Source organism: Pelophylax lessonae, assembly GCF_965119305.1.
Source record: "Pelophylax lessonae genome assembly, chromosome: 7".
Classification (NCBI taxonomy): Eukaryota; Metazoa; Chordata; class Amphibia; order Anura; family Ranidae; genus Pelophylax; species Pelophylax lessonae.
This window is the reverse complement of record NC_138774.1, coordinates 76,890,643-77,034,821: the sequence shown is the minus strand read 5'-3', so window position 1 is coordinate 77,034,821 and position 144,179 is coordinate 76,890,643. Positions and strand designations below refer to the sequence as shown.

The 144,179-nt window shown below is 44.7% G+C and overlaps 2 protein-coding genes across 2 annotated transcripts in view; one reads left to right on the top strand and one right to left on the bottom strand.

Moving 5' to 3' along the window:
• The window catches only part of LOC309560472 (rho GTPase-activating protein 11A-like), a gene marked incomplete at both ends in the record, with an annotated part of 68,215 nt that extends 46,844 nt beyond the window's left edge, over positions 1–21,371 (bottom strand). The window contains 3 exons of the mRNA XM_082264105.1: positions 17,270–17,366; positions 21,119–21,195; positions 21,273–21,371. Coding sequence (XP_082120231.1) covers positions 17,270–17,366; positions 21,119–21,195; positions 21,273–21,371 — 273 coding nt within the window. The remainder of the gene's footprint in view (positions 1–17,269; positions 17,367–21,118; positions 21,196–21,272) is intronic.
• A 22,510-nt stretch (positions 21,372–43,881) lies between these two features.
• Positions 43,882–140,280, top strand: RASGRP4 (RAS guanyl releasing protein 4). The gene is made up of 16 exons (XM_082262918.1): positions 43,882–44,058; positions 61,669–61,874; positions 66,869–66,980; positions 67,086–67,133; positions 72,583–72,717; positions 72,867–73,014; positions 81,089–81,262; positions 83,214–83,330; positions 110,092–110,367; positions 115,593–115,673; positions 120,022–120,129; positions 126,609–126,718; positions 131,587–131,722; positions 138,256–138,292; positions 138,397–138,593; positions 139,869–140,280. The coding sequence occupies exons 1-16, from the start codon at positions 44,036–44,038 to the stop codon at positions 140,070–140,072; spliced, it is 2,112 nt and encodes a 703-aa protein (XP_082119044.1). The 5' UTR covers positions 43,882–44,035; the 3' UTR covers positions 140,073–140,280.
• The last annotated feature ends 3,899 nt before the right edge of the window (positions 140,281–144,179 follow it).

Below are 144,179 nucleotides of genomic sequence, written 5' to 3'. Positions count from 1 at the left end.
TAAATTTTGAAGATTTTTAGGAACAAGCAAGGAGTTGTGGACTCTATTTTTAAAATGGCCATTGCAGCTGTGCGACTGCATTCCTGCACCCGGCAGCTCTGGAAGATCCCCTTATCTTATTGGGTTGTTGCACCTCACCTCTACTAAGAATGTGTTAGATGTAAGGGATTGTACAATCAGATTTTAAATGTGTGGTGTGCTTAAGGTCACTAGTCAAAGCAAGTCAACTCCTCTTCCAGTAAGATTTATAAAAATTTCAAAACCATAAATATACGACTGGAAGAGATCCCACTTTACACTTGCTAAAACATTGCAGGGAATGTTAAGTTTGAAAAATCTTTTGTAAAAATGAGGAGAAGAAAAGAAAAAGAAAAAGAAAAAGAAAAAGAAAAAGAAAAAGAAAAAGAAAAAGAAAAAGAAAAAGAAAAAGAAAAAGAAAAAGAAGAAAAAGAAAAAAAAGAAAAAGAAAAAGAAAAAGAAAAAGAAAAAGAAAAAGAAGAAAAAGAAAAAAAAGAAAAAGAAGAAAAAGAAAAAGAAAAAAAAGAAAAAGAAAAAAAAGAAAAAGAAAAAAAAGAAAAAGAAAAGAAAAAAAAGAAAAAGAAAAGAAAAGAAAAGAAAAGAAAAGAAAAGAAAAGAAAAGAAAGAAAGAAAGACAGGATTTCAGTGCAGCAAAGCCAAGTCCAAACCACTACGCCCCCTGCTTTTCCTGTGCAATGCAGAGATACATTATAGTAAAGCCAAAAAAGGGCAAGTTTAAGAACTTTGATATCCAATCACAATGTTGTACACATGGGAAAAGTGTGTGTAAAGTACTTGTGCACTGCTATGGGTGTAGTGATAAAAATGCTTTCCAATTCATGTAGAGCTCGAACAGCTGCTACCATTGAGTAGTAATCCCACACCAAAAAAATTATAAAATTTGAATGTTTGAAATCTGAGTAGGCTATTTTATGTACAGTAAAACCTTGGTTTGAGAGTAACTTGGTTTGAGAGCGCTTTGCAAGACAAGCAAAAATTTCAAATAAATTTTGACTTGGTTTACAAGCGATGTCTTGATATACAAGTAGCTTCAAGTCACAGCTGAGTATAAAAGAGAAGAGAGGCGCCTCTAAGTGTAGCAATATGGTTACATTTAATGAAGGTACAACATTTAGCAACTCTCATGGTTGATGATTGGAACAGGCACATCTAAGTATGCAGGCATCCAGGCTAAAGCTGTCCACATAGACCATCCTCCACACCGCCATCTACGTCATCCCTTCCATGCTGCCCCTCGCTTTTAGATCGCTTTACTGCAGTGGTCTTCCCGGTCAGGATTACAGACTGGCAGCCGGCGGTGCAGAAGATAGTCCATGTGGACAGCTTTACCCCGGATGCCTGCATACTTAGATGTGCCTGTTTTATTCATCAACCATGTGAGTTGCTAAATGTTGTACCTTTATTAAATGGAACCATATTGCTACACTTAGAGGCGCCTTTCTTCTCTTTGATTCTCTGTAGCTCCTACTGGATTTTGCTTCTTATCCCCTTGTGGAAGCGGCTATTTGTGGATGGACATTTTATGGTTATATAACCTATCGCAATGCTATAATCTTTTTATATGGACTATAAACTGAGGGACTTATGAATAAATGGTTGTGGAACGAATCATCTGAGTTTCCATTATTTCTTATGGGGAAATTTGCTTTGATATGAGAGTGCTTTGGATTACAAGCATGCTTCCGGAACGAATTATGCTCGCAATCCAAGGTTTTACTGTATATATTTTAATAAAGACGCACCCACTTCTGGGCCAGAAGAATTTGCCCCCTTAATGACCAGGCCATTTTTTGCGATTTGGTATTGAGTTGTTTTAACAGAAAATTGCGGTCGTGTAACGCTGTACAGAAAAAAAATGTATCTCTTTTTTTTCCCCCACAAATAGAGCTTTCTTTTGGCGGTATTTGATCACCTGTGCAATCATTTATTTTATTTATTTTTTGTGCTATAAACAAAAAAAAAAAAAAAAAAAAGGGACATCTCAAAAAAAACAAAACAAAAAAAAAAAAAAACAATATTTTTCACTTTCTGCTAGATAAAATCCCCCCCCCCCCCCCAAAAAAAAAAAATTAAAATCAAAATTTTTCATCCTTTTAGGCCAATTTGTATTCTGCTACATATTTTTGGTAAAAAAAAAAAAAAAAATTGTAATAAGCGTATTTTGATTGGTTTGCACATAAGTCTACAAACTAGGGGAAAGATTGTCATTTTTTTTTTTTTAATAGTATATTGACTGAGATCTGCGATTTTTAGCAGGACTGCAACAATCGCCCATCTTTCTACCTTGTACACCACTCACCATGCCTAGTAACCGGCACCCTGAGGGGGAATGTCCGCCCTCCCTGTCTCTGGGGATCACCACCAGGCCTCTGGAGGTTAAGGGGGGGGGGGGGGGGGAGGGGCGCTACATTTGGATCTTTTGTGCGATTCACTATAACTATTATATATATATTATTATATATATTATATATATATATATTATTATTATTATGTATATATATATATATATATATATATATATATATATATATATATATATATATATATATATATATATATATACACACACACACACATACATATATACACACACACATATACACACAGTGCTTTGCGAACGTTTTCGGCCCCCTTGAACTTTTCGACCTTTTGCCACATTTCAGGCTTCAACCATAAAGATATAAAATTGTAATTTTTTTGTTTAGAATCAACAACAAGTGGGACACAATCATGAAGTGGAACGAAATTTATTGGATATTTCAAACTTTAACAAATGAAAAACTGAAAAATTGGGCATGCAAAATGATTCAGCCCCCTTAAGTTAATACTTTGTAGCGCCACCTTTTGCTGCGATTACAGCTGTAAGTCGCTTGGGGTATGTCTCTATCAGTTTTACATATCGAGAGACTGAAATTTTTGCCCATTCCTCCTTGCAAAACAGGTCGAGCTCAGTGAGGTTGGATGGAGAGCGTTTGTGAACAGCAGTTTTCAGTTCTTTCCACAGATTCTCGATTGGATTCAGGTCTGGACTTTGACTTGGCCATTCTAACACCTGGATATGTTTATTTGTGAACCATTCCATAGTAGATTTTGCTTTATGTTTTGGATCATTGTCTTGTTGGAAGACAAATCTCCGTCCCAGTCTCAGGTCTTTTGCAGACTCCATCAGGTTTTCTTCCAGAATGGTCCTGTATTTGGCTCCATCCATCTTCCCATCAATTTTAACCATCTTCCCTGTCCCTGCTGAAGAAAAGCAGGCCCAAACCATGATGCTGCCACCACCATGTTTGACAGTGGGGATGGTGTGTTCAGGGTGATGAGCGGTGTTGCTTTTACGCCAAACATAACGTTTTGCATTGTTGCCAAAAAGTTTGATTTTGGTTTCATCTGACCAGAGCACCTTCTTCCACATGTTTGGTGTGTCTCCCAGGTGGCTTGTGGCAAACTTTAAACTACACTTTTTATGGATATCTTTAAGAAATGGCTTTCTTCTTGCCACTCTTCCATAAAGGCCAGATTTGTGCAGTATACAACTGATTGTTGTCCTTTGGACAGAGTCTCCCACCTTCAATATTATCGCTTGCACAGTGCTCCTTGGGATGTTTAAAGCTTGGGAAATCTTTTTGTATCCAAATCCGGCTTTAAACTTCTCCACAACAGTATCTCTGACCTGCCTGGTGTGTTCCTTGTTCTTTATGATGCTCTCTGCGCTTTAAACTGACCTCTGAGACTATCACAGTGCAGGTGCATTTATACGGAGACTTGATTACACACAGGTGGATTCTATTTATCATCATTAGTCATTTAGGTCAACATTGGATCATTCAGAAACCCTCACTGAACTTCTGGAGAGAGTTTGCTGCACTGAAAGTAAAGGGGCTGAATAATTTTGCACGCCCAATTTTTCAGTTTTTTATTTGTTAAAGTTTGAAATATCCAATAAATGTCGTTCCACTTCATGATTGTGTCCCACTTGTTGTTTATTATTCACAAAAAATTACAGTTTTATATCTTTATGTTTGAAGCCTGAAATGTGGCAAAAGGTTGCAAAGTTCAAGGGGGGCGAATACTTTCGCAAGGCACTGTGTGTGTGTGTGTGTGTGTGTGTGTGTGTGTGTGTGTGTGTGTGTGTGTGTGTATATATATATATACATACATATACACACACTTATACATTATATAATTATATATATTTATTTTTTTCCTACTTCTTACAGCATTAGGCTGACGAATAGATCAATGTTTTGGGCATGAACAGTGGCAGATACTATATATCAGTGCTGCTAATTTGATCACTATTTTTGATTTTGTATATACAACTTATTCGCAGGTTGAATAAGTGCACCATTTTTTGACTATTTACACATGGGAAAAGCACATTAATAGGGCATAATCACATATGATGCATTTTTAGGAGCACATTAATGTAGGCATACAGATGTGAAGAGGCTCTAAATCAGACAGCCATTCTCAACAATGGTTCCTCAAGGTGGTCACTAGGGGTTCTTTGGGCACTGGCTAATTGAACTCCCATCTGATAGCGCCTTTATTGTTCCAGGTCCTTCATCACTTGGCAGAGCCAGTAGCATGACACCAAGGATATTTTTAGCTGTCTGTAGGGGTGGCATCATAACCGCCACTGCAAGGAGGGCATTCTCCCCGCTGGCCCCCCAATGGAAAAGAGGGCATTCTCCCCGCTGGCCCCCCAATGGAAAAAGAGGGCATTCTCCCCGCTGGCCCCCCAATGGAAAAGAGGGCATTCTCCCCACTGGCCCCCCAATGGAAAAGAGGGCATTCTCCCCACTGGCCCCCCAATGGAAAAGAGGGCATTCTCCCCACTGGCCCCCCAATGGAAAAGAGGGCATTCTCCCCACTGGCCCCCAATGGAAAGGGGCATTTTCCTAATGATTCCTGATAGACTAGTCTTAGCAGAGGGTTCCCTGACACCTGAAAATTTTTGCACAGGTTCCTTTGTTCTCCCCGCTGGCCCCCCAATGGAAAAGAGGGCATTCTCCCCGCTAGCCCCCCAATGGAAAAGAGGGCATTCTCCCCGCTGGCCCCCCAATGGAAAAGAGGGCATTCTCCCCGCTGGCCCCCCAATGGAAAAGAGGGCATTCTCCCCGCTGGCCCCCCAATGGAAAAGAGGGCATTCTCCCCACTGGCGCCCCAATGGAAAAGAGGGCATTCTCCCCACTGGCGCCCCCATGGAAAAGAGGGCATTCTCCCCACTGGCCCCCATGGAAAAGAGGGCATTCTCCCCACTGGCCCCCCAATGGAAAAGAGGGCATTCTCCCCGCTGGCCCCCCAATGGAAAAGAGGGCAATCTCCCCGCTGGCCCCCCAATGGAAAAGAGGGCATTCTCCCCGCTGGCCCCCCAATGGAAAAGAGGGCATTCTCCCCGCTGGCCCCCCAATGGAAAAGAGGGCATTCTCCCCACTGGCCCCCAATGGAAAGGGGCATTTTCCTAATGATTCCTGATAGACTAGTCTTAGCAGAGGGTTCCCTGACACCTGAAAATTTTTGCACCGGTTCCTTTGTGGTAAAACAGTTGATAAAGGCTGGTTTAAACCCTGGAAGAGGACTCCAGACTGTACAAACATACAGTTGCCTTTCACAGGAGGCCAATCTCCGATGTCTGGTCTGCCAGACCCCTTTCATTCTGTCCCACATTGCTCGGGGAAGCTTTTTATTTCAGAAAAACTGTTCAGCATTCCATTTGCACCAGGCACTGTGAAGATCTTTATATTGTAAAGGTCTACCTATATATCAGGTTTGTCAACTGGGTACCTTAATAAAACCAATCATACGCTATATACGGTACAATCTGATTATACTCCGTTAGATTTACCATCAACTATAAAAAGTACAAGGTCTTGCCTATTTTGATATACAGTATTTTGAATTTATGCTAAGGTTTGTCCTTCTATTATATAGTTTTCATGTGTAGTGGGTCCTACAAAGCCCTGAACCTCCTTGGATCCAGGATGGGGGGGGGGGGGGGGAGATGTCATTCTGGTCAAAGCCAGAAATGTGGAAGCACAGGCTGCACTTTATAAAAAAGCATCCTCTTTTATGCAAGCAAAATGTAAGAAAATCAATTTTTGCTGCCCCCAACCCCTACCCCCATGCCAGATCACAAGGGTAAGCAAGCCCTTACATTTGCAAAACACGTAAGTAAAGAACGTGTTGAAACTGCAATTCCAGGTACAGGAAATACGCACCATACACAGAAATATTTTAGACAAAGTTTTAGGCTGATGCTGCTGACCTAATTTTGGAAGGTTTGTAGCCTGCCTGTCATTCAAACCTTTAATGAAAGGTTTCCCTTAAAACAAAACTAAAAGGCATTCATTTTTTTTTAAGTTTTGGACGGAGTGGAGAGGTATTTGAGCTCCTGTCAGTTTTTATTGCTGTTCACCCTCTCTATTTATCCTGGAGACCCTTATCACCAAGACGGAAAGTAAAGCCCAAATTTTGGGTTGTCCCAGAACAGAAAGAGGAAATCTTCCAATGAGGACACTGGTTCCAGGGATTTCCTCGTACTTCCAGTTAGGGCTATGGGACAGGAAGTGAAGGAAAATCTTCCAAATGGGACACAGATGGCAAAAAAAGACTGACAGGGGTTATAAATTTCCCTTACACTATCCGAAAGGTTTTGTCTTTAGTTCTATTGTAAATAAGTACTCATTGTTTCCAATCATTTCAAATACAGTTTTTCCAGCTCCAAGACCAGACACCATGACCTCTGGGCTCAAATAAATGATAGGAATTGCACTTTTCTGCTACATAATTTTGGTAAAAAAAAAAAAAAAATCCCAACAAACATATTGATTGTTTTACATGAATTTTATAGAGTCTACAAACTATGGTATAGATTTATGGATTTTTTATACTAGTAAAAGAAGGCGATCAGCAACAGATAGCGGGACTGCGATATTGCAGCAGACATTCGGACACTGACACTTTGCGGGATCCAGGGACATGAATACAGTGATCAGTGCTAAAAATATACACTGTCACTAATGACACTAGCTGGGAAGAGGGTAAACCTCTAGGGCAATCAAAGGGTTAACCGTCTGCCTAGCCAGTGTTTGTGTGTGCTGTATATGCTGCCTTTACTAAGGGAAGAGATGGATTCTAGTCTCTGCTTTGCAGAAACACAAAATCCATTCTTTTCCCCACCCGTCAGAACAGCGATCTGCCTTATTTACACAGGCAGATCCCCATTCTGTGTTGTTTACCGACATCTGGTGGGTTCCGGAGGACATCCAGTGCTTGATTTGTGCAGATCAGCCTCTGCTGTGAAGAATCACAGCAGAAGCAGCACGCCCCCTGCAGGCAGAAGTGCAGGATCACATATATACACACACATGATCCCGCGCAGAGCTGCTGCCCTGTAGCAGTAAAACTGCTATAGGGTGGTCAGCAAGGGGTTAAAAACACATCAATCTGTAGGGTTCACCTGCAGTGAATGTTTGGTAAATGTCAGATTCTCTGCTTTATTAAAATGCCCCTAAATCTATTTTTTTTTTTACCAAGTTAGCGATCATACATCACTGTGTACAGTTTTGTTAAGCAATTTTTTTTTTTTTTTTGTAAATCTGTTGCAAAGTTTCTTTTCTGGAGATCCTGCCAGTAACAGCACTTCCTGTAATAGGCTGACAATGCTAAGCCACTGCCGTGTACACTCCTACAGTTGATACAGTTGTACACTCCTACATCTGATGGCCAATGGCCAACTTAAGGAGCGTACAGGGCAGGCTGACAACACTACTGCTAACTGAAAGACAGCGGGTTAGTGTTGTCATTCTGCAACACAAAGGAGTGCATTATTTAAAAAAAAAAATAAAATTTCAGAGCTATTCCTTCTGCATTGAAAGGGGGCAAAATGAAATGGTATTAGGTTAATGTCTCTCCAGGGCTAATGCTATTCATTGTTTCAGAATAGAGTGAATCAGGAAAATACCACATTATGGCCACTAGATAGAGCCGATGATCATAAGAAGTAATTACTCATTTACTATGATCGTCAGATCTATCTAGTGTAGTGGTCCTCAACCCTTTTGAAATCAATGTCTGGTGAATTCTTCCAAAACCTTATATGACCCAACAATAAAAAAAATTGTTGGTACTGGTGTCACGATGGGGGGAGGGTTGTGCAATGGGTTAGGGCAGGGGTCCCTAAACTAAAACTCTGGTGTCAGTGGGGGGGAGGCGCCCCATCATTGGTGTCAGTGGGGGGAGGAATGGCGCCCCATCATTGGTGCCAGTGGGGGGAAATGGCGTCCCATCACTGGTGCCAGTAGGGGGAAATGGCGCCCCATCATTGGTGTCAGTGGGGGGGGGATGGCGCCCCATCATTGGTGTCAGTGGGGGGGGGATGGCGCCCCATCATTGGTGTCAGTGGGGGGGGGATGGCGCCCCATCATTGGTGTCAGTGGGGGGGGGATGGCGCCCCATCATTGGTGTCAGTGGGGGGGGGATGGCGCCCCATCATTGATGTCAGTGGGAAGAATGGTGTCCCATAATTGATGTCAGTGGGGGGGAGGGGGGAATGGCGCCCTATCATTAATGTCAGTGGGGGGGAATGGCGCCCTATCATTGGTGCAAGTGGGAGGAATGGCGTCCCATCATTGGTGCCAGTGGGGGGGAAATGGCATCCCATCACTGGTGCCAGTGGAGGGCGGGGTGCCCCATCATTGATGTCAGTGGGGGGGTGCCCCATCATTGATGTCAGTGGGGGGGTGCCCCATCATTGGTGTCAGTGGGGGGGTGCCCCATCATTGGTGTCAGTGGGGGGGGGTGCCCCATCATTGGTGTCAGTGGGGGGGGGTGCCCCATCATTGGTGTCAGTGGGGGGGGGGGTGCCCCATCATTGGTGTCAGTGGGGGGGGGGGTGCCCCATCATTGGTGTCAGTGGGGGGGGGTGCCCCATCATTGGTGTCAGTGGGGGGGGGGTGCCCCATCATTGGTGTCAGTGGGGGGGATGGTGCCCCATCATTGGTATCAGTGGGGGGGATGGTGCCCCATCATTGGTGTCAGTGGGGGGGATGGTGCCCCATCATTGGTGTCAGTGGGGGGGATGGTGCCCCATCATTGGTGTCAGTGGGGGGGTGGTGCCCCATCATTAGTGTCAGTGGGGGGGTGGTGCCCCATCATTAGTGTCAGTGGGGGGGGGATGGTTCCCCATCATTAGTGTCAGTGGGGGGGGATGGTGCCCCATCATTGGTGTCAGTGGGGGGGGATGGTGCCCCATCATTGGTGTCAGTGGGGGGGGGGGAATGGTGCCCCATCATTGGTGTCAGTGGGGGGGGGGGAATGGTGCCCCATCATTGGTGTCAGTGGGAGGGGAATGGTGCCCCATCATTGGCGTCAGTGGGGGGGAATGGTGCCCCATCATTGGTGTCGGGGGGGAGTTGCCCCATCATTGGTGTCAGTGGGGGGGGAATGGCGCCCCATCATTGGTGTCAGTCAGTGGGGGGGCGCCCCATCATTGGTGCCAGTGGGGGGGGAATGGCGCCCCATCATTGGTGCCAGTGGGGGGGGAATGGCGCCCCATCATTGGTGCCAGTGGGGGGGGCGCCCCATCATTGGTGCCAGTGGGGGGGGCGCCCCATCATTGGTGTCAGTGGGGGGGGCGCCCCATCATTGGTGTCAGTGGGGGGGGCGCCCCATCATTGGTGTCAGTGGGGGGGGCGCCCCATCATTGGTGTCAGTGGGGGGGGCGCCCCATCATTGGTGTCAGTGGGGGGGGCGCCCCATCATTGGTGTCAGTGGGGGGGGCGCCCCATCATTGGTGTCAGTGGGGGGGGAATGGTGACCCATCATTGGTGTCAGTGGGGGGGGAATGGTGCCCCATCATTGGCGTCGGGGGGGGGGATTGCCCCATCATTGGTGTCAGTGGGGGGGGGGGGGAATAGCGCCCCATCATTGGTGTCAGTGGGGGAGGATGGAGCCCCATCACTGGTGTCAGTGGGGGGGGGAATGGAGCCCCATCACTGGTGTCAGTGGGGGGGGGGGTGAATGGAGTCCCATCACTGGTGTCAGAGGGGGGGGGTGAATGGAGCCCCATCACTGGTGTCAGTGGGGGGGGGAATGGAGCCCCATCACTGGTGTCAGTGGGGGGGGAATGGAGCCCCATCACTGGTGTCAGTGGGGGGGGGAATGGAGCCCCATCACTGGTGTCAGGGGGGGGGAATGGAGCCCCATCACTGGTGTCAGTGGGGGGGGGAATGGAGCCCCATCACTGGTGTCAGTGGGGGGGGAATGGAGCCCCATCACTGGTGTCAGTGGGGGGGGGGAATGGAGCCCCATCATTGGTGTCAGTGGGGGGGGGGGAATGGAGCCCCATCATTGGTGTCAGTGGGTGGGGATGGAGCCCCATCATTGGTGTCAGTGGGGGGGGGGTGGAGCCCCATCATTGGTGTCAGTGGGGGGGGGTGGAGCCCCATCATTGATGTCAGTGGGGAGGGGGATGGAGCCCCCTCATTGGTATCAGTGGGGGGGGTGCCCCATCATTGGTGTCAGTGGGGGGGGCCCCATCATTGGTGTCAGTGGGGGGGCCCCATCATTGGTGTCAGTGGGGGGGCCCCATCATTGGTGTCAGTGGGGGGGAATGGCGCCCCATCATTGGTGCCAGTGGGGGGGGAATGGCGCCCCATCATTGGTGCCAGTGGGGGGGGGGGCACCCCATCATTGGTGCCAGGGGGGGGGCACCCCATCATTGGTGCCAGGGGGGGGGGGCACCCCATCATTGGTGTCAGGGGGGGGGCACCCCATCATTGGTGCCAGTGGGGGGAATGGCGCCCCATCATTGGTGCCAGTGGGGGGGAATGGCGCCCCATCATTGGTGCCAGTGGGGGGAATGGCGCCCCATCATTGGTGCCAGTGGGGGGAATGGCACCCCATCATTGGTGCCAGTGGGGGGGAATGGCGCCCCATCATTGGTGCCAGTGGGGGGGGAATGGCGCCCCATCATTGGTGCCAGTGGGGGGGGAATGGCGCCCCATCATTGGTGCCAGTGGGGGGGGAATGGCGCCCCATCATTGGTGCCAGTGGGGGGGGAATGGCGCCCCATCATTAGTGCCAGTGGGGGGAATGGCGCCCCATCATTAGTGCCAGTGGGGGGGAATGGCGCCCCATCATTGGCATCAGTGGGAGGAAAAATGTCTTGTTGTCGGTGTCAATGGCAGGAGCTATGCCCACTGTTGCCGATAGTGGGAAGATAATGGCCCAAGGGCCCAATAAGAGTAAAGGGCCACATCTGGCCCCCAGCCAACAATTTGGAGACCACTGGGCTAGGGGATTATGCAGTAGAATGGGCAACAATGTAAGGGATGAGGTTTCTGGGGAGGGCCAGGAAATCCTGTTGGATGTTGGATGATGGGGGGGAGGCACCGTGGGAAGTTGGAGGGGTGCTATAAATGCTAAGTGCTCTCAGGAGGCCAGGGGCACTGTGGGCCACTATGGGAGGTTGGGAGCACTGGACGAGGTTAGAATCTGCAGCTGGCTGGAGGCCCAGTAGAGAGGAGTTCCCAGCCCCCCAGTGGGCCACAGTCCAGTGGTTAGGATCTGGTGGCCATGATATTGAATTTTCCTGCTTGACTATTCTGCATTTGTGAAAAACATTTGACCGGGAGAGAAAATAGCCTAACATTTAGATTTCTCCCACAATTTACACAGGATGAATAGCTCTGCAATTTTTTTTTTTTAAATATACACCCTAAGCGTTTAAAAGATTTCCGGCATGATGGGAAATATAGATTTGGGGTTTACATACATTTTACATGCTGTTCTGAAAACAATATCTTAAATAACACGGAAAGCAGGCCGTCCCCAACAGGCTGTATTTCATAGCTAAACTTGTTCTCTGGGTGCCGATGTGCTAACACAATGCATGTCCCTTCCCCCTCCCCAGCACTACAGCCTGACCATATAAGTGTTGCTCAAACACTATCCTCACCCTCTGTGGTCTTCTGATGCCATTTCTTCCTCTCTAGCAGGGAAATCTTGCCACACCAGCAAAACTTTGCGCAATCTCACACATGACACACTAAATAGAGGAAAAGATCTCTGAATGGTTACTAAAATACACTTGGATAAGCCGGGCTACAGACAGAGAGACCCCGCCGGATAATCTGAAACATTATGTCAAAGTGTGACTGCGCAAGAGCTGTACATCATCATCGCAGCGTTTCCAGCTTTACCTGATTCTAGTAAATGAAAAAAACGCAAACTTCCCTAAAGTCTATGCAATAGAGAGAGGGAGAATGTGTTAAAACCCAACCTTAAAAAAAAAAAAAAAAGAAGAAGAAGTAGATACATGGATCTCAAATAAATATATTGGTTAGGGATGTGCAATAAAATACTTGTTGATCCCATCAAAATTATTATGATCTGATATATTCCTGTGCCTCCGATGAACTGCTGTAAATTAACATTAACAGCTATGTCACAGGACTACAAAAAAAAATCCTTCATGATATGGGGGGGGGGGGGGGGGGGTGTCCTAACACTTCCTGCCCTAGGGTGATAATATTTCTTCTCCATAGATACAATATGCCACCACAGAACACGAAGTGTGTTACTGGTAGGATCACCAGTTAAAAAAAAAAAAAAAATGTATATATTATATATACACACACACACACATACATACACTGCTCAAAAAGATTAAAGGAACACTTTTTAACCACTTTACCCCCGGAAGGATTTGCCCCCTTTCTGACCAGGCCCTATTTTGTTACTTTAATGGACAATTGCGCGGTTGTGCGATGCTGTACCCAAACTTTTTTTTTGTCCCCTCAAATAGAGCTTTCTTTTGGTGGTATTTGATCACCTGTGCGATTTTTAATTTATGCACTATAAAACAAAAAAAAGAAAAAAAAGAATTTTTTTTTCAAAATTGTCTTTTTTTTCTTCCAAAAAACACAATATTTTTCACATTCTGCTATATGACATTCCCCCCCCAAAAAAAAAAAAAAAAAAAAAAAAAAAATCGCAATAAGCGTATTTTGATTGGTTTGCGTAAAAGTTATTGTGTCTACTAACTACGGGAAAGATGTGTCAATTTTATTTTTTTTTTTACTAGTAATGGCCGCGATCTGCAATTTTTTGCGGGACTGCGACATTGCGGCGGACAGATCGGGCCCCTAACTGAAATTTGACACTTTTGGGGGGACCAGTGACATTACAGTAATCAGTGCTAACAATATGCACTGTTACTGTAATAATGACACTGGCAGGGAAGGGGTTAACCCTATGGGTGATCAATGGGTTAAATGTGAGCCTCATGCTTACTGATGTGTGTGTGGGGGGTCCTGTGACAGACACACAGATTGCAGGTTCAGCTATGCTGAATCTGCTGGTCTCTTCCTGTCGGTCACTGAGAAGATCCGCCTACTTTGTTTACATAAGCAGGCGGTTCTTCTCTCCATTTCCTGATGATCGGGGGAGGGCAGCAGCAATTAGAGCCGCTCCTCCAGCGGCCGGACTGTGTTTAAACACCACCGGAATCATTAGCAGTCCAGTGACGTAGGTCTACGTGGCTGGACCCAGGGGAGCCACACTGCCGCAGTAATATTACTGTGAGCAGTCGGCAAATGGTTAATCAGAGTATAGCATCAAGTCAATTAAACACCTGGGATTTTTTAAATTAACAACAGGTACACTAGATGGGCAACAAATGAGAGAACCTCCAAAACAGAATGATTTTTACAGGTGGAGGCCTGTGCTGTTACACAGTTAATATTCTCATTATTGTAGATGCAATTTACATAGTATATTCTGTGATTTATTTACTATGTATTTTTCTATGGGTAGGTATTTGCTGCCACCTTCTGGCCTTTTTTGGTAATGCTCTTGTTCCTCCTGTGAGCATGATACATCATTTCCTTGTATGTAAACTCCACCCCTGCTCTTGCTGTACTTCCTGTGTCATGGCTGCTTGCATTTGCCTCATGTAACAGGGACTCTTGTATTCCACATGCTAAGCTAAGGAAAGCATCATCTTTTGACCGCATAATACTGAAATCCATTCATTCTGCTGTATTCCTGTGTGATGTTCAGAATAAACCAGCTTTTGGATGAAACCAGTATTGGTGAGTTCAGCTATCTGAGGAGGATTGTCCGCAGTGACCGTATCTGCTTATACAGGCCAGGCACAGAGGTCTCACAAGGGTTAGATCACTATCACAACAATCCGAGTCAGAATAAGGCCACAAATGTTTTTCTCTACTCATCTTTTCTGACTGTTTTTCACTAGTTTTGCATCAATATGTGCCATTGCCAGAAGGTTTGCCGAGTCTCCCAGCACAATCTCAAGAACATGGAGGAGATTCTAGGAGACAGGCAGTTACTCTAGGAAAGCTGGACAGGATAGAAGGTCCTTAACCCATGAGCAGGACTGGTATCTGCTCCTTTGTTCAAGGAGGAACAGGACGAGCACTGCCAGAGCCCTACAAAATGACCTCCCAGTAGGCCACTGGTGTGAATGTCTCTAAACAAATAATCAGAAACAGACTTCACGAGGGTGGCCCGAGGGCCTGATGTCCTTTAGTGGGCCCTGTGCTGACTGCCTGGCACCGTGGAGCTCGATTGGCAATTGTCATTGAACACCAGAATTGCCCTGTACTTTTCACAGATGACAGCAGGTTCATCCTGAGCATGTGTGACAGCCGTGGAGAATGTTATGCTGTCTGTAACATCATTCAGCACGACTGGTTTGGTGGTGGGTCAGTGATTGTCTGGGGAGGTATATCCATTGAGGGACGCACAGACCTCTACAGGCTAGACAATGGCACCCTGACTGCCATTAGGTAGAAGGATGAAATCATTGGACCCATTGTCAGACCCTACACTGGGGCAGAGAGTCCTGGGTTCCTCCTGGTGCATGACAATGCCCGGCCTCATGTGGTGAGGGTATGCAGCCAGTTCCTGGAGGATGAAGGAATGGATACCATGAATGGCCCCCCACACTCGCCTGACCTAAATCCAATAGAACACCTCTGGGACATTATGTTTTGGTCCATCCGACGCCACCAGGTTGCACCTCAGTCTGTTCAGGAGCTCAGTGATCCCCTGGTCCAGATCTGGGAGGAAATACCCCAGGACACCAGCCGTCGTCTCAAAAGGAATATGCCCCGACGTTGTCAAGCATGCATACAAGCAGGTGGTACTGCGTACCATTCTGAGTTGCTGCAATGAAATTTCAGAAAAATGGTCTAGCCTGCTGCATCATTTATTCACTTCGATTTTCAGGGGGTCTTTGAATTAAGCCCTATGTAGGTTGATAATTTTAATTTCCAAATGATGTGGCACCCTTTTATTCCTAACACATTACCCAGTGCATATCAGTATAGATATCAAGCATGAGATTTTTCCCCATTGAGATCTGATGTGTTTTCAAAGTGTTCCTTTCATTTTTTTGATCAGTGTGTGTGCGCGCGTGTGTGATTATATATACATATACATATACATATACATATACATACATACATATACATGCATATATATATATATACATAAACATACATACACACAATATATATATTTATTATATACACACACACACACACACACACACACACACACACACAGTATCTCACAAAAGTGAGTACACCCCTCACATTTTTGTTATATCTTTTTAGGCATGAGGTTCCATGTTGAACTTCCAGTGACCAGTATGAGAGTGAGAGCGATAACAGCAATTGTAACACACCTGCTCCCTATTCACACCTGAAACCTTGTAACACTAATGCATCACATGAAATCAGGGAGGGAAAATGGCTAATTGGGCCCAATTTGGACATTTGCTACTTAGGGGCGTACTCACTTTTGTTGCCAGCAGTTTAGACGTCAATGGCTGTGTGTTAAGTTATTTTGAGGGGACAGCACATTTACACTGTTATACAAGCTGTACACTCACTACTTTACATTGTAGCAAAGTGTAATTTCTTCAGTGTTGTCACATGAAAAGATATAAAATATTCATAAAAATGTGAGGGATGTACTAACTTTTGTGAGATACTGTATATACCTACACACACACACACACACACACACACACACACACACACACACACACATATATAGGTTCAGATGTGCTTTAATAACTCATCTATGCCAATGACAGTAGTTTCATGTACTCTGTACTGATTTCAGAGTGAGAATATACAAACTCCATGCAGAGATAATCTTTCTGGGGATAGCATGTAGTTTGTATGTCGTCCTCATGTTTCATGCATTTCCTGTAATGTTCCATTTTTTTCTCACAGCCCAAAAACATTGTAGTAATTGAATCTGTCCAAACTGGCTGCAGAATGTATGAGTGACACATGGAGAATGCGGTAAGAACATTGGATTGTAAACGCCTTTAGGGCTGATGAGGTTTGCTTCTACCTTTGAAAGGCTCTGCAAAATACGTCGGAACTATTGCAAAAAAAAAAAAAAAAAAAAAAAAAAAAAAAAAAAAAAGACTAAAAGTTAGCGATTTTTTTTTTTTTTTTTTTGTGTAAATCTGACGTTCTACCAGGAAAATAGAGGTTTATAGATTTGCCAGTGCATGTGGTCTTTTTTACTTTTGCGCAGCAAGTTAAAAAAAAAAAATGATATTCAAGTTATTTATTCTTAATTCAAAAAAAGTTCCTTTTATTGCTCTCAGCATCCTCCAATTTCTTTTTTTTTGGCTGCTATGATTTGACTTCCTATTAAACAGTAGGGACTTTCATTCTCCATGGTCCCACACTATGTAGGAATGAAGCCACCCTCTCTTGCTTGGGTTTTTCATTTTAGTCTTTTTGCCATCTCTGCTCGATTGAGGAGATTTCCCTTTATTTCCTATCCCATATGCAAAATAGGAAGTGAAAGGTAATCCCTTCAAAGGGAGAGATTCCCTGGTTGTCACCAGAACTAAGATTTCTCCTCTATTCCTGTTCTGGGAACAGCTCAATATAGGAGATCTTCTTTTACTTTACTAACAGGGACAAAGAAAGCAATAAAAATCTGTCAGGTGTTCTAATCCCTCACCACAATTTAAATAAAGAAAAAAAAAAATAATAAAGAAAAATTGCCTTTAGTTATACTATAAAAAAGGTAGCTTCAGCAGCCTCTCCTTTTAAAATTATGTCCTGAATTTCTTTTTTTTACAAGACTGGAATTACTGTATACTGTCCTTTAACCATAATCGGTAGCATTAAAAATTTAAAATGGATAAAAAAAAAAGTCCAGATACCTTTAGATTTTTGATCCTATTTACTGATCCAGACTTCCGAAAGAGACCTTCAGTGGAGAGATGACAGCTCAAGAAGCGGCAGATGTCAACCACGAGCCTGGTTAGGGGGCAGATTATTACATCATAGACCGTAAATGGCAGCAAACCACAATCAGGAAAATGTGTTTTTTATATACTGTGCAACCCTCAAAACTAGGAGGTATCAAAAGATTATGCAATTGCTCTCTTAATGAAGATTTCAGTATCACTGATGTAGCACCCTCCCAGGTAGGTGCTAGGCAAACCATATATGTTACCCTGTTCTGCTTATCAGGAGGGTCTGATCTGTTAGTTAGCCTGTCCCATGCTTCCAGGTGTGACCTGTTGAGTCTGGGGTGTCTCCCCACTGTATCCAATGAGGGACCTTGTTGGACAGTGGAGGAAACCTAGCCAATAGCACACCAGGGTTTATGACTGTCCCAGTGGGTGGGCATTGCTTCAATGCATCCTTGGATTGGAAATAAATCCAGAGGGGGGCATGTGACAGGGTGTCTTTTGGCGAGAGCAAAATCCCAGGAGGAGGTGGACGTCTGTCTCTCCTCCTGCTGATGTGAGGAATGTGGCCCAGGCAGTCGGCCTAGGGATCAGGGGTTGAGCTGTGCTGCAGAAGGATCCAGTGTGCTGACCAATTGGAGCTGCTGGGCAGAATACTTCTGGAAAAACAGTGTCGTGAGTACTCAAGAATCTGCCCAGGGGTCTGCCTAAGAGAGGGGACCACTCTCTAAACCAGCAGATTATTAGCATGCATAAAGAAAGGGATGTATTCCAGAGATAAGATTATAATCCTTCTACTTTATAAAACTCTAGTCCGACCGCATCTGGAGTATTCTGTCCAGTTCTGGTCGCCAGTCCTCAGGAGGGATGTGTTGGAACTGGAGAGAGTCCAGAGAAGGGCAACTAAACTGATTAGGGGGTTGGAGGACCTTAACTATGAAGAGCGGCTGCAATCGCTCGATTTATTCTCCCTGGAAAAGAGACGTCTGAGGGGGGACATGATAGCAATTTATAAATATCTTAATGGGGATCTCAGCTTAGAAAAAAAACTGTTCATTCGAAGGAATTGCTTGAGGACTCGAGGACATACAATGCGATTAGAGGAGAAGCGTTTTAACCTCAGGCAACGAGGAGGGTTCTTTACTGTTAGGGCTACAAGATTGTGGAATTGTCTACCACAAGAGGTGGTTTCTGCGGGAAGTATGGTGGCTTTCAAAAGACTCTTAGACGTACATCTCAAGGATCAGAACATTCAGGGCTATGTGAGATGATTACAGCCACACACACCTACACAGGTTGAACTGGATGGACTATTGTCTTTATTCAACCTCACCTACTATGTAACTCCAGAGGGGTCAGGGGGATCCAGAATTCAGCTAACCCAGAGTGATGCAGTAAAGGGGGTGCCAAGTTGTTAAGCCCTGAAGATTAGTGGGTAAAAGGGGATGCCAGGAAGGGCCCTGAAGTTGCTCAGTAGTGCAGTCTACTATAAAAGGACAGCTAACTCAGGAAAGGAGTGCCTTAGGAAGCTAAAAGGACTCTTTCACAGTCAAAGGCAAAGTAAAGTAAGCGGCCTAGCCGTGACTAGCTCAAACAGCGTTAACCAGCATCAATCAGCATTTTTCTATATCGTCCCAGCCTATTGTGCCTAGTTTAGTTTAATTGGAGTATCCCACTCATCCCTTCTCCTATCCAAGTTCCTAATAAAATATAAAAACCAAAGAAACTGGACTGGTCCTTGTCTGAGGTAAAATCACTTGGAAACATGTCAGAATGTTCTACTGATGCTAATGGTAACCCAGGGGAACCAACACACAGCAGCTCCCATGGGAGTAGTGCTACACTAGAAAACCATCAGGTGCACCATATGGGCAAATGTATAGATATCGCTCCAAAGTTTTGAGTGCAGGCATACAAATCCAGGTCCATAAAGACATTGGCAAGTTTGGTGTGGAGGTACAGAGCCCTAGGGTGTGGTGGTAGATCGAGGACCGAAGGATCCTGAGGAGCTGATCGATAGTCTATGGTATAGCTCAGACTGTCCACCGAAAAGGAAAAGAGGAGACAGGAGAGACCTTATAGTGTAGTAGATTCAGTGCTTTAAGTGGCCCAAAAGTGGTGCCGGGTACTCTATTACAGCCTATAAATTATGTTGCCCCCCCACCCCACATCAGGGTCCCCACAGAGCACCCCCCGCGGCCTGGGCTGGGACTCCGGAGCAGGGGGACTCACTGGTGGTGACTGGTCTGGCTCTGGAGCGGGAAATATTCTTGGGGGGGGGGGGAATTGAGGGCGCAGATGTCCAAAATGAGCGTACTGGTACGCTAAGGCGCACAGAGAGGTGGCGGTATGCTCAAGAGCCATATTTGGAAGTGGCGGTACTGAGTACCAGTGCATACCGGCCCACTTAAAGCACCGAGTAGATTCATACTGAAACATGAATGCTTCCACAATAAAAAGGACAAAAGGTCAAATGGACTTACAACTGTTGAGGTTGCGGTCATCCAGTAAGGGGGTGGGGGGCATGCAGCCTTCCGAGTGTACTGGTAGAGAGAAAACCTGACTCCATGCTGGGTCAGTGTGGTCACTATATATGCTCTGGGGCTCATGGGGTTCTCCGGTGGGTGAATGAATAGGTAGGAAGAGTCAGTGATAAAAACCTATTGGTAGTTCGACTGGCAGAAGTGACTGAAGTGGTTATTCAAAGGATAGGCATGAGTCATCTAGTATCGGGTGGTAATGTGCACCACTTGGAAAGCATTCTTTATCAACCACTAAATGGAGTGTAGAGTTCGTGGCAATGATGTCATCTAGGTGGATCACATGGAATCCGCCTAGATGACATCATTGCCACAAACACTACACTCCACCTAGTGGCTGATAAAGAATATTTCCCAAGTAGATCACACACCAGCTGATACTAGATGGCTCGTGCCTATCCTTTGAATAACCACATTGGACGCCTTTGCCAATTGAATGTACAGATCCCTGACCTCAACCCTGATGAACACCTTTGGGATGACTAATGGCTGAGAATCAGGTCCTCTCGTCCAACATTAGTATGAAACATCACGATTGCTCTTTTAGCTGTATTGCAACAAATTCACACCGCTAAATTCTTGTAAAATGATTTCACAGCCTCATAGATAAAGGCCAAATCTATATTAATGGCCGTGGTTTTGGAATGGGATGTTTAACAAGCTCATAAAGGTTGGATGGTCAGAGGTCCCCTAACTTTTGTTTGGCAGCAAGAAATATCATAAAGAAAAAAAAAAAAAAAAAAAAATATTTTTCATATCACTATTGATGCCTCTGCCAGCAAGAGAAATGACTACAGCATTAGGGAAATATGCCAGTGAGGAAATTCTTTAACATTCTATCACAATTTCCTAAGCAAAAAAATCGTCTACTTTTTATGTAAGGCTGGAGTCTGAGGAGCAGCAGAAGGAGGTACTTAACAAGCAGTTTTTACCCTGATCACAGGCTTAAAAAAAACAAAACAAATGGTGCTAAAGCAGTGGTCTCAGCCAATCAACTCTTGGCAAGCAGAGCGGTACGGCTCCTAAACATTTTTCATACATTTCAGGCAGTGGTGCCGTAGGAGTTAGCTTTTTGACTGTTGGAAAAACGGTACCCCAATAATCAGGACTCCATTGGTGTGAATCCAGCCTTAACTGTTTGGCATTGGAAGTAGTAGTGAGTGTTTTGACATTTGTTTTATAATCAATGTTTGATCTTGTGTGCTCGTATCAGCAGCATTACAGTCAGAAAAATAATTATTTTACTGTGGGACCTGTATAAAAAGTAAAAACTCACTGAGGGACCTCCCCCTCTGTGCTGGGTGGAAGTGACTGAAGGGGAACTCCAAAGAGACCTCCATTGGATGATTTTCTCTGAAAGAAAAATAAAGGAAATGATGAGCATGTTATATGGTTTCTGGAACAGTTTTCTGTAGAATTATTTTTCTCACCTGGACATCAGGGCTGACCATCTTCTTTGGCATTCGCAATTTAATCCCCAAGGATTTTAAATGCTGGATTATGACAACTGAAGGGCCAGTGGCTCTCATGATCAGAACAGCATGGGCTCCTTAGATCTCAGTTCCTAGAATACAAAGCTAGTCTTCATATACATTCAAGTATGCCTAGAGCAGTGTGAGGTCTATGGTCCCAAACATACAACCTAAACTATGAATATATAAAATGTCCCATTAAACCAGAGATGGTCAACTTTCTTAATATAGAGAGCCACAAGTTTAGGAGATGGCCAGGGCACGCGGGACGCGCTGCCGCAGACGGCCAGGGACCGCGCTGCCGCAGACGGACAGGGACCGAGCTGCCGCAGACGGCCAGGGACCGCGCTGCCGCAGACGGCCAGGGACCGCGCTGCCGCAGACGGCCAGGGACCGTGGGACGCGCTGCCGCAGACGGCCAGGGACCGCGGGACGCGCTGCCGCAGACGGCCAGGGACCGCGGGACTAAACACTTTCAATTTGTATGCAGTCAGGCAGGTCCTTGCACTACATAGTTGAAAGGTAAATCTAAAAGAAATCTACCAACAAAAGTTGTATAGTGTGTATCCAGTTTTATACACACAATGCTCCAGCTCTGTACCCCCCACCCTGAATCACACTGCTGCTGACACAGACTTATCATCCTTATCCAGCCATGTGCTCAAGCTCTGTGCTCTCTCCCACAGTCTAATCAGTGCTGCCATTGGAAGTCCCCTCCCGCTCTCTGCACTTCTCCTGGCGCCTCCCTCTGAGTTCACAGGAACCTTTAGGAATCAATGCGAGCTGACAGTATTGACTGTCAGCGCCCATTAAGAACAGCACTGGAAAAAACATTGTGCGGTATACATCCCCCACAATGTTGATTTGCAGCGGAACCCCTAGGGACCACCAACATTTTCCCATGGACCACTGGTTGGTGACCGCTGCTATAGAAGATGTTGGAAGCAGAGAAATGATTTAAAAGTTTTGGAGACACATAAGGCTCCTAGAGATTACTGCTACAAATTAATGGTTGCACAATTGTGCTCTTTACAGCCCCCTAAAATTACTTATACCACATTTGATATTTAACTCAGCTAGATCCTCAACAAACGACCAGATTTAAAAATGGATGGACAGCTCAGGAAAAAAGTAAAATAGTGTGGAAAAAAAAAAAAAATTAACTATTAAAACCCAACTTTGGCCAAAGAGCCACATGTGGCCCCCTTGGTTGCAGGTTGAGCACCAGGGCATTAAACAATATGGAGCAGAACCATCTGTATTGGAAAGGTGCAAATAAGTAACAATACACATACATTATATATATATATATATATATATATACACATATATACATATACACATACATAGATACTTTTAGAGTGGTAAATATTTTTTTCTGCTTCTAATTGCCCCTCCATGTTAGCCTATGTGTTCATGCACACAACTGTTTACAGGCGTTTAGAGACAGAAGTGGTTAAAAGCATAAAAAAGCCCAGGGCCAGCAAGTTCCAGGGGAAAAAAAACGCTTGACATACCTAAACGTGTGTAAACGTGGAGCAAGGCATCCAGGGGAGGGATAAGAAAAAAAAAAAAGAAAAAAAACACATCCAGTGTGGATGAGGTGTTATAAATCAAAGTTGTAATGGATAGTATAGAGTTCAGGCTATACACCAATAGGAATAGATCCTGCAAAATTCTAAACATGGCTCCTGAGTGATTTTCAGGGATACTTTGGTGCTAAACTACATAATCCTGCAGTACTGTCCCTAAGGAATACCTTCTGTTTTAACATTTCTTTTTTACCGGTTTATTTAAAATGTTTCGTATTAACCTTGGGTGTCAGTAAATTTCAAAACATTAACACAATCAAACAATAATTGACATAAAGCAGATCACTTTCATATGTATAATATAAAATACAAAAATTTCCCATTAAATAAAACATATTTGTATTAATGAATAGTGCCATTAACTTATATCTGATGCCTTCTATGCATTGGCCTTGGCAATCATACCCTCACAACATGCTAATAAAATATTAAACATGATTGCGGCTACTAATAATCCTTAAAAGAAAACAAGCAACTGACAAATAAATATGTCACAGGTTTTTTTGTCCGTTTAAACATCCATAGCTAGAAAGAATAGTTAGATTCCACTCTTCAAACCCAGCAAACACTCACCTAAAAACTTTCCCAAAATTGCTGCAAGTGCAAAGCATGCTGGGACAGGTTCCTACACCTTCTCCAAGTGGTGGGGAAAAGCTGGTCTGGATTGATGGCTGCAAACAGCAGAATTGATGTGAGCGTATAGTACACATGGAGGTTCCTCTACTCTGGTTTTAGGGTGTTTTTGGATTAGTTATAAACTGGACCTTTATGCCTCGTACACACGCATCGATAGTTGGCCGTGAATTTTCGGCCAACGTCCGATCGGCCGATTTTCGGCTTGTTAGTATGATGCTTCCGACAACCAACTCCGACTTTTCGGCCAAACAAAATCTGGTGTGCATGCTATAAAATTTTTGTTGGCCGTCAACAGAACGGCCGATTTTCCGTCTGTCAGTACAGATTTCGGCAGACAAAAATGTGATGAGCAAGACTGGGCATGCTCAGAGAAGAAAAAACACACGGAAAGTAAACCAGCACATGACATCACTTCTGAAGTTGGTTTTTGTTGGCCGAGAAAATTTGTGTGCAGTCTAGAGCACATTTCAACCAACAGAACAACACTGGACAAAAGACAGCCGATCGGTCGGCCGATAATTGTTGCGTGTGTACGAGGCATTAGACAAGTTAATTCATTACAGCATTGCAGAGTTTCTATGGCAATTTGGAAGCCATATAAATAAATCGCAAAAATGCAATTTAGCAGCACAAACTCCTCCAACAATAAATCAATCTCAGTGTTAATGAATTAATGATAATGTGTTCACATATAGTGTTGAGCGAACACGGACTGTATTATTCGTGTTCGTACCGAATAATTGGATTTTTTTTACCCGGACACGGACACTTTACTGTATGTTCGGGTAAAAATCCGTGTTCGGTCGTTTTATTTCCGGGTTTTGCATGCTTTGGCGCTCTTTTCATGGCGGGCTTTCAACAGCCAATCAACAATCGTTTAACTGGTGTGCCTTAAGCCATCCCAGCCATGCCTGCAAATGTCTTAGTAGCTGTGATTGGCCGTCTGAAGCATGTGACCAAGTCTTTATAAGTTCGAGGCAGCCGCCGCAGCAGCGTCATTCTGCTGCTTAGCTAAGGGACAGAGCACACATCAATGTGCTGGCTGCTGATTAGGGAAAGATAGGCAGGAAAAAACCATTTGTGTCCGGATAGAATTGAGGGACAGGTCGGAGTGTTTAGGCAGGGCGAGTTGTAGGCATTTTAGGGATAGAGTCTGCTGAATTATAGGGTCAGTGTCTTCTACAAACTACAATCGATATTGCTGTGTGGGGGGTGGGGTGAATCTGCACTCAATCCTGATCTACGATCTCTTCTCAATCCTGTTAGGGACAGAGTCTGCTGAATTTTAGGGAAACTGTGTTCTACAAACTACAATCGATATTGCTGTGTGGTGTGGGATTGGAGATAGGCAGGTGTCAGTGATCCACATCCATTTTTCTGTGTGTGAGCTGCAGTGAACACAATCCTTTTTGGTGTGCAGTGAACACAATCTTTGTGGGGTGCAGTGAACAAAATCCTTTGTGGGGTGCAGTGAACACAATCTTTTTGGGGTGCAGTGAACAAAATCCTTTTTGGGGTGCAGTGAACAACATCCTTTTTGGGGTGCAGTGAACACAATCTTTTTGGGGTGCAGTGAACAAAATCCTTTGTGGGGTGCAGTGAACACAATCTTTTTGGGGTGCAGTGAACACAATCTTTTTGGGGTGGAGTGAACAACATCCTTTTTGGGGTGCAGTGAACAAAATCCTTTTTGGGGTGCAGTGAACAAAATCATTTTTGGGGTGCAGTGAACACAATCTTTTTGGGGTGCAGTGAACACAATCTTTGTGGGGTGCAGTGAACACAATCTTTTTGGGGTGGAGTGAACAACATCCTTTTTGGGGTGCAGTGAACAACATCCTTTTTGGGGTGCAGTGAACACAATCTTTTTGGGGTGCAGTGAACACAATCTTTGTGGGGTACAGTGAACAGAATCTTTGTGGGGTGCAGTGAACACAATCTTTGGGGGGTACAGTGAACACAATCTTTTTGGGGTGCAGTGAACACAATCTTTGTGGGGTGCAGTGAACACAATCTTTTTGGGGTGGAGTGAACAAAATCATTTTTGGGGTGCAGTGAACAACATCCTTTTTGGGGTGCAGTGATCAAAATCCTTTTTGGGGTGCAGTGAACACAATCTTTTTGGGGTGCAGTGAACAGAATCTTTGTGGGGTGCAGTGAACAGAATCTTTGTGGGGTGCAGTGAACACAATCTTTGGGGGGGTACAGTGAACACAATCTTTTTGGGGTGCAGTGAACACAATCTTTGTGGGGTACAGTGAACAGAATCTTTGTGGGGTGCAGTGAACACAATCTTTGGGGGGTACAGTGAACACAATCTTTTTGGGGTGCAGTGAACACAATCTTTGGGGGGTACAGTGAACACAATCTTTTTGGGGTGCAGTGAACACAATCTTTGTGGGGTGCAGTGAACACAATCTTTGGGGGGGTACAGTGAACACAATCTTTTTGGGGTGCAGTGAACAACATCCTTTTAGGGTGCAGTGAACACAATCTTTGTGGGGTGCAGTGAACAACATCCTTTTAGGGTGCAGTGAACACAATCTTTGTGGGGTACAGTGAACAGAATCTTTGTGGGGTGCAGTGAACACAATCTTTGGGGGGTACAGTGAACACAATCTTTGTGAGGTGCAGTGAACACAATCTTTGTGGGGTGCAGTGAACACAATCATTGTGGGGTGCAGTGAACTCAATCTTTGTGGGGTACAGTGAACACAATCTCATACTTCTGAAGATTTGAGGGTGCTGCCTGTTCCATACTCCCCCTACTCCTCATCTAGCCTTTTAGGGGTACAAACAATAGTAATTGGGGCCTAGTGTGGTTGTGTACGTGTGATATACATACACTTTTTTTGGATCATATTTTCTATTCCGCTATTTAATCAAAAACCTTTGGGGATCAGTTAAATTGGGGGATAGTCTGTGTTGGTACGTGTGAGAGAGATCCACCTTTCCAAGTTGTTGGGGTTCATCTCATACTTCTGAAGGTTTGAGGGTGCTGCCTGTTCCATACTCCCCCTACTCCTAGCCTTTTAGGGGTACAAACAATAGTAATTGGGGCCTAGTGTGGTTGTGTACGTGTGATATACATACACTTTTTTTGGATCATATTTTCTATTCCGCTATTTAATCAAAAACCTTTGGGGATCAGTTAAATTGGGGGATAGTCTGTGTTGGTACGTGTGAGAGAGATCCACCTTTCCAAGTTGTTGGGGTTCATCTCATACTTCTGAAGGTTTGAGGGTGCTGCCTGTTCCATACTCCCCCTACTCCTCATCTAGCCTTTTAGGGGTACAAACAATAGTAATTGGGGCCCAGTGTGGTTGTGTACGTGTGATATACATACACTTTTTTTGGATCATATTTTCTATTCCGCTATTTAATCAAAAACCTTTGGGGATCAGTTAAATTGGGGGATAGTCTGTGTTGGTACGTGTGAGAGAGATCCACCTTTCCAAGTTGTTGGGGTTCATCTCATACTTCTGAAGGTTTGAGGGTGCTGCCTGTTCCATACTCCCCCTACTCCTCATCTAGCCTTTTAGGGGTACAAACAATAGTAATTGGGGCCCAGTGTGGTTGTGTACGTGTGATATACATACACTTTTTTTGGATCATATTTTCTATTCCGCTATTTAATCAAAAACCTTTGGGGATCAGTTAAATTGGGGGATAGTCTGTGTTGGTACGTGTGAGAGAGATCCACCTTTCCAAGTTGTTGGGGTTCATCTCATACTTCTGAAGGTTTGAGGGTGCTGCCTGTTCCATACCCCCCCTACTCCTCATCTAGCCTTTTAGGGGTACAAACAATAGTAATTGGGGCCTAGTGTGGTTGTGTACGTGTGATATACATACACTTTTTTTGGATCATATTTTCTATTCCGCTATTTAATCAAAAACCTTTGGGGATCAGTTAAATTGGGGGATAGTCTGTGTTGGTACGTGTGAGAGAGATCCACCTTTCCAAGTTATTGGGGTTCATCTCATACTTCTGAAGGTTTGAGGGTGCTGCCTGTTCCATACTCCCCCTACTCCTAGCCTTTTAGGGGTACAAACAATAGTAATTGGGGCCTAGTGTGGTTGTGTACGTGTGATATACATACACTTTTTTTGGATCATATTTTCTATTCCGCTATTTAATCAAAAACCTTTGGGGATCAGTTAAATTGGGGGATAGTCTGTGTTGGTACGTGTGAGAGAGATCCACCTTTCCAAGTTGTTGGGGTTCATCTCATACTTCTGAAGGTTTGAGGGTGCTGCCTGTTCCATACTCCCCCTACTCCTAGCCTTTTAGGGGTACAAACAATAGTAATTGGGGCCTAGTGTGGTTGTGTACGTGTGATATACATACACTTTTTTTGGATCATATTTTCTATTCCGCTATTTAATCAAAAACCTTTGGGGATCAGTTAAATTGGGGGATAGTCTGTGTTGGTACGTGTGAGAGAGATCCACCTTTCCAAGTTGTTGGGGTTCATCTCATACTTCTGAAGGTTTGAGGGTGCTGCCTGTTCCATACCCCCCCTACTCCTCATCTAGCCTTTTAGGGGTACAAACAATAGTAATTGGGGCCTAGTGTGGTTGTGTACGTGTGATATACATACACTTTTTTTGGATCATATTTTCTATTCCGCTATTTAATCAAAAACCTTTGGGGATCAGTTAAATTGGGGGATAGTCTGTGTTGGTACGTGTGAGAGAGATCCACCTTTCCAAGTTGTTGGGGTTCATCTCATACTTCTGAAGATTTGAGGGTGCTGCCTGTTCCATACTCCCCCTACTCCTCATCTAGCCTTTTAGGGGTACAAACAATAGTAATTGGGGCCCAGTGTGGTTGTGTACGTGTGATATACATACACTTTTTTTGGATCATATTTTCTATTCCGCTATTTAATCAAAAACCTTTGGGGATCAGTTAAATTGGGGGATAGTCTGTGTTGGTACGTGTGAGAGAGATCCACCTTTCCAAGTTGTTGGGGTTCATCTCATACTTCTGAAGGTTTGAGGGTGCTGCCTGTTCCATACTCCCCCTACTCCTCATCTAGCCTTTTAGGGGTACAAACAATAGTAATTGGGGCCCAGTGTGGTTGTGTACGTGTGATATACATACACTTTTTTTGGATCATATTTTCTATTCCGCTATTTAATCAAAAACCTTTGGGGATCAGTTAAATTGGGGGATAGTCTGTGTTGGTACGTGTGAGAGAGATCCACCTTTCCAAGTTGTTGGGGTTCATCTCATACTTCTGAAGGTTTGAGGGTGCTGCCTGTTCCATACCCCCCCTACTCCTCATCTAGCCTTTTAGGGGTACAAACAATAGTAATTGGGGCCTAGTGTGGTTGTGTACGTGTGATATACATACACTTTTTTTGGATCATATTTTCTATTCCGCTATTTAATCAAAAACCTTTGGGGATCAGTTAAATTGGGGGATAGTCTGTGTTGGTACGTGTGAGAGAGATCCACCTTTCCAAGTTGTTGGGGTTCATCTCATACTTCTGAAGGTTTGAGGGTGCTGCCTGTTCCATACTCCCCCTACTCCTAGCCTTTTAGGGGTACAAACAATAGTAATTGGGGCCTAGTGTGGTTGTGTACGTGTGATATACATACACTTTTTTTGGATCATATTTTCTATTCCGCTATTTAATCAAAAACCTTTGGGGATCAGTTAAATTGGGGGATAGTCTGTGTTGGTACGTGTGAGAGAGATCCACCTTTCCAAGTTTTTGGGGTTCATCTCATACTTCTGAAGATTTGAGGGTGCTGCATGTTCCATACTCCTCTTCCTCATCCTCCCTTTAGGGTAGGAAAAAATTTAATCGGGCCTAGTCTGTGTTTGTACGTGTGAGATACACAGTTTTTTATCCTATTCCGCTATTCAATACACACCCTTTTGGTGTAAAAAACATTAAATTGCGGCATAGTTTGCATATTTGACATTTGCATATATTGTGCCTTGTTGCGCTGTTTTGGGTACTCCACCAACATGGCCAGTGGCAATGACGCCATTCTCAGCTTAACTATCCCACTTCTATGCCTCCTTGAAAAAACAATTTGGGCGATGATGGAAGAGGATGTGGCACAGGATGAGGAGGAGGAGGAGGAGGATGAAGAGGTAACATTTCAAAGGCTTTCAGGGCAGTCATTCGCAAGGGGCTCCGAGGGTGGGTTCCTGCACACACAAACGCCAGGGACACAATTGTCCAGCAGGGGCACAGTTCTGGAGGATGAGGAGGATGAGGAGGAGGAGGAGCTGGAGGAGGAGATGGAACCATGTTCACAGCAGGGTGGCACCCAGGCCAGCTCATGGCCATCACTGGTGCGTGGCTGGGGGGATACAGAGGACACGGACGATACACCTCCCACAGAGGACAGCCTTTCGTTGCCTCTGGGCAGCCTGGCACACATGAGCGATTACATGCTGCAGTGTCTCCACAACGACCGCCGAGTTGCCCACATTCTAACTTGTGCTGATTACTGGGTGGCCACGCTGCTGGATCCCCGTTACAAGGACAACGTACCGTCCTTAATTCACTCACTGGAGCGCGATCGCAAGATGCGCGAGTACAAGCGCACGCTGGTAGACGCCATGCTGCTGGCATTCCCATCTGACAGCGGGGCCACAGTGGAAGCACAAGGCAGAGGAGGAGGAGGAGGAGGTCGCCAACGCAACCAGGGCACCGCCAGCACCTCAGAAGGCAGGGTTAGCATGGCCGAAATGTGGAAAAGCTTTGTCAGCACGCCACAACAAACAGCAGCACCAGCAGCTCAGATGGAACGTCTTAGCAGGAGGCAGCATTTTACCAACATGGTGGAGCAGTATGTGTGCACACGCCTACATGTAGTGAATGACGGGTCTGCCCCCTTCAACTTCTGGGTCTCCAAATTGGGCACATGGCCTGAGCTTGCCCTTTACACCTTGGAGGTGCTGGCGTGCCCTGCAGCCAGTGTATTATCTGAACGGGTATTTAGCACGGCTGGGGGCGTTATAACAGACAAGCGCAGCCGCCTGTCCAGAGACAATGTGGACAAGCTCACGTTCATTAAAATGAACCAGGCATGGATCCCACGGGACTTTTCCGTACCTTATGCAGAATAGCAATGGATACCGACCTTACCCACCCATTGTTCCATTTTTGCTCTTTCTCACTCTTTTGGGGTGTACCCTCATTTAAAATTTTTGAAAAGAAGCAGTGTTGGCTACCTCGTCCTCCTCCTCAGGGCCAGATTAATGTAGGGGCTATTGGAGCTGCAGCTCCAGGCCCCTACCTTTTATATAGGCCCCGGGTTGGCCATATTCACTGTTACCGCTCTTCTGTCACTTGTAAACACAGAAGTCTGGCTTCTATGCTCGCTTCCCCAGGCAGCACCCTCAGAACCTCCCCACACAGCGTGAAGGCCGGACAAGGAGGGACAGTTGGCGATGCATGGATGTGTTTATGGGCTTCAGAGACAGCATCCCATGTTGAATTAGGCATGCATGGCTGCACCCTTCCTCCTCTGGGTGCATGGCAAGGCACGGCCCTTAAGGCCCTTCAAAATCCTCAGCACCAAGCCCATGATGCTGTTAATCCGGCCCTGGTCCTCCTCCACCGCCGCTTCCACCTACACCGCCCATAGGTGTGCGCAGCCTATTGCATTAAGGTGTGCACCCCAAAGTTGAAATACACATGCATGTGTTTGCCAGCAGGGAGAGTAATGTATCGGGGCCATGTACCTGTAGGCAAGGAGAAATAGAGCAGAGCAGGTCCCAGGGAGATCTTTCCCATCTCCTCACTGGCAATGCTATGTGCCCTAGGTGATTAGGGTGTGCCCAGGCACACCCAGCACACCCTGTGCGCACGCCTATGTCACCGCCACATCCACCACCACCTCAACCTCCCTCCTACTCCATATGGGCCTCGTCCTTCAGAGATGAAGAAGAACATTGTTTTATTTTTCTGTTTTTTTTTGTTGTTTTAAGTTATTTCCCTATCCACATTTGTTTGCAGAGCACTTGCCATGCTCTTAATTACGTTTTGCTGCCATTTGCAGCACTCTAGCCCTTTCCTTTGGTGTTTTAGAGCCATTTTAGTGCCTTAAAGTTCGGGTCCCCATTGACTTCAATGGGGTTCGGTGTCCGGGAAAAGTTCGGTAAAAGTCCGGGACACGGACCCGGACTTTTTTTTAAAGTTCGGCCGAACCCGTCGAACACGGACATCTAGGTGTCCGCTCAACCCTATTCACATACAATGAATTAAATAAATAAATACATAATTATGAAAATTCAAACCAAAAAAAAAAAAATAATCCAAATATTGAGCGGGTGCTCAAGTGCAATGTATACAATATAAATACATAATAAAAATAAGAGGAATATCTATAAAATTGAACTCAAAATGCATATAAAAATGTGAAATGTACATATTTAAAAAAAAGTGTGCAAAAATGTGTGCAGAAACAAGTGCAAAGTGCAAAATATTAGTCCACTAACAAACCAGAGTAAAATGTGAATTCCTTAAAAGTCACAACCAAGTGGATGCGCTCCTCTAAAAGTGCCAAGTGCTAGAAGTAGTAGTGGTGACACTCTCCATGTTCAATGGAAGTGGGAGAAATGCAAACTCTCCAGATGTGTTGATCCCTGTTACCTTATGGCAGCAGGAGATCAAACGCGTTTGTAATTTCCTGTGATCTCGGTTTCATCAATCCATATGATCTTGTAGGGAAAGTTGCTGTACATTGATCTCAGGGGACACAAATGTAAAGAAGAGACGGACTCCTCATTGTGTGTTATCCAAGGTAAACTCAGTTTATTTAAAAGACGCCCCGTGGGGCAAAGCAATCAAAAAACTCAAGGCAGTTAAAAGTAATCAAAATGATAAAAGTCTCTCAGCCCCGAATATACTAACAAACACTCCCTTGCGGTGACCTGCACTCAATGCAGGGAGCTGTGCCACTCCTGAACTGCCTAAAGAGGCGTGCTTTCCAGATGGTACTCAGATCGAGGTGACGTCAGCTTGACGCGTTTCGTCATTAGGTTGACATCATCAGAAACCACTTTCAGTTTACAGAAGTGAAACTGGTTTTCTTCCCCTAAATTTTGGCCAAAAAATAGCCATTTTGGAGAAATGTATTGCATTCAAAGCGCCGGGAGATAACATAAAGGTGTTTTGTGTGGGGTTTTAAGGGTGCACTGGGCTTTATATGGCTCCTGAGAATAAAGCTGATCATACACAGTAAGATTTCTCCCATTCAAACAGTGTGCACAGAAGAATCTACACTGTCAGTTATTGTATGCTTACAGCCGGTGTTCTGCTGAAAACTCCAACTGGTGACTCAGTCTACAGCAGAAATAATTGGAGATTTCAACCACATGGTGTTTTCACAGAACAGGCGGCAGTGTATACACTATGGTACACGCTATAAAGACATTTTTAGTCTGCCCACTAGTAACCAACAACATGGCCGCCTCCAAGGCGGCGACAACTAGCAGGTGGACTAACAATGTCCACTCATTATAGCGTGTACAGGAGTGTATATGCAGCCATTGTTCTGTAAAAACACCAAGTGGTCGAAATCTCCAATAATTCTTGCTGTAGAATTATCGGAATTGACTTGGTTGGAGATTTCGGTGAGTTGGAGTTTTCGGCAGAACACTGGCACCTGCAGCAGTCAGAATACCCAAACAGTGGCTTTATTTGATTGGCTGCAGCAGCTGTTTTTCTGACATTTTTTGTTTCTTCTACTTGCAAAGCAAAGGATGTTGGGCAGGAGGGGACACACAGTTCATCCATGCCTCAAATTTCAGCTGAAACTCGCTCTGTGTTTGACCAGCTTTATGGTCGCTCGCTTGGCACTGCTGCCATTCATTGAATGCCTTGAATTTTTTTTCCCAATGAATACAAGGCATTCTCTTATTGGATGAGGTGGAAATCATGATGTCACTGCCTTTGTTCAATCAGAGAACACCTTGTTATCATTGAAAAAATCTATAAATGGCAGCAGTGTTGAGCAAATGGTCCCCTGTGGTCAGGGTACAGAGGAAAAGTCACTCACACTGAACCAGAGCAAGACCAGGAAGATCACTGTTATCACAGTAGTAATGCTGACTACCATCAGGTATGGTATGGGATATGTGTAGCACCCTCCTAGGTAGGTGCTAGTGTAGGTGTATATAGTTTTTGTTTTCTCTGCTTAACAGGGAGACAGCCTGGTAAATCTAGGAGCTGTCTGCTTAACAGAGATCTGTGATTGTTAGATAGAACCTGCCCAGTGTGTTCTCATGCTGCTCATCCTGGCTTGATGTTTCACACTAATCCAATAGTGTCACGGTATATTGGAGAGTGGTAGGAAACCATGCAAATGAGAGCAAGGGATATCTGTACAGCCCTGGCCAATAGCCATGGGAGGTGCCCCGGTGCAGGCTGGGTGACTGTACTTATATCTGAGGTGCATGTGGGGCTCCTGGTCTCCAGCTGGAGAGCAGAGTCCAGGTGGGGAAGGGGCTGCTGCCTTTCCCCAGGACAGGCTGCCATGCGGCCTCAGGTGGTCGACCTGAGGGCCGGAGATGCTAAAACCCAGGGACTCTTTTGAGAGCTGACTGATGGAGGATGTCCATGGATCTCGTCTGGTATGACAGGAAGGTAACCTGTGATAAGGGCCTTGTGAGTACAGACCTCCCACAGGGATCCTAGAGACTGTTGCTGGTAAAATCCCCCTCTTGGTGCTAGAAAGTCAGCATGCTGGGTGTAAGGGGATACTAGATAGTGTCCTAAAGATACAGAGTTTATTGAATCGGCTGCTAACACAAGCAAAGGACTTAGGCCCCTTCCACACAGGCTTTCCGATCAGATCCGCCTGTCAGTTTTTCAGATGGAACCTGATTGGATGCTCCATTCACCCCTTATGGGGCAACGGCTGTCAGCGGTGACCTGTCCGCTGACACCCACTGCTTTCCGATCCAATCCTGTCCGTGAAATCCAGATGGATGGTAACCCTATTTTCTATCCGGGTGGGATCGGATGAAAATGGAAAAGGCTGTCTGTTTTCATCTAATCACCCCATAGAGGAGAGTGGGGCTTCGACAGGTCCGTCCCTGCGCAGTGAGCGGAGACAGACCTGTCATCCACCAGCTCAGTGGGGATCAGCGGATTGATCCCCCCCAGAGCAAAGCAGAGTCTGCTGGGCGGAACGCCCATGTGAAAGGACCCTTATTCTTCCCATGCAACTGCTGTATGGTTCAGCAGGAGATCTGCTATTCAGTTCCACTAAGTGAGGCCCAGTGAGAGTTGTCCTCCCTGTACAAAGTTGAATTTAGAGTATCCCACTAATCCCCTTTCTTATCCAAGTTCTCCAAATAAAACACCAAAAACAAATCCCCTAGACTGGTCATTGGAGACAATGAGCAAAAGAGTGTGTGCACCTGACAGTGTGTGAAAATACCAAAAGCTGAAAAGGAAAGCCGCTCAGGTGAGACAAAGCACTCCGGTGCAGGTCAGATCCGCCATCCAAAACTCGATAAACCAAAAGGAAAATGGACCGCACTCAGAAGTAAATGAAATTAGAAGTGTCTTTTATTCCTCATGAAGAATCAATACAGACAGTGCATCACAGGGACACGCAACAGGTTGACGCGTTTCATGATGGTTATGAGTAAGCGATCTTCTGTATCGTGAAACGCGTCAACCTGTTGCGTGTCCCTGTGATGTACTGTCTGTATTGATTCTTCATGAGGAATAAAAGACACTTCTAATTTCAATTACTTCTGAGTGCGGTCCATTTTCCTTTTGGTTTATTGTGTGTGAAAAAATCCAGTATATGGCAGCAGGATAATCAGAGGGGGACCCAAGATGGATCTATACTCCTACGGGGTTAGTGCTACATATGGATACTTAGAAAGTTTGCCTATTAGGTCTCATTCCCTCATCCTGTAAGGTCCAGATGGCAGATTCCTGTGGCAGGAATCAGTGGATTTTTGTGGCTGGAATCAAAGGTGCCGGTGGACAGCTGTGGCTGGGAAGTCTGTACAAAGCAATGACAGGTGCCGCTGCTGTTCACTTGTATCTGCACATCAGACATGCAGACAAATTGGAGTTGATTTACTAAAACTGGAGAGTGCAAAATCTGGTGCAGCTCTACATATAAACCAATCAGCTTCCAGGTTTTTTTTGTCAAAGCTTAATTGAAGTTATAAGCTTATTGGCTACCATGCACAGCTGCACCAGATTCTTAGCAAATCAACCCCATTGGGTCCAGATTGGATCATCTGTCCCTAGCAGCAAGTAACTTCTGGATGTGCGGATACATGCGAACAGTAGAGGACAGCTACAGCGCCTGTCATCTTGTCATTGCTTTGTACAGGTCTGTGATTTCTGCCTTAACCACTTGACCTCAAGAAGGTTTTGCCTCCTTCATAACCAGGCCATTTGTTTGCTATTCAGCACTGTACTGCTTTAACTGGCAATTGCACAGTCATGTAGCACATGTACTGTACATATTCTAGCCTGCCTGTGCCCTTCACACTATACTGTGGGCGAGCAGGAAATGGTTAAGAAGCAGCTGTCTAGACCTTATAGCACATATGAATAAGCCTTAAAAGAGAAGTATTCTGTTTGGGTCACAGGATAGCATTTACTTTTGTCGTCCTGTCACCCTGAGTTGGCTTACAGGAGCTATTGCCCACTGTCAGCTGATGTAGCAGAGCCGCTCCAGGATCTGGAAGGATCCCGACAATATTATTGGGATCCACCCAGCTGCCTGTTTCACATGCCTGACGAAGGGGTCCTGCGTGGCTCCGAAACGTTGCACTGTTTTTTTTTTTTTTTTTGATGTGATCCTTTTTGCAATAAAGCTTTTGGACTGCTTTTGCAAAATCCATGGTGTGCTGGCGAATATGTATCTACTTGTAACTGATCCAGTGTCCAGCTGGTGATCGCGTCAGCACCCAATATATAAGTGCCTATATACCAGGAAGGTATGCAATAAGAATATGAAATTTATTGATTGACAGCTTACTCTGCCACTCAGCATGTGGCTGAGAACCAAAGCCAGCTGTGCCCACTCCCTCCAGCCCGACGCTTCAATGAGTGCTGGAGGAGTAGAGTAGAGAGTGGTGACTGACAGTCACTGCTCTCCACCCTGAGCAGACCGAGAAGTGAGTGATCAACAGTCATGTGATCGTTCAGTTCTCGGTCTAAAGCCAGCCATAGACGGTTCGAAACTCGGACGATTCAGCAGGAACCGGCAGAGGTTCTAACCATGTATGGGCAGGCTGATTGTACTCAGCCTGCCGGATTATACATGTAATTGTTACTAGCAGCTGTTATAGGCGCTAGCAAAATTTACTGCATTCTTCAGGCAGGGACGACTTCCCCTGCTGGGAGAACACAATGGCTCAGTGGGTGAGATTCCCCCATCAACACTAACTGCGTTATTGTGGGAATCAAGCGATTTTCTTTCCTTCAACCATGGGTTGCAGGCAGTGCCGGGACAAGGTCATCCAGTGCCCAGGGCAAAGATGCCAAACCAACCCCCCCCCACCTTCCCTTAGGGTTAGGATTAGCAGTGCTGTGTAACGCTCCTGCGTTTTTAGTATAGGCTGGATTTGCAGCTGCAAAATCTCCACTCAGTAGTCATGTAGAGATGTGTTGAATACCAGATCCAACTCTCCAGGACTCATCACCGTGGGCCTGTCAGCTTCAACATAAAGATATATACACACTCAATGTGATGTTCCTGGAGTGATAGGATGTATATGATAGTATGAAGGTGATGTGCTGAAGGGACAGGTGTGAACAGTGACAAGGATGGTAATCACTTGATAGGTTTGTATAGGAGAGTTCAAGATGGTATTTAGGAATGCAGATAGGTTAGTATCGAGTATGCTAATAGGTGGTGAGGACAGCAGATGACAAATACAGGATAGAGTAACCCAGTGCAAGGATAGATAGTAGTAGACAGGAGAGCTAGCAATCTATGCAGCAGTGCAGATGATAGATGGTAGTAGGCTCAAGAGCTAGCAATCTATGTAACAGTGCAGATGATAGGATAGTATGGATAGGTAGCAACAGTCCTTAATGTGCATAGGTAGATAGTGCAATAAGGTTATGGAGGGTTCCCCTGCGGGGTACTTATCACTTGTAATGTTAGTAGTTTAGAGAGGTCCAGTAGATGAGGAATTGTCCAGTAGCGAGTTACAGGGATCAGTAGCGAGGTTCCGGTCTGCTCCAGGTAAAGGGAATAGCTGGAGGTTCCGATCGGGAGACAGGCTTGAAAGCATGTGGATATCAAGGCAGGTTGAACGAACAGTGTGAGTGAGACCGCCGGCGGTTGAAATAGCCGCTCTGCGGCGCTCAGCAGTGACATCATCGTTCTTAAGGTATATGCGTACCACCTGAAGAGAAAGGTGGGACGCATTACAGAGGAAAGTGGTGATTAAGGGTACCGGAGGTACCGGAATCTTACATGCTGTAGCTGTCACTACTTCTGTCAGCCTTGTAACAGAAGCAAATGGCACAGGGAGCCCCCATCCCTGCAAAAAACCATTGCACCCAGGGCGTCCGCCCCTCCTGCACATCCTTTGTCCCAGCCCTGGTTGCCGGAAAGAAAATCGCTCCATCTATGGCCGGCTTTAGGCTCTGTTCACATCAGAGCACGCGGGCATTTATGCACATCGCTTTTAGGGTAGCCCATTAACTTAAATGGACTTCCCTACATGCAAGAACTGCTCAAAAAAAGTCCCTGACCCTTTCAAGGAATAATGCTGCACCAAAACGCACCATGCAAGTCTGCAGATGTATGGAGGTGCCATTAAGAAATAATGACATTGCTACGTGTCTGCAAAAGGGCAGCACATTTCTGTGCGGGAAAACGGGCTATTTTGCACGCTTTCCCACAGCACACAAATGTGAACCTAGCCTTAGAACCAATGTGGGACAGCTGCAGCATCAAACAAGTACTGCAGTTAGGGCTCAATCACACTATGTGCAAAAACCTATGAAAAAAATGCACAGATTTGACATGTGTATTTACATCTGCTCTTATGATATCAGTTGACATGTTTTTACCCCATATCTTGTCTCATTACTTTTTTTTCTCTTTTATGGGTTGTGACTGGCTTTGTGTTTATCCACTTAAGGACCGAGCCCATTTTTGACACATTTTGTTCACAAATTAAGATCAGTATTTTTTGCTAGAAAACTACTTAGAACCCCCAAACATTTTATATATATATATATATATATATATATATATATATATATATATATATATATATATATATATATATATATATATATATATATTTTTTTTTTTTTTTCTTAGCAAAGACTCTGTAGAATAAAATGGCAGTCATTGAAATATTTATTGTTACGCGGTATTTGCACAGCGGTCTTTCAAACGCCATTTTTTGGGAAAAATTACAAAAAATTACATTTCACTGCATTTAAAAAAACTAAACAGTAAAGTTAGCCCATTTTTTTGTATATTGCAAAAGATGATGTCACGTCGAGTAAATAGATACCCAACATGTTACAGTTTAAAATTGCGAACACCCGCGGAATGGTGACAAATTACGGTCAATAAAAATCTCCATAGGCGAAGATTTAAACATTTTTAACGGTTACCAGTTTAAAGTTAGAGAGTAGTTCTTTTTTTAAATTATTGCTCTCACTCTGGCGATCACGGCGATACCTCACATGTGGGGTTTGAACAGCGACTAAATTTGCGGGCGTGACTTCTGTATACGTTTTTTTCGTGAGTGAGCTCACGGCAATGGGGCCGGTTAAAAAAAATGTTTTTTTTCCTATTTATTTAATTTATTTTTTAAATTTTACCACAGTTTTTAAAAAAAAATAAAAATCTGATCACTTTTATTGCTGTCACAAGCAATGTAAACATCCCTTGTGACAGCAATATGCAGTGACAGGTACTCTTTATGGAGGGATCTGGGTCTAAAAGACTCTTGACCCCTCCACTGCACTTCCATGTATTCAAAACACTAAAAACAGCATTTTTGAATACACTCACATTTTAAATTCGGCACCTTTAGCAGCTGAGTAACCCGGGTGTGACGTCATGGACGCCGCCTCCGGGTTATGTCATCCGAGACCCGATCAAAGCTGCATCTGGCCTTGATCGGGATTCCATCCAGCCGGCGGATGCGCCGGCTGGTTGCTCGGGTCTCCCGGTGGGACGGGAGAATCGGGCAGAGCCGAGGAAAGAGGCGGGGGGGGTCCCCTCCCGCTCGCTGGGGTAACGATCGGTCATTACCGCCAGAAAGCCAACCGCTGGCTCTAAAAAATGGTATCGGGATGATGCCTCTAGCTAGAGGCATCACCCTGGTACAACCACTTAAATTCAGCTGATGTAGACCTACGTCAGTTTGCGTTAAGTGGTTAAATGCATTTTACATGTTTTTGTGAATTGCACTGCATCTGAATGCAGACATGCTGAAATGCAGACCTGCATTCTAGTGCAGTGTTTCCAGTGCAGAAAATCTCATGGCTCTGCACATAGTGTGAACAAGACCCTAAAGTGTGAACCTAAATCCAAAACACACAGTGGCTGAAGAGGAAGCAAGGTGGCTTTGAAACGCGTTCCTGTCCCAGCTCCTGTGCTCACCAGTGATGCTATGCAGCTTCTACACCCAGGCTTTGGTTTCCATCTTTAGCAGTGGCTTCACAGTGACAACGGCTCCCAGTCCACACAGCTTGACCTCTCCCTTGTCGGTGGCCAAAGCAAGGCTTCCTGGTTGCCCTCCTGTCTGCTCATGCCGGAGAGGCTGCACTATTGTCATGCTGAGCTACATTTTACCAATTGTAAGTGCAATTATCACTTTTTATTTAATATGTTATTTACATGCTACGCTATGAATATTGAGCTTTTTGCTCCACTCTTGTATTTTTACAGCCACACAGAACACCCATATTGGAATGAAGCTGCACTTCTATAGTTAGTCCTTGTATAGCGCTCCGGGCTACCTGCATCATTAAGCGTTTACTTAAATTGTTACTTGTTTACTTATGTAGCAAGGTTTCCAGGCCTGTGGCCTGATGTGGGTCTGTCATTAGTACCGGAATCCTATCCAGCCCATGTGAGCTGAGTCCCCAGGTGTGACAATTGAAACAGTGACAACTCCGGCATCTTTGTTTGTGGTTTTTATTATAAATTAAGGGGAAGGGAGAAGGGAATGAGTAGGAAACTCCTCTCGGCTTGAACTAATTACAATTGGGACTTTGATCCTGGAAAAATGCCCGTTGGGGCTTCCTTGACGCTAGCCAGCGCTAGCCAACGCTCACTGACTCTGAGAACACTCTGTAAAACAAAGGAAGTGTTGAATCCCCGACCTATAGTCCAGTAGATCCAAGACTGAGAACTGTAGAACTCCTGACACTGCTTCACTGTGTAAGTCTTTGAATACTTTTCCACCCGCCTGGCACAGCTTGAGGTAGTATTTTGTAGAACTCCAAATAGCTAACACTGTAACACTGCTAACACTTCATGATTGTGTCCCACTTGTTGTTGATTCTTCACAAAAAAAATTACAGTTTTATATCTTTATGTTTGAAGCCTGAAATGTGGCAAAAGGTTGCAAAGTTCAAGGGGGCCGAATACTTTCGCAAGGCACTGTATATGCAGGGAAGCACATGCCTGGGTTTAGCAAACCATTGATCGCAATCTGGGCTTGCGGACCCATCTTCCCAAGAAACAGAGTTCATGTAGCTGAACCAGCAGTGGGGGCAGGCAGCCATGGAGTGAGCAGGAGCCACATAAGCCGATGCTTCCTATGTAGAGCCAGCTCCTGTCTCAGGAGGAGTGATACCCAGTGCACCGTACCTGGGACGTTTCTAGCAGCCTTGGGAGCAATGGATGCAGAAGGTGGAAGAGAAAAAGGAGATCAGTGGTCAGAAGTACATACGCCTAACTTTTGCAATGGTTCTGTTAGCACCTATAAAAGGGTTAACAACTGTAAGGCTGCTTTCACACTGATCCACGGATGCAGCGAGTGTACCTTTGGCTTTGCTGCACTGAGCCATAGATTTCTATTATATCTTGCAGGTGTGATACACTTTCTAAAAGCGCACCAAAATTCCTGAGTGCAGGAATTTTGGTGTGATTTTAGAAAGTGCACCACACCCGCAAGATATCATAGAAGTCTATGGCAAAGCAGAGCTAACTCATAGGAAAAGCACAGGTGCACTGCTCTACATCTGCCGTGCAGGTAAACCGCAGCGCATCAGTGTGAAAGCAGCCTTATAGGGGACTCAGGACAGTAAGGGCTCGTTTACATGTGTACTTTGGGGGGGGGGGGGTAAAACCCCATAGATGAGATGTGTTCGTCCCCCCCCCCCCCAACAATGGTGACCCCCGCCCCATACTCCTGGAGAATATGATACAAATAAAAGACCTGGTAACCATTTCTAAACATTTTTTTAGAAATTGGAATAAATGAGGTTAACTTCACATCACCATTTCCATCTAGGGACAGGGTAACTCCACAACTGTAATGGTCAAAATCAAAACAGAAAACTAAGAAAGAAAAAGAAAGAAATATAGAAAGAAAGAGAAAGAAATCCCACAGGGGAAAGGGAAAAAAAAAAGGGAGAACAGCGTAAAGAGTTGTAACGGAGACCCACAGCGATGTTAAATGCAAAAGTGAAAAATCTTTATTGACAAGCTAACCTCATAAAAATGGGGATAATAAATATCCCACTTGTGGACACCAAAGACAAAAATTAAAACACACAGAACAAAACAAACAGCAGCTGGACTGGATAAATTCACACGGCCCCATTCATTCCAACAAGCATGCTCCAGGAGGCCTGTACAGCCTCCCTGCCAGATTCTGTCTTACACTTGGAAAGAAGGGGTGTGGGGACAGAATATATAGGAACCGATCCTCTCCATTTTCCTGCTGCGACCGCTGAAATCCAGCTTCTCCTCCTCTCACTCCCGCCAGAATTCAGCCGCTGCAGGAGCAAAGCGTTCATTATGCTATTCAAAATAATAAAAAAAAAAAAGTGGCCCTCGTTTTTTAATTGGTTGAGCACCCCAGAAGGTGCACCACACCTGCGAGATATAATAGAAGTCTATGGCAAAGAACAGCAAAGCTGCAGGTGCACTGCGCTGCGGATAAACCACAGGGCATCAGTGTGAAAGCAGCCTTATAGGGGGCTCAGGACAGTAAGGTTTGGGTGCAGTAAAACTTCATAGTTGAGAAGTGTTTATACCACACCCCCCCCAACCATTGGTGTAGAATCAGGGGTCGCAATGGCAACAGCGTCCCATGCTTAAGGGGGTCCGTGTGGCCTCACCATCAAATTCTGTTTTACACTTGGACAGGAGGGACGACAGAGGTGGCCTATACAGGAACTGATCCTCTCCCTCCCGCTTACATTCAGCAGCTGCAGGAGAAAAATGCTCATTATGCTATTCAAAAAAAAAAAATTCAGAATTCTGAACCATTTCATTACAATACGGCCCGCAACTGGTTACCGGGTCACTTAAGTGGCCCTCGCTCCTAAAAAGGTTGAGCACCCCTCGCTCTTCAAAAGGTGGCATATACAGGAACCGATCCTCTCCCTCCCGTTGGCTTTCAGGGGCTGCAGGAGAAAAATGCTCATTATGCTATTCAAAAAATTCAGAATTCTGAACCATTTCATTACGATACGGCCCGCAACTGGTTACCGGGTCACTTAAGTGGCCCTCGCTCCTAAAAAGGTTGAGCACCCCTTGCTCTTCAAAAGGTGGCATGTACAGGAACCGATCCTCTCCCTCCCGTTGGCATTCAGGGGCTGCAGGAGAAAAATTCTCATTATCCTATTCAAAAAAAAAAATTCAGAATTCTGAACCATTTCATTTCAATATGGCCCACAACTGGTTACCGGGTCACTTAAGTGGCCCTCGCTCCTAAAAAGGTTGAACACCCCTCGCTCTTCAAAAGGTGGCATATACAGGAACCGATCCTCTCCCTCCCGCTTACATTCAGCGGCTGCAGGAGGAAAATGTTTATTATGCTATTCAAAAAAAAATTCAAAATTCTGCATTATTTAATTTCGATGTGGCCCAAGACCGGTTACCCAATCACTTAAGTGGTCCTTGCTCTTCAAATAGTTGAGCACCCCTGCCCTAGGGGGTAGGTACGCTGTAATTGATCAGGGTATTAGCATTTAGTCACTTTTTGCTTATGTGAACTGGTCATAGTCAGCCCTATAGATAATCCATTATATGGTGTAAAAAGAGCCGTACAGAAAAGGGGTTAACATCTTAGACATGCAGCAACTGGTTGCATGTTTCGTAAGTTATGGTTAGACTTGGTATGAGATCTCTCTGTAGTCTGTATTCGCTGTGAGTGACACACTTTGCAGACGGTTCCTCTTTATCTGAGCTACAAGAGACACTCCCCTGTCAGTCACTAGGTCCCAACTCTCCTGTGCTTCTTGACACGGGGGTCTGGTGATGTCCAAATAGACCCCAGAAACACAGCCCCTGCTTCTGCCGCCCTGCCTTCCAGCAACATGAACCGCAAGGACAGCAAGAGGTGAGTGTGCCTGCTCCATGTTGATTGACACCCAAGGAATTCTGGGTTTACAGCTTTGGTTAGCAGTCCTGACAAGCTATGCACTTGTCCTAGTCTGCGATATGTCTGCAGGGCGTTTTCGGGGTTTGTGATTTAGGACTTTGATGGTAATAATACAAGGCGACTGCATAAACAGCTCCAACCGATGAAAGAGATCAGTTCCTTATTTCGCCTGGTTTCTGTTTTTTCTGTTATGGAGTAGTGCTGTATGTAGTTTTATGTGATTCATTTTGAAAGAGAAAGACAAACTCCTGTATGGTCTATGTGGGCATAATACGTGTTTTCATACAGTTCATACTGATCGGTGGCAGAAAACCGCCATGGGCTCTGATGTCAGATGTATGACTGCTCCTATAAAATATGTTTTATGGTGTGACAGCGTGGGCATGTGGTTTGAAATGAGAACTGGTTACCAGCAGAAAAGAGCTTGGACAACCCATTGGGTTCCATTTAAAGCAGAATTTTCCTCTTGAGTCTATCAGAAATCCACATCTAAGTGCATCTGTCTAAAAACAGAACTTTAAAAAAACAAAATGGAATAGGATAAGAAAGGGTTATAGCCCCTGGCAAGCTTTGTATTGTGTTCTCTGAGATTCAGCTGTCTGTGTTTGTCCTGGTGACCATAGAGTTGTCACCAGAACAGGAATGGAGGAGAAGCCTTCCAATGGGGACTTGATCAGTGATCAATGTCCAGGAGCGTACATGGGCTTTAAAGCGGTAGTAAACCACTGGCTTTTCTTTTCTAACCTGCAGGGAAATGTCATAATGTGCCGGTATGCATCACATACCAGCACATTATGTGAAACTTACCTTAGAATGAAGCCCTCCAGTAGCACCCTATCAACGCTGAAGGAGCTTCCATCTTTACCTGGTCTTCCTTCCGCGTTCGCGGACTTCGGCTGTGTGAGTGGCCAGAGCTGCACTCCTGGGCATGTGCACGGCAGCGGCCGCAGGACTCTGAAGGAACAGTATGGGTATACCGTTCCTTCAGAGCTTATGTGCTGGTGATGTCACTGGCTGAATGTACAGTAAATATCTCCTAAACAGTGCACGTTTAGGAGATATTTATAGTACCTTCAGGTAAGCCTTATTATAGGCTCACTCAAAGCTAAAATTCATGCATGGAAGTTTACTCCCACTTTAACCACTTTACCACCGGAGGATTTTGCTCTCTTACGTCCAGGCCACTTTTTGCGATTCGGCACTGTGCGACATTAACTGACAATTGCGCAGTCGTGCAACGCATTTTTTCCCACAAACAGAGCTGTTCAATTTTTACTTTTTGCGCTATAAACAAAAAAAGAGCGTAAATTTTGAAAAAATAACAATATTTTTCACATTTTTTTATATGAAATTCCCCCCCCAAAAAATGTAAAAATCAAAATTTTTTTACATTTTTGGCCAATTTGTTTTCTGCTACCTATGTTTGGTAAAAAAAAATCACAATAAGCGTATTTTGATTGGTTTGCGCAAAAGTTATTGCGTTTACTAACTAAGGGAAAGATTTCTGTCATTTTTGGTGTTTTTTTTTTTAATGAGTAATGGCGGCGAACTGGGATTTTTTTTTTTACGGGACTGCGACATTGCGGCGGACAGATCGGACCCTTGACTGACATTTTTTACACTTTTTGGGGTACCAGCGACATTACTACAGTAATCAGTGTGCTATACATATGCACTGTTACTGTAAAAATGACACTGGCAAGGAAGGGGTTAATTTTATTGGAGAGGGAGGGGTTAATGTATGCCTGGTGCTTACTGACGTGTGGGGGGGGAGGTGACTGAGTGACACAGAGACAGATCGCAGGTTCAGCTATGCTGAACCCTGCAATCTGTCACTGTCTGTCACTTAGGAGATCCGCCCGCTCTGTTTACACAAGCGGGCGGATCTCCAAACTCGATTCCCCGACGATCGGGGAAGAGCGGCGGTGATCACCGCCGCTCCTCCCCTGGCCCGACTCCCGCTGTGACTGAATACAGCGGGAGCGAGCCTCCGGCGGCGCACGCGCGGTGCCAACAAGGGGAGGAGTCCAGCGACGTAGGTCGCTGGACGGGAACTAACCACTTTGCCACAGTAGAGCTTGAGTGAGCGGTCGGCAAGTGGTTAAAGTTGAACTCCTGGTATGGTCATCACTGCTTACTTACATTGGTAGAGCTTTGCACTTTGTATGTATGTACTGTATATTTCATACCTGATGGCTTGCTGGTGAATCTGACATTTATTGTAGCAGCCGGTGTTAAATACAGTGATAGCCTGGGTCCTGCTGGGGTTTATTTATTGCAGGAATATAAACTGGATATAGAGCTGGCAATTTATGTAGCGCATTACATGCACTATATTACCAAAAGTATTGGGACACCTGCCTTTACACGCACATGGACTTTAATGGCATCCCAGTCTTAGTTCATAGGATTCAATATTGAGTTGGCCCATCCTTTGCACCTATAACAGCTTCAACTCTTCCGGGAAGGCTGTCCACAAGGTTTAGTAGTGTGTCTATGGGAATGTTTGACCATTCTTCCAGAAGAGCATTTTTGAGGTCAGGCACTGATGTTGGCCTGGCTTACAGTTCCCGCTCTAATTCATCCCAAAGGGGTTCTATCTGGTTGAGGTCAGGACTCTGTGCAGGCCAGTCAAGTTCCTCCACCCCAAACTTGCTCATCATGTCTTTATGGACTTTGCTTTGTGCACTGGTCCAAATCATTTGGGGGAAGGGGTGTCTATGGGAACGTTTGACCATTCTTCCAGAAGAGCATTCGTGAGGTCAGGCACTGATGTGGACAAGAAGGCCAGGCTCAAAGTCTCCGCTTTAATTCATTACAAAGGTGTTCTGTCAGGTTGAGGTCAGGACTCTGTGCAGGCCAGTCAAGTTCCTCCACCCCCAACTCGCTCATCCATGTTTTTATAGACTTTGCTTTGTGCACTGGTCCAAATCATTTGGTGGAGGGGGGATTATGGTGTGGGGTTGTTTTTCAGGGGTTGGGCTTGTGCCCCCAGTTCCAGTGAAGGGAACTCTTAAGGCGTCAGCATACCAAGACATTTTGAAAAATGTCATGCTCCCCACTTTGTAGGAACAGTTGGGGGAATGCCGCTTCCTGTTCCAACATGACTGCACACCAATGCACACAGCAAGGTCTATAAAGACATGTATGAGCGAGTTTGGGTTGGAGGAACTTAACTGGCCTACACAGAGTTCTGACCTCAACCTGATAGAACATCTTTGGGACGAATCAGAGCGGAGACTGCGACCCAAGCCTTCTAGTACACATCAGTGCCTGACCTCACAGATGCACTTCTGGAAGAATGGTAGCAGTGTCCTTTACAGTTGTGCTTTGCATTCTTGGCATATACAGTGCCTTGAAAAAGTATTCATACCCCTTGACATTTTCCCCATTTTGTCATGTTACAATCGAAAACGTAAATTCATTTTATTTGGATTTTATATGAGAGACCAACACAAAGTGACACATAATTGTAAAGTGGAAGGAAAATGATAAGTGGTTTTCAACATTTTTTACTAATAAATATCTGAAAAGTGTGGCGTGCATTTGTATTCAACCCCCTTTACTCTGATACCCATAACTAAAATCTAGTGGAACCAATTGCCTTTAGAAGTCCACTAATTAGTAAATGTAGTCCACCTGTGTGTAATTTAATCTCAGTATAAATACAGCTGTTCTGTGAAGCCCTTATAGGTTTGTTAGAGAACCTTAGTGAACAAACAGCATCATGGAGGCCAAGGAACAAACCAGACAGGTCAGGGATAAAGTTGTGGAGAAGTTTAAAGCAGCATTAGGTTATAAAAAAAATATTCCAAGCTTTGAACATCTCCCGGAGCACTGTTCAATCCATCATCTGAAAATGGAAAGGATATGGCACAACTGCAAACCTACCAAGACATGGCCACCCACCTAAACTGACAGGCGGGCAAGGAGAGCATTAATAAGAGAAGTAGCAAAGAGACCCATGGTAACTCTGGAGGAGCTTTAAAGATCCACAGCACAGGTGGAAGAATCTGTCCACAGGACAACTATTATTTGTGAACTCCACAAAACTGGCCTTTATGGAAGAGTGGTAAGAAGAAAGCCATTGTTGAAGGAAAGTCATAAGAAGTCCCGTTTGCAGTTTGCAAATAGCCATGTGGGGGACACAGCAAACATGTGGAAGAAGATGCTCTGGTCTGATGAGACCAAAATTCATCTAGTGATGGGCTTGATGTTTGAGTCGAACGTAAATTTGACTCAAACATTGGTTGTTCGTATGTTTGACGAGCATGCAGCCTGGCAGGCAAGAATAGGGGGGGGGGGGGTGAGCAAGCCAACTTCCCGACAACCCTGGGCTGTGGTTTTGGGGGTCTGCGGGTGGGGGGCTTATCGGAATCTGGGGCCCCCAGATCCCAGCCCCCTGTCCAATCACAGCCGGTCACATGTAATGAGGAAGTGTCGTTTATCGGCGCTCCTCCCCTCACACTGTCAGAGTGTGTGGCGAGGAGAGCCGATTAGCGGCTCCTCCTCAAAGGAGAGTCCAGGACAGGTAATCAGAGCACTGAGCATAAGTATCCTGATTACAGTAAAGAAAAAACAGTGACACCAATCAATGCCCATCAGTGATACCAAACAATGCCCAAGAGTGACCTCAATCAGTACCCATTAGTGATGGCAGTCAGTGCCCATCAGTGCCGCCCGTCAGTGCCACCTGTCAGTGCCCATCAGTGCTACTCCTCAGTGCCCATCAGTGCTGCCTATCAGTGCCACCTATCACTGCCCATCAGTGCCACCTATCACTGCCCATCAGTGCTGCCTATCAGTGCCGCATATCAGTGCTGCATATCAGTGCCCATCAGTGCGGCATATAGTGCCTTCTCATCAGTGCCACCTCATCAGTACTGCAAGAAAACGACAAGAGAAGGGCGCACCGACCTTGTGCATTACCACTAAAAAAGTAGCGTACAATATACTCACAAACATAGGATATGTACAAGCATATAGGAAATGGGCACCGCTCGCTTCCAGGACACTTCTCTACTGCTGGATAGCGTGATGGCATCCTCACAACCTTGTATGGCTTACCCGTTTTGGGGTAAGACCCTCTTCCTCAGAGCCAAAGTTGCCACTGAAGCGAGCAGTCCCTATTTCCTACTTGCTTGTACATATCCTATGTTTGTGAGTATATTGTACGCTACCTTCTTTGATTTTAATAAACTTTTTTAGTGGTAATGCACAAGGTTGGTGCGCCCTTCTCTTGTCGTTTTCTTGTAGTGCTTTTTGGATGCCCTTGGTCCATGTCTGCCTAAAAAACCACCTAGATCATTTACCTTTCCGCACACCACTCGAGCGCAGGAGAGATACTGTTTTTTGGAATTTATTCCACCTCATCAGTCCCCATAAGTGCAACCTCATCAGTGTTGAAATAATCAAATAAATAAAACACTCGCGCCAGGAAAAAATATCTTAAATGTGTATGTGTGTATGGACTGCTGCTGCTACAACCCACAGTGGTGTGAAAGCTAAAAAAAACTGTAATCAAAAAAAATATTACTAGCAGCGCAATACCTTACCTAAGTTGCTCCTGAGGCCAAGAATTACTTCTGAGGCCAAAAATACTGGGATATTAGGTGATAACATATAATACAGGTGAACCTCAAATGTATACGGCACTCATGGTAACCTTGATAAAAAACATGTGTACTGCATATGCCCAAGAACAAATTTATTACTTAGATTGCAAATAACAATAAAAATAATAAAGTGCAGAAGTGCCAATAGGGTGCAGAAGTGATATGCTTGCAAACAGCATAAATGACCTAAAATAAATACATAAATAAGTGCAAAAAGTGCCAAAAAATAAGTGCGTTTATAGTGTCATTATAATGGGTAAAGTCTCTCAGTGTCCAAAGATTAATAGCATTTGGTTGCCACTGGTATGGCGCAGAAAAGGCTCCTCAGGACAAATCCTCTGGGATGCACTGTGATTAAAATGGTGGTGTCACCCTCCGTGCTCGTGAGATCTAGTAAAATTGCAGAAGACGTCGCTTTTTGATGATGAAACGCGTCAAGCTGGAACGCACGTAGCCTCGCTTTGGTACATGCCGTGGAACGCAGTTGGTTACGAGCATACCCGGAAGCTCCGTGATAACGGCGAGCTGCGGTTAGCAGTTGAGCCGGCTTCCTTACAGTTTGTGCAGGGTGTGTTTGCCCACAGCGGTTCCCAGGGCATCATTTTTTCCACTGTACCACCAACGTTTTTATTGTGTATCATTATAAATACATTTTGGCTATTTTTAAATATACTACACAATGAGGAGTACCTTTTTTATACCCGCACACACCTGCCACTAGGACCATCCAGGACCACCCGGCCACGGACGGAGGGGACACCTATCTGGATACTATCCTATAGCCATTTTGACTCCCCTTGCTGTACGGAATTGGGGGTCAACATCTTTCGGTGAGTGTGCAATTTTACTAGATCTCACGAGCACGGAGGGTGACACCACCATTGTAATCACAGTGCATCCCAGAGGATTTATCCTGAGGAGCCTTTTCCGCGCCATACCAGTGGCAACCAAATGCTATTAATCTTTGGACACTGAGAGACTTTACCCATTATAATATGGACACTATATACGCACTTATTTTTTGCCACTTTTTTCACTTATTTATGTATTTATTTTAAGTGTACAGTCATTTATGCTGTTTGCAAGCATACAGTGCCCATCAGTGCATCCTATCAATGCCCACCAGTGCCGCCCCATCAGCACACATCAGTGAAGGAGAAAAATTACTTATTTACAAAACTTACTGACAGAAATTAAGGAAAATTTTTTCTGTCGTTTTCTTTTTTTTGTAAAAAATAAAAAAACCCAGCGGTGATTAAATACCACCAAAAGAAAGCTCTATTTGTGTGAAAAAAATGTAATTTGGGTACAGCGCAATTGTCATTCAAAGTGTGAGAGCACTGAAAGCTGAAAATTGGCCTGGGCAGGAAGGGGGTGAAAGTGCTCAGTATTGAAGTAGTTAAATAAAAAATTTGAAATTAGAATTAAAATTTTGAGCACTTGTTTCCACTAAATGAAAGTATCATCAAGAATATATAAAGTATTTGGCATGAGTTTAGGATTAAAGTAAAATTGAAAAAAAAAAATCTGACGGGAGGCTTTTAATGACAGAGGAGACCCTTTCTCCTTCTATCATAAATGCTTCTCCTTGCCTGTCAGTAGTAATGTACACTGAGCCATGCTTGGACAGCTCAGTGCACATTTACAGCACTAGAGTGATGTCATCGGAGCCCAGCCATTCAGGCGGCTGATCAGACTGAACCCAGAAGAAAGACTGGGAGAAGATGGAAGCGTCAGAGACCAGCGGGAGCACTGACAGCGCAGAACTGGAAGACAACATTGGACAGGTAAGTCTGCCATAATGTGTTAATATGCAGTATATACTGGCACTATATGGCATAAAGCTCCATTTAATAGAAAAAAAATTGCAAAGTTTAATTCCGCTTTAAAAGTGAAAAGATATATATATATATTTTAAATAATACAAATGCAAATACAGTAGGAAAGCATTGCGTCCACAATTTCTGCCTCTATGAAGCGATCAGGAGCAAAAGCCCAGCAGCTGGTGGTGCTGGACTGCAATTGCATAGTTGCCAACAGTCACGGATTTTCCGGGACATCCACAGAAATAAGACTGATGTCCTGGTCTGAGCCTGTCCCGGGCCGTAAAATAGGTTGTGTTACAGACAGCGTGACACAGTTATTGCAGCCAATAGCTTCCCCCCCCCCCCCGTCACACTGACTCACACTCAGGGGAGGACTGGGCCAGGGGGCAGGGGGGAAATTGCCCCCCTGGGCCACTCTGATGCCCTGTTAAAAGGCTGCACCACTTCAGCTACAGACATGCCTAAAGGATTCCTGGTGAAGAGAAGTAAAAAGTCCTTGCCGCTGACTTACTGAGGGCGGATTGAAGACAAAGCGCACCCCCCCCCCCCCAGCATGGATTGTGTAAACTGTGTCTGAGCAGAGGCCAGTTTAATGCCCCACTGGAGACTCCCCCCCCCCCGGCCAGCCCAAACCAAGCTGTACCAGCTCCCCCCAACTGCCCCCTGCTGGCCAGGTCGGGAACCGGGATTCATCCGGTGAGTAGAGAGGAACAGGAGCAGGGCTTCAGCCTGGAATGATGGTCAGGAGGAGGACAGGAAGAGGGAGAGTGGGAGCGGGGCCGGGTCGCTGCACCATGGGCCTGTGGTTTGTACAGTACTTGCCCCCTGGCCTGAAAGTTGCCAGTCTGCCCCTGCTCACACTAATTTCAGTGTCCAGTATGGTCCCGGCTCAATTTGTGATAGGAGGGATCGGCTGAGGAGGGGCTGGGTGTCTGCTGTGCCTCATCAATCTGCAGGACCACCCCCTTGCGCACAGTGGCGGATCCAGGGGGGGGGCATCGAGTCAATTGCCCCCCCCCCCGAGAAAATAGTACCAGGTTTAAGTTTACAGAGGCATTATCTAAATGCATCTGCAGGTACTTTATTTCTGCTTCCCCGACTCCCAGGAGACCTAAAATATAATCCCTAAGCCCCATCAGTTCAGAGGGGCCCAGGATGCTGTTTCATAGAGAGAGTTTTTTTTTTTTTTATTTCCCTGCTCAGGTGGATTAATACCACCAGGAGCCGCATTTTGCGACATTAAAATGAAAGTTCCGGCCAGGCGGAGTGATATCAGTCAGCAGCCTCATCACTGCCTGACTCCTGCAGCCAATGGGTGCAGAGAGGAGAGGGCGGGCTCAGGCTGAGGGGGAAGCCTGAGACACAGCAGCGTGCGTCTGTGTGTGTGAACACACTGAGAGGGACAAATCTTCACAGCAGACAGGGGCAGTGAGGAAAACGTCTAGACTGCAATTAATTCATTTGTCTCCAAAAAGGTACAGTAACACACCCATCCCCCTTCACCTATGCCATGTCCTTGCTGCTGCCCAGCCACCATGAGGAATTATACAGCAGCTAAATGCTATCATCATCATTATCATCATGATAATCACACAGTACAGATGAATTGAGCCACAGCACATGTATTGTGTGATTGTCATGATGATATAGAATGACAGTGAAAATAATCTTCCTGCCTCCTTTACACAAAGTGTGCTGCAGACATGAGTCTAACATGCAGGGCTGTCATTTACTGGCTTTAGGATGCATAAAGTGTTGCATTTATCCTTGTGCCAGCATCCCATTTTTTTTCTACTGAGACACACAGCCACTGTGTGCCAATATGTCATGCTTCCTGGTGTGCATGCAGGGTGCTTTCATGGACCTGCACCAGCGTGTCATATCAGGACACTGCAGCCATGTGTCAGAATGCAAATAAATGGCATGCAGGCATGGGGATGCATGGAACACTTTAAAACATTGTCACTGTTTTAACCACCTGCCGACCAGCCGCCACAGTTAAATGGCGGCAGGTTCTCGCAAATCATCGTACCTGTACGGTGGTGTGCAGGATTGATCCTGGGGGCGCGCGCCCACTTGCCAGCGGGGAAGCTGAGGCACAGGGCCAGCAGCCGCGATTGGCGCTGGGCACCTGCAATCCCTCCCTGTGAAGAGAGAACGACGGTCTGCAGTTGGAAACGCAGCAGACCGTTGTTGTCTCAGGAATCACTGCAGAGCTCCTGTGTTCCTCCTATTTAGGAACACAGGTCTCTGTGTTGGTATTACAAGCCCACCCCCACAGTTAGAAAGCACCCCCCAGGCTCACACTTAACCCTTTGATCGCCCCTGGGTAAACGCCTTCCCTGCCAGTGTCATTATTACAGTGACAGTGCATATTTTTAGCACTGATTACTGTTGTAATGTCACTGGTTCCCCCAAAAATGTCAGTTAGGGGTCCGATCTGTCCTCCGCAATGTCGCAGTCCCACTAAAAATCGCAGATTGCCGCCATTACTAGTAAAAAAAAAAAAATGACAGTGCCCCTCCCGAGATTAGACTCTGGATCCGCCCCTGCTTGCGCATGGCTTATTTCTGGCTTACTGAAGATAAAAGCAGCCAGAGGTGAACAGGGAGACACATGAGGCAGGTGCCAATGCCTGCCACCAGAAAAGCTACAGCAAATCCTATATAAAGCTGTCTGCTGACTGCGCCAAGCCTAACTCCTCAGTGTCCTTGTAAAGTAGTCAGTACTCTGTATGTCTGTCCCCCCCCCCCCCCTTCCACTGTCCTGTCTCACTCTCTTCTCTCCCAGCAGCCTGGAACAGCCCAGCTCTGATCATAACCCCGCTTTACCACCCCCTTCTCCATCCCCCCAACTTTGCTAACCTCCCTCTTCTCCATCCCCCCAGCTCTGTTTACCTCCCTCTTCTCCACCCCCCACACTCTGCTCCGCCTCTTATCTATCCCCCAACTCTTCTCACCCCCCCTCTTCTCCACCCCCCTAACTCTGCTCACCTCCCCTCATCTCACTCCCCCTACTCAGTTCTCCACCCCCTTCTTCTCCATGCCCCCAACTCTGCTCACCCCTCCCTTCTCCACCTTCCCTCTTCTCCATCCCCCCCAACTCTGCTCACCTCCCATCTTCTCCATCCCCCTAACTCTGCTCACCTCCCCTTTTCTCCATCCCCCCAACTCTGCTCACCTCCCCTTTTCTCCATCCCCCCAACTCTGCTCACCTCCCCTCTTCTCCACCCCCCCCAACTCTGCTCACCTCCCCTTTTCTTCAATCCCCCTAACTCTGCTCACCCCCCCCTCTTTTCTATTCTCCTAACTCTGCTCACCCCCTCTTCTCTATCTCCCCAACTCTGCTCCCCCCTCTTCTCCACCCCCAAACTTTCCTAACCCCCCTCTTTTCTTCCCCCCCACTCTGCTAACCCCCCCTTCTCCACCCCCCAACTCTGCTCACCCCTCTCTTCTCCATCCCCCAAACTCTACTCACCCCCTCTTCTCCACCCCCCAACTCTGTTCACCTCCCCTCATTTCCATCCCCTCAACTCTGCTCACCCCCCCCCCCCCTACTTCTCCATCCCTCCTCTTCTGAATCCCCCCCCAACTCTGCTCACCACTTGTCTTCTCCATCTCCACCCAAACTCTGCTCACCCCCTCTTCTCCATCCCCCCAACTCTGCTCACGTCCCCTCTTCTCTGATCCCCCCAACTCTGCTCATGTCCCCTCTTCTCTGATCCCCCCTACTCTGCTCACCCCCCCTCTTTTTCATCCCCCCAACTCTGCTCACCCCGCTCTTCTCCATTCCCCCAACTCTGTTCACCCCCATTTTCTCCATCCCCCAACTCTGCTCCCCCTCCTCTTCTCCCTCCCCCCAACTCTGCTCACCCCCCTCTTCTCCACACCCCAACTCTGCTCATTTCCCCTCTTCTCCACCCCCCAACTCTGCTCACCCCCCCCCCTCTTCTCCACCTGCCCTCTTCTCCATCCCTCCCAAATCTGCTCACCCCCTCTCTTCTCCATCCCCATCCCAACTCTGCTCAACCCCCTCTTATCCATCCCTCCTAACTCTGCTCACCTCCCCTCATCTCCTTCCCCCAACTCTGCTCACCCCCTCTTCTCCACCCCCTTCTTCTCCATGCCCCCAACTCTGCTACCCCCCTCTTCTCCACCTTCCCTCTTCTCCATTCTCCCCAACTCTGCTCACCTTCCCTCTTCTCCATCCCCCTAACTCTGTTCACCCCCTTCTTTCCTATTCCCCTAACTCTGCTCACCCCTCTTCTCCACCTCCCCAACTCTGCGAACCCCCCCTTCTCCACCCCCCAACTCTGCTCAACCCTCTCTTCTCCATCCCCAAACTCTATTCACCCCCTTTTCCCCATCCCCCCAACTCTGCTCACCCCCTCTTCTCAAATCCCCACCCCCTCTTCTCCAACCCCCAACTCTGTTCACCTCCCCTCATCTACATCCCCCCAACTCTGCTCACCCCCCCCTACTTCTCATTCCCCCCTCTTCTGAATCCAGCTCTGCTCACCACCTGTCTTCTCCATCCCCACCAAAACTCTGCTCATCCCCTCTTCTCCATCCCCCAACTCTGCTCACATCCCCTCTTCTCTGATCCCCCAACTCTGCTCACATCCCCTCTTCTCTGATCCCCCCAACTCTGCTCACCCCCTTTTTTTTTCATCCCCCCAACTCTGCTCACTTGCTCTTCTCCATTCCTTCAACTCTGCTCACGCCCATTTTCTCTATCCCCCAACTCTGCTCACCTCCCCTCTTCTCCACCCCCAACTCTGCTCACTCCCCCCGTCTTCTCCATCCCCACCCTAACTCTGCTCACCCCCTCTTCTCCATCCCCATCTCTGCTCACCCCCCCTTTTCTCCATCCCCCCAACTCTGCTCACCCCCCTCTTTTCTATCCCCCCCGCTCTGCTCACCTCCCCTCTTCTCCACCCCTCTAACTCTGCTCACCCTCATTCTTCATTCCCCAACTCTATTAACCCCCCTCTTCTCCACCCCTATTTCTGCTCACCTCCCCTCATCTCCATCCCTCCAACTCTGCTCACCCCCCTCTTCTCCATCCCCCTTCTTCTCAATCCTCCCAACTCTGCTCACCCCCTCTTTTCTATCCCTCCAGCTCTGCTCACCTCCCCTCTTCTCCACCCCTCTAACTCTGCTCACCCCCATTCTTCATTCCCCCAACTCTATTAACCCCCCCTTCTCCACCCCCATTTCTGCTCACTTCCTCTTATCTCCGACCCCCCTAACTCTGCTCACCCCCCCTCTTTTCCATGCCCCCAACTCTGATCACCCCCCTTTTCTCTACCCCCCCCAACTTTGTTCACCCCCCTCTTCTCCACCCCCCAAACTCTGCTCACCCCCTCTTCTCCACCCCCCCAACTTTTCTCACCCCCCTCTTTTCCACCCCCCCCAACTTTTCTCACCCCCCTCTTCTCCACCTTCCTTCTTCTCCATCCCCCCAACTCTGCTCACCCATCCTCTTCTCCACCTTCCCTCTTCTCCATCCCCCCCAAATCTGCTCATCCCCCCTTCTACACCCCCCCAACTCTGCTCACCCCCCCTCTTCTCCACCCCCAACTCTGCTAACCCCCCTCTTCTCCATCCCCCCAACTCTGCTCACCCCCTCTTATCCATCCGCCAACTCTGCTCACCCCCCCTTTTCTCCACCCCCCAACTCTGCTAATCTCCCCTCTTCTCCACCCCCCCCCCAATTCTGCTCAACCCCCCCCCTCTTCTCCACCTGCCCTCTTCTCCATCCCCCCAAATCTGCTCACCCCCTCTCTTTTCCATTCCCACCCCAACTCTGTTCCCCCCTCTTCTCCATCCCCCAACTCTGCTCACCCCCTATTTTCCACCCCCTAACTCTTCTCCACCCCCCTTCTTCTCCATGCCCCCAACTCTGCTCACCCCCCTCTTCTCCATCTTCCCTCTTCTCCATCCCCCCCAACTCTGCTCACCTCCCCTCTTCTCCATCCTCCTAACTCTGCTCACCATCCCTTTTCTCCATCCCCCAACTCTGCTCACCTCCCCTTTTCTCCAATCCCCCTAACTCTGCTCACTCCCCCCTCTTTTCTATTCCCCTAACTCTGCTCACCCCCTCTTCTCCATCTCCCCAACTCTGCTCTCCCCCCTCTTCTCCACCCCCGAACTTCTCTCACCCCCTCTTTTCTTTCCCCCCCAACTCTGCTAACCCCCCCTTCTCCACCCCCCAACTCTGCTCACCCGTCTCTTCTCTGTCCCCCAAACTCTACTCACCTCCCTTTTCCCCATCCCCCCTCTTCTCCATCCCCCCAACTCTGCTCACCCCCCTCTTCTCAAATCCCCACACCAACTTTCCTCACCCCCCAACTCTGTTCACCTCCCCTTATCTCCATCCCCCAACTCTACTCACCCTCTACTTCTCCATCCCTCCTCTTCTGAATTCCCCCAACTCTGCTCACCACCTGTCTTCTCCATCCCCACCCCAACTCTGCTCACCCCCTCTTCTCCATCCCCCAACTCTGTTCATGTCCCCTCTTCTCTGATCCCCCCCCAATTCTACTATGGTCCCCTCTTCTCTGATCCCCCAGCTCTGCTTACCCCCCTCTTTTTCATCCTCCCAACTCTGCTCATCCCCTCTTCTCCATTCCTCCAACTCTGCTTACCCCGCTCTTTTCCATTCCCCCAACTCTGCTCACTCCTCTTTTCTCCATCCCCCCAACTCTGACCCCCTCCTCTTCTCCTTCCCCCCAACTCTGCTCACCCCCCCCCCTCTTTGCCACCCCCCAACTCTGCTCACCCCCCATTTTTCCTACCCCCTCTCTTGTCCATCCTCCCAACTCTGCTCACCCCTCTCTTCTCCATCCCCACCCCAACTCTCCTCACCCCCCTCTTCTCCATCCCCACCCTAACTCTGCTAATCCCCCTCTTCTCCATTTCCCATCTCTGCTCACCCCCCCTTTTCTCCATCTCACCCCCCTCTTCTCCAACCCCCCCCAGCTCTGCTAACCCCCCCTCTTCTCCATCCCCACCCAAACTCTGCTCACTCCCCTCCTCTCCATCCCCCCAACTCTGCTCATCCCCCTCTTTTCTATCCCCCCAGCTCTGCTCACCTCCCCTCTTCTCCACCCCTCCAACTCTGCTCACCCCCTGTTCTTTATCCCCCCAACTCTGCTCACCCCCTCTTCTCATCCCCCCAACTCTGCTCATCCCCTCAACTCTGCTCACCTCCCCTTATCTCCGATCCTCCTAACTCTGCTGACCCCCCCCCTCTTTTCCATGCCCCCAACTCTGCTCACCCCCTCTTCTCCATCCCCCCAACACTTTTCACTCCCCCTCTTCTCAACCCCACCCCCCCCCCAACCCCCTGCCCTACAAATTTCCCTTCTCTGCTTACTGCCCTACCTACATTCTCTGTATATTGTCACATCCTCTACTATGTAGGTAATCTCAGACTATTTAACCATGCCCCCCTTTAACCACTTAAGCCCCAGCCCTATTTCGGACACTTTTTGTTTACAAGTTAAAACCAGTATTTTTTCCTAGAAAACTACTTAGATCCCCCAAACATTATATATATTTTTAGCAAAGACTCTGGAGAATAAAATGTCGGTCATTGCAATATTTTTTTGTCACGCGGTATTTGCGCAGCGGTCTTTAAAACGCCATTTTTTTGGAAAAATTTTGAAAAATCACATTTCACTGCATTTAAAAAATACTAAACAGTAAAGTTAGCCCATTTTTTGTATATTGTGAAAGATGATGTCACGCCAAGTAAATAGATACCCAACATGTTACGGTTTAAAATTGCGCCCCCTCGTGGGATGGCGACAAACTACGGTCAATAGAGATCTCAATAGGCGAAGCTTTAAATATATTTAACGGTTACCAGTTTAGAGTTAGAGTGTAGCTCTTTTTTTTAAATTATTGCCCACGCTCTGCCGATCGCGGCGATACTGCACGTGTGGTTTGAACAGCGATTTCAGCGATTCGCAGCTCGAGTTCCGTATACGTTTTTTTGTGTGCGCGAGCTAACGGTGACGGGGGCGGCTAAAATTTTTTTTTTTTTTTTCCTATTTATTTTATTTTTTTTTTAACTTTATTACAGGTTTTAAAAAAAAAAAAAATCTGATCACTTTTATTGCTGTCACAAGCAATGTAAACATCCCTTGTGACACCAATATGTAGTGACAGGTACACTTTACGGAGGGATCGAGGGTCTAAAAGACCCTAGACCCCTCCACTACACTTCCATGTATGCAAAATGCCGAAAACGGCATTTTTGCATACAGCCGTTTTTTAAATTTGCTGCCTTTTGCAGCACAGTAACCCGGAAGTGACGTCATGGACGCCGCCTCCGTGTTACGTCATCGGAGACCCGATCGATGCCGTTTCCGGCTTTGATCGGGACTCCATCCAGCCGGCGGATGTGCCGGCTGGGTGCTCGGGGCTCTCGGTGGGACGGGAGCCCCGAGCAAAGTCACTGAAGGCGGCGGGAGGGGGGGGGACGTCCCCTCCCGCTCACCCGGGTAACGATCGAGCGACTCCCGAGCCGCATCGGTCATTACCGACGGAAAGCCGACCGTCGGCTCTAAACCACGGTACCGGGATGGTGCCTCTAGCTAGAGGCATCATCCCGGTTTACTACCGCAAAGTCTGCCGACGTATAATTACGTTAGTATGCGGTAAGTGGTTAAGCCACGCCCAATATTTAGAGTAATTTAAATTGCACCCATTGTTCGCCGTTTTTTTCACTCCTGCTATACCACATCTAAAAATTAATGCCCCGTCCCAATTTAAAAGAACTCTCTGCCCACAGAAAAAAAAGTGTCCCTAATCATTTTTTTTTACTTTTGACAACTATGCAACTGTTACTGACAGCACTATAACCCACCAGAGCTGCTGTCATTCAGAATGCAGCTAGAGGCGCTTCAGACCTGAGTATCTGTCTAAAGTACAGAGGGTTGTTCTGGCAGGCCTCATGCAGGCCGCTTAGTGGGCACCAAGGCTTTAGATATATTTTAGTGTTACAGTATATACAATATTTGCTTTAGAAATAGCACAGGAATCATTGGGATCTCTCAATTTAATACAACATCTAATTTTGAATATTTAAATCACACGTGTCAAAACCACTGATTTTCCTATGCTGATTACTCACCATTGATTGAAAGCATTTAAAGTTAGCTTGTCATGACAGAAATACAAGAAGCTTCCATTTCTGACCTCTTTCTGCAAGGACAGTGCTAAAAACAGGCAGTAAATCTACAGTTTGATTGCCCTCCGACCAGCCACCTAAAAGATAACAGACGGAGAGGGCTGTATACATGCTGTCACTGCGATTTGGCTGCGGCAAATGGAACAAGGCTTGTCAACTTCGAAAAGTGGCAACCCCTGTCAAATTTATTTATTCAAGTCAATTGGACTACGCTACAACTGCAAGCCAAATGCTTACCTCATGGTTCTGGTGCGTTTGTACCATTAAAAAAAATTTGGGAGGCTGCAGGATCACCTCCTAGATGCCTGGAAGCCACTTCTTAGCTAAAATACCGCTCAGCTGTTATGGTACCTGTATGACCCCCCCCTCTGAGACTGGTCTGCAGGGCAGTATTCCAACATGATAACGACCCCAAACACACCTCCAAGATTACCACTGCCTTGCTAAAGAAGCTGAGGGTAAAGGTGATGCTAAAGAAGCTGAGGGTAAAGGTGATGGACTGGCCAGGAATGTCTCCAGTTCCAAAACCTATTGAGCATCTATGGGGCATCAAACTGAAGGTGGAGGAGTGCAAGGTCTCTAACATCCACCAGCTTCATGATGTCGTAATGGAGGAGTGGAAGAGGACTCCGATGGTAACCTGTGAAGCTCTGGGGAACTCCATGTCCAAGATGGTTAAGGCAGTGCTGGAAAATAATGGTGGCCACACAAAATATTGACACTTTGGGCCCAATTTGGACATTTCCACTTCGGGGTGTACTCACTTTTGTGATACACTGTGTATATATATATATATATATATATATATATATATAAGTGTGTGTGTGTATGTATGTGTGTGTATACAGTATGCTTAATGTGAACATATTACTAGATGAATATATGGTTTACAGTGATAACATTGCATTTAACCTGTATGTTCCCAGGAAATCGCGCCAGGAATGCCAAATATTAAGCAACAATGGAGTCAACCTCCTCGTTAAGAACCGCCACACTCAGAGCAGGAGGAGAAGACGTATGACCTGCCCAAGCCCAGCTGAGATAAACAAGGCTTTGATGACTGTCACATTGGAACAACTGGGGAAGGGATGCAGCTTAGATGAACTTATGGAGAAGTGCATACAGTCATTTGGTAAGTGGTTGACCATGGACCTAATGAACTGTATAGTGAAAGCAGGAAGCCTAATGCAAGAGATGTGAATCCATTGACTCCTGTGCCACTCTTGTTTTTCGGAGTTGTCACTTCATTGAATGTATGTGTTTGAATGAATAGGAATTTCATCAGATGTTGTCATATTTTCAGAAACTTAGGTGGATTGTTGGCAGGGCTTAAAAATCCTTATTTGTGATCATGAAATATTAAGGGAATGCCCCAAAGTTGTTAAATACAGTATATAATTGATCCAATCATAGTTTTTAGCCCAACTTCCCCTTGAGGATCAAACCCATATGACTGTGGCATGCTGCTTTCTTTAGTAAATGCACATATTTCTAGGCTTCAAGGGGACCTTGAAAAGGGTTTCTTAAGGGTAGAGTGTGTAGAGGGTGTGAGTTGGTAACTCAATTGCTCCTACACATATGAAATGCTTTCTGAGACTTAAGAAACATAACCATCCCATAGTTGTCAGTCCAGATATGACAAATGTGTTACATCTTTGTGTCCTCCCTATACAACCTTTCTTCGAGGATACAGCTATTGGGCAATGAGAAAAACCGTATTCATTTTTACGTTCTCTATTACATGATAGCAATCATGTTATAGTTTCGGTGAGGTTACGATGGTTACATCAGCATAGTTTTGATAAGTGGAACAGAACTGTAAGCAGTTTTGTGGTTGGTAGACAGTTTCATACTATGTAACTTGGATTTGAAGATGGTGTTTTATTATGGTATTTTCAGCTGCCAGTCTCTGGAGTCAAAACTTACACAGGACTTAGGAATGATTAGCCCAGATTGAAAATGTGTTTCTCCATACTTAAAAGTACTGGGTGTTTCCTTTGGCGTTGGTGGGAGAGAGAAGTAAGTAAATCAGCCATTTTCACCTAGTGTTTCTCCAGAGGTTATTAGGGATACCTTGAGCTATTTGCAATTTCTGCCTCTCAGATAAGTATCCGCTGTCACCAATGATGATTTTGGATATTTGTGAGGTCATTCTTCCCACTGACCACCAAGCCAACATACCATAAGCTATAGATACAACCGTTGTTGTCAGGAGTTTCCTGAGATTTGAAAGTTATTTCAAGGGATCCTCCATGGTAAAGAGGATGTGAAAAGGCTAAAGTAAAGTATATTTTTGTGGATGGGTGAGGGGCTTAAAGCAACCAGTTATTTTTTCCTGAAAACATATATTTGATTAAAAAATGTGTTACAAATATGACGGTCCATAGGTTCATCTCATTTATCTAAAGACACCCAAAGATTTCAGGGGGTGATCAGAGCTCAGGGCTAGGGATGATCGAACTTTTGAAAAGTTCGGTTCAACCAGAACACCCGAATTTCCCAAAAGTTCGGTTCGGATTTAAGAACCCCATTGAAATCAATGGGACCCGAACTTCGGTAATCAAAAAACACAATTTTTAAGCCCTAAAACCCAATAAATGCCCCTAAAAAATGCCTAGGGTTCTGGGTCATGCCCCATTAACTATTAATCACACAAAAAAAAGTTCTTAAAAATTGTAATTTTTGATAAAAAAGCAAATTATTGAAAAAAAAAAAAAAAAAAGAGAGATTTTTTGATTTTGGATTTAGTATCTGGGGGGTCTAAAAAGTGTACATGTGAAGTTTCAGCTCTGTAGCATGTCCAGAACCATGAAAAAAAAAAGATATTTTTTCAGTAGAACAGGGATGTGGGACCCTCCTTTAACACCTATATGATCTTTTTTTCTGGTTCTGGACATGCTACAGAGCTAAAACTTCACAGGTACACCTTTTAGACCCCCCAGACACAAAATCACACAAAAAAAGTTCTTAAAAATTGTAATTTTTGATAAAAAAAAAGCCAATTATTGAAAAATTAAAAAAAAAAAAAAGAGATTTTTTGATTTTTATTTATTAGTGTGAGGAAAGGGATATCTAGTGTAGTTAGAGTGCTCCTTTACACTTAAGTTAGCATCAAAAATTTAGTTTCTGTAGGGAAAGTGTTAAGTGTAAGGGGACCGTAGTGTAGTGTAGGGTTAACTGGCAGTGACTGCTATGGCAGGGTGACAAAACCCTTCCATAGCAGGGTGACCGCTATAGAGAAATGATAATTTCTCTGAATTGCTTCGGCACACCCATATGGCTTCTCACCAGCCAAGCATTTTTTATGCTGCAGGGGCTGCCACTGCCAGTGCTTTTTTGAGGACATGTTTGATGTCAGACATGACATCTGAACATGTGTATAGGGGGTATATATACACATATATGTCTGTATATATACCCCTAGACATATATAGGTGTGATAGTAGCAGAAATAAATGCTTGCGCTAATGAAATCATTTACAGTAATATATTTCTGCTACTATCACACCTATATATGGCTAGGTGTCTATATACATATAATTATGTGTGTATATATACCACTATACACAAGTTCAGATGTTTTGCCTGCCTCAAAAGAACCCAAAAAAATGCCAAAAAAACGCTAGCGTCAAAAAAAAAAAAAAATGCCCAGGTGTGTTTTTGCTGGCATTTTTTGGGGGGTTTTGGAGACAGGCAAAACATCTGAACTTGTGTATAGTGGTGTATATACACACATCCATATATTTATATACACACCTAGACATATATAGGTGTGATAGTAGCAGAAATATATGCTTGCGCTAATGAAATCATTTACAGTAATATATTTCTGCTACTATCACACCTATATATGGCTAGGTGTGTATATAAATATATGGATGTGTGTATATACACCACTATACACAAGTTCAGATGTTTTGCCTGCCTCCAAAACCCCCCAAAAAATGCCAGCAAAAACACACCTGGCATTTTTTTTTTTTTGACGCTAGCATTTTTTTGGGTTCTTTTGAGGCAGGCAAAACATCTGAACTTGTGTATAGTGGTATATATAAACACATAATTATATGTATATAGACACCTAGCCATATATAGGTGTGATAGTAGCAGAAATATATTACTGTAAATGATTTCATTAGCGCAAGCATATATTTCTGCTACTATCACACTTATATATGTCTAGGTGTGTATATAAATATATGGATGTGTGTATATACACCACTATACACAAGTTCAGATGTTTTGCCTGCCTCCAAAACCCCCCAAAAAATGCCAGCAAAAACACACCTGGCATTTTTTTTTTTTTTGACGCTAGCATTTTTTTGGGTTCTTTTGAGGCAGGCAAAACATCTGAACTTGTGTATAGTGGTATATATAAACACATAATTATATGTATATAGACACCTAGCCATATATAGGTGTGATAGTAGCAGAAATATATTACTGTAAATGATTTCATTAGCGCAAGCATTTATTTCTGCTACTATCACACCTATATATGTCTAGGGGTATATATACAGACATATATGTGTATATATACCCCCTATACACATGTTCAGATGTCATGTCTGACATCAAACGTGTCCTCAAAAAAGCACTGGCAGTGGCAGCCCCTGCAGCATAAAAAATGCTTGGCTGGTGAGAAGCCATATGGGTGTGCCGAAGCAATTCAGAGAAATGATCATTTCTCTATAGCGGTCACCCTGCTATGGAAGGGTTTTGTCACCCTGCCATAGCAGTCACTGCCAGTTAACCCTACACTACACTACAGTCCCCTTACACTTAACACTTTCCCTACAGAAACTAAATTTTTGAAGCTAACTTAAGTGTAAAGGAGCACTCTAACTACACTAGATATCCCTTTCCTCACGCTAATAAATAGCTAAATGACACTTTTAAAGTAAAATTAACAGAACTGCTTCCACTCTCTTCCATGTCCAGTATAACAATGCTAGGAATATGGCGGGGGCGATCTTATATACTGGGGGGCGTATTCACTAATGATTGGTCTAGGGACCCCCTAGTCACTCCATTCACATTCCTAGCATTCTCCTGCCCCCTCAATTGGCTTTTGCTAATGGTTCTGGTCCAATCACGGGCTTTTAAAGCCCATTTCCTGAAGCATTGCATTTTGGGTGGTTCTGGTTGCCAAATTCCGAACTTTTTGGGCAAAAAGTTCTAAATTCGGCCGAACCTCGAACATCCAATGTTCGGGCTGAACCGATGGTCGACCCGAACCGTTCGATCATCCCTACTCAGGGCATGATCTAAACAACTTCAGAAAAAAATACCTGGCTGGTGTGCATTTATGTTTATGTCTATAAAGTAGAAATAAAGAATAGCATGCATGTGTTTCTCATGCTCTGAGGAATAACTGAGATCAAAACAGGTATTTTTACCTGATCCCTGGCTTTATTGAAGAGTCACCAGTTAGTGCATTCACAAGAGCTGCCTTGGACTTTTTTCCTATAATCCAATGCAAGCTTTTTCTAAGGTACCATCATAAAGCCCCGTACACACAAGAAGAAATTCGGCCGGGAAATTTCGTCCGACAACCGATCCGCCGATTTTCGGCTTGTTAGTATGGTGCTTCCGACAACTGACTCCGACTTTTCGGCCGAAAAAATGCTGGTGTGCAGGCTATATAATTTTTGTCGTCCGTCAACACACGTCTGATTTTCGTCTCAATAGTACAGATTTCAACGGGGAAAAATCTTATGAGCAAGACTAGGCATGCTCAGAGATGAAAGAGCACATAGAAAGCAATCCAACACATGACATCACTTCTAAAATAGAATTCTGTCGTACGGGAAAATTCGTGTGCAGTCTAGAGCACATTCCAACCAACAGACACCACTCTGGACAAAGATGGACGACCGGTCGGCGGAAATTCGTTGCGTGTGTACGAGGCTTTAGTCTCTCAACTCTCAGAACTTTGTTTATCAAAATAGGAACTGATTGTGTTACCCAGGAGAAATCAGTCAGATTGAAAGGTTGAGAATATGGTACCTAAACAGACAGTTTGATCTTTAAGACCAATTGGGGTTATCAGGCATTTAAATGAATGTTAGATGTTCAATGCATTTACCAGATCTTACTTGTTTTCTTTTGCCTCTGGTGACTGAGAAGATGCGGATGGAAAGCTCTGGAGAAATGAGGACACTGTTAACATGGTCCTCGTCATGCACAGCTGGGTGGTGCCATCAGCAGAGTTTGCAAAAAAACTTCTTCAACTATATCCTTATCAACACTGACATAAATCCCTCATCAGGGACTTTGATATAGATTATGTTCTGCTTACTTCTTTATAATTGTAATAAGTTCCTTGACAACAACTTACCTACAGGGAAGCAGAGCAAACCCAAAGGAAGAACCAGATATGTCATTTGCTAAGGTAAGCATTCATCTCTTCATGTATGGTTTGCGTCATAATAAATAAAATAAGTACTTTAATTACAGTACTTGAGTACCAGCTTGTAAATAGTCCTTCATTACCAGGCCATTTGTACATTTTTAGTGCTGTGAAAGTTTGACTTGACTATACAATACTGTACCCAAATATATTTAACATACTTTTTTTAGTGCTTGCTGTAATTTTGGTGGTATTTAATAACTGGGGTTTTTTTTTATCATGTAATATATAAAGGGAAAAAGAAAACCAAATTATTTTAAAATACCCCCAAAATGACCCCATTTTGGAAAGTGTGAGATGCTTTTTCACTATTTTTTTTTTTTAATGGATGGTATTGAGGTTGTTAAAGGAACAAAAGTACTTCAAAGTGACAGAGGAGAGTATAAGTGGGTCAGCTCTGTCTCTTAGCCCTGCATTGGCAAAATGATTCTCATTTTGAACTTCAAGGAAACAGCTAAATACACTCATGAAATATACATACTGTGTATATATACATATACAGTATCTTACAAAAGTGAGTACACCCCTTACATTTTTGAAAATATTTTATTATATCTTTTCATGTGACAACACTGAAGAAATTACACTTTGCTGAAATGTAAAGTAGTGAGTGTACAGCTTGTATGACAGTGTAAATTTGCTGTAAACAATCACTCTGAATAAAAGTCCATAAATGGAGTCATACACAAAGCAATAGCAGCGCTGATATTAAGTATCAATCAAAGCATGCAGGGAATTGCTACAGTGCACTAGTCCTTTCTCATTAAATGTCCATCTTTATATCAGTCTTTTTCACCAATTTGGGGTCACCAGTGAATTTTTATGGGGTCACCCGACATTCAATCCTCCACCGTTGTGATACAGGTACAAGATGGCAACTCACCAGACAAACTGGCCTTCCTATTCTCATAGAGAAGGCAAACAAGCTTGAACTCTGTGGTCTTTACTCGATAGGCTGCAGCTGTTAGAAACACACCTCTCTCCACAGAAAACTGCGTTCCCTTTGCTCACGAGTCACTCACCAACCGGTTAAGGAAAACATAAAAGAAAGGACCGCACTAGTGTGATATTGTAAAACATCACTCCATACTTTATTAACCAATCCCCCAATAAATGCACTCACAAACGCAATCAAATAGTAAGCCTTCTAATAAATCATATAGGGAAGTCACAGGGATGCATCGGTAGGCGATGGCACTGGAGGCTAGGAACATCAGCGTGGAGAGGGTGAGCCGGCCAACATCGCCTACCGATGCATCCCTGTGACTTCCCTATATGATTTATTAGAAGGCTTACTATTTGATTGCGTTTGTGAGTGCATTTATTGGGGGATTGGTTAATAAAGTATGGAGTGATGTTTTACAATATCACACTAGTGCGGTCCTTTCTTTTATGTTTTCCTTAACCGGTTGGTGAGTGACTCGTGAGCAAAGGGAACGCAGTTTTCTGTGGAGAGAGGTGTGTTTCTAACAGCTGCAGCCTATCGAGTAAAGACCACAGAGTTCAAGCTTGTTTGCCTTCTCTATGAGAATAGGAAGGCCAGTTTGTCTGGTGAGTTGCCATCTTGTACCTGTATCACAACGGTGGAGGATTGAATGTCGGGTGACCCCATAAAAATTCACTGGTGACCCCAAATTGGTGAAAAAGACTGATATAAAGATGGACATTTAATGAGAAAGGACTAGTGCACTGTAGCAATTCCCTGCATGCTTTGATTGATACTTAATATCAGCGCTGCTATTGCTTTGTGTATGACTCCATTTATGGACTTTTATTCAGAGTGATTGTTTACATTTTTATCTTTGAAGTAGCTGCAATATTTCTCTGAACGAGATATATTTATTTATTTATTTATTTATTTGTGCGCAGAGGATATAGTATATTAGCACCGTCTGGTTTTATTTATATTATATATTGATTGACAGTGTAAATTTGCTGTCCCCTCAAAATAACTCAACACACATCCATTAACCTTCTTAGTGGTATTCCTGAGCGTGGCTCGGGGTTACATTTCAGAGCCAAAAGTGGTAATCCCGAGCCACACTCGGGGTACCGCCAGAAGCATCACTGGATCCTGTAAAAGAGGTTACTTACCTTGTCACCGGGATCCAGCAATGTATCTCAGCGGTATGCGGCGGCGGATCTTCCTCCCGATCCTCTCCGTGCCCCGGCTTCCATCTCCTGCGACGTGACGTGACCAGTATGAGAGATTTTACATTGTAGCAAAGTGTAATTTTTTCAGTGTTGTCACATGAAAAGATATAATAAAATATTTACAAAAATTTGAGGGGTGTACTTACTTTTGTGACATACTGTATATACACTGCTGTGCAAAAGTTTTAGGCAGGAGTGAAAAATGCTGTCAATTAAAAGTGCTTTCAGAAATAGAAGAGTTAGTTTATTTTTATCAATTAACAAAATGAAAATTAAATGAACATTAGAGAGGTTGAAATCAAATCAGTATTTGGTGTGACCACTGTTTGCCTTCAAAACAGCATCAATTCTTCTACATACACTTGTACATAGCTTTTGAAGAAACTTGTCAGCTAGGTTGTTCCAAACATCTTGGAGAACTAACCACAGATCTTCTGTGGATATAGACTGATGTTGAGAACAGGGCTCTGTGGGGGCCAAACCATTACTTCCAGGACTCCTTGTTGTTCTTTACACTGAAAATAGTTCTTAATGACATTGGCTGTATGTTCAGGGTAATTGTCCTGTTGCAGAAAACATTTGGGGCCAATCACAAGCCTTCCTGAGGGTATGGCATGATGGATAAATATCTGCCTGTATTTCTCAGCATTGAGAACATCATTGACCCTGACCAAATCTCCAACTCAATTTGCAGAAATGCAGCCCCAATCTTGCAAGGAACTTTCACCATGCTTCCTTGTTGCCTGCAGACACACATAATAGTACCACTCTCCAGCCCTTTGGCAAACAAACTGTTTCATGCAACAGCCAAATATTTCAAGTTCTGACTCATCAGTCCAGAGCTCTTGCTGTCATTTTTCTGCCCAAGTTCCTATTTTTTTAATGCATAAATGAGTCGCTTAGCCTTGTTTCCTTTCCAAGTCAGGAGTATAGCTTTTTGGCCGCAATTCTTCCATTAAGACCACTTCTGTTCAGACTTCTCCGGACAGTAGATGGGTGTACCTGGGTCCCACTGGTTTCCGCCAGTTCTGTGCTGATGATATTGCTGGACATCTCCCAGTGTCAAAGGGAATTAAGCATGATGTGCCTTTCATGTGCTGCATTGTTTCCTTGGATGACAACTGCATCTGCGGTCCTCAACATTGCCTGTTTCTTTCTGCTTCTTTAAAAGAGCTTGAACAGCACATCTTAAAGCTCTGTCTGCTTTAAAATCTTTGCCTGGGAGGGGAGATGCTGATGCAGTATAACTACCTTGTGTCTTGTTGCTGTGCTCGGTCTTGCCATGGTGTATGACCTGTGATATGAAACTGTCTTCTACAACCTCACCTTAGTAGCAGAGTTTGGCTGTTCCTCACCCGGTTTTAAGCCTCCTACACAGCTGTTGTACATATGAAATGAATGATGATCATTAGCATCTTCTTGGTATAATTAGTTAATCATACACAGTGGCATCAGCCGGGGGACTGACCCAGTCTATAGTCCCGAGTGGGCCCCCATTAAAGTCTTGCATCTTCTATTACTTAATGACAATTATTAGCCTCGAGTCTCAAGGCCTAGGGTTGGCTGGAAACTCAGGGATTGGGACCCTGGGGCCACTTTGCAGGGCTGATCCTGGGCGGGTGAACACCGGGCTGCCTCTGAAGGGAAGGGGGGGGGGCAAGCACCACCGGTTTACACAGAGCAGTGATCTCCAGCTTACCCGGCGCTGCCAAGTGTCATATGAAGTCCCTCCTCCTGGACATGCTCCTATGATGGACGTCACATATAACGTCAATCATAGGAGCCAGTCCAGGAGGCAGGACTTAGTGTGACAATGGCCACGCAGTGCTGGGTAATCAGGAGTTCCCCGCTCGGTGTAAACTGGTGGCTCTCCTCTCTCCATGTACTGGCAAGGCTGCACTGATGGGCACTGGCAAGGCTGCATTGCTGGGCATGGGTGAGACTGAGTTTATGGGCACTGTCTAATCAGGCTGCATTGATGGGCACAGGTAAGGCTGAGCTGATGGGCACTGGCTAGGCTGCGTTGATGGACACTGGCAAGGCTGAGCTGATGGGCACTGTCTGATCAGGCTGCATTGATGGGCACAGGTAAGGCTGAGCTGATGGGCACTAATCAGGCTGCATTGATCATTTGATGGGCACTGGTAAGGCTGCATTGATGAGCATTGGCAAGGCTGCACTGATGGGCACTGGCAAGGCTCAGCTGATGAGCACTGATGAGGCTCAGCTAATGGGCACTGGGCATTGTGTATGGTGGGGCATTGAGCAGGGGTGAGGGGGGGGGGGGTCATTGGATGGAGCTTGGGCTGGACTTACTTTAAAATGTTGGCGGGATTATCAAATTTACCTTCGGGCTGAAGCCCCTGGTCTTTTTCCCTCTTAGCTACACCCCTGATCATACACCTGACTCTAATCCTACTAAATCCCTGACTTTGTGCAAGTCGACAAAGTGTGCAAGTGTAAGAACTGATGCTGGTTTGAAGCAAAAGGGTAGTCACACCAAATATTGATTTCGATTTTTCTTCTGTTTGCTCACATTGCATTTTGTATATTGATAAAAATAAACAATTAACATATATATTTTTGAGAGCATTCTTCACACATACCTGAAACTTTTGCACAGTAGTGTATATATACTGTATATTTTATATATATATATATATATATATATATATATATATATATATATATATATATATACACTGCCTGCAAAAGGTTTCTGATTATCCATTTGTGCTATTTATACATCACAGGCGGAGAGCACAACCAGACATGTGACACCACTTTCTGGCATGGATGCTCCTAAAAGTTGCAATTCTTTCATTTATTTATTATGGGTACTTATATAGTGTTGTCAATTTATGCAGCGTGTATATATATATATATATATGTATATATATATATATATATATTTTACATCAGTACCCGCCCTCAAGGAGCTTACAATCTAAGGTCCCCTATCTCACATTCATACATACACATACAAGAGTCGATTTACATGGGAGACAATTTAACCTACTAGCATGTATTTGGAGTGTGGGAGGAGAAAACATGCTAACTCCATGCGGGTAGTGCCTCATGGAAATGTAGTTTATAGTTTATGTGCTGACATAGAAATTTCTGTCCTATCTGATTAATATTTGAACCAAAAACAGTTGACCTTGAAAGTTGATAGCAACATTAATAGTAGTTAACAGAAGATTGTGGCCTTGTCTAAACACTTCTACAAACGCCATTGTGTGTGTTAATGTTACGCTCACCTGTTGCTCACCTGCAGGTTCTGGGTAAATCATTATCCAGAGATGTTCCAGCTTGACCTTGAATTAGAAGAGCTGATGTGTGATTTTTGGGAGGTGGTTAAAGACCGCAGATGGCCAAATGACCACCGACAAAGTCTTGATACATCATTCACGTAAGAACTTTATGTAATCCAGTCTAATCTATATTTCCCCAGCAGTTGAGAAAACGTTACTTCTCTTTTCTTTTTCCTTACCATTTCTTGATTTGCTTTCTTTTACTGTATATTCTTCACTTTAACTTTTTTATCATTTTTAATGCCAGATTTGACCCAGAAAGCCCAAGGTCTTTTCCAGAGTCACCAAGCTTCAACAAGAAGAGGAAAGTCTCCCTTCTATTTGATCATCTGGAACCATCAGAACTGGCAGAGCATCTCAGCTACCTGGAGTTCAAATGCTTCTGCAGGATTACGGTAAAAAGAGACTAGACAATAAAACAAAATTTCATAATAAAAGCAAGAGTTCTAAAAAATTCACAATCCAAAATTGTAAGTTTATTATCTAAAACATGAAAATAAAGCACATTTACTGGATGATTGATGGGAAGTGCGGGCTAATAACCACATACCTATTTTAAAATGGTGGAGACTGGAGTATGGGCTTGATGTTCATTTGTTAAAATTGTTAATACTGAGATGATTGTCTAGGTCAGGGGTCTCCAAACTTTCCAAACAAAGAGCCAGTTTACTGTCCTTCAGACTTTAGGGGGGGCCAGATGGTTGCCAGCGGGGGGTAGAAAATGTCCTAGGCCCAGCATCAGTGAGAGTAAACAATGCCTCAGGTATAGCGTTCAGTTGCATAGTGCCTGGGGTCATTAGGAGGAGGAATAGTGCACCGTCATTGGTATTTACTGGGAAGAATAGATCCCCATCATTGGTTTCTGTTGGAGGCATAGTGCCCCATCATTATTATCAGTGGGAGGAATAGTGCCCCATCATTGGTGTCAGTTGGAGCAATAGTGCCCCATCATTGTTTTCAGTGGAAGGAATAGTGTCCCATCATTGTTATAAGAGGGAGGAATAGTGTTCAATCATTGTTATAAGAGGGAGGAATAGTGCCCCATCATTGGTATCAGTGGGAGAAAAGTTCCTCATCACTGCTATCAGCGGGAGGAATAATGCACCATCGTTGGTGCCAATTTGGGGAAATATGCCCCACTGTTGGGTGTCAGTGTTAGTAATAGTCCGTAAAATCAGTGGGAGGAATAGTGCCTCAAAGGCTGGATAAGTTTGGAGGCCGCTGGTCTAGGTAAAACATAAAAATCTAATTAATTAACTCACCTTCAGAGTATAGAGACTTCTGATTCTTCTTTAGACAGCACCTAATAACTTCTCTCACTGAGTAAAGAGCATTCTTTCCACAAACCACTGTGCCAAGGTACCATAAATCGTAGATATAGTAATTGTTATTAGGATTTTACAGACACCTTAGTCTGGGTTCACACATGTCCAGCTGTGGTTTGCAGTCCGGAGTCCGGTGCATTTCTGTTCACCAGTTCAGGTGTGATTCAGGTACAAATTTTTGCCTGAATTTGTACCTGAACCACACCCAAAAATGCACTGGACCCTTTTCAAAACCACACCACAGCCGCCCGGAACACAGGTGTGAGCCGTCTTCGTTGAGAGATGGTCACATTCACATGTTATGCAAATTGGATACAGTTAAAAAAACATCCAATTCACATATACAGTATCTCACAAAAGTGAGTACACCCCTCACATTTTTGTAAATATTTTATTATATCTTTTCATGTAACAACACTGAAGAAATGACACTTTGCTACAATGTAAAGTAGTGAGTGTACAGCTTGTATAACAGTGTAAATTTGCTGTCCCCTCAAAACAACTCAACACACAGCCATTAATGTCTAAACTGATGGCAACAAAAGTGAGTACACCCCTAAATAAAAATGTCAAAATTGGGCCCAATTAGCCATTCTCCCTCTCCGGTGTCATGTAACTCATTAGTGTTACAAGGTCTCAGGCGTGAATGGGGAGCAGGTGTGTTAAATTTGGTGTTATCGCTCTCACTCTCTCATACTGGTCACTGGAAGTTCAACATGGCACCTCATGGCAAGGAACTCTCTGAGGATCTGAAAAAAGAATTGTTGCTCTACATAAAGATGGCCTAGGCTATAAGAATATTGCCAAGACCCTGAAACTGAGCAGCAGCACGGGGGCCAAGACCATACAGCAGTTTAACAGGACAGGTTCCACTCAGAACAGGCCTCGCCATGGTCGACCAAAGAAGTTGATTGCACATGCTCAGAGTCAAATTCAGAGGTTGTCTTTGGGAAATAGAGGTATGAGTGCTGCCAGCATTGCTGCAGAGGTTGAAAGGGTGGGGGGTCAGCCTATCAGTGCTCAGACCATATGCCACACACTGCATCAAATTAGTCTGCATGGCTGTCATCCCAGAAGGAAGACTCTTCTAAAGATGATGCACAAGAAAGCCCGCAAACAGTTTGCTGAAGACAAGCAGACTAAGGACAAGGATTACTGGAACCATGCCCTGTGCTCTGATGAGACCAAGATAAACTTATTTGGTTCAGATGGTGTCAAGTGTGTGTGTGGTGGCAACCGGGTGAGGAGTACAAAGACAAGTGTGTCTTGCCTACAGTCAAGCATGGTGGTGGGAGTGTCATGGTCTGGGGCTGCATGAGTGCTTCCGGCACTGGGGAGCTACAGTTCATTGAGGGAACCATGAATGCCAACATGTACTGTGACATACTGAAGCAGAGTATGATCCCCTCCCTTCGGAGACTGGGCCGCAGCCCGCAGGGCAGTATTCCAACATGATAACGACCCCAAACACACCTCCAAGACGATCACTGCCTTGCTAAAGAAGCTGAGGGTAAAGGTGATGGACTGGCCAAACATGTCTCCAGACCTAAACCCTATTGAGCATCTGTGGGGCATCCTCAAATGGAAGGTGCAAGCTCTAACATCCACCAGCTCCGTAATGTCGTCATGGAGGAGTGGAAGAGGACTCCAGTGGCAACCTGTGAAGCTCTGGTGAACTCCATGCCCAAGAGGGTTAAGGCAGTGCAGGAAAATAATGGTGGCCACACAAAATATTGACACTTTGGGCCCAATTTGGACATTTTCCCTTAGGGGTGTACTCACTTTTGTTGCCAACTTTTAAGACATTAATGGCTATGTGTTGAGTTATTTTGAGGGGACAGCACTGTTATACAAGCTGTACACACACTACTTTACATTGTAGCAAAATGTAATTTCTTCAGTGTTGTTACTTGAAAAGATATAATAAAATATTTACAAAATGTACTCACTTTTGTGAGATACTGTATGGGAACCCAGCCCAAAAGGAATTTCAAGGCTTCCTCCATGTTTACAAGGTTGAAAAGGATGAAGCTAAAGTATACTTCTGTGGATGGATGAGGGGGTTAAGGCAAACCAGTTCTTTTCCCTGAATGGTCAAAACATATATTTGATGTAAAAAAGTATTACAAATAAGACAGCCCACAATAGTATATATCCAAGGGCACCCATATATTTCAGGGGGTGATTGGAGCTTAGGCCAGGATCTAAACATGTTAAAGTAGTATCAAACCCGAAAGCAAATATTTATTATATTGCAGATTACCAATTTCTAGATGTGATGGCTTCATCAGTTTTCTTTTTTGGGCTTGCCTTTAAGTCATTAAAGTGTATTTAAAACTGCTAGCTTATTTAATACTCCCCTCCCCCCAGACTGACAATGCTGCTGTCCAAATGTGCGCCCTGTGCTCATTCATCCAGAGTATAGACACTTCAATACAGGGAGTGTAGTACTGGCCAGATCACCAGGTGAAAACAGTGGGGAAAAATGAAGAAGACTAATGCAGCCACCACATCTAATGATTGGTAAGCTGCAATATATTACATCTCTCTTACGTCCTCCGACACCTCTAAGTCATCACTATTGGGGTATTGACTTCCGCTCCGCAGGAGTAGCTAGGCAAACACAGCTATAAAGGAAGGATGAGGAATAGCAAGCATATGTTGCTCATGCTCTAGAGTCTAAGGAACAACTGAGATCAAAATAGGTCTTCTTTCCTGATGTTGAAGAGTTGTCAGCTACCAGCCTCTGTGGGGTACTCACAAGAGCTGTCTGGGTCTCCATTTCCATTTTACTATACAGTGGGGAAAATCATTTTTTTAACCCCTGCTGATTTTGTAAGTTTGGCCACATGCAAAAAAAAAAAAGGATGGGTTTATCATTTTAAACGATAGAGACCGAATATCAACCAAAAGTCCAGAAAAAAACACAAAAACAAATGCTGTATGGATGGTGTTCTTAGGGTAATAGCATTTTTCTTCCTTCAAACGCAGCGAGTCGTCTGCCACCAAGGCAACAAAGAAGTGGCTCAAGGAGAAGCACATTAAGGTCATAGAGTAGCCCAATCAGTCTCCAGACCTTAATCTTATAAATAATTTATGGAGGGAGCGGAAACTTCGAGTTGCCAAGAGACAGCCTAGAAACCTTAAAGCGGAGTTCCGGCCACAAAATCGACATAGTCGATTTTTGGGCCATCCGCTTGCTTCTAGTCACCTGAAAAAGAAATGGATAATTACGATTTTTTTACTTACCTTGTTATTGCAGAAAAATATACTCACCTTTCTTCCACTTCCTCCCTCTGGGGCCGCAGCCAGCGCCATCACTTCCTCTTTGCATTGATTCCTGGGAGCTGAACGTCATCGCTCCCAGGAATCAATGCGCCTGCACCGGCTCCGCTCGTCACTTCTGGTGCAGGAGCCTCATTCCCTGCTAAACAGCTTCTGGGGATGATGCGCGTGCACCGGAAATGACGAGCAGGGCCGTTGCAGGTGCATTCTGGGAGAAGAGGACACGGAAGAGGACGCAGAAGAGGACGCACTGGCTTCAGCTGCCCACATCCGAGATGGCAGCGCTGGAGAAGAAATTTTCAAGGTAAGTATTTCTTCTAAAAGGTAAGTGCGAACCCGGGACAGATCAGAGGCTATCCATTGTGGAATGTACTAGCCCTGACTGTCCCGGGGGTATTTTCATTGAAAAATTGTTTTGTAGCGGGAACTCCGCTTTAAGGATTTAGAGAAGATCTGTAAAGAAGAGTGGACCAATATTCCTCCTGAGAAGTGTGCACACCTGGTAACCAACTACAGGCGGTTCCCGGATTACAAACAAGATAGGGACTGTAGGTTTGTTCTTAAGTCGACTTTGTTTGTAAGTCGGAACAGGTATATTTTTTAAGTGTAGCCCCAGTTAAAAGAATAATTTTTACTTTTTTTTGGATAGCATAGGGAAGGGTTGACTTGATTTGCTGTCTCTACCCCTGTTCAGAAGATTTCACCTCACTTTCTGTCCCTATGACAATTGGATTTTGAATTTTTTGGATTGTTGTGGAAACAAGGATTAGTGATAAAGCTCAGTGGAGACACCTTTTTCCCATGAGAACTCTTCCAGGAGTGAATTTCCCTTCCTAGGTCTAGATTTCTCTTCACTTCCTGTTGTCTCCCTCCGTGTTTGAAAGTAGAAGTCGTTTGTAAATCGGATGTTTGTAACCCGGAGACCGCCTGTACAAGAAACATCTTACCTCTGTGCTTGCCAACAAGGGTTTCTCCACCAAGTACTAAATCATGTTTTGCTTGAGGATCAAATACTTATTTTGCTCTCTAAATTGCAACTTAATTTATAGCATTTGTTTTATGTGTTTTTTTTTTTTCTGGATATTTGGCTGATATTCTGTCTCTATCCTTTAAAATACATCCATTATAATAATTTTAGACCCTTCATTTCTTTGTCAGTGGGCAAACTTACAAAATTTGCAGGGGATCAAATAATTATTTTAACCACTGTATATAAATGATGGAAGACGTTGTGCAGCTTTTGTCTTTGAACACAGTGGAAGCTTGATTTTGTGGTTGGGAGGATAAAGAGACTTGTGGTTCTTCTTTAGACAACACCTAATGGATTGTTCCCTCAGTGAGTTATACCTACATTGGTCATAAAGAGGAATGAAAGGGCAATTTAAGAGTACCGCCATGACAAATGAATCCCTTTTTTGTCTATAAAGTGATATGAGCATACTCTATCATCATACCAGTGCCCAACTTGCGGACCAGGACCCCAGACGGGCCCCCTGCAGACAGGCACAGGGGCAGATCAGGAAACGATTGAGGAAACTGCGTTCGGAACGGAAAATATGTGTTTTCTCATTGCCATGTAATAGCAGAATATCATGTAATGTGACTTCATGTAGCATACCTGTAGTCTCTGACCATTCCCAGTTGTATGTCTGCCATCTCTAGCAGCTTTTTGATGCATTACATTTACTAAACATTATGTGAGGCCCTTTGGTGATGTCAGGGACAACACTTGAGACCCCCTGTATCGAGAAAGTTGACCTCCTACTGCCCCAACAGCATACAGTTTCACTGAATAAAATGTATCCAGGTGTAATTTTCGACTGCCATTGCAAGCTCAGCTGTCATCATCTACTTCTACTTCATCCTCTACTACAACTGAAAAAAGAAGGTGTCTGCTCCCCTACTGCTTTCCCCCGATTCTAGGACAATATCCCCCCGGACATTATCCCCCCGGACAATATCCCCCCTGGACAACATCCTCCCTGGACAATATCCCCCCGGACAATATCCCCCCGGACAATATCCCCCGGACATTATCCCCCGGACAATATCCCCGCTGACAATATCCCCCCGGACAATATCCCCCTAGGCAATATCCCCCCTCTAACCCTAACCCTATGTCCAGGGGGATGTTTTCCGGGGCGATATAGTCCCGGGGGGATATTATCCGGGGGGATGTTGTCCAGGGGGGATAATGTCCCGGGGGATATTGCCCGGGGGATAATGTCCGGGGGGATATTGTCCAGGGGGATATTGTCCTGATATGCTTTCCCCCATATACAGTGCAGCCTATTTGAAAGATAGTCATTTTGGGGTTGCAACATGTGTTGTATCTGGCTGCAGCCTCATTAGTTGTTCAATGAGTAAAGACAGTGCTCATCAGATTTGTAAATTATGTTGATAATGATCGCTTATTTAAAAAAAATGTATTAAAGAAATACATGCCAGATGATATTAGACTGATGCCTATAGTAACAGAAAATATGCACGCGTATTGCATAGAGCCATACAATTATCTTAAGATAGAAAAGTAGACATTCTAATAGGATGTTCTCCCTGATCCAGCTACACAGATTTTCTGGCAATGTTTGTCTATAATAGCTATTTCATACAACTGATTTTTATATGGTCATTTTATATGAAAAAAACATCCGACTTGACGCCTACTACATGCACTATATGAATCATGGTTTGTCAATAACAAAACGATGTTTATGCATGCATTGTAAGTCAAAATGAAATGTAGCTTTTAGTTTGTCCTTTCTGTGTATTTTTTACCCGGTTTGATATTTTTCATTTAAAGGATAAGTTCATGTTTAAAAATAAATAAATAAATGTACATATTTTTGCAGGTAAAAAATTTGCAATTATTACCTTTTTTTCCCCAAGAGTCTGAAGAGTATTGCACCTGTGACCAGCAGATAGCAAGTGCAATGTCAGGCTTCTGCAAACAGTGCTTAAAGCTTTCAGCCTACACCTCCAAATGATCTTTCTGTTTGAAAGCTGTAGGAAGTTTCAGTGAACCACGAAAGTACTCATCGGCACCCTCGCAATTCATTGGGAACTACAAGCCGTTTGCCGTAGTGGAAGATATGACTTGTAATTTATTCATCCACAGATCCTCCCCTTGTGACAGCAGACAGGGGATCTTTTCCCTACATCCGCTGTCACAATTTTAAAACAGACCAGTCTCGCCAGGCTGCGGGGTTTTAAAATTGAGACAGCGGTGCGGGGAAAAGATCCCCCTGCCTGCTGTCACAAGGGGAGGACCAGCGGTTGCGGGCAGGTGCTCTTTAGTAAAATGTTACATGTTACATGTTACACCCTAAATATAGGTGTAACCTGTTACTAAAAGTGGACTTATCCTTCAAAAGTAAATCACAATAGGTTTGGGTCATTTTATTTTAGAAGTGGATGTTTTTAAATATATGTTTTTATGTTCTATTTTTACTATTGATGCAAAATATTTATTTTAGAACTAAACATTGCCACTGAGCAGTATGGATTTTCAAAAGAAGTGTATAGCAGGCATTGTTTGCCTTCAGACTCTCTCTCTCTCTCTCTTTATCTCATTGGAACTCTGTGCAGCTCTGTCTGAGCAAGGAGAGGGAAGAGTAACATCTCTGACTCATTCAGTTTTGTATGTAAATTTTAGCTAGAGCTATTGGCCTCTGTGAATATAATTTTTTATATAAAGCAGCTAAAAACAAACAGGATAACACATGAAAAAACCCTACATATATACAAAACGACATATATAAGTTATCTTTAGGTTCTTAACAAAGTGTGTAGAATGGTCTGAAAATATGTAGTGATACCAAATGTCTACTATTATCTGATTATGACTTCTCTTTGTCAGCATTTAGACTATCGAAGCTACACTTTGCAGAGTTCTCTGCGAGAAATCCCTCGGCTGGAGCGGTCGGTCTCCTTATGTAACAGCATTTCACAGTGGGTTCAGCTCATGATCCTCAACCGCCCAACTCCACAGCAGAGAGCTGAGGTCTTCACCAAATTTCTCCATGTTACTCAGGTGAGAATTGAACATCACTGCATCTAAATCACAAAGGATAAGGTGCTTTGCGGTTTGATTTACTAAAGGCAAATAGACTGTGTACCTTGCAAAGTGCAGTTGCTCCAGAGCTTAGTGAATGAGGTAAAGCTTTACTTTGCAAAGAATACCCAATCATGCGCAAGGGAAATAAAAGAAACAGCATTTTTGCTTGCATATGATTGGATGATGGAAGTCAGCAGAGCTTCTGCTCATTTACTAAGCTCTGGAGCACCTGCTCTTGCAGAGTGCAACTGCACTTTGCAAAGTGCACAGTATATTTGCCTTTAGTAAATAAACCCCTTTGTGTCATGTTTGCATCATATCCACAGCAAAAATTGGTTTTATTAAGTTGTACTTTTTATGTTTTGGCATCATGTTGCACTTTGTGCAAATCAGTATGCTCTGTTTTCTGTGTCCGCAGAATTTTAGGGCTTATTCACACTTGTCCAAGATCCTGCATTAAAATGCAATTCAAGTAGAAATACAATAACTATCATGTGGCTAATTCTTCTCTGTGTTCTACAAGGAGCAGGAAATGGTAAAACCCCGTCAGTTCTTTGAGGTTTTTGTGATGTGACCCTAGTAAGGACACATTGGACCCTTCGCATTCCTGTCCTGAAGACACAACATAATGAGGGGAGATCATCACATAGACTGTTTCCCAGGACAAATATAGAGGGTGGATAGTGCTAGCTGGGGTAGCAGTAAAAACCTCACAGGGGCTTTAATTCCTTCCCTACTCCATTTTGAGCTAGAATCGAGTTTTAGTCAGAGATACATTTTAAAAGATAGGACATGCTGCTGTACAAAAGCTGGCCATGCACTAAATGAATTTCAGAAATCTACCCAAATTTGCTCAGTGGGTGGCCCTGTCGACAGCCTCCCACCTAACATTTTTCAATTGAAAGAGCCGGGTGGAAAATTGATGTCTGAAAATGGTTGCATCTGATTGCTTTTTGAGTATTTTGATAGCCCGTGAGCCTGGCTGTCAAAGTGCAAAAGCCCCATTGGGAGATTTGTCCATCCATGCCGTGTAACTTTTATTGTATGGCCATCTTAAAATGGTTGTAAAGGCAATAGATTTTTTTACCCTAATGCATTCTATGTATTAAGGTAAAAAACCTTCAGTGCCAGTGGATCCCCCCAGCACCCCTTTATAAATAACTGAGCTTATTTTTAATCCAGCAAATGTGCAAGAGAACAGCAGCTCCATCTGCTCTCTCCCATCTCACTGGGCAGATTGATAGTTGTGTGAGCCACTGGCTCCCACTTCTGTCAATCAAATTCTATAACTAAGGAGTGGGGGGTTTGAACAAACTGCCCTCTCTGTTTCAATAGATGCAGACAGGGCTGCTCAGTAGTGAGCCCGCATGAGTGCCCCCCCATAGAAAACGTCTTTCTATGGGGCAATCGCTGAAGAGCCAGGAGTGGCGGTGGGGACCCAAGAAGAGGAGGATCGGGGCTGCTCTTTGTAAAACCATTGCACAGAGCAGGTAAGTATAACATGTTTAATATTTTAATACTAAAAAATTGAAGGACAGGCAGACAACTAGTATTGTCAGCAATGACAACCTCAGCATTTAGGTTTTTATTTTATTTTTTGTACATTTGCTTGTGTTTGAATTGCTTGATTTACCATTGGGCCAAGAGGTGGCTTTTCCCATCAGGAGAATAACTGTAATCTCATATAGTCTTAATTATACATTGTCAAAATCATAGCCTGTTTAGATCCAGTATTATGAGAAAATTGTCTTTGTTAAAAGAGGGAATCCTAGCTGAGACATTCATTGTACAACGGTCATCTCTTATCTATGGGGACCTCAGTAGTTTAGCTTTGTCTTTGGGTAATCAATAAAGGAACACATGGTCCCAATGGAACATGGAAGATGCAGTGATATTCCTTTATTTATTTAATTTGTTTAATTCACAGAAACTCCGTAAGCACCAGAACTTTAACACCCTGATGGCAGTGATTGGAGGACTGTGCCATAGTGCCATCTCCAGGTTAAAGGAGACACATAGTCACCTGTCACATGATGTGCTAAAGGTGAGTGTGAAGGAATAACTTCTTGTATGAAATTTGTAATTAAAGGCCAAATCAACCCAAAACAAATATGACCCATCTATCTCCCAGATATCTCAGCAGCTCCATTGATAAGATTTTCTTGTAGGAGGTTGTTTCTGTTCCCTCCCAAGGGACTAAACCTATGGAGTCATTCTTGTAGTTCATTTTCTATTAAGATTTTTTCAAATTTTGAATGTAGACAAGTAACATACACCTACACATAAACATGGAACAAATCAAGAGAGCTGCTTGTTCACAATAAACTATAAATACATTACAGTATCAATAACTATGGTGGTTAAAGTAAAGTAAGCCTAGAAATAGTCATATAAAAACATAATGAATAAATAATAGCACGGTCTCCCGGTTTCAACCATTATCAGTCTGTTGTAAGCAGTGACTCAGACCATGGACACCTGTAACAGATCAACGGGCAGCCCGACCAGGCAACTCCGTTGACGGATGCTCCTAGCGCTTCCCAAGGGCTCCAAGCACTCCACCAGACACCATAAACACCTCAGACCCCACAAACCGCAGCAGCTTCGTTAGGGTCTCGCCGTCTCCTTGCGGTTGGGGAATGAAGATGGATTTCTCCATCCAAGCTCATCCCGTGCAGAAACAGGTGCGTCCAGGTGAGTCAGCACTTGCTGCATCCACCATAAGGCATCCACATCCAAGACCGTGGGTGCAAGTGAGCAAAGCACACTACTACTGTGCCATATTGTCAATTCTTTAGTCAGGATTTCTGGACTGTCAGCTGGTTATTTTGGATATTCCCAGGCAAGGGGAGACCAGCCCTGGTGCTGAGCATAGTCCAGCAGCCGTCTGTAGGCGATCTCCAGCTCCCATTCCAGAATGGCCAGAAACTCCACATCTGCCAGTGCCCAGAGCACTTCCGAGATGTTCATAATAATCCTTTCTCTGTAATCCATAATTTCCTCTAACCGCCACTCTACATCCCAAAGTTAGGGTCCCCTGACAGCTTCTCATACAACAATCCCCAGCCGCCATAGCCAAAGCCTTCCATTGGGCTGTCATCCGCTATCCAAGGGCATGTTTGGGATACATGCCACTGGAGGGCTCTATAGCTCTCTTCCATCCGCATCTAGGCCCAGACCAGCCTGCTTAACTCAGCTGTCTGCTCCTTGTGCGGCGTATGTCCCAAAAACAGCTCCCGCAATCCATACTGCGACCAGTACCCTTTCTGGATGGAGGGGAGGATTTTTCCCTGGTGGCGCTGCTCACAGGCTAGCGTTTCCTTCCAGAGATCCAAGCACACAGAATCATGCCATCCTAGCAGGACCTGGTATGACACTGGTCCCCTGTGCTATAGCTGCATCTCTCGCAACCTCCTTACGAATTCCTCTTCCAAAGCGACGCTGAACGGGTGTTAGCTTGCTCAATAACGTTACCGGTGTCTCCAAGCTGCTTCTCCTAGCACTAGGATGCCATCCCACCGCTTGCCACCAATGTAACGGAGGCGGGAGGACTGAGGACTCGGAGACGCGGGGAGCCAGGGACTGAAGAGAAGCTGCGTTACCGTCCGTGAGACGAATACTGCCGCTACTGACTGCTGGGGTCTGCAAAGGGCCCCTCATCAAGGGCCAAAGGGCCACATGTGTCGGCTGGTTGGGCACCAAGGATCCAGTCACACTCTTCAGTGGAGATTGGTACAACTTTATTAAGAAAATTAACCTTTACTCAGCTTACCCATGTCCGTGCTATGGTTGGAGAGGACCTTACACCGGTTCCGGTATTTTGAGGACCCTTCTGGGATTAACACTACAGGCTTATTTTTAAGCCACCTCTGGTAAGTGCATTACCATTAGGCATGCACTGCGGTGAGGTGGAGGTCTTGTATCCTGCTGTTTATATGCATGCGGTTTGATGCACTTCAATGGACTATCATTTGGACTGTTATACTCTATTGGGATTCTGAATTGTATTTAGAAGCATCTATCTAAGCAGTTCATTCACCAGGAACTCTATTTACTTGTATGAGATATTGGTGTATGTGGATAATACACCGTGAGCGCCGCTAGTGGACTTGTGGGGAGTTTTATTTGAAATTTTTAAAGAGTGCACCTTCCTTTAATGTAACGGATCAACCGGCCCCCCCGACCGGGCACCTCCGTTGATGGATGCTCCTAGTGCTTCCCGAGGGCTCCAAGCACTCCACCAGACACCGTAACCACTTCAGACCCCACGAACCACCGCAGCTCGGTTAGGGTCTCGCCGTCTCCTACCCACCCTGGACCTACGACAAGGCTCCAGGTTCCCGTGGGTGGACCTCTCTTTCCCCAGAGAGTGCAGCAGGAACAGGAACAAGCTTTTACACAAGCTCTTACAAGAGCTTAGTGATTATCCAAGGGAGTATGAAGGACATAGCAATCCCTTGTAGCATATTCCCCCAATGAGGGACAGGACTCTAGATTGTGGATGAAGTATAACTCAACTTTATTGAACAAGAAACATACTTTTATACAGTTTTCCCCCACAAAGTCCATCTGGGCGGTAACCTTGTAGGGGAAAACTGTATAAAAGTCTGTTTCTTGCTCAATAAAGTTGAGTTATACTTCCCCCCAATCTAGAGTCCTGTCTCTCATGGGGGGAATATGCTACAAGAGATTGCTATGTCCTTCATACTTCCTTGGATGATCACTAAGCTCTTGTAAGAGCTTGTTCCTGTTCCTGCTGCACTCTCTGGGGATAGAGAGGTTAACCCACGGGAACCTGGAGCCTTTTCGTAGGTCCAGGGTGGGTATGAGATGGCGAGACCCTAACCAAGCTGCAGCGGTTCATGGGGTCTGAAGTGGTTACGGTGTCTGGTGGAGTGCTTGGAGCCCGCGGGAAGCACTAGGAGCATCCGTCAATGGAGGTGCCCGGTTGGGATGCCGGTTGATCCGTTACAACACCAAATTTTGTCAAATTTCTCAGGAGAGCCCCTATTGGAGAATGTAATTTGGTATAGGGGAAGGGCAGAGTTAATCAAATACTGTATTTCTACTGTAAAATGAAGGGGGGGGGACTCTTCCAGGTAATATTAGTTTTTTTTTTTACATGTAGCACTGTCCCCGTAGGGCTTGCTGTGTGATGACTTCTTGGGCCTCCCTCTGATTACCTACAGACAGTCACTAGGGGATTCTTCAAACATCTATCCTTACTCTTGTTTGCTCATTACTCAATAAACAGTCTAGGGTATTTTATTTTATATTTATTGTTGGAACTTGAATGGGAGAAGGGAAAAGTGGGATACTCTAACTGAACTATTCAGAGTAGATAAAGACAACTCTTACTTGGCCTCACCAGATTACTTGTGGAAGCAGACACACTGCTTTTACTATACTGCCACTTGTTTGGAAGAATTAAGACTTTTTGCTCTCTCTAGCAGCAGACTTGATGCAACTACTTTATCTTCAGGACACTCTCTAGCATCCCCTGGACTGACACCCCTGTTGCAGAGTGCGATCACTGGGTGCAGCGGAGTCCATTCAGATCAGACATTGTGGAGTAAACAGCAACTGGCTTCTTTATTGGAACATAACACAGAAAGCAAATATGTTACCTCATTGTAATAAGAACAACAGACAGGAAGAGATAACCAACAAGTTCAATACAGTGTACAGGATATTACAACACATCATAGAAATGCATAGCATATCACTGAGCATTAGCGACATCTAGTGTCCTATTTGTGAACTGCACTTAATCTGTAATAGGCTAAGCTTTAAAGTTGTTGTATCTCCAACAACCCCTTCACTGAATCTTCTAGTTGAAGGGATGACCCTCTCAGGATGGGCCCCAGGACATCTGGGTTCAGCATCTCTCTGACTTTCAGGCCCTCAGATTGACTACCCAAGGCCCCATGGCAACTTCTACAGAGGAGGGGCAGCCAGCCCCTCCCTCTGGGACCCCGCTTTCCAGCCGAAAAAGCCAAGCACATGTGCCCCTGGCGTTTATACCATCACTCTGCATGCAACGAGGCACTTTCTTCTGCCAATAGCCAGGCTGTAACAATGCCTGTGCCCTCACTTGTCAGGTTTCCTCCCATATGCCTCCCTATGGGACCAGTGTGACCAGTGAAACATTCAGACAAGCTGAGCTGCACCTGAGCACCATGAGCAGACCCTATCAATAGATCCTGCTCCCTGGTAAGCAAAGAGCACTCTAAATTTACCTGGCAATCTTCCTGGTAAGCAGAAAGACCCAAAAACTATACTCTATTTTAGCACCTACCTAGGAGGGTGTTACACACATATAAAATACTAAGCTTTCATTAATTACTTGACAAGACATGCTTTGGGGCATCGGAGGTCAGGCAGGCCCAATGCAGTTTCAATGAAACAGTTGGCCTGTGTCCAAAATGATTGTACATGGGGACAGGAGCACAGTGTTTGAGCCAAATGTATTGGTTCTTTTTTATTCTCGATAATGAAACATACATCAAAGAAACTTGACATATTTTACTGGCTGCAGTAATTGGGTCATACTGGGAAATCTAGTAGCACTACTTCACCACAGCAGTGGGTTGTTTAGGCTGGGTTTGGCTTTCGAGTGATGATAATTTGGCTTTTTTCAGATATAAGCTGAAAAAGTTGTCCCATTTTTTTCTTTATCATTGTGATAGTATTTATCACTGTTAGTGCTTGTACACACTATTTTAAAGCACTCTGAAAGCCAATTAAAGTACCTGTCACTAAATAAAATGGTTACCTTACAATTCTGTTCACATGTTGTGTTTGCTTTGCTTTATTTTACTTCAAAAATGATACCCCAAGTTGTTTTTTTTGGTGCTTCAAAGCATCTGCAAAGCCTCCATAGAAGTCTATGACAAAGCTCACTTACAGCACCTAAAGCTTTTGAGGGGCTGTTATTCAGCGTTAGTTTCGCTTTGTTTTGGAAGTTTTGCAGGTATGAGATATCCCAGGATGCATTGGAAAACCAACAAGGGAACCAAAAAGACATCAGCAGTCTCTTCCGGTTCATGTGTATATTTTCTGGAAGTGTCTGATGCAGACATCGTATAAGGCCTCAGCGTGGAGCAGCAGGAAGGTAAGTAGAGTCCAGACTGGAAAAGAGTAACTAGCAGATGGCACACGTTGTGTGCAACATGTGAATGCTATAGGAGAAGATGAGCGGGGACCAGAGAAAGAAGACTGAGGCTGGGTTCACATATATGGGAATTGGATGTGTTTTTGACCACATCCAATTTGCATGACATGTGAATGTGACCGACTCTCAATGGAGGCGGTTCACACATGTCCGGGGTGACTGCGGCGTGGTTTGGAAAAGGGTCCTGTGCGTTTTTCTGTCTATTTCAGGTGCGAATTCAGGGGAAAATTTGGCCCTGAATCGCACCTGAACCGGTGAACACAAAGGCACGGGACTCCGGACTGCAACCTGCAACCGGACATGTGTGAACCCAGCCTTAGAAGCAGAGGATCAGCAGAGCTCGGGGAAAGCAGGAGAAACTAGCAGATGTCACACATGGTGAGCAGTGTGGGAGTAATATAGTGTGAGATGAGCAGGGACCAGAGAGGGAGAAGGATCAGCAAATCAGAGGATCATCAGAGCAGTGGTTACTACTGAGTGGGGGATTAGCAAATCTGGGGGTGCTAATGAGTATGGCATTAGCAGAGCTGGGGATCTACTGAACGAGGGTCATAATAAGCTGGAAATCTGAAAACCGAAGGTACTAATTAGCTGGAGTAGTATAGTTCATATTCCCATCGCACACCTTCCTGGATATAGGCACATCAGTTGTGGGTGCTGCAGTGATCACCAGCTGGACACTGGATCAATCACAGATACATACATATCCGCCAGCACACCAAGGACCTTGCACAGCAGTCCGAAGAAACTTTTTATTGCAAAAAGGATCACATTAGGATAGGTGCAATGTTTTGGAATTGCGCAGGACCCCTTTGTCAGGCATGTGATGATAATAGGCTGGAGATCTGCTGAACAGGGGTACAAAAAAGCTGGGGCTCTGCTGAACAGGGGTACTTAAAAGCTGGGGATCTGCTGAGTGGGGGTAGTACTGAACTGGGGTTCTACTGGGCCCCTTTAAAACAAAAAGAAAATCAATACACACACAGGGCATTTGCCAAGCTTCTCTAAAGCTTTCAAAAAGCATCACTGAAGCATCACTGAAGCCCCACAGTAGCTGAAAAAACAGATCAGAAAAGTATGTTGAACTGGTAGGCGCTTTAATGTGTGTTAAAGTTGAAGCAAGTGTAAATAAGCTGTTATTGTGGTTACAATTGTTTTGGTGTACACTTGAATGAGTTTTAAGAAGAGTGTTGGTTATAGATTCGGCTTAGGTTGAGGTTAAAATGGAACTCCAGGAAAGACAGTAAACATGTGCTTTAACCCCCTCTTTGCAGTTTTTAAAACTGCACCTTTAGAAGTTTCTGTAAAATATTCCAGATGACTTTATTTTGTTCGGTTTTCCTAAGTCACATGATGTGCTATAGGGCCCCTCTAAAGTCCCACTATTATGTGGAAATGCCTGCATTGTCTTATAATCACCAATGAACAAACAGCATTCTTTGCCATGATCTAGAACAGGGGTGTGGAACCTTTTTTCTACCAAGGGCCATTTGGATTTTTGTAACATCATTCGGGGGCCGTACAAAATGTATGCATAAATGTAATAGGCATTGCTTTGCGGCAAAAAACGCTGTAAAAAATTGCGTGACTTTGAGGTCACAAAAGTGTGAAAGGGGCCTTCAGTAATCAAGGTATAGTGTGCCCCCTTTCAATGCAGACTGACCACAGCGTGCCCCCCTTTCAATGCAGAGTGACCACAGCATGCCCCCTTTCAATGCAGACTAACCACAGCGTGCCCCCTTTCAATGCAGAGTGACCACAGCGTTCCCCCCTTTCAATGCAGACTGACCAGAGCGTGCCCCCTTTCAATGCAGAGTGACCACAGCGTGCCCCCTTTCAATGCAGAGTGACCACAGCGTTCCCCCCTTTCAATGCAGACTGACCACAGCGTGCCCCCTTTCAATGCAGAGTGACCACAGCGTGCCCCCTTTCAATGCAGAGTGACCACAGCGTGCCCCCTTTCAATGCAGAGTGACCACAGCGTGCCCCCCTTTCAATGCAGTGTGACCACAGCGTGCCCCCTTTCAATGCAGAGTGACCACAGCGTGCCCCCTTTCAATGCAGAGTGACTACAGCGTGCCCCCTTTCAATGCAGAGTGACCACAGCGTGCCCCTTTTCAATGCGGAGTGACCACAGCATGCCCCCTTTCAATGCGGAGTGCCCAGAGCATGCCCCCTTTCAATGCGGAGTGCCCACAGCGTGCCACCTTTCAATGCGGAGTGCCCACAGCCTGCCCCCTTTCAATCCGGAGTGATTGACCACAGCGTGCCCCATTTCAATGCGGAGTGCCCATAGCGTGCCCCCTTTCAATGCGGAGTGCCCACAGCGTGCCCCATTTCAATGCGGAGTGATTGACCACAATGCAGAGCGATTGCCAATGCAGAGCGAGCCAAGCCCCAGTGCACTTGACTTACCTGTTGTAGCGGCGGCTTCCTCTCTTCAGTCCCCGCGTCTCTTTGAGTCCTCCCGCGTCCCGCCTCCTCCTCGGCCAATGACATTGGCCAAAGAGGAGGAGGATCTGTGAGAGAGTAGCGAATTTTCATCCGCTATTGTCACACAAATGGGCAGGCTCGAGACGCACTGCTCTGCGCCTCGGGTCCACCCTTTTCGGAGATTCACAGTGTCAGAACGGAGCCATCGGGCTCCTTCTGACACAGCGGCACGGGGGGGGATCGCAACGATTGTGCGGGCCGGACAGAAGGATCGATTGTGCGGGCCAGAGGTTCCCCACCCCTGATATAGAACTTACAGGGGTTTTTAGTCTCTGTATCATCTTCCAGGCAACTATATAAATAATGTGATTTCAAATACACTCGCGCCACAGAAAAAACAAAAAAAAAAACAGGTTGAATTAAGACTGCTGCTGCTTCAAGCCAATAAGGGTCATAACATGTATATAAATTAACCGCAATTAAATACGAAGCTCCGATGACGTCAATTTTATGACGAAACGTGTCAAGCTGACACGCACGTCGCCTCACTCTGTGCACCGGCTTGGACGCACACTGTTGCTGGCTCTTCCGGTGTGGTGCGGCTCCTTTCCACAGTGCGGGAAACCGCACGGGAGCTTTGTTTGGATCGCAATTTTTTATGACTTACTGTGCCCTATTGGGATACGTTTTTTAATAAATCGTTTTTTTTGGTACTACACTATGAGGAGTCCGCCTCTCTCTACATTTGTGTTTCGCGAGATTCTAATTTAAAAGCATTCACCAAATGCAGGGACCCATCGGGAGGACAAACTGAGTACCCAAATCTAGATCACAGAGATCTTACAAGCCTATTTAGATCTCTGCTTACCATACAGTGAGAGGGGTCAACATAATCTGGTGAGTGTGAATTTCTGTGTTTTTTTCCACACGGAGGGTGTCACCATCACTACAATCCAGAAAATATTGCACTTTGCACTTTGGGAAGAGTGTATTCACTTGGTTTTATATTTATAAAGGAGCCAGTACATAGTTATTGTTGGACCTTTGGACTGAATTTGCAGTTCTTTGTATTCTAATTTTCCTAAAAAAAAAAATGTTATATTATTATTTTTTTATAATATTTTTTTCATTTATGTATTTGCACAGAACACTTTATTATTATTATTGATAGATTGTATTCATTCAATATTGCACAGTGTTTGGTAAATTATTTATTGGTTTTTAACCACTTTAGGACCGGAGGATTTTGCTGTCTTACGTCCAGGCCACTTTTTGCGTTTCGGCACTGTGCGACTTTAACTGACAATTGCGCGATCATGCAAAGCCGTACCCAAAAGAAATTTACGTCCTTTTTTTCCCACAAACAGTGCTTTCTTTTGGTGGTATTTGATCACCTCTGCGCTTTTCATTTTTTGCGATATTAATAAAAAAAGCGACAATTTTGAAAAAATAACAATATTTTTCTACTTTGACAGTTAAAAAATATCCAATATATTCAATTTTTGTCATATATTTAGGCCAAAATGTATTTAGCTACATGTCTTTGACAAAAAAATTCTCAATGAGTGTATTTTTAACTGCTTTAGGACCGGAAGATTTTACCCTATTCCTGACCAGGCCATATTTTGTGATTCGGCACTGCATTAATTTAACGGACAATTGCGCGGTCCTGCGACACTGTACCCAAATTAAATGTATGTCCTTGTTTTCCCCACAAATAGAGCTTTCTTTTGGTGGTATTTGATCACCTGTGCGATTTTTACTTTTTGTGCTATACACAAAAAAAGAGGGACAATTTTGAAAAAATAACAATATTTTTCAAATTTTTTTATATGAAATTCCCCCCCAAAAAATGTAAAAATCTAAATTTTTTAACATTTTAGGCCAATTTGTTTTCTGCTACATATGTTTGGTAAAAAAAAATCGCAATAAGCGTATTTTGATTGGTTTGCGCAAAAGTTATCACAGCTACTAACTACGGGAAATTTATGTAATTTTTATTGTTTTTTTTTTTAACTAGTAATGGCGGCGATCTGTAATTTTTTTTGTGGGACTGCGACATTGCGGCGGACAGATCGGACCCCTAACTGACATTTTTGACACTTTTGGGGGTACCAGTGACATTACTACAGTAATCAGTGCTATAAATATGCACTGTTACTGTAAAAATGACACTGGCAGGGAAGGGGTTAACTTTTATTGGTGATCAAGGGGTTAAGGTATGCCTGGTGCTTACTGACGTGTGTGGGGGGAGGGGACTGTGTGACCCAGGGACAGATCGCAGGTTCATCTATGCTGAATCCTGTAATCTGTGACTGCCTGTCACTTAGGAGTTCTGCCCGCTTTGTTTACACAAGCGGGCGGATCTCCACACTCGATCCCCGACAATCGGGGAAGAGCGGCGGTGATAACCGCCGCTCCTCCCCTGGCCCGACTCCCGCTGTGACTGAATACAGCGGGAGCGAGCCTCCGGAGGCACGCGTGCGCCGCCCACAAGGGGAGGAGTCCAGCGACATAGGTTTACATCGCTGGATGATAACGAACCACTTTGCCGCAGTACCCTCAACGTGAGCGGTTGGCAAGTGGTTAAACTTGCGCTGCTGATTGCATATTTAGTTGAGGTTAATTTATATACAACTATATAAATAAGGCTGTCAGTCAGTCTAGTTAGGGTTGGATAGATGTTCTAAAGGAAAATCGGAGGTGCTCCTGAGACTACCCATTGAGTGAATTGCTGCTATGATGGGGCAAACACTAGGTGACCAGTCACTGAGCACAAAGAAAAGTACATTAGTGGCCTTATGGAAATCATAAGGAACAAGAAGGTTCTGAATTCTCTTTCACATGAAATATTTCATGACAAAAATACTTTGACGTGTATTTAAAAAGAATTTGCAGAGCCATTTGTCTGCGAAACCGCATTCACATTTATTTTGTGTGAACTGGGCATTGGTAACATTTCTTTGCTAATTTCCTCTAGCATTCTCTAGAATTGTTACATTGTATCAACACATACTGTATGCATTTCCTAGACTCTTCCACTCCATCAAGTGGCCATAATATGACATTTTACTACTAGTCATAATAAAACAAACATTCATTCAGAAGTTATAATAGCCCAAAGAACATTTGTTTTTGCTGAGATCCTACAGAACAAATGTACATACAGTTTCACTGAATGATTCACTGTGCAAGTTTTTGTTTTCTTACAAATGGACCCCTGTTTAATAAAGTGTAACACCAATTTTGTTAAGAAAATAATCTGCTGTAGGTGATTAATGTACATTTCAAGGACTTTAACAGTCTTGGTAGCACAGATCTACTTTTACTGCTGTGAAGAAGCTGTCTATTTCACCATGTCCTTGCAAGTCTGACATCTGAAAGGATCTGTGTTCATTATAACCACCTGATGCACTGTCAGTGTTTTAATGAGAAACGCTTTAGCATCAGAATTCCTGTTAAAGTAAAAGTGATTGTAAAGTCTCTTTAAAAAAAAAAGTAGCAAACATGTTATACTTACCTGCTCTGTGCAGTTGAGGTGGCCCAGATCCTCTTCTTCTCGGGTCCCTCTTCTGTACCCCTGGCCCCTCCTGTTGAGTGCCCCCACAGCAAGAAGCTTGCTGTGGGGGCACCCGAGCCGAGTCACAGCCCCCTGTGTCTATTCAGACACAGAGCCTTGACCTGCCCCCGCCCCCTGTCTTTCCTGATTGGCTGACTGACTTTGACAGCAGTGGGAGCCAATTACGCTGCTGTCTCTGCTAATAAGAAGGGGAATCCCGGGCAGCTGAGAAACTCCTGCAACATCGCTGGATAAAGATGGGCTCAGGTAAGTATTAGGGGGGCTGCTGCACACAGAAGGCTTTTTTTATCTTAATGCATAGAATGTTTTAAGATAAGAAACTTTCTGCCCTTACAATTCCTTAAACCCTTATGAAGTACCTAACCCAAAATGAAATTCCTTTTGCAGAAGATGCCTAAAATTTTGTATCTTAGTGCAGACATTCACCAATCACATAACTAAGCGGAAAATTACACTTCTGGTGGTATTACTCGTCAGTGGTGTACAGAACACCCCCAGGTAGCCATATTGAATTGCTTTTTTTTTTTACATCTTTTAGAAAATTACAGCGTATTTAGATTTATTTATTTATTAGATTGAAGAGAAAAGGTCATTTTTAATAACACCATTTTTAAAAAATGGCTTGTTTAGCAGTTTTATGTGCTAAATAAATTTTTTTAGAAAAAGTGCAATTCTTTAAGGATATAGAGGTGGATCTACCTTAACCTCCCTGGCAGTATTCCCGAGTGTGGCTTGGGGTTAATTTTCAGTACCAAAAGCGGTAACCCCGAGCCAGACTAAGGATTACCCCAGAACGTTACTCACCTGTGATCTCACCTGTGATCACCTGTGATCTCCCGTCTTCCTCACTGTCTCTCCCCGCTCTGTGCACGGCCGATTGCCCGCACTAGCCTTCCGGTTCCCTCCCTTGTGAGCGTTGTGACACAGGGGGGTGGAACCGGCAGCAAATTCAAAAGTGTAAAAACACTAAATGACATGATACAAAGCCGTGATCCTAACAGATCACACTGTATCATGCCATTTCACCACAGGATTTCACCTGGTTACACTTTCCAGTGCCCTGCCTGTGCTTTTCCAGTGCTTTGTGCCTGGAAAATTTTAAGTGACCATGGCGTCCACAAAGCGTTTTTTTTTTTTGCGCAAAAGTGATTTTAGACGAACTGGAAAACAGCTACAGCGAAACGGAGTTACTTGAAGAACTGAGCGATAGCGATTGGTCGGAAAATTCGTCATTAGGTACGGAAAGTGACGACAGCGACGATTCTGATGTCTCTTTCTGGCACATAGCTTGTGGAATTTGGGAAGTAAATCAAATGATTCTTCAGAATTTCCAACAGAGCTATGTGCCAGAAAGAGACATCAGAATCGTCGCTGTCGTCACTTTCCGTACCTGATGAGGAATTTTCCTACGCATCGCTATCGCTCAGTTCTTCGCTGTCGCTGTTTTCCAGTTCATCTAAAAGTGCTTTTGCGCAAAAATAATGCTTTTTGGACGCCATGGTCGTTCTCTATTTTCCAGGCACAAAGAACTGGAAAGCACAGGCAGGGCACAGGAAAAGTCACCAGGTGCAGTCCTGTGATGAAATGGCATGATACAGTGGAATCCGTTAGGATCACAGCTTTGTATCATGTCATTTGTTGTATTTACATTTTTGAATTTGCCGCCGGTTCCACCCCCCTGAGTCGCAACGCTCGCAGGAAAGGGAACCAGAAGACAGGTGCCGGCATCGGCTGAGCACAGAGCCGAGAGGACAGCGGAAGGACGGCGGGGGATCGCAGGGGAAGGTGAGTTTTAAAATGTAAAACAACAGATTTCTATGCAAAACAATGTACCGCTTTTAGCAGAGAAATCTGAAATAATCAGACCGCCAGGGAGGTTAAAGCTCCATGCACACAGAACATTTTTTTACTCACATGGATGCCTTTGCTCCCGGCAGGAAAAAGCAACTTAGAAAATGCGCCTAAAGCTAAAATGCAAACATGTTTAGGCAAGAATATTAATTCTAGCTAAACGCGCCTAGTGTTTAGACATATTTACAGGCGTTTAGACACACCAAGCGTTTTCGCTGCTCAAAGGCTCATCTTCTGAACAGTGATTTTTTTATTCAGCCTATAAATTCTTCTCTTCTAATACACCTGTAAATGCCTATGTGTGAATGGGCATATAGGCTAACATAGAGGTGCATTTAGAGGCTGAATAAAAAGTGAAAGACCTGTCTTTTACGTTCTGTTTGAATGACGCCTAAAAATTGTTCTGCTGTTTTACCCTTTATTTTATGTAAAGTTTTTCTGGAAAGTTTGAGGAAAGAATGAGACTGCAAAGGGCTGTGTAATAGTCAAATGAAGAATAATATCTAAAAGGTAGAAGGTTTAGGTCTCATGTGTGTCATGGTGTGAGTCACGGCCTAACGTAAGTGTGACTGCCCAGACATATGAGGGAGTCTGAACTCTGTCACAATCCACTGCGTTGTCTCATTCTAAGAATTTTACCACAAGCCCTCACCACAGAAACGAATACGGTGATTTTTTTTTTTGCTGTTAATTCCGTGGTTTAGCTTGCTGCACCATTGCAGTACAGGAAACCGTTCAGTAGCAGTCTTGACTTGTTAACTCTTATTTTGTGTGGTAATGTATGAAGAACCTATTAAGAATTCAGTAGAGAGTCAAGCAGGTTTTGTATGATAATCAGATCACAATGTTGATAATTTAACAACAGAGTCACACAATGTCCAAGATAAATTTGTGCGGAAATCAAGAGACTGGTATAATCACTCTATTAGGTACAGGTGCAGCATTCAGAACCGTGTCCAAGTAACAGTCCACCATTTCAGATAAAGTGCAAACTCACCAGAAATAATGGCTGCCCTCTTGATCACGTCCAATTGGACGAAATACGTCGGGGTGGGGTATTTGGTGTTGACGTCTTGCTGCTGAGCGATTTCGGGTCACCAGCGGCCACCAGTGTGAGTATTTACTTGTGTTTTTATTGTTTTATGTGGATATTACTTGCAATTAAACATACTACACCAGCCTTTTTCAACCAGGGTGCCGTGGCACCCTGGGGTGCCTTCTGGGTTCTTCAGGGGTGCCTTCACAATATGCCTAAAAGTTGCTCGATATTGTCCAGAAACTGTCAACAGGTGGGTGGATGAGATCTGCCTTTTTTGTTAAACAAAGCTACAAGCTTTTATTGTGTAGCACCAGAACCTTGGGCATTGTGTGGGCCAGATGCCAGTGTCTAAGAACTAAATACATCATAGGTTGATAAGATGGGCGTTAGGTGCCTGAGGACACTCTAGTTTGCCCCTCCTCTGCTCCTCTTTTTCAGCACTCTGGTCAAGTTAGCTAAGCGAGGGAGAGAACCTGTGAGAGAAGAGAAATGCTAAATACTAGTCAGTACCAGTGTGCAAAGATGTATTTGCTTTTCAAAAATAAGTCACCTCTAATGTTGGATGTCCAACGTGCATGCTGCGAATGTAAGAATAATAGTTTTAGTCTTAACATTTTTAGAATGGGGTGCCTGCATAATTTTAAAGGGTGCCTTGACTGAAAAAAGGTTGAGAAACCCTGTACTACACTATGGAAAATCCATCTGGGCTCCTAGTGAGCTTTACGAATCCTTAGTATCCTCCACTGGTACCTTTCTATAATGTTTACAGGAGGATTTCTATGTATGTTTAAAGACGCACATGCTGCTGTCACTACAGCCATTATTTCTGGTGAGTTTGCATTGTGGGACTCTGTTGTTAAAGTATCAACATTGTGATCTGATTGTTATTTTGAATTTGTTGGCGCTACACTGGATACATAAGCTCATTTCAGGCCCGCTATACTGCTTTTGGTGTTGGCTGCCTTTTATACTCATTACTTTTGGTTAGGCACAGCGCAGATTTTTAAATTTTTTTTATATAGTTTTTGTATGATGTTCTCTGTAATGGGTTAGAGATCAGAATAGTACTACTTAGGGCCCTTTCACATGAGCTGGATCCAGTTTTCCTAAGCAGGGGATTTTCCTGTTGATCCCCTGGTGAGCAAGGTGGAGCGGAGCAGCCAGATGGCAGGTCAATGTCAGCTCCGCTCTGCTCTATGGGCAGTTGGATGTAAAGAGACCAGCTATCGTTTACATCCAACTACTCTCCTATCAGATCCAGCCAGATGGAGAAGAATGGATCCCCTTCCATTTTTTTTTTGCCGGACAGGATCTGAGGTAGCTGGGTGTTATTGGACATGTCAGTTTACATCTGACCGCCCATAGAGAAGAACGGAGGGTCTGATCTGGTCCACCTGAAAAACTGACCTCTCATGTGTGTAGTATATCAAGCCAAAAACCCCTTTTTCTTGCTTTGGTCAGAGTTGAGAAGGAACTCCTGATTCTCAGGGACTCTGGATTACCCTCAGTTCCTATCCTGCTGACAGCGGTTTCACCAGACAAAGTAACATGGTTGCATAGTTAGTCAGGATAAAAAAAGACACAAGTCCATCTAGTTCCACTAATAAAAAAAACACAACTATACAATCCCATTTATACAATCCTATACCCACAGTGGATCCAGAAGAGGGTAAAAAACCCCAGCAAATCATGATCCAATTTACTCCAGCGGGGGGGAAAAAATTCCATCCTGATCCACGAGAGGCAATCGGACATTCTGTGGCTAAACTTTACCTATAAATATTAGTACCCATTTATACTATGTACACCTAGGAAAGAATCCAGGCCTTTTTTAAAGCAATCTAGTGAGCTGGCCAGAACCCCCTCTGGAGGGAGTCTATTCCACATTTTCAGAGCTCTTACTGAAGAAACCTTTCTGTATTTGAAGACAAAAATCTCTTTTCCTCTAGACGTAAAGAGTGCCCTCTTGTCCTCTGCAATGTCTTTAATATGAATAACTCAACACCAAGTTCACTATATGTATTTATACATGTTGATCATAGCCTCCCTTAATCTTCTCAAGAGATTATTCTCAAGAGAGAATAAATTCAGTTCCTCTAATCTTCCCTCATAGCTGAGCTCCTCCATGCCTCTTTTGGTTTGGTTGCCCTTCTTTGCACTTTCTCCAGTTCCCTGATATATTTTTTATGAACTGGTGCCCAAAACTGAACTGCATATTCCAGATGAGGTCTTACTAATGATTTGTACAGGCGCAAAATAACATCCTCTGTTAGTAAAAGAAAGGACTTTGCTCCCTTTGGAAACAACAGCTTGGCATTGCATGCTATTATTAAGCTTATGATCTTCCAAAACCCCCAGATCCTTCTCCACTATGGATTCCCCTAGTATGTATGATAATAGTACTTATATAGCGCTGTCAATATACGCAGCGCTTTACATATACATTATACATTCACATCAGTCCCTGCCCTCAAAGAGCTTACAATCTAAGGTCCCTAACTCACATTCAAAGTAGGGCCAATTTAGTCAGGATCCAATTAACCTACCAGCATGTCTATGGAGGGTGGGAGGAAACCCACGCAGGCACAGGGAGAACATGCAAACTTCAGGCAGGTAGTGGGGACTCGAACCAACAACCCTTTTGCTGCTAATCGAAAGTGCCAACCAGTACACCACTGTGCCGCCCAGTTGCCACATAGTTGCCCAATGAAACAGTGAACTGAGGTCGGCTTGTAAGTTGGAGCGAGAAAAAATTTGCAACAGGGACACAGACAGAAATAAAAATCTGACAGGGGGTCTAGCCTTCCACTACTCTAGTGAAAAAAAGTATTTGTAATACTGTGATATTGCAAAAGGCCTCGATGGTAAGGTTTGTCTTTTTGCTGATGACACAAAGATATGTAACAGGGTTGATGTTCCTGGAGGGAAACGCCAAATGGAAAAGGATTAAGGAAAACTAGAAGAATGGTCAGAACTCTGGCAACTGAAATTTAATGTGGATAAGTGCAAGATAATGCACCTGGGGCGTAAAAACCCAAGGGCAGAATATAGAATATTTGACACAGTCCTGACCTCAGTATCTGAGGAAAGGGATTTAGGAGTAATTATTTCAGAAGACTTAAAGGTGGGAAGGTGGGAAGAGCAGCACGAAATGCCAGCAGAATGCTTGGATGTATAGGGAGAGGTATAAGCAGTAGAAAGAGAGAAGTGCTTATGCCGCTGTACAGAACACTGGTGAGACCTCACTTGGAGTATTGTGCGCAGTACTGGAGGCCATATCTCCAGAAGGATATACATACTCTAGAGAGAGTTCAGAGAAGAGCTACTAAACTAGTACATGGATTGCAGGAAAAAACTTACCAGGAAAGGATAAAGGACCTTAACATGTATAGCTTGGAAGAAAGAAGAGACAGAGGGGATATGATAGAAACTTTTAAATACATAAAGGGAATCAACTCGGTAAAGGAGGAGAGCATATTTAAAAGAAGAAAAACTACCACAAGAGGACACAGTTTTAAATTAGAGGGGCAAAGGTTTAAAAGTAATATGAGGAAGTATTACTTTACTGAGAGAGTAGTGGATGCATGGAATAACCTTCCTGCAGAAGTGGTAGCTGCAAATACAGTGAAGGAGTTTAAGCATGCATGGGATAGGCATAAGGCTATCCTTCATATAAGATAGGGCCAGGGACTATTCATAGGATTCAGATATATTGGGCAGACTAGATGGGCCAAATGGTTCTTATCTGCCGACACATTCTATGTTTCTATGTTACTGTCTGTGTTGCTATTAAAGAATAATCTCACTTCCTGTCTGGCAAAACATTGTCAGCGGGAGAGGAAGTGAGGGTAAATCTTTCTAACAAAGCCCAGTATAACAAGTCATAAGTTGAAACCCTTTCCTCCCTCTATCCAAAATGTAGTTAAACCCTTATTAGTTCAATGCACCAGGGAGAGAGGATCTCAAGCAGGAATTACTTTGAACCAGTCAATTGGAAACGTGGATTTTAGGCTGAATTTGGAATATGTATAACCTCGCGCTTATGGTATTGTGCGTATATAAATATAAATAAATGAAGAAAGTGTCTGTGCAATCAATAGCTGCTTGCTGCAAATTAAAGTGCTAGTGCCTTTAAAGTGATTTGAACCCAATGTTGCAGCGCTGCTTATTATAGCTATTATATATGAGATATGCAATAAAAAATTGTGCAAATGTGCAAAATATAACGATGTGCAAATCTCGCAAGATCTAGCAATATGTTGTAAATTCATAAATCATAAAGTCCATAAAATCAATCAAGTGTCCATCAGGTGCAGATAAAGTGCTTCTGTGCTTCACTGTGTGCATAAGTTGGGGTGATCCCCTTGTGGTTGTCTACTTACCACAATGTGTTTGGTATAAGGCATTCAATAAAGATCCTGCAGTGTAGTCACAGCCTTCCCGGTCAGCCTGGAATCCACGATGATATAGGAGAGATCCTTACTGGTGGTCCTTTATGTGCATCTCGAGTCCCCTCATAGGAAAAAAAGGCCATTCATAGTGAAGTACGTTCATTTCAAAATGTATTGCAAACAAAGCAAGGCCCGAAGCGAAAGAAAAAAAAAAAAAAAATAGCGCAGGGCAGACATGACCATGTGAAGAGGGGAGACAGGGCAGGTGTGAGTTAAATTAAATTGTTTTGAGTTGGGGGGTATTCAGGGATTGGTGTATCAGGTTTGGGAGGGGTTGAGGTACAGTTAGGAGGGGTGGCCCCTCAGATTGGAGGTCAGTGGAAGTTCAACGGACGAAGGAAGAAGAAGCTTGGTCACCCACCTTTTTCACTGCAGAGCATCTCACCTCAGCTTCCCTGGTCTGTGATGGCGGATTTGGACGTTTTGCTGGAGCAAATTAAGGCCGCTGCCGCGGTGAAGGGGACTGAGTGGCTCCGGTCCCAGGTCTCCACGTTGATGGGGGTTCAGGACTCTGCACAGGATTCGGAGGGGCTTGCGGTCCCGCGGGCTCGGCGGTCACGGCCGCCGGAGCGTTTTTCACCGGACCCTTCCCCTCGAGCTCAGCGTCATCCTAGGAGCCCCGACAGGGACCCTTCAGGGCCGCCGGCTAAGCGTACTCCTGCTGCGGCCGTGCGCGCCTCTGGGAGGAATCCTCTGCATGGACGGAGCTCTGGGGGTAGTGGGGGGAGGCGGCCTTCGGTCTCTCCCCGTCCCTCTCGCCGGGGTGCTACTGGACTGGCGGGCTCCCCTACTGGCGATGCTCCGGTCGGAGGGGTGCCTCGGCGTGGGAGCGGCTTCATGGCGGCCGGTGGCAGCAGTGATCGGCGGGACTCGGAGTCGGCCTCGGCTGGGCGCAGAGAGATGACGCGGCGGGGCAAGTCACGTGGCCGGGTCATCGGAAGTTCGGCTGGTTCACAGAGGTCTCCGTCGGGCGGAGCTGGAGTACGGGGGCGTGGACGCCTGTCGCTCGGCTCTGCAGATGGCGGGAGTGCGACACCTGGTGGACGGATGTCGGCGGTGCCCGGGGACGATCGTTCGGAAGGCGAAGTGTCCGGATCGGATGTGGAAGAGGATGTCGGTGGTCGGTCGGCGACGAGGGAGGCTGGATCGGCGGCTGGGGGCGCCCCCCCTGGGCAGACAGGTGAGGTCACAATTCCTTCTCTGGCTTTGTCTGATTTGCGGGGCTTGTTTGATGTGGGGGGTGGGAGTGCTGGAGGGGCTCGGGGGGTGGGGGTGTCCCGGCCAGTGGGGGCGGGGACCCCGGAAGGGGGTGATAATGGGGGTTTGAGGGGCTTCCTCCTGGGTCTACGGGACCTCTTGGGGCGTTTGCCCCCGGGGGACGGGGGCCGCTTGTCTCCAGCGGCGGCTTGGGTGCCTCCGGCGGGGGGCTCGGGCACGGAGCCGGGGGGGGCCCCGGGGCTGGCGGGGCCGTCTTCCACGGGGCTAGTTGCGGGGGGGGCTGGGGCCCCTCCCCAGGTTGTTGGTGCTCCGGCAGTGGTGGCGGTGACGGCCGGGGCGACGGGGGACAAGACCGGGACGGCGAAGGAGGGGAAGGCGGACGCTGTTCGCCTGGACGATTCAGCGAAAGGTGAGGTATATGTTTGTTTTGAGGGCCCGTTGGGGGCACATTTGAAGCAGGAAGTCCGGGAGAAGATCTGGAAGGGTGAGTACGTGGAAATCTTCACGCTGTTGCCCCTCGAGAAGTTTCACCTGGACAGGGTTAAACCGGAGGAGCGCAAGAAGGAGGACGAGGAGGCGCGACGCTATCGGCTTATCCCTCGGACCTTCGCCAATTGGCTGCAGGCCTTTGCCATTCTGGCGGGCGTCATAGGGGAAAAGGCGCCGGAAAACTGCTCGGCCCTGTTCTGCTACATGGACGCTGTAGGGGAAGCCTATCGGGTTTACGGGGGGTCGGCCTGGCTGCGGTACGACGAACAGTTCCGGCAGCGGAAGGCGGTTAGGCCGTCCTTGCGGTGGGACCACAAGGACATCAGCCTGTGGATGCGGCTCATGTCGTCTGCGAAGGCTCCGAATCAGTTTTTTCCAGGGGGGGCCGGTGGTTCTGCGACCCCGGGACAGCCGGCCGCAAAGAGGAGGGGTTTCTGCTGGCAATTTAATGAGGGTTCCTGTAAGTTCGGTGGCACATGTCGCTTCAAGCATGAATGCTCCGGTTGCGGAGGTTCCCATTCCTTGGCTCGGTGTTTTAAGTCCGGAAAAGGGCGGTCCGGAGAGCCTTCGCACAAAGGGGACGACGCCGGTGAGGGTGGAAAGGCTGTGGCCTTTTCTAGATAGGTACCCCGATAGGGCGGCTGCTCGACTTCTGTGGGAGGGTTTTGCGGTGGGTTTTCGTATCCCTTGCTCTTTGGCCTCGGTGCCGCCGGTGGCGAGGAATTTGCGTTCGGCATTGCGCCACCCTTTGGTGTCGGATAAGTTGCACAAGGAAGTGGCTCTCGGTCGCATGGCGGGCCCGTTCTCGGAGGTGCCGGTGCGTGACTTGGTGGTTTCGCCGTTGGGGGTGGTTCCCAAGAAGGAACCCAACAAGTTTCGCCTCATTCACCACCTCTCCTTCCCGAAGGGTGGGTCTGTGAATGACGCCATCGACCCGGAGGCCTGTACGGTGTCTTACATTTCCTTTGACGCCGCGGTGGCCTGGGTGCGACATTATGGGCGGGGGGCCTTGATGGCCAAATCGGACATTGAGGCGGCGTTCAGGTTGCTCCCGGTTCACCCGGACAGTTTTCGATTGCTGGGCTGCCGGTGGCAGGGGGCGTATTATGTGGATCGCTGCCTTCCTATGGGCTGCTCCATATCATGCGCGCTGTTTGAGACCTTCAGTTCCTTTGTGGAGTGGGTGGTTCGGGAGGTTTCCGGTGTGAATTCGGTGATCCACTATTTGGACGACTTTCTGTGTGTGGGCCCGCCCGCTTCCAACGGGTGCGCGATCCTGCTTGCCACGTTGCAGCATGTGGCCGGGAGCTTCGGCATTCCGTTGGCCCCCGACAAGACGGAAGGCCCGACCACGGTGCTCAGCTTCCTGGGCATTGTCGTGGATTCGGAGGCCATGGAGTGTCGCCTACCGGAGGATAAATTGGGGGCTTTGAGAGCTGAAATTGAAGGGGTGCTGGGTTTGCGCAAGATTCAGTTGCGCAGCTTGCAGTCGTTGCTGGGTAAATTGAATTTTGCCTGCCGCATTATGCCCATGGGCCGGGTCTTCTGCCGACGGCTGTCGGCGGCGACTTCGGGGGTGAAGTTGCCCACTCACTTCATCAGGCTCAACAGGGAACACAGGGATGACTTGCGTCTGTGGCACGGTTTTTTGGCCACATACAATGGTAGATCCTTGTGGATGGCCGGGCCGATCAGCAACTTTGATTTGGAACTGTTTACCGATGCTGCTGGTTCGGCGGGGTACGGGGCTTTTCACCGGGGGGCGTGGAGCGCCGCCCCTTGGCCGGGGGCATGGCAGGTAGCGGGGCTGGTCAGCAACTTGGTGTTGCTGGAACTGTTCCCGGTGGTGGTGGCCCTGGAGATTTGGGGGGCGGAGTTCAGGAACCTGAAGGTTCGCCTCCATTGCGACAATCTCGGGGTGGTTCAGGTGATCAACCGCGCGTCGGCTTCGTCTCAGCCGGTGGTGCGCCTCCTCAGGTATTTGGTTTTGCGGTGTCTACGGTTGAATGTTTTCCTGTACGCTGTGCACATTCCGGGGGTTAAGAATGATATTGCTGACGCGCTGTCTCGTTTTCAGTGGGACAGGTTCCGGGAGTTGGCACCGGCAGCGGAGCAACGCGGAGTCACGTGTCCGGAGTGGCTATGGGGGATTGCCTTGGGGTCCTCGCTGGATGGATCAGGAAGTCGGTGAGCGAGTCCACGTGGTCGGCTTATTGCAAGGTATGGTTGGAGTGGCTCGAGGTGTTGCGGGTGGCATCGGTGGATCCTCTGGGTCCGGAGGTCAGGTGGGTGTTACTTTCTTTTGTCTCTGATCATTTTGAGAGGGGCGCGTCGGCTTCCGCTGTGGCTCGCAAGTTGTCCGGCCTGGCCTTTCTGTTTAAATTTCTGGGTTGTCAGGATTACACGAAGGACTTCGTGGTGAGACAAGCGTTACGGGGCTATTCCAGGGCTTATCGGAGGAGGGACACTAGGCGCCCGGTGTCCTTCGCTCTTTTGCAGGACGTCTGCCGGCAATTGGGGGAGCACTGCGCCTCGAGTTACGAGGTGGTGTTGTTTAAGGCGGCCTTTTCTCTCGCTTTCTTCGGGGCTTTCCGGATTGGGGAATTGGTCAGCTCCTCCCGGACGGTGCCGGGGGGCCTATTGGGTCAGGATGTCTCTGTCGGTCGGGAGGGGGTTACTATCCTCCTTCGACGGTCCAAAACGGACCAGAGTGGCAAGGGGGTCCGTGTCCGGTTGTTCGCGGTGCCGTCTTCACCGCTGTGCCCGGTAGGGGCGGTTCGGGATTACTGGGCACTCCGCCCTTCGCGGCCCGGTTCATTTTTAATGCATGCGGACGGGTCGTCGTTATCTCGTTTTCAATTTGTATCGGTGTTCAGAAGGTGTGTGGGCTCTTTGGGTTTGGATGCCAGTAGGTTTGCATCTCATTCCTTTCGGATCGGGGCGGCCACTGAGGCTGCACGCTGGGGATTGAATGACGATGCGGTCAAACGCATTGGGCGCTGGGAGTCTAGGAGGTTCTTGTTGTACGTTCGTCCACAGCTGTTGGTGTAGGGTATGTACGGGGGGTGGTTTTGTCGCTGGGGGGGTGTGGGCCCGGCTGGTTATCTGATTATTGGTTGGTTTTCTTTTCCTTTTGTCCCCTTTTCTTGTAGGTTTGGAACCCTGCCTTGTTTGGATCGTGGGACACTCGTATGTTTTCTGGGGGGCCCGGAGAGCTGATGTGCGTCCTAATGGTAGACAACTTGGTTTTTCTCGGCACGAGGCTTGTGTCAGGTGGCTGGGGGTGCCGGGGCTTACTTGGGGCAGGGTCCTTCCCGAAGTGCATCGTTTCGCCCGGTTGGACAGGCAGCCAGATGTTTTGGTGCTGCATGCCGGGGGCAACGATTTGGGGGCCAGGTCCGCGCGGGCCTTGATCAGGGACATAAAGTTGGATTTCCTTCGGCTGCGCACGGCTTTTCCGGCGCTGCTTGTAGTTTGGTCGGATATGGTGGCCCGCACGTCCTGGCGCATGGCCAGGTCGGTCGCGCGCCTTAATAAGGCTCGGATTAAGTTGAACAAGGAAGTGGGGCGCTTTGTGTGTCGGAATGGGGGGTTGGTGGTTCGCCACCTGGAGTTGGAAGTGGACACATGGCGGTATCTGCGGGATGATGGAGTCCACCTCAATGCGGTGGGTATAGATTTATGGGCCCTGGGATTACAGGATGGGATCCAGCGAGCCTTGAGGGTTTGGAGGGGCACGCAAGGGTAAGGTGTCACCCTTGGGTGCTGGTGGCGTTTTGTTGGTCTTTGCTGGCGGGGGAGGTGAACAGTTTAGGATAAGGGTATGGTTGGGACTCATCGTTGGTATGGGTCCCTATGGTGCATTCCATTTAATGTCAGTTTAAATGGAATTCAAAATGGTGGCACTGCGGGGAGTGGTTTGTCTCCGAGCCGGTGACGCGGCTGGAGGCCTATCAGGGCACAGGTCCCGCAGTGCAGGATTTGGAATTATTTGGAGGAGCCTCAAAGACCAACAGGCCTAATGACTGATTGTTTTATGTTTGTAAGGAATGTTTTTTCTCCTTATGTTAATTTTAAGGTAAAAGGGTTAATAAAATGGCTGCTGTGGCCAATTAACTCCAAGCACGGTGTGGTCTCAATTATTTAGGTAAAGGGAAAGGTTTATGGCATGGGGGTGGAGCCTTTGGCTTTAAGCAGCCTAAGAGTTTGGGGGTGACATCTATTCTACATTGGTCAAGCAAGGCCCGAAGCGAAAGAAAAAAAAAAAAAAAAATAGCGCAGGGCAGACATGACCATGTGAAGAGGGGAGACAGGGCAGGTGTGAGTTAAATTAAATTGTTTTGAGTTGGGGGGTATTCAGGGATTGGTGTATCAGGTTTGGGAGGGGTTGAGGTACAGTTAGGAGGGGTGGCCCCTCAGATTGGAGGTCAGTGGAAGTTCAACGGACGAAGGAAGAAGAAGCTTCCCACCCGCCCTCCCTAATTTCTGGGACTGTTATGGTTGATTTTGATTCATGTCTTTTGTGCTTTCTGTCCTTTCTGGGGGAATTTTATATTGTCATGGCAGCTGGGCGTTTTGTTGGTCTTTGCTGGCGGGGGAGGTGAACAGTTTAGGATAAGGGTATGGTTGGGACTCATCGTTGGTATGGGTCCCTATGGTGCATTCCATTTAATGTCAGTTTAAATGGAATTCAAAATGGTGGCACTGCGGGGAGTGGTTTGTCTCCGAGCCGGTGACGCGGCTGGAGGCCTATCAGGGCACAGGTCCCGCAGTGCAGGATTTGGAATTATTTGGAGGAGCCTCAAAGACCAACAGGCCTAATGACTGATTGTTTTATGTTTGTAAGGAATGTTTTTTCTCCTTATGTTAATTTTAAGGTAAAAGGGTTAATAAAATGGCTGCTGTGGCCAATTAACTCCAAGCACGGTGTGGTCTCAATTATTTAGGTAAAGGGAAAGGTTTATGGCATGGGGGTGGAGCCTTTGGCTTTAAGCAGCCTAAGAGTTTGGGGGTGACATCTATTCTACATTGGTCAAGAAATCTACTTACAAACATCATAAAATAAAGGCAGATAGATCGCGGCTCGTGGTTCGCTGCTCCCGCAGCGTGCGCTTCACCGTCCGGAAGTGACGTCAGGTCCGCTCAGCCAATCGCTATACACTTTTCGCCATCCAATCATGGCATTTTGCACTGTTTGTGCAGTGGTTTAAGCAATGAGACAAGCTTGGAAGCCACGCCTCCACCCATGGTGGGAAGCCAAGCATAAGGCTCGATTCACACCTATGCATGTTGCTTTTGAGCAGGGCTTTTTTTCTCATAAAATAGGTGAAGGAACTCAATCACAACCCCAAAACCCCCCTTTCCCCACCTACACACACACACCCTCCAAACCGCATCAATTAGTGGGTGTGGTCAAATTTCACTAACGGTGGGAGGGTCTTAAAGCATTATTGAAGTGCATAGTACAGTACATAGTAAGAACAGAGTGCAGAGTTCAGTGGGGGTTACACACAGTGCAGAGTTCAGAGTTGCGCTACATGCAGAGTTTGGAGGTGCACTATGTATATAGTGCAGAATTCAGGGGTGCACTACACAAAAAATGCAGACTTCAGCCTTCTTCCTCAGCTGCTTAATGCTTACCTTTTTGCATCCCCTATCCACATTTAACTTTCAGTCCTCTTCTTTTCTAGTACCTCCCTGCACACTGTAGGTGGCTCCGCCTCTCTCACTCGCAAGGAGATTATCCCATTGGGGTGTCAGCATCCGCACTACACCCCAGGCACCTGCATATCCCTTCCTGCACTTAGTGGGAGCCACCTAGTAGATCAGATCAGATCTGTGGGAGCCATTGGAAGACAAGCTGTCACTTGTAAACAAAGAAGTTGGAGCTCTGTGTTTAGAAGTAATAGTGGTGAGCAGGGAGAAGTGGGCCTGAGCCAGAGGTGGTGGAACTAAGTTCCACCAAGTTCCAGCTGAAAAAAAGCCCCGCTTCTGAGCATTTCTGTAGTGTTTTTGCTGTGCTTTCGCAGTGATTTTACAGCGATTCGTGTTTTGCGTTTTTTTTTTTTTATTTCTTGTTGGGCAGATTTTAAAACGCAAATTGCCACAAAATCAGGGTAAAAACACAACACTTGTGTTTTGGATGGAGGTCCATTGAAGTCTAATACATGCAAAATGCTGCATTTTGCAATAAAAAAGGTCCCCTTTCCAAAAACGCAGAGGCACAAAAATGCATTGATGTGAATGTGTTTCATAGGAACCCATTTAAAAAAATGAAATGCATTACTGCAAAAAGTACAAAGCATGAAAAACACATTGGTGTGTGTCCAGCCTTAGGTTTGGGTTTGGAGCCGTATTACTGTAGAGATAAAACACTTGATAGAGGTTCTAACTCGTCCTCATTCTGTACAAAACTAGAAGAAAATGTTTTGGCTGGAGTTAAGCTCAAATGAGCAAGTACAGAAACACATAATTGGTGTCTGTGTCTTTTCTAATATCTATCCAGGGATGGTAACACTTTTTACAGGTTTCGGACTTTAGAATAACCCTCCTATGCTTTTTCTTGGGCAGACGCTCAGCGAAATGACGGAGTTACTCTCCTCAAGCAGTAACTACAGTACATATCGGAGAGTCTACAATGAATGTGGTGGATTTAAGATTCCGATTCTCGGGGTCCAGCTCAAGGATCTAGTTTCACTCAATGAGGCTTTACCTGATTATTTGGCTAATGGGAAAATCAATGTCAGCAAACTGCAAAGTCTTTACCAGCACATCCTGGAGCTTCGGCAGCTGCAGAAAGTTATTCCACCATTCCAAGCCAACAAGGACGTTATACTGCTGCTAACAGTGAGTACAGGACTAAGTATAAAACATCCATGAACAAAAGCATAATGCATGTAGTACATACAGTATAGTGGGCTGCATTCACAAAGCGGTATCTTACTGCATCCGAGTATGTGGTAAGATACCGCAAAGCTTTTTTTTAAAAACTGTTTTTTTAATTCAGTAAAAAAGGCTACTACGCCCCGCAGAACTCGTTCCCCCCTCTTCCTTCTCCCCACCCTTTCTTTAGTCTTCTTCTATTGTCGTTTCTTTCTTTGTTTGTCCTACTTTCTCACTCCTTCTTTCTCTCTTTCCTTTGTCTTTTAGTGTTGTTTTCCTTCCTGGCTCGGTACTCTCAGGCCCAGCCCCTGTTTGCTCATTGGAACGTAATAGAACTTCTTCTTTTGATAGTCTTACTGCATTATAAACCACTAGGGGGGACTTTAGGTCCCTATCTATGCATTTTTGCTTGTTGATACCTATTATTTGGTCCGTGATGTTTTCAGGTTGGCTCACGCCCTATGTCTGTATCATGTTTTGCTGCTATCTGTTTCCCTGCGTTCAATTTTCTTTTATCTAATTGTACACATATACCATGTTTTGATGTATGTTTATGCCTCTTCTTAACCACTTAAGCCCCGGAGGATTTGGCTGCTAAACGACCAGGGGGTATTTTGCGATTCGGCACTGCTTGACTTTAATGGACAATTGCACGGTCGTGCGACGCTGTACCTAAACGAATTTGGCGTCCTTTTTTTCCCACAAACAGAGCTTTCTTTTGGTGGTATTTGATCACCTGTGCGATTTTTTGATCATGCGCTATAAACAAAAAAAGAGCGCCAATTTTGCAAAAATAGCAATATTTTTCACATTTTTTTATATGAAATTCCCCCCCAAAAAAATGTAAAAATCAAAATTTTTTTAAATTTTTGGCCAATTTGTTTTATGCTACCTATGTTTGGTAAAAAAAATCGCAAAAAGCGTATTTTGATTGGTTTGCGCAAAAGTTATCGCGTTTACTAACAAAGGGAAAGATTTTTGTCATTTTTGTTGGTTTTTTTTAACGCATAATGGCGGCGATCTGCGATTTTTTTTGTGGTACTGCGACATTGCGGCGGACAGATCGTACCCTTGACTGACATTTTTGACACTTTTGGGGTTACCAGTGACATTTCTACAGTAATCAGTGCTATACATATGCACTGTTACTGTAAAAATACACTGGCAGTGAAGGGGTTAACTTTTTTTGAAAGGGAGGGGCTATGTGTGTCCCTAGGGGCGTGCTTTCTACGGTGATTGGCTGTGGCTTCAGCTGTATGAACGGTGATCAACGGTTCTACATAGTAGAACCGTATGATCATCAATCATACAGAGGGGAGAATGACAGGCAGCTTGTTTACACAAGCCGCCTGACTTTCTCCCTCTCCCCCGCCGATCGCAGAGTGACCGGCGGACATCGGGTCCGCCGGTCACACGCGCGGGGGGGTCCGTGACCACGCGGGAGCGGGAGCACGCCTCCGGGGGCGCGCGCTAGCTCCCTAGACCCTCACAAGCAAGCGACGTAGACCTACGTCAGTTTGCCTGTGAGGGGCTGACCGCCGACGTAGATAGTCGTGCGGCGGTCGGCAAGTGGTTAAAATAAAAACTTTTGTACAAGAAAAAGGCTACTAAAATACTGCATGCGCTATTTTATTGCAGTATTTTAGTAGTAAAACTTTGCGTATAATGTAAAGCCGGTGCCCACATGTCCTTAACAAACAAGTAACTGTCATGGTTGTTAAGGAGCGGGCGGCCACCACATTCTTAACAACCAATGAATCGGTTGTGGGCACCATGGTTGGACACCCCTGGGCTCAGTCCATGTGAACAGCTACTGCAATGTCCTGGTTGACCAGTTTCCACCATGACGGGTTGTAGTAGTGTTGTGTTCAAGGGTGTGTATGCTAATATTTATTGTTATGTTTTTAACATGCTTATAAGTGGATATCCATGTACATGTAATAAGCCTTTGTACCGTGCTAATGTATGCCTTTCTTCCTATGTTTGACTGATGGTGTATGTTTTGCTGTTGTTGAAAGCAATTTTATGATGCTGGATTGTATCGGTTTCATTACAATTCAATAAAGAACCTGTTTGATTAAAAAACGATAAATTGTCAGCTGTCAGCCGGGTTTCCGGCTCACAGCTGAATGTAAAGAAAAGAGTTGCCGGCATTAAAAAAATCAAAGATAAAATGGCTTTGGGTTCCCCCCCCCAATAGTAAGGGTAACCCCCACGCAAAAAAAAAGACATACCCCCCAAAATCCATACCAGACCCTTATTACCTGAGCATGCAGCCTGCCAGGCGAGGAAAGGGGGGGAGGCAGCGAACGCCCCCCTTCTTTACCATATCAGGCCACATGCCATCAACACATAAGAGGGTGGGATCTGGGGACCCCCTTGTTAACTAGGGGCTTCCAGATTTTGATAAGCCCCCTACACACAGAGCCTTACAACCACCAGCCAGGGTTAAGGGGAAGATGCCCTTGTCCCCATCAAAATGGGGACAGTGTGCTTTGGGGGGAGCCCCTTGTCCCAAAACAACCCCCCCATATTGAGGGCATGTGGCCTGGTATGGTTCAGGAGGTGGGATGTGCTCCTTTGCCCCCCTTCCTTTCTTGGCCTGCTGGGCCGCATGCTGGGATAAGGGTCTGGTATGGATTTGGGGGGGGGGGGGCAATTCAGCTGATTCATCGGTTTTTAAGGACACAGGAGCCGCCTGCTCCTTAACAACCATGAAAGCTCCTTAACGCCCAGTTAAAATCATGCACAATCATACACATTCCTAAAAAATGCATGCCTGGACCACTACTTAATTACCGCATGCATTTAGTTAGGTATTTTCTTCTGTAATTTGAGTTTAACGCCTGTTCATGTATTTTCAACATTTTTCGGTAAATACTGCAGAACGGTATAGTGAATTGAAAATTTCAGGATCACATGCAATATTTGGGCAAAATGGGTCTGGACACCTAAATACCGCAAGCGAGATGCTTTTGTGAATGGAGTCCAGTATGTCTTGATAGGAAGTAAGAGGAAATCTATAAATAGAGAAGCAGATTGCAATAAAACAGGAGATATTCCTGGAGTCAAGATTTCCAAAGGCTGTAAACTATTTTATCACTATTATACCTTTTGGAAAAGAGAGCCATCCTCCAAAAATGAATTTACCCTGCCCAACCCCTCATCTCATTGTTCATAGAGAAACCTATAATAAGGCTTACCTGTAGGTATAATTAATATCTCCTAAACCTGCAATGATTAGGAGATATTTGCCTTGCATGCAGCTGCTGAAACCAACCGGCGGACCTTCAGAGCTTTTTGCTGGCTCCTTGCCGGAAAGTAAACTCCCGCGCGCATGCGCGTGAATGACGTCATCGTGGCTCCGGCCACTCACAGCGCTGGAGCCGCCGAACCAGGAAGAGACGCCAAGGGAACATGACAGCTCCCTCAGCAATGTCTGGGCGACCGTGTCGGGGCTTTGTTTTAAGGTAAGTATTTAAAAATGAGCTAGTATGCAATGCACACTAGCTCATTATGCCTTTGTCCTGCAGGGTTTTTTTTTTTTTTCGGTGAGTATACAACCGCTTTAAGTTGACTTTGTATAAAAGTTGGACAAGGTAATTTTTTTAAGTGTAACTCCAGCCAAAAAATAATTTTTACGATTTTTTGAATAGCATAGGTAAGGATTAATACCCCTGTTATGTTTGTTTTTGCTGTCAGTAGATTTCACCTCACTTTCTGTCTGTGACAATTGGATTTTGAAAATTTTAGGTTGTCGTGGAAACAAAGATGGGTGATAAACCGTTAGTGGAGACACCTTTTTCCCATGATAACGCTCACAGGAGTGAATTTCCCTTCCTAGGGGTAGATTTCCTCTCACTTCCTGTTTTGCCCTAAGTTCGTATGTACGGGTCATTAGTAACACGAATGTTCTTAACTCGGGGACTTCCTGTATACGGTTATTAACTATTTGCCTGTACTGTCCCTTTGGCCAAATGTTCCAGCCGCTCATAATGTTAACTGCATTCTTGCTTAACCACTTGCTGTCTGCTCACATTGCTACTACTGCAGCAATGTGGCTCGTTATCGTTCAGCGACGTAGACCTACGTCGCTGGACTCCTTCCCTTGTGGGCGGCGCGCGCGCCGCCGCCGCCTCGCTCCCGCTGTATTCAGTCACAGCGGGAGTCGGGCCAGGGGAGGAGCAGCGGCGATCGTCGGGGAATCGAGTCTGGAGATCCGCCCGCTTGTGTAAACAGAGCGGGCGGATCTCCTAAGTGACAGGCAGTGACAGATTGCAGGGTCCAGCATAGCTGAACATGCGATCTGTCCCTGTGTCACTCAGTCACCTCCCCCCTCACACATGTCAGTAAGCACCAGGCATACATTAACCCCTCCCTCTCCAATAAAAATGAACCCCTTCCCTGCCAGTGTCATTTTTACAGTAACAGTGCATATTTATAGCACTGATTACTGCAGTAATGTCACTGGTACCCCCAAAAGTGTCAAAAATGTCAGTCAAGGGTCCGATCTGTCCGCCGCAATGTCGCAGTCCCGCAAAAAAAAAATCGCAGATCGCCGCCATTACTCGTTAAAAAAAAAAACACCAAAAATGACAGAAATCTTTCCCTTAGTTAGTAAACGCAATAACTTTTGCGCAAACCAATCAAAATACGCTTATTGCAATTTTTTTAACCAAAAATATGTAGCAGAAAACAAATTGGCCAAAAATGTAAAAAAATTTTGATTTTTACATTTTTTTGGGGGGGAATTTCATATAAAAAAAACGTGAAAAATATTGTTATTTTTTCAAAATGTACGCTCTTTTTTTGTTTATAGCGCAAAAAGTAAAAATCGCACAGGTGATCAAATACCACCAAAAGAAAGCTCTGTTTGTGGGAAAAAAAGGACGTAAATTTCGTTTGGGTACGGCGTCCCACGACCGCGCAATTGTCAGTTAAATTCGCACAGTGCCGAATCACAAAAAGTGGCCCAGACGTAAGACAGCAAAATCCTCCGGTGGTAAAGTGGTTAAAAAAACACACACACAAAAAAAACCCTCGACAAGCCTATTCCCTGCTCTTTTTTTGATTGTTAAACAGTGTTTGGTGAAACCCTATGTAATAGTAAAATGTAAAAAAGACAATTAGTGGCATTTTCTGAATGGATCTGGGATATGAAATAAGCAGATGTTCCTCTTTACTTATAGACATCATTAGATACCTTTTACACAGAAGATGAGATCTACTCCTTGTCCTACACTCGGGAACCACGCAGTCCCAAAATATTGGTAAGAAACTGACTATGAAATGCTTGGGATTTCAGTATGATTCTAAATGCTTGGGATTTCAGTATGATTCTAACAAAGGATTGTGAGATGGTGTATATGTTATCACTACGTGTCTGGACTGCTATTCAAATGCTGGGGCAGAAGGTACCACAGAGGGTGGAAAGCTTTGAAGACTGGCAGCCTAAGAAATAGTAAGAGCTGTTTATTACACTTCGGAGCAAATATTAAAACAGGGGAGTAAGGTGAAAAATAAAAGGCAGCTGCCATAATGGTTCAAAATCCTTATCCCTCTATAGCTCCAATTATTAATGGAGATTCTGCAAATAGCAGCAACGATGATTCATAAGCTTTGACCTTTTCAAGCACGTGTCAAACACAAGGCCCGTGGACCCAAAGCAGCCCTCCAGGCCATATCATGTGGCCCTCGCACCTTTCTTCCAGCTGCGGCACCTCCTCGTCTCCTCCCCACCTTGTCTACACAGTCCGCAGCAGAGAGGAGGACAGAACTCCGCCTACAGATCCTGCGCCTCTCTGTGAAGCCGCAGCACCCCCTCGTCTCTGCCTCCCCTGGTCTCAGCATGCTGCAGACTCTGGGAGCTGAGTCCAGCCCACCTCTGGATGTCCTCCAGACCCTGCACTTTTTGTTTCCCAGCTCCGCCCCCAACTTCTTCCCAGCAGCACAAAGTAAAGTAAGGGGGGGGGGGGGGGGAAGCACTGTAATCTGTAATGGAAGGAAGGGTGAGGGACTCTTGACATCTGGTGTAAGGGAGGGGGGTGCTCTAGGTATCTGCTTATAATTATTATAAGAATATTACAATTCTATGCCAGTTGAAAAAGGAGAGTCACACACTGCTGGTATCATCCACATCAAGAAACTTTATCGGAGACGGCTCAGTCAGAAAACATGGCAGAAACCTGTTCAGTCTGACCCGTCTCCAAAAAAGTATCTTTTGGATGACATCAGCGGTGTGACGCTGCTTTTCAGACTTGCATCATCTGCTAGTGATGAGTGAGCGTGGGCTCCATGTCGATCTGCACCTACCCTTTACAGCTTACAGTGCCTTAAAAAAGTATTCATACTATCAAAATTTTTCACATTTTGGCATGTTACAACCAAAAATTAAAATTTATTTTTTGGGGATTGTATGTGATAGACTAACAAAAAGTGGTACATAATTGTGAAGTGGAAAGAAAATATTAAATGGTTTTTCGCTTTTTGTTTTTTACAAATAAATATGTGAAAATTTTGGCGTGCATTTGTATTCACCCCGTTTACTCTAATACCGCTAACTAAAATCCAATGGAGCCAATTGCCTTCAGAAGTCACCTAATTAGTAAATAGAGTCCACTTGTGTGTAGTCATAGGCGTGAGCACAGGGTGTGCCGGGTGTGCCTGGGCACACCCTAATCACCTAGGGCACATTAGCATTATCGCTCTGTGTGCCAGTGAGGAGATGGGAAAGATCTCCTTTGGACCTGCTCTGCCATAAGAGAAGTGCCACACAATTCTATTTCACTTTGCCAGCAGGGAGAGTAATGTACCGGGCCATATACATGTAGGCAAACACATGCATGTGTATTTAAACTTTGGGGTGCACACCCTAATGCAATAGGCTGCGCACACCTATGTGTGTAGTTTAATCTCAGTATAAATACAGCTGTTCTGTGAAGCCCTCAGAAGTTTGTTGGAGAACCTTAGTGAACGGACAGCATTATGAAGGCCAAGGAACACACCAGACAGGTCAGGGATAAAGTTGTGGAGAAGTTTAAAGCAGGGTTAGGTTATAAAAAAAAATATCCCAAGCTTTGAACATTTCCCGGAGCACTGTTCAATCCATTGTCCGAAAATGGAAAGAGTATGGGACAACTGCAAACCTTCCAAGACATGGAGGTCCACCTAAACTGACAGGTTGTGCAAGGAGAGCATTAATCAGACAAGCAGCGAAGAGAGCTACAGAGACCCACAGCTCAGGTGAGAGAATCTGTTGTATGAGAGAAACAAACTATTAGTCGTGCACTCCACAAATCTGGCCTTTATGGAAGAGTGGCAAGAAGAAAGTCATTGTTGAAAGAAAGCCATGAGAAGTCCCATTTACAGTTTACGAGAAGCCATGTGGGGGACACAGCAAACATGTGGAAAAAGATGCTGTGTTCAGAAGGCTCTGGCCTAAAAGCAAAACTTTGTGTGGTGGAAAACTAACACTGCATATAACCCTGAACACACCATCGCCACCGTGAAACATGGTGGTGGCAGCATCATGTTGTCAGAATGCTTTTCTTCAGCAGGGACAGGGAAGCTGGTCAGACTTGATGGGAAAATGGATGGAGCCAAATACAGGGCAATCTTAGAAGAAAACTTGTTAGAGTCTGCAAAAAACTTGAGACTGGGGCTGAGGTTCACTTTCCAGCAGAACAACGACCCTAAACATACAGCCAGAGCTGCAATGGAATGGTTTAGATCATGGGTGTCCAACCTTTTGGCTTCTCTGGGCCACATTGAGTGTAGAGAAATTTTCTCGGGCCGCATATAAAATATATACTATTAGTTAAGGTATATAAGTAATAAAACGCCGCTGCGCCCTTCCCGTGCTGACGCCCCCCCCCCCCCAGCACTAATTTAACACAACTAGTTGATGATACCCTCAGAGGCTCCCTTCCTCCCCAGCAAAAAAAAATAAAAATTGTCAGGGGGCAGTGGGTTGGACATGCCTGGTTTAGATGAAAGCATATTCATGTGTTAGAATGGCCCAGTCAAAATCCAGACATAAATCCAATTGAGAATCTGTGGCAAGACTTGAAAATTGCTGTTCACAGACGCTCTCCGTCCAATCTGACAGAGCTTGAGCTATTTTGCAAAGAAAAATGGGCAAAAATTTTGCTCTCTAGATGTGCAAAGCTGGTAGAGACATCCCCAAAAAGACTTCCAGCTGTAATTGCAGTGACAGGTGGTTCTACAAAGTATTGACTCGGGGGGCTGAATACAAAGGCACGCCACACTTTACACATATTTATTTGTAAAAAAATTTGAAAACCATTTATAATTTTCCTTCCACTTCACAATTATGTGCCACTTTGTGTTGGTCTATTACATAAAATCCCAATAAAAATACATTTATGTTTTTGGTAGTAACATGACAAAATGTGGAATCAATGGGTAGGAATTCTTTTTTTAAGCCACTGTAAGTCTTAAGTTATTACTAAAATCATTAATAATCGAACGCAGAGGCAATTTGTAGTTTTTTCCTGCGCTATGGAGCCAATAAACAATATAAAACCCTTAGTTGCAGCTGCTCATCACCATGTGAACATAAAAATTTTTTTTAGAAAACAGCGCAATAAAGGGGGGAGGGGTGACAATCTTGTATAAATAAAAGTGAATATATCTATGAAATTGTATGAAAAAATTATTTTCACCAAACAAATGCATAAACTCAAAAAAATATGATGCAATGATATAGTGCAACACTTGTGATAAACAATATACATAGAATAAAAATAAACTAGACAATGTCCCAATCGAACACAGTCCTAATCAGCATGTAGCCAGTGAAAGCAATGGGAGTCGTGCTCTGTGCCATCTTGCTAATATTCATTATTGACGATCCATGAAACCTCGGTGCAGTAAGTGAAGGTGCGCACCCAATCACAAATTTACTCACCGGACTCTGTGGACCCCTTAGCAGTACTGCATGTGGGTCATTCAGGCTTAGGGTCCGGTGTCCTTAGGCACTGGTTAGCCTGGTGGATGCCTCAATCCCAATCCCCCCCCAGCGATGGATAGACTTTATTGCGGGTCTCCCCAGTGGACGTTAGTACATGTATGCCAAAACAGAAACGATCTCTATAGCGTGATACCGTAATAGGAAAGTTTTTTTAAAAGCGTATAGGATACGTCTTTGATAACGCCCACGGGGAGGGGCGAAACGCGTCGACGCAATTTCCGGCTGACGGCAGAACCAACTGCGTCACTTTCGGTAACCTGGTGGAACGCAATACAGGGAAGTGCACACCTGTAGCGACCACAGGAATACCGGACACCCCTGACACTACTAGCATTATTTGTATCATTGTAAATGTAAGTACAATTTTGTCTTTTAAATAAACTTTCTAATTAGTGAATATGATAAAGAGTAGATAAATTTGTATAGTCTTACAGATACAATTGGCCCTTTGAGGGCAACCATAATGCTGATGTGGTTAGCAATGAAATTTAGGTTGACACCTCTGATTTGCAGGATACCCAATGATGTCATTGCTTCCTTTCCCAAAAAGCTGTTATTTTCTGCCAATTTATTTATTTTTAATAAACAATTTTGAGTGCTTTTTATGATGTATATCCTTCTCACAGTCCACCACAGCTAACAAGCCACCTGCTGATATTCCACACTGGACCCCTGATATTCCCATACAGCTAGACCCAGAGGCCCTCAGTCGCAGTGTAGAGCATATGGTACAGGTGAGTATACTGTTTGATGCCAGACATAGCTGCATGAGACATACTGTACTATAGTACTAAAATGATGCCCAACACTAAGATCCCTTAGCTGGAGATTTTGGAACACACCCTATATAGCCATTTCTGTCACACTGGGCTACACGTACTAAAAGGGCTTGTAGTTTTGCCATTTAGGTCTACAGTTCCTGCAAATGATACATCACCGTTTCACAGCCAGCCGTAGTGTGAGCGCACTCACTTCCTGACCACTTCCTGTTGTGCTTTAACCCTGCACACAGAAGTTCATCACACACAGGCAAAACAAACAAGCATTTGTGAAATATTGTTGGATTTAGAGAGGCCATAGTGAATTTACAGAGAATGATAATGAGAACAATTATATACTGAACCCATAGTAAACCAATCCTGTTCACCTCTTCATTGGAGTGAACGTAAGCATCTCACTGTATTCATGATTGTTTTGTAAACTCCTAGCAGGTACAAATAATAATACAGTATCTCACAAAAGTGAGTACACCCCTCACATTCTTTTAAATATTTTATTTTATCTTTTCATGTATTACATAGATAGTCAGTTTGAAAAAAGACACAAGTCTATCTGGCTCAACCAATAAAAAACAAAAACAAAACAAAAAGTGATGAAAACCCAACCATACAATCCCATATACACAATCCTATACCCGCAGTTGATCCAGAGGAAGGCGAAAAAACCCCAGCAAAGTATGATCCAATTTGCTACAGCAGGGGAAAAAAATTCCTTTCTGATCCCCCGAGAGGCAATCGGATATTCCCTGGATCAACTTTACCTATAAATATTAGTACCCACTTATAATAAGTACACCCAGGAAAGAATCCAGGCCTTTTTTAACCTTCCTAGGGGTATTCCCGAGCGTGGCTCGGGGTTAAATTTCAGAGACAAAAGCGGTAACCCCGAGTCACACTCGGGGTACCGCCAGAAGCATCGCTGGATCCTGTAAAAGAAGTTTCTTACCTTGTCACCGGGATCCAGCGATGTGTCCGGCGGTGTCTAGCGGCGGATCTTCCTCCCGATCGTCTCCGTGCCTCGGCTTCCGTCTCCTGCGACGTGACATTCGCAGGGGGGTGGAACCGGCGGCAAATTCAAATGTAAAATGCACCAAACACACTGATACCATTCAAAATAAAATAAAATCACATTAGTTTGCCCCCCAGTGTCCTTTCATGCAGTTTTACTGTACTTTTTATGTAAATATATATATATATATATATACATATATATCTACAGTATATATACACATATATATATATATATATATATATATATATATATATATATATATATATATATATATATATACGTAATTCTTGTGAATGAGCAGCCCAAACCAACTGTATACATTATATATATATATATATATATATATATAATAAATGTACTCAGTTGGTTTGGGCTGCTCATTCACAAGAATTACATGCAAAATAATGGTACCGCTTTCAGCACCTAAAATCCAAAAGAATCATACCGCCAGGGAGGTTGAAGCAATCTAGTGAGCTAGTCAGAACCACCTCTGGAGGGAGTCTATTCCACATTTTCACAGCTCTTATGGTGAAGAAACCTTTACTGTATTTATAACAGTGTAAATTTGCTGTCCCATCAAAATAACTCAACACACAGCCATTAATGTCTAAACCGCTGGCAACAAATGTGAGTACGCCCCTAAGTGAAAATGTCCAAATTGGGCCCAAAGTGTCAATATTTTTTGTGGCCACCATTATTTTCCAGAACTGCCTTAACCCTCTTGGACATGGAGTTCACCAGAGCTTCAAAGGTTGCCACTGTAGTCCTCTTCCACTCCTCCATGACGACATCACAGAGCTGGTGGATGTTAGAGACCTTCCGTTTGAGGATGCCCCACAGATGCTCAATAGTGTTTAGGTCTGGAGAGATGTTTAGCCAGTCCATCACCTTTACCCTCAGCTTCTTTAGCAAGGTAGTGTTCGTCTTGGAGGTGTGTTTGGGGTCATTATCATGTTGGAATATTGCCCTGCGGCCCAGTCTCCGAAGGGAGGGGATTATTCTCTGCTTCAGTATGTCACAGTACATGTTGGCATTCATGGTTCCCTCAATGAACTGTAGCTCCCCAATGCCGGCAGCACTCATGCAGCCCCAGACCATGACACTCCCACTACCATGCTTGACTCTAGGCAAAACAAACTTGTCTTTGTACTCCTCACCTGGTTGCTGCCACACACGATTGACACCATCTGAACCTAATAAGTTTATCTTGGTCTCATCAGACCACAGGACATGGTTCCAGTAATGTCCTTAGTCTGCCTGTCTTCAGCAAACTGTTTGCGGGCTTTCTTGTGCATCATCTTTAGAAGAGGCTTCCTTCTGGGATGACAGCCATGCAGACCAGTTTGATGCAGTGTGCAGCGTATGGTCTGAGCACTGACAGGCTGACCCCCACCCCTTAAACCTTTGCAGCAATGCTGGCAGCACTCAGACGTCTATTTCCCAAAGACAACCCCTGGATATGACGCTGAGCTTGTGCACTCAACTTCTTTTGGCCTGTTCTGAGTGGAACCTGTCCTGTTAAACCGCTGTATGGTCTTGGCAATCTTTTTTTTTTTTTTTTAGCCTAGGTCATCTTTATGTAGAGCAACAATTTTTTTTTTCAGATCCTCAGAGAGTTCTTTGCCATAAGGTGCCATGTTGAACTTCCAGTGACCAGTATGAGAGAGTGAGAGCGATAACACCAAATTTAACACACCTGCTTCCCATTCACACCTGAGACCTTGTAACACTAAGGGGTCACATGACAGCGGGGAGGGAAAATGGCTAATTGGGTCCAATTTGGACATTTTCACTTAGGGGTGTACTCACTTTTGTTGCCAGCGGTTTAGACATTAATGGCTGTGTGTTGAGTTATTTTGAGGGGACAGAAAATTTACACTGTTATACAAGCTGTACACTCACTACTTTACATTGTAGCAAAGTGTAATTTCTTCAGTGTTGTCACATGAAAAGATATAATAAAATATTTACAAAAATGTGAGGGGTGTACCCACTTTTGTGAGATAGTGTATATATAATTTTCAGCAATCAGGGCAGCTGGGGGTTAATAATCAGGGCAGAAGTTGAGTGGTCAACACTCCAGTAATAAGGTTCTGGGTGTCCCCTGGTTTCCTCAGGCAGCTCAGAATCATACTGGTCGGGTAAATTGTACCTGTTTAAACTGACAGTTGTCCCGAATTGCAATTCCACCATCGTTGGGAATAAGACCATTAATGGTAAAGGAGGAGAAATGAGTGCAGAGCTATCAATCCAGCTCCATAAACAATAAAAATAACTGGGAAAAATGCTTAAAAATTAGCACTTAATACAGGCATGTAAAACTCAAAGGGGGGAAAATATACATACAATATACGGTATATACTACATACACACCCACAATATGGCCGAAATGTTTCCAGCAAAGGACACTGTTAAAGCAGTTTTTAACTCATATTTACAAAAAACACTGAGAGGCTCAGTTTTATAAAAGAAGAGACCCCTGTGGTTTCTTCTGTCATAAATCTCCCCCCTGCCTGTCATCGGTAATGTAATATGAGCTGTGCATGCGCAGCTCATATTACATTTATGGCACCCGCTGTGTGCTGTAGTTATGAGTCCCATGAGCATGCGCGGTAGTGGCATCACCGCAGCCTGGCCTTTCAAGTGGCCAAAGATACTGAACCCGGAAGGAAGACCAGGCAAAGATGCAAGTGCCAGGGACAAGGGGGAGCCATGACAGCATAACACTGGGGGGGCTCCTTTGCAGGTAAGTCTGTCATAGTGTGCTAGTAGTATATGGTGCATTCTAGTACATTATGACTTAAAGCTGTAGTGGGGATATGTGACTATGGCTGCATCCCTATTCATTAATAATATGTACAAAGAACCCTCTGATGGAATTTTTTAGGGCATTAATACCAAATACTTTAAAAAATATATAATATGCTTTATTCATGTACAAACAGAAAAAAATGTATGATTGCAAAAAAGCACATTGCGGTTTGTCAAACATGCCAGTAATGGATGTCTGGGAATAAAGACATTCAGACTGTCAGGGATTCCTATGACAGAAAGAAACCCAATGTGTGTCGAAAACTTAAAGTTTCTTCTTTAGGGGTAGAAGGGTATACTGCAAAGCTCTTCTATAGATACAGAAAGAGTGTAAACAGACAACATATATGTATTTCAGTATACAGTAAACAGAGTTGTATAAAGTACTCGAAACTCATACTTGTGTAAAAGTACAAGTGCTTGATCAAAAAGTGACTTGAGTAGAAGTACTAAAGTATTCAACATTTTTTGTACTTAAGTATTGCAAGTAGTTTTTTTTAAAATGTTGCTACTCAAGTACTAAAAGTAAAAGTACCAGTAGTTTTTTAAAAAAAATTGCTACTCAAGTACTGAAAGTAAAAGTACAAGTACTGTGTTATGTAGTTATTAAAGAAAGAAGTCAAAAGTTTATTAAAGTTAAAGTTATTAAAGAAAGAAGTCAAAAGAAGTTAAAAGTCAAAAGTACACATGACATTATACACATTTTTTTGAGCTTCATGAAACCTGCCATCTACTGTTCTGGCAGTGGTCATTTTTAGAATAGTAACGAGTAACTATGCAGCACACAAAAAAATATTGGAGTAGAAGTATTGAAATCATCAAAAAAATGTAGTGAAGTAAAAGTGGAAGTAGGAGAAAAAAATTCTACTCTAGGAAAGTACAGATACCGCCTTTCGGTACTTAAGTACAGTAGTGAAGTAGTTCTACTTAGTTACTATACATCTCTGACAGTAAGAGCATGTAAGTAGTTCATGATATACTAACCCTGTAAGCACGACCATATCATTTGAAAAACCGCATCATTTAAAAGCACAAAAGTTGCCTGCTGTTGCACAGTACCGCCAATCCAACCGCTGAAGGCGCCAAAACCCGTGCCTGCTCCACCCAAAAGGGGGTAAAGGGAACTCCACGTTATAATGGTGGTAACTTCATAAGCCCAATCTGCCAGTAGTAAAGGGGAGGGTAAACCATAATTTTGTATGCTTGGAGATCTATAAGTGTCCCAAGTTGTAATGGTTCCATTACCCATTTAATGCCTACCTGAATGAAACCTTCAGTCCCAGATGTCATGAAATATTATGAAACCCAGACAGGGTGAAGATCTATAAACATAAGATTGCCCCCAGCTGAAGATCTTACAGCTGGAAGGTTCTGATACACATCTACAAAGCAAAACAATCAGACAGGTGGCCCTTCAAGGTTCATTCTTGTCTATGGATGATTTAAATCACTATGAGCTTACAAGGTATTTTAGTCATTAGAGCAATCCCTCCATGATGTCAGAGCCGGTCAGAGATGTAATTACTCCCGGTCTGGTTGTGACAATCTATGAAGAGAGAAGAGGATGAATTTTGAAGGGCCACCCAAAATAGTCTGATTTTTTTGCTTTGTAAATGGGTAGCAGAACCATCCAGCTGTAAGATCTTCAGCTGGGGGCAATCTTATGTTTTTATATCTTCACCCTGTCTGGGTTTCATAATATTTCATGACATCTGGGACTGATGGTTTCTTTCAGGTAGGCATTAAACGGGTATATTGGGCTTTTGAAGTTACCACCATTATCACGTGGAGTTCCCTTTTACCCCCATGTGGTTGGAGTGTGCCACGGGTTTTGTACCTTCAACGGTTGGATTGGCAGTACTGTGCAACAGCAGGCAATGTTTGCGCTTTCAAGTGATGCAGTTTTTCAAATGATATGGTCATGCATACAGGGTTAGTATATCATGAACTACATAAATGCTCTTACTGTATACTGTAATACATATATGTTGTCTATTTACACTCTTTCTGTATCTATAGAAGAGCTTTGCAGTATAACTACCTACACCTGAAGAAACTTTACATTTTTGAAACGCGTTGGGTTTCTTTCTGTTATAAGAATCACTGACAGTCTGCATACGGTTATTCCTGTACATCCACTACTGGCATGTAGTGCTTTTATGCAATTATATGTTTTTTCTGTTTGTACATGTATAAAGTATATTATTTTTAAAGTACCGTATTTGATATTTATGCCCTAAAAAATCCCATCAGAGGATTCTTTGTACATATCACCTTAAAACAAACCCCTCCAGCGGCACGTTGTCACTGCTGATAGGGCTTCAATCTTGACCCAGTCTTCCTTCCGGGTTTCAAGGGCTCCAGCTCCAGAATGAGTACAATTTTCCACATACTCACTCCAAAATCTCTTGGAAAGCTCTTCAAGAAGAGTAGAGGCTGTTATAGCTGCAGCGGGGGGCCAGCTTTATGGTTTTGGAATAAAATGTCCAGCAAACTCCTATAGCTGTGATGGTGGTTAAGTGTTCATAAACCTTTGGCCATATAGCGTGTTTGTGTTTATTTGTTTTTTCCCTTTAGCAAGGTTCTTTACGATTATCCTATTTCTTTGCAGTCTGTTTTTCGGTTTTATGATCCTGATCAGAGAGGATTTGTCTCCCGGGAAGACTTTGAGAAGGTTGTTTCCAGTCTTCCATTCTCCTGTCACATCCTAGAAAAGGATCTGTAAGTATGATGCATTTTTTAGAATGGACAAGCAGCCAAGAAACTAGCCTGCATCATATATATATATATATATATATATATATATATATATATATATATATATATATATACATATACAGTGGGTACGGAAAGTATTCAGACCCCCTTCGATTTTTCACTCTTTGTTATATTGCAGCCATTTGCTAAAATCATTTAAGTTCATTCTTCTTCCTCATGAATGTACACATAGCACCCCATACTGACAGAAAAACACAGAATTGTTGACATTGTTGCAGATTTATTAAAAAAGAAAAACTGAAATATCACATGGTCCTAAGTATTCAGACCCTTTGCTCAGTATTTAGTAGAAGCCCCCTTTTGATCTAATACAGCCAGGAGTCTTTTTGGGAAAGATGCAACAAGTCTTTCACACCTGGATTTGGGGATCCTCTGCCATTCCTCCTTGCAGATCCTCTCCAGTTCTGTCAGGTTGGATGGTAAACGTTGGTGGACAGCCATTTTTAGGTCTCTCCAGAGATGCTCAATTGGGTTTAAGTCAGGGCTCTGGCTGGGCCATTCAAGAACAGTCACGAAGTTGTTGTGAAGCCACTCCTTCGTTATTTTAGCTGTGTGCTTAGGGTCATTGTCTTGTTGGAAGGTAAACCTTCGGCCCAGTCTGAGGTCCAGAGCACTCTGGAGAAGGTTTTTGTCCAGGATATCCCTGTACTTGGCCGCATTCATCTTTCCCTCGATTGCAACCAGTCGTCCTGTCCCTGCAGCTGAAAAACACCCCCACAGCATGATGCTGCCACCACCATGCTTCACTGTTGGGACTGTATTGGACAGGTGATGAGCAGTGCCTGGTTTTCTCCACACATACCGCTTAGAATTAAGGCCAAAAAGTTCTATTTTGGTCTCATCAGACCAGAGAATCTTATTTCTTACCATCTTGGAGTCCTTCAGGTGTTTTTTTTAGCAAACTCCATGCGGGCTTTCATGTGTCTTACACTGAGGAGAGGCTTCCGTCGGGCCACTCTGCCATAAAGCCCCGACTGGTGGAGGGCTGCAGTGATGGTTGACTTTCTACAACTTTCTCCCATCTCCTGACTGCATCTCTGGAGCTCAGCCACAGTGATCTTTGGGTTCTTCTTTACCTCTCTCACCAAGGCTCTTCTCCCCCGATAGCTCAGTTTGGCCGGACGGCCAGCTCTAGGAAGGGTTCTGGTCGTCCCAAACGTCTTCCATTTGAGGATTATGGAGGCCACTGTGCTCTTAGGAACCTTAAGTGCAGCAGAAATCTTTTTGTAACCTTGGCCAGATCTGTGCCTTGCCACAATTCTGTCTCTGAGCTCTTCAGGCAGTTCCTTTGACCTCATGATTCTCATTTGCTCTGACATGCATTGTGATCTGGAAGGTCTTATATAGACAGGTGTGTGGCTTTCCTAATCAAGTCCAATCAGTATAATCAAACACAGCTGGACTCAAATGAAGGTGTAGAACCATCTCAAGGATGATCAGAAGAAATGGAAAGCACCTGAGTTAAATATATGAGTGTCACAGCAAAGGGTCTGAATACTTAGGACCATGTGATATTTCAGTTTTTCTTTTTTAATAAATCTGCAACAATGTCAACAATTCTGTGTTTTTCTGTCAGTATGGGGTGCTATGTGTACATTCATGAGGAAGAAGAATGAACTTAAATGATTTTAGCAAATGGCTGCAATATAACAGAGTGAAAAATTTAAGGGGGTCTGAATACTTTCCGTACCCACTGTATATATATATATATATATATATATATATATATATATATATAAATATAAATATGCGCATATATACAGTATAGAAATTAAATTTTTTATTTCCATCGCTTTGTTTTTTTTCACAGTAAATAATGCATATCTTTAGACATCATAAGATGAAATAAACATCAATCATAGTCAGTATGTCTATCAACAGTTAATCTACATGATATTGTGATCTGGTTAAGAGCTTAACAAGCAAAAAGTATAAGATAGAGCAGAGCTAGTCAGATGCTCCTAAGTTTGCTGGTGATTTTGAGGGCTCTTTGGGGTTTTTGGCAGGGGATGGTGGTCTTATACTAAGAGTTGAGATTAGGAGGAGTGGACACTTAGGCTAAATAGCACGTTGGGCCCAATGAGCAATGGAGGAAGGTTGTTAATGGACACGTTCTTACAGACGCCAGGTATAAAGGGGTGTTTTCTACAGGAAAGGTAGAGGTGAAGACTGTTAAGACCCACAGTAAATAAATTGTGGGTGGTGGGTTGGGAGAGGCATGGTTGTAGATTAGAATAGCAAGGAGAACAGGGACAGAGTTTAAGGCTGGGTTCACACTTATGCAAATTGGATGTAGGTTTTCAATTGCAGGTATCCAATTCACATTACAGGAGAGTGTGACCGGCTCTCAATGGAGCCGGTTCACACACCTCTGGGGTGGCCGCGGTCCACACTGCAAAAGGTTCCTGTGCGTCTTTGGCTCAGTTTCAGGTCCGAATTCAGGCACAAATTCAGACCTGATTCCCACCAAAAAGGGGGGAACAGGGACGCATCAGACCCTCTGCTGTGAACCACAGCCACAGCTAGTGTCAATCCAGCCTAAAAAAGTGGTGAGAATGGTTGGTAGAAGTGAGTTTGAGAACCCAGAATTTAGGCTGGGGGTTCAAGGACACCATGTATGTTGCTGCACTACCCTCCTCTTTACTCTAGTAGGTAGCAGCATGATAAAAGGAGGGAATCAAGTGGCCTTAGACTTGAGCGCCTGGTAGGCTAGTATATGGTATTTTGACTGCGACGTAAATGGAAATCTCAGAAGACATAGCTGATTTAGGAGTGTAACATCTGCAAAGACTTGTATCATTTTTTTTAAATGTATGTACTAATAGTGAGTTAGCTGTGATGATCTTTTGATTAGAACTCTGCAACATACCCTATATTGTCAAAAGTATTGGAACGCCTGCCTTTACAGGCACATCATTTTAATGGTATCCCAGTCTTAGTCCGTAGAGTTCAATATTGGTTTGGCCCACGCTTTGCCGCTATAACAGCTTCAGCTCTTCTGGGAAGGCTGTCCATATGGTTTAGGAGTGTGTCTATGGGAATTTTTGGCCATTTGGACGAGAAGGCCTGGCTCACAGTCTCAGCTCTGGATCATCCCAAAGGTGTTCTATCGGGTTGAGGTCAGGACTCGGTTCAGGCCAGTCAAGTTCCTCCACCCTAAACTCACTCATCCATGTCTTTATAGACCTTGCTTTGTGCACTGATGCGCAGTCATGTTGGAACAAGAAGCGGCCATCCCCAAAATGTCCCCACAAAGTTAGGAGCATGAAATTGTCCAAAATGTCTTGGTATGCTGACACCTTTAGACTTCCCTTCACTGGAACTAAGGGGCCAGCCCAACCCCTGAAAAACAACCCCACACCATAATCCCCCCCCCACCAATTGATTTGGACCAGTGCACAAAGCAAGTGTCAGGGGGCCAGGAAACCAGACCACACGAAGATGCAAGTAAAATGAAGCAGTTTATTAAAGCAACAACAATAAACGCACAGCAAGAGTCCGTCTCAGATGCATCCATCTCTAGGACAAAGGGCAAACCAGTATTGGGATGAGACAGAATGGGAGCCGAAGTGAAAGCAGACTTGAGGGCCTTGAAAGCTTGGGTGGCAGCAGGCGTCCAATTGCACAACAATAAATGCACAGCAAGAGTGAGGAGCAAAATCAGGACCAGCTGGGGTCAAGCTGGGGTCAAGTCCAGAGCGGGTAGTCATCAAAGCTGGGGTCAAGTCCAGAGGCAGGTACTCTGCCGATGCCGGGTCGTCTGCCGATGCGGAATTGAGAGCCAGGAAGGTCATCAGCCAAGCCAGGTCATACACGGAGGAAGACGAAGAACAGAAGACCGCTAGTAGTGATACACCTTGGAGCACAAACACAAGGGCAAAGGATTACAAGCCAACAGGTGATATATATAGTTAGGTGTGCAATATCATCTCGGAGCGACGCCCAGGCAGCAGGCAAGTGATGATGCAAAGAGAGTTTATAAAAGACAGCAGTCTGCACATGTCCAAGATGGCTGCCAACAGGAAGGCAAGGTAAAACCTTGACAGCAAGGTCCAAAATAGACAAAGGATGAGTGAGTTTGGGGTGGAGGAACTTGTCTGGCCTGCACAGAGTCCTGACCTCAACCAGATAGAACCCCTTTGGGATAAATTAGAGTGGAGACTGCGAGCCAGGCCTTCTTGTTCAACATCAGTGTCTGAAAGGGTGGGCCAACTCAATATTGAACCCTATGGACTAAAGCCCTGTACACACAAGAAGAAATTCGGCCAGGAAATTTCGTCCGACGACCGATCTGCCGATTTTCGGCTTGTTAGTATGGCGCTTCCGACAACCGACTCTGACTTTTCGGCCGAAAAAATCCTGGTGTGCAGGCTATATAATTTTTGTCGACCATCAAAACACGTCCGATTTTTCGTCTAATTAGTACAGATTTAGATGGGGAAAAATCTTATGAACAAGACTAGGCATGCTCAGAGATGAAAGAACACATACAAAGCAATCCAACACATGACATCACTTCTGAAGTAGAATTCTGTCGTGCGGGAAAATTCGTGTGCAGTCTAGAGCACATTCCAACCAACAGACACGACACCACTCTGGACAAAAGACGGACGACCGGTCGGTGGAAATTCGTTGCGTGTGTACGGGGCTTAAGACTGGGATGTCCTTAAAGTTCATGTACGTGTAAAGGCAGGAGTCCCAATACTTTTGACAATATAGTGTATGAAATCAGAAACCAGAATGTGTGGATATATGGTGGATGAATAATGGGTAAGGAGGTATTCCATAACGCTCTCACACCTTCTGCATAGGGAAGGACCGGTAAACCCTCAGGAGATGACATCATACTTTATGAAAGCCAGCCAGGTTTGCTCCAAGCTTGGAGTTCCTTTCCTACAAACGTTGGTGGAAATACGACTGAAGGAATCTCCTCTGTGCCCCAGCTGTGTAAGTGACCAACCTTCCACCTTCAGTTAATGGTGGCCCTCTCTTAGTATTAAAGTGGGTGTAAGGGCAAAACATTGTTCTTCTTAGCTTAGGATAGAGTGAGGAAAGGTTAGACCCCCTGTTCATTTGTTATCACTATGTCCCTACTGAGCAGATTCACCCATCTTCTTGTCCTGACAGCCCTGGTCACCAAGACAGAAAGTGACATAAAATCCAAAAATGTTAGAGTTATCAGCAAAGCAAGAGGGGAGTGTCAATCACCCAGTAGGGACAAATTTTTCAGTGACAACTGTCTAAGATGGGGGGTTTCAGCACTTCTCTACTCTCTCCAAAAGTTTGGCTTATACATGTTGATAAAGTTATTTTAGAATTGCCATATCAATTACTAAATCACATATCGGAGAATAAAAAGGACCTGCAACACCACTAGTCACCCACATATAATAATAAAACATAATTAACACTGTGCTAGGGAGGAAAGCTGCTAGCCCTTGGAACAGTAGTACTAATATCCAAAAAACAAATCTACACAAAATAGTGCAGCACTAATCACAGAGAGTCCAAAAAATGTAAATAATAAGCATGAATAGCCATATAAAAAGTCCATATATAGCACATAAAGTCCAAAGGAATTAGTATATAACACCAAAAGCTCCTAAAGGAAGAATCGCACACAGATGAAGGTGTAATTGGAAATTGCAGAGGAGGAAAGTACACCCAATGTGATTGAGATGTCTCCTTACCAGATCCTAGTAACCAGTGGCTAACAGCATTGGTATGGCTCTCAGGTAATCCAGGGCTTAACCTTAAATCCAGAGCTGGAACCCTCAGTGGAAATGGACCACTCAATCAAATAATTGGGTAGCAGTTCTTCAATTGTAATCCCCCTCAGTGTGCATAAGAAATAAGCAGAAATACTCCCATAGTGCATTAAACGTATAGGCTTTAATTGTTAAAAAAAGGTAAACCACTCCCTTCTTGTCCGTTCAAAAACCAGCGTATAAAATGTCAGTGAAAAGGACTTACTGCGGTGTTCCTGCAAAGTCTTTATCCAGAGACTCCCGGCTTCTGGGCAGAGACGGGGCGGGTATACCACCGTTATGCGCTGAGAGGCGTGATGTCGATTGCCATCAGGAAACCGTGCCCTACATGTTTCGTCATAGATGACGTCTTCCAGGGGTTGGTCCTGGGGCAACCCCCGGAAGATGTCATCTATGGGAGTATTTCTGCTTATTTCCTATGCACACTGGAGGGGGATTACAATTGAAGAACTGCTACCCAATTATTTGATTGGAGTGGTCCGTTTCTACCGAGGGTTCCAGTTCTGGATTTAAGGTTTACCCTGGCCATACCAATGCTTTTAGCCACTTATAATTTAGTGGTTACTAGGATCCGGTAAGGAGACATCTCAATCACATCGGGTGTACTTCTCTCCTCTGTGATTTCCAATTACATCTTCATCTGTATGCGATTGTTCCTTTGGGAGCTTTTGGTGTTATTTACTAATTCCTTTGGACTTTATGTGCTATATATGGACTTTTTATATGGCAATTCATGCTTATTATTTACATTTTCTTCACCCACATATAATGCTACTTTAACTCTTTAACTTGAGGATTTGAAAGAAATTCATAACTGTGGAAGGGGAAAAAATCACTTGGTACCATGCAGAGAGGCTGCATGCTGCATAGTAACCATGGGTCACCTGCTTACTTCACAGAATGCCTTGCATCTTTCTCAGTGAATGCAAGGCATTCTCTGATTGGAAAAGGTAGAGAGGTCTCTGTGCAGTTGGCAGGAAGCAAGTATAGGGATCGTCTAGCGGCCTGTGCAGCATAGCAGATCTATGTGAATCACAAGTGTGGCTGAGAATATTAAGTAAAAATGTTGTTTTAAATTAACCCTACAAATTATTTAGCTTGGACAGATTGGTCTAGAATTAAAGTTTTAACATATCAGCCTCAATGTAAGAACCAACATGCTTTACCCCGGTCACATCTAAGCTAAGTGTGCAAAGAATTATCTAAGGCAGCAAGAACATGCTAGGGCAGTTTTCCTATGCAGGGTGTACATAATGAACCTAGTCCTTCTCTGTGCTGGTAATCGGGAATTTCTCTATTTGTTTTGCTTAACCTCAATGTCACAAGGAGGCAGGAAGTGATGAAGTCTGTGGTTTGATATTTGATTTCTGGTGAAGTGACCGCCCAATTTGTTGTCAAAGCAAACATATACTAATATAGCAGGGCAAAGAGCAATGACGTCTTTTTCTAGCATAGGTTAGGAAATGAAAGGAATTATCTGATTTGCTGCTACAAGTGTATCTTTTCTATTGTGTCTGTGTCACTTATAGCAACCCGTTATATTCCTTCTTTAAAGCGGAATTCTAGGCATTATATTTTTGCATAGTTACTGCACATTGGTCCAGCTTGGTCCATAGTAAAAGGCCCGTACACACGATAAGAAAAAAATCGGAAGTAAAATTTCGTCCGAACGATCTGCCAATTTTCGGATCGCTAGTATGGTGCTTTCAACAGCCGATAACGAATTTTCATACGACAAAAACTCGATGTGCAGGCTATAAAATTTTTATCGTACATGAACACAACATCCGATTTTTGTTTAATTAGTACAGTTTTCGTCCGAAAAAAATCATAAGAGCAAGACTAGGCATGCTCAGAAACTAAAGAACACATAGAAAACAATTCAACACATGACATCACTTCTGAAGTTGAATTCTGTCATACGAGAATTTTCGTATGAAATTAACCTCTTCACTTTCCATATGAGACTAGCATGCAACAAAAAAAATAAAGAAAATGAGTCCCATAATCTGATCGTGTGTACAAGGCTGAAGTATTCCATACCTGGCTGATCCCTGTGGAAGCACAGAATCACTGAATTAGCAGCCACGATTACAGTGTGCCTCATTGCCTTCTGGCTTTCATGCTGTATGGCTGCCCTTCTTCATAGTGAACAAGGCATGGGTTCCATTCAGAGAATGCCTTGCATTTTTTTCAGTGAATGCAAAGCATTCTCTTGGATTAAGTGGAGAAGTTAACATCACAATCTCTACCTCATCCAGAGAATGCCTTGTATTCACTGAGAAAATAAAATACAAGGTGTTCTCTGAATTGCGCTTGGGCCGAGTGAGTGACCTCCTGTATTTAGTAGGCAATAGAGCAGCCATTTGCCACGGAGCCCAGAAGACAGAAAGGATCACTTGAGTAGCAGCAGCTACTACAGTGAATTCCAGCTTCCACAGGTAAACACTATGTATACATAGTGGCCCAACTTAGACCAAAGAAACTATGCACAAAAAAAATAGTTCTGCTTTAAATTTTCTAACCTAAAATGAAAACAACCCAACAATTTCTCATTGTCAAAAGCAGCCAACATCTTTCTTCCTTTAGCTATACTACATCAGGCAACATGTCTGAAGGAGGATTCCGTGACCCTTATATTCATGAACGATCAGTTGATTGTAGATACAGTTGCTTCCAATAATCTTTCAATCAAAAGCAAATACTGCACAAAGGATGAAAAAAATTTGGTCAAAACTGACAGAACCTGTCGTCATTTTCATTTTAATGACAATAGCTCTTTATTGATCAAACCACTTATTTCATGACATGAATTGACAATGCTTTCTGGTAATAATGTTTATTGAAATGTTTGTAGAAAATATAGGAAAGAAGAAACCAGTACAGGCGAAAGAACATCAATGGAGTCAATAGGACTGTACCGTATCGACTCATAGTCCAGAAGAGAAATACCATAGGACACGTGAAAAACAGATAGTGTGTTGGATGACAAGATGGGATATAAAGAAAAAAAAAATGAAGTCTGGGAGTGCAACACTATTCCCAGTCACACAACCCATTATCTCATAGGCCAGTCTTAAATGAGGCATAGTTAAACCGATACTTCAAGACATAATGAAAGATAGGTGTGTAATGACAGGGTGGTTTCAGAATAGAGGTTACTGTTAAAAGGAAGAGGTAGTATACCCCACTTGGTGATTTTTACCTACAGGTAAGCCTATAATAAGGCTTACCTGTAGGTAAAATGAATACCTCTTAAACCTGCATAGTTTAGGAGATATGCAGCCGCTGACATCAACGGTGCATGTGCTCTGAAGGTCCGGAACTTCAGAGCTCCTTGCCGGAACGGAGGGCTCCCGAGCGTAGGAGTGACATCATTGAGGCTCCGGCCAGAGCCCATGAAACCTGCAGAAACAGAGGGAACAGGTCCGCTCCCTCAGTGGTGACCGGTCGCTGCTGCGGGGGCTTCGTTCTAAGGTAAATATTTCATAATGTGCTTGTATGCGATACATACAAGCACATTATGCTATTGCCTTGCAGGTTTTTTTTTTTTTCAGCTGTTTACTACTGCTTTAATCATGATAAAGGGCAGAGTACTTTTATTAAAGAAACAAAACAAAAAGGAAGATGGGGGGGGGGGGGGGTTGGGGTAGTTAACTCTCAGCAGTAGATTGGTGATCCAAATGATCCAAATGAAACTTGCAGTGCCACTCTAAGCTGAGACAGATCTACCCACCGGTTGCAGTGAAGGTAGCTGGCGTCAGTGCACCATTCAGAGTTGTAAGAGCATTATCAAAGAAAAGAAAAGGTGCCACTCACCAACCCAGTGCATTAGTATTTACAAACCCAATTCTAAAAACGTTGGGACACTGTACAAATTGTGAATAAAACAGGAGTGGACTAATTTACAAATATCATAAACTTGTATATTATTCACAATATAATATAAATAACATATCAAATGTTGAAAGTGAGACATTTTGAAATGTCATGTCAAATATTGGCTCATTTTGGATTTCATGAGAGCTACACATTCCAAAAAAGTTGGGACAGGTAGCAATAAGAGGCCGGAAAAGTAAAATGTACATATAAGGAACAGCTGGAGGACCAATTTGCAACTTATTAGGTCAATTGGCAACATGATTGGGTATAAAAAGAGCCTCTCAGAGTGGCAGTGTCTCTCAGAAGCAAAGATGGGCAGAGGATCACCAATTCCCCCAATGCTGTGGCGAAAAATAGTGGAGCAATATCAGAAAGGAGTTTCTCAGAGAAAAGTTGCAAAGAGTTTGAAGTTATCATCATCTATAATGCATAATATCATCCAAAGATTCAGAGAATCTGGAACAATCTCTGTGCGTAAGGGTCAAGGCCGGAAAACCATACTGGATGCCCATGATTTAAAATGGACTGTGGCAAAGTGGAAAACTGTTCTGTGGTCAGACTAATCAAAATTTGAAGTTATTTTTGGAAAACTTGGACGCCATGTCATCCGGACTAAAGAGGACAAGGACAACCCAAGTTGTTATCAGCGCTCAGTTCAGAAGCCTGCATCTCTGATGGTATGGGGTTGCATGAATGCGTGTGGCATGGGCAGCTTACACATCTGGAAAGGCACCATCAATGCTGAAAAGTATATCCAAGTTCTAGAACAACATATGCTCCCATCCAGACGTCGTCTCTTTCAGGGAAGACCTTGCATTTTCCAACATGACAATGCCAGACAACATACTGCATCAATTACAACATCATGGCTGCATAGAAAAAGGATCCGGGTACTGAAATGGCCAGCCTGCAGTCCAGATCTTTCACCCATAGAAAACATTTGGCGCATCATAAAGAGGAAGATGCGACAAAGAAGACCTAAGACAGTTGAGCAACTAGAAGTCTGTATTAGACAAGAATGGGACAACATTCCTATTCCTAAACTTGAGCAACTAGGTCTCCTCAGTCCCCAGACGTTTGCAGACTGTTACAAAAAGAAGAGGGGATTCCCCACAGTGGTAAACATGGTCTTGTCCCAACTTTTTGGAGATGTGTTGATGCCATGAAATTTAAAATCAACTTATTTTCCCCTTAAAATTATACATTTTCTCAGTTTAAACATTTGATATGTCATTTATATTGTATTCTGAATAAAATATTGAAATTTGAAACTTCCACATCATTGCATTCTGTTTTTATTCACAATTAGTACAGTGTCCCAACTTTTTTGGAATCGGGTTTGTAGATAAATGTGGCCTTAGCCAGAGTCACATCCCTCTGACATGTTTCAGAAATCTGTGACCAAGCCCCGATGAGCAGGGCGAAGCATGACGTGACTGGAACAACGCTGGCTGAGGCCATATTTATCTACACTAATGCACTGGGCTGGTGAGCGGCACCTTTTCTTCTTTGTAATAAAACAGTGATGTTATAGCGTGAATTGCAACTATTGCAGATCAGACAGATAACATCTGCAATAAAAAGGCATAAAGGCCCTGCCATTCCAAAAAGGAAAATGTAAGCAAGCTAAAATAGTTATCTCAAGATATGAGAGGACCATCAGTGCAATACCACTAGAGAAGGAATGTGCCAAATAAAAAAAAATAAAAAAATGGAGTTCCAATGCTTTCAGGGAAATGATCTTTACATGTACAGGCAGCAGGTGTTTGTTACATTGTATTTATTCTTCTCATCTCACCTCTTTTTTTTTTTTTTCCCCCCTTTTACCAGATTTGGGCTGTAGCTAAGCAAGGCTATGTACCTGAAGGTAATTATTCTCTATATTTATACACTGCAGATTATCTTCATAGCCATACATTAAGACTACATAGTGTAGATCTTTAATTATGATTGATTGTACTCTGCATTCAGGTTTGCACAAGGATACTACACAGACCTGGACATCTAGGCACAGCAGTCCCATGCACAGCAATGAAACAAGAGGCTTAAGCCAAAAAGCATGTCAAACAGATGGTACCCCAGAAGACCCTGCTCATGTCAAACCCAAGTGTGACGAAAACTGCAGGACTTCAATTGCCTTACGAAGACAGCTTAAAGAGATAGAAAAGGTAGAAGGAATAACTAAATCCAACATATGGGTGGGGGGGGGGGGGTAATTTGGGGTGTTCACCTCAAAAGCCAATCTGAAATCTAATCAGGCTAAAAAGGGCATAACTATTTTACAATATAAAAAATGCAGGAACTTGCCTTGCATTTTTAGCTGTCTGTACACATGTAACATTCAGGTAAGGTTTACCTGCATTAAAGTAGAACTAAATGCAAAACTTTTTTTTTTAGCTTTGGATAGAGTGGAGATGGATTAGAACGCCTCTCAATTTTTATTGCTGCCTGTGCCCCCCTTAGGGAGATTCATCCTCTTTATTCATTCTGTATACCATGATCATTGAAAGCATAAGTAAAAGAAAACCCCAAATTTTGGGTTGTCTCCAGCAAAGTAAGAGGGGAACTCCTCCAACGGGGATAGTAGTTCCGGTGACCTGGGAGTCCCCAAGGAATTCCCTTATTTTGCAGGGATTCAGTTCCTGTTTGGCTATGGGACAGGAAATGAAGGTAAATCTCCGCAATGGTACACAGATGGTTAAAAGAAAAGAAAAAAAAGAAATCTGACAGGGGTTTGGTCTATAGTTCTACTTTAAGCTGTGCTGCGTAGTGCGTACATGGGCCCTATTGGCCACCACAGACAGTACATAACAAATAGTGCTTAACTATTACTGCTTGGCTGCTAGGATGCAGGTGGTCATTCAGAGTTGACATTTACATGGTGGTGGATGGGAACCAATAGGCTACATTAACACTGTACCCATATAAACCTTACAAATGTTTACATGCGTACACTGAGATTTCAAAACTGTGGACAATGCACATCTGTGTCTACCATAAAAAAAAGACTTTATTCACTCAGCTGGGGCTCAGTTTTATTGCCTCAGCAACCTCAGACCCTGAGAAGCAACTAACATGGTTTCTCTGTGTTTGTAAGTAATAGTTGAAATGTATTTGTAACATCCTCTGCAGCCTAAAACCTATAAAAAAAAATTATTATCTATCTATCTATCTATCACACACACATATATATATATATATATATATATACTGTATATACATATATTGAAAATATCTGAAATGTATGGCTTTAGAGATAGCTTTGTCCTATTTTGAGGACACATTTAGGTGAATGGTTCCTAACAGGTTTAAGCACACTGGAGTTTGGCCCTGGTTGAACACCCGTGTATACAGTGCATTTTTTTATTTTTTTTTTATTTCTCTGTTACAATCTGTTCACTTATCGCCATATGCATCTGATATATTGATAATTTCCATTGCAGAAGAGGGACCACTTATTAATGGAGAATGCTGCATTGCACTGCACCAACTCCAAGCTAGCTGTAGAAAATGCCAAGCTGCAGAGTCAGTTAAGTATGTTGCAAGAGAAAGTGCAAGCGCTGAAGGTGAACACAAAGATGCGACCAGCTGTCAATCAAATACTCGAGACTTTGAAAGAGCTTCACATACAAGAAGGAAACCCGTGACCAGTAAACAGGCCACAACCCAAGGACAATTTAAAAAAATATTTAGAATATTTTAACTTTTTTGTATTGTATATACTAAAGAGATAATTACCTCTGTGGGGTCGTCCTCTGTGTACATAGTGTACTATGGCATGCACAGATCACTTAGTATGTTAAGATACAACTAATTTATTTATGCAATTTTTTTTTTTAACTAGCAAGTCAAAAACTTTTCTTAAGTACAATTCTAAAAATGCCTGTATTATGTGCAGTAACCCACGGCAACCCTAAAACTACCCCCAGCGATCAAAAGGTTATTGAAGATTTCTGCTAGGGGTGGTAAAGATATTTTTACATTTCTATAAATAAAAATCTATTTCATTTTGATTTCTTGAGGTGGACTATAATTCACTTGTAGGGAAAGCTTCACAGGTTTTCCTATTCCTTGGGGTTAATTTCTAAAAAGAAAAGGAGTTGTCTACTTTTCACAAAAAACGACAAGACTGCTACAAAACACCATTATGGGCTTGATTTACTAAAACTGGAAAAGTGCAAAAATCTGGTGCAGCTGTTCATGGTAGCCAATCAACTTGTTCAATTAAGCTTTGATGACAAAAAAATAAAAAAAAAAAGGCGCACATGGAAGTGGATTGGTTTCTACAGAGCTGCACTTGCAGATTTAGTAAATCAACCTCATTGTGCGCACTCTCTTCTCCCTCTTGTCCTTCATTCCCCCCATCCTAGGCCCTATTTTCCCCCTTTAGGCACTGCTCTGTGGGATCAATGTAATCAGGTTAAGCTGGCCATAGATGGATCAAAATGCAGTTGATTCAATAGGTACCAGCCAAATTTTAAAGGTGTGGCCGCCTTTTAACTTCTGTCGATGGGGAATGTCAGAAAACAAAGTTATTACCGGTTGACTTGATTTCCAGGACGCCTTATGAGAGAGTGGCTCCTCCCACCCGATACAGGAAACACAAATCCACATTCGTATAAAAAGACAAGCACTATGCATTGTCCCTCAGTAATAACAAATAACTGAAGGCCTAACATGTACACCCCCTTATAACCATTACAAAAATCATAGGGTGGGAACAGTGCCGCCCTGGAGGATTCCGGGAAATCAAGTTAACAGGTAATAAAATAACTTAAGTTTCCCCAAGTCATCTTCCAGGACAGCCTTATGAGAGCGACATCATAGAAATAATACCGGTTAGGGAGGGACTACTGCCTGAATCACTTTTCTCCCAAAAGCCTGGTTAATTGATGACAGAAGGTCCAGACGGTAGTGTCTTACGAAAGTCTGGAAACTTGACCAGGTGGCTGCTTTGCAGATCTGGATCAGGGTAGCCCCTGCTTTCTCTGCCCAAGAGGTGGCTAAGACTCTAGTGTAATGTGTTCTAAGCTTAGGGGGGAGCTGGCAGTCCTGCTATGGAATAGGCTTCCTCTATAGCAGGGGTACTCAAATGTAAACTTGAAAGGTCCACTTACAAATTTTCCATTCAGTCCGAGGTCCGGAAAAGTGACAGTCGAATTCCAAATACAGAACACCAACAACAAAAAAAGGCATTCCCCAAAACTTGCCCCCATCCAATGCAGAGCGACCATTGTGCGTGCCCCCATTAATGCAGAGTGACCATGTGCGTGCCCCCATTAATGCAGAGCAACCAGTGTGCGTGCCCCCATTAATGCAGAGTGACCATGTGCGTGCCCCCATTAATGCAGAGCGACCATGTGTGCCCCCCTATTAATGCAGAGCGTGTCCCCATTAAGGCAGAGCGACCATGTGCGTGCCCCCATTAATGCAGAGTGACCATGTGCGTGCCCCCATTAATGCAGAGTGACCAGTGTGTGTGCCCACAATAATGCAGACTGACCTGTGTTCGTGCCCCCAATAATGCAGAGTGACCAGTGTGCGTGCCCCCAATATTGCAGATTGACCAGTGTGCGTGCCCCCATTAATCTGGACCGCCGAAGCGGTCTGCTTCCTTCTGTCATCAGCGGGGGGGGTTAGAATTGAGAGGATCGGAGTGGATGTGTTTTACACTTACAGCGCTGCATGATTACAAAAAGCCGAGTACAAGTTCTTCTTACCCGACGGAGAGGATGTCCTACAAAGTCCCGCCTCCTGGATACCGGCTCCTATGACAGATGTCACCAGTGTTCTGTCTATCATAGGTAAGAGCCGGCCCAGGAGGCGGGACTTTGTAGGAAATCCTCTCCGCCGCAGAAAAACTTGTACTCGGCTTTTTGTATTCATGCAGCGCTGTAAGTAAAACACAGCCACTCCGATCCTCTCCATTCTGCCCCCCGCTGAGACAGAAGGAAGCAGACCGCTTCGGCGGTCCAGATTTTAATCCGTGTGGGTCCAGAGGCGGCCCGAAGTCCGCCTATTGAGGACCCCGGCTCTATAGTGTACTTCATCCATCTTGCGATAGTGAGTTTTGAGGTGCCTAGGCCTTTCCTGGGACCTGAATACAGCACAAACAGATTGGGTACCTTCCTCCATTCTTTGGTTCATTTAATGTAGCAAAACGGGCATCTCCTGACATCCAATTTGTGAAAATTCTCTTCTTTTAAATTGCTTGCTTGTCCGCAGAAAGATGGAATTATGATGTCCTGTGACCTATTGAAATCAGTGGACACCTTAGGGAGAAACCCCGATCCAGGGATAGAATGACCTTATCTGGAAAAATGGAATAATAAGGTTCCGCTATTGATAAAGCTTGCGAATCACTCACTCTTCTGGCAGACACCAGAGCCACTAGGAGTACGGTTTTGTAAGTTTGGAGTTTAAGAGCCTGTCTGTTCTTTCATAAAACTCTGCAGTACTGCAGATAGGTCCCAAGGGGGGGGGGGGGGGGGGGGGACTCTTCTGCTGAGAAGGTCTTTTCCTTGAAACGGACTTGATGAACGTCTTTATTAGAGTATCATCCGCTAATCTTAGGTCTAGGAAACTGGAGAATGTACTCGGCAGTGTCACAAGATCGTTTAGTGATTGTTGGTGACCGTCCCATACTGATAACATGAACCTCTGAAAAGCTCTCATGTGAGAGTCTGGGTCCTAACAAGCTCATTATGTTTCTGATGGACGTTGTGGGTTCAGTATGAGCCTGGAGGCTTCTGACATGAGCGTTTCCCATTCTTTTCTTCGGGTATGAAGATTTTTGCTTTTAGGAATCCACTATATAACACAGGAAAATCGCTTTCTGGGCAGGGAGAAAATGTGACTTTTCGGTGTTTAAAATGACTGTTATGTTCAAAAAGATCTTTCCAATTCCGTAGCAGTTTTTGCAAACAAGAGCAGGTCGTCTAGGTTCGGTATTATCAAGATCGCTTCGAGTCTCAAGGTCTGTAATGCTTCTGCCAACACCTTTTCTGAAGGCTCTTGGAGCAGATGCTAGCCCAAAAGGTAGAGCGTTGAATTGGAAAAAGATTGTCTGATTTGGCCCTTTACTGCAAACCTGAAAAATATTTTTGAGCTTTCTCTTATGGGAATGTGTAAATAAGCATCCTTAAGGTCTATTGTGGCCATGAATGCCCCTTCGTCGGTAGTTCTTTTGTCGTGAAGATGGTTTCCATCTTGAATTTTTTGTATTTGATTGTTCTGTTGAACATTTTCAGGTTGAGGATCAGTCTGAATTTTCCTGACTGTTTCTTACTTAGAAAGAGTAAAAACCCCCTCTGCTTTCCCTTTGAGATAGGAAGAATATGACTCCTTGGTCCATCATTTCTTGGAAGCTGCCATGTTCACATTCTTCAGAAGCTGGGTTACTAAAAAATGTTTCAGGGGGGCTGGTATAGGATTGACTTCTATCTGATAACCTCTGTGATTAGGTCAAAAATGTTTGCGTTATTTGATGTGGCCTGCCACTGGGATAGGAAGGCCCCCCAGTCTCCCTCCTTCCCGGCAAGGGGAGTCATTGCCCTTTTTCCTTAGAGTCCTTTCACACGGTCCGCTTCCGTAGGCGGATGCGTGCTGCTCAGCAGGGGATCTTAAACACAGAGAGGGAGGTGTCAGAGCCCCATGCATCTCTATGGGGAAATCGGATAAAAGCGGACCGCCTGTTCGCTCTCATCCGCTGGACGGATGGAAAAACGGAATTTTTGTAAAATCTTACCTGTAAA

Bases quoted from the DNA above. Each gene is read 5' to 3' on its own strand.
- RASGRP4 (XM_082262918.1), top strand. From the start codon at position 44,036: ATGAACCGCAAGGACAGCAAGAG. The intron at 115,674-120,021 runs GTAAGAAACTGA...TCCTTCTCACAG, and splicing joins CACGCAGTCCCAAAATATTG to TCCACCACAGCTAACAAGCC. The intron at 120,130-126,608 runs GTGAGTATACTG...ATTTCTTTGCAG, and splicing joins GTGTAGAGCATATGGTACAG to TCTGTTTTTCGGTTTTATGA.